Here is a 120,796-nt window from a genome sequence, read left to right on the forward strand (position 1 = left end):
GGTGGATATCACCCTAGATGGGAAGTTGGTTTGGGGTTTGTTTTATGTTTCATGTCTTTTATTTTGTAATTTTGCCATCACGTTTTCTGTCTTTAATATGTTTCCCCTGCCAAAGCCCGTCTACCAGTGTTGCCAAATGTACAATAATTATCGTATTTGTACGATAATTTTGACCTACGTTCAATAATGGAAAAAATCCCATAAAGTATGTTAATTTCAGAGTTTTGTGACTCTACAATCGGAGGTCATTGTAATCAAACTCATTGATCCAAATATGATCATTTTGAACGTCTGGTACGATACTTGGATATTTCCAATCTGGCAACACTGCCGTCTACGAAAAGCCTGGCCACTCCCTATTAAGTCCTGAGCTTATTCGATTTTTGAAGATTGTGACTAGCATTATCACAGAATCAAATATAATATGGCTTTTTGTTATCACAGAGAATTGAAGAACTAGAGGCAAAGGTTGCACAGCTAAAAAGACTAAAAGGAGTAGTAAGCCAGCTACAAAACCGAAACAATCCAAGTAATGTACTTCCAAGCCTGTGCACCACACATAGGAATAAAATATTTGAATCTTAATACCTGCATCCTGTTTTTCCATAGTCCTCATGAAATTCTATAAGAGATGCTGAAGAGCTGTGCTGAAAGCTGTCGGAACTACTGTCGGAGGCAGCGAAAAAGGGAAAAGGCAGGAGGTTTAACAACAATCTGAAGGACCTGGGGCTGCAGATTCTCCACAGCAGCCCAAAGGCTTACAGATACCTAAGAAGCATTCTTGCCCACCCTTCAAAACAACAATACGCTGTTACATTACAGGACGTGTGGGATACCAATTTAACATAGACTGCGATCACTCCCATTTGGGAAATGATTCCTTGCAGGAAGCCTGGCTGTTGGAACAAGCAAGTTAAATTAACAGGTCTGTGTACATTTTGAAATTGTTAAACGGGTAATGTGAAGCCTCCACCATGACCCCAGCAGAAATAACGTGTTCTTTGGTTTTAGATGAGATTTCCATCAAGAGGCAATTTGATTGTGACAAGAGAACCATTTATGGTCTATCTCCCTCAAGCCATGCTGCCAAACGGGCAATGTCATCATGGTTAGGGGCATTTTGGGGAAGTGGAACCAGGCAAGCCAACAACAACATTCTGTATTGATTTGAAAAAAATATTTTTTTTTTTCTGTTTATGAAAAAAAAAACATTTACCAAAAAATTGTCCTTCAACAGGCCATGGGTTATTTCTTCTCCCCCGGTTCTATGGCAGCCGTGGAAATCGCCAGCATCGTTAAGGATGCCATTCGGAACCTAGAACATATAGGGCTGACAGTATGTACTGGACAGACTTTTAAACAGCAACATTAGCAATCTACAATTACCATCAAACCATGTACACAATGTATTAACCTATTTCCAAGGGTCAGGCAGTCATTTCTGACCAAGCAACAACTAACATCAAGGCTTTGCACCTACTTGGGGTCACCCTGGACCCTCTTGGTGGTGAGGATTCCCGCTGCATTCTGGTGGGTGTTCAGAGAGTTCCTGTAGTCTTTGATGTCCGCCTACTGAAGTCCATCAGGAACAACCTCTTCAAATTTGGTAAGCACAGTAAACACAACAATCACATTTGTAATGATTTGTCTATGAAATGGTTTCATGAAGACGAATGGCATGACTAAGATGCAACATCATCACAATGATTCTCATACCAGCTCTTATTTATTTACATCCTTAGATCCAAGGCAAAGATGTTCTTTGGTGACATATTTTCAAACTTTTATGAGCTCGACAAGCCTCCACTATACGCCTGGCGCCAAAGCTCACCGAGAGGCACACATCTTTGCCTATGCGTGTTAGTTTGGCAACACGGGTGTTTACCCACCCTGTTTCTGCAGGTAAATTCCATGTGGATAATTCATCTTTGTAATGACTAGTAGCAGATTTTGAAGATTATAAAGTAATACTGACCTCCTATTAAGTTCTTACATCTGTTGTGACCCAGCTGCCGGCAGAAGCAAAAGACACTGCCGAATTTATTGACAGAATAAATCGCCTTTTTGATGTCCTGAACTCCAGGTAATTCTAAAACAAAAAAAATAACTTACAAACTTTCAACCTACCCACTAACTTCAACCTACCTATTGACTACGACACACCTACCCATACCTACCTATCTACAACTATCCTACATGCAGTCTCCCAGTTTCTGAGCCTAACATATTTCTTACTCCTTAATTAGGTCTGCCAAAGATTCAAACCCCTGGAGACGAATCCTTGGTACAGGAACTTCCTTGTCGTGCATAAGCTGGGTGGCAGGCTGGCAGTTCAGGTCAGTCAATAAGAAAAGCCTAAGTGAACAACCAAGATTCAGCCAATGAAATAAACAAACAAACAAAGGTGAAATGCACATTAACATAACATTTATAAATAGCATTTCTTGATAAACTTATATTATATAAATTCATATATATTATATAAAATTATACCCCTCTCTCAGCTCTGGGCGTAAACCACAACCGTGCCAGAACAGAAAGCGGCTCACAATCAAGAGCATCTTGATGGTCCATGAGAGGTGCACAGATGCTGGCATTAAGTATTTGTGCACCTCAAAACTGAATCAAGATTGCATTGAGGTAACAAAATAAACATGTATTGGTACAGTAGTTATTCCTGGAAGTCCTCAGAGGGACTTTCCCTACTCCCTATGAACTGTTGCATTGGAAATCCCTAACCTAATCAAAATCATAAACAGCTTACTTTCTGCCCCTTTTGTATTTGGGTAGAATCTCTTTCTCCTTGGTACAGGGAAAAGGTGGGCACAAATATAACCCCAGTTCACCGCTGAGGGGGACTGAGTGTGTCCAACATATTGACTGCAGTCTCTACAGTCACATCCAATTGTGAGATGGATGATAGAGTCATCCGATGGGGCGACTCCCTCGACCTCAGCAACCACAGGTCTGCTGATGCCTCACACCAAGCATTTAATCATTTTACAAAACAATTTATTGAAGCATCCAGATACTTCACCACGTGAGGAAGCAGCTAGGCTCCTGATTGGTTAACGTGGCACGAATTGACACCAAAGTTCCGATTTTTGACTCGCTGTCCCAGTTTAAAACTAGATTAAAGACGCATCTCTTTAGCCAAGCATTCACATAATGCTTACCTTTTATTCCTCTGTTGAATCAGATCCAATGCTTATGCTAATTGTGAACAGCAGCTATGCTAATTATTTCCCATTTGCTTTTCTGCTGTTATGCTCCAGTTTGTATCCAGCCTCTTACGGTGACTTCAGATACCCCAACACCTGCGATGAGAGGACTCAACGCCGGCGATGATGACCTAAATTATTACATGATCAACGAAATGTATTTTTCCATGTACATTTCTGAAATGCACTTTCTGTAAAGCTGCTTTGAAACATTATGTATTGTGAAATAAATACAAATAAATTTGAATTGAATTAATTAATTATGTGTAATGATTCATTATTCATATGTCTTTGGTTCGCTGAAGTTTAATGAGACTGAATTCTGAATAAGGTTTGTATTAAAGCAGCACATAGACATAAACATTAAAAATGTGTTTTTCACCACAGGAGGTCTTTGATGCAGAACATTGTTATTTTTAACTAGTAATAGGGTAAAGAAATGAAAATAAGACTGAATAATCTCATGTAAAATTACAGTTGAATGTATGAATCAGATGCCTAAGATTGTAATAGAAAATCACTAAATAATCCAATCCCACGTATATAAATTGTCCCTAAAATATACACAGCATTATTACAGAATGTTTAAAACAATGTGTTAAGTGTTGTTGCATATTCGTATCTCACATAAATTTGCTTTTATATAAAATGTTTATGTATTATATTTATAGGTATACAGCCTGTATGAAATTTTGTATATATACATTCACACAAATATATTATATATAAAGTTAATCAAATAATTCAATGCAATGTTCAATATTGTAAGAAATTACAGTCTGCTCCGATCAAACTTCCACTCCAATATAGATTATATTGAAATGTTCCTTCACTTGAAAGAGCTTATTTATCATAGAATCAATTCCTTACAATCTTAAACAAAATCACAGAGTCACGTTTATCACCTATAGAGTGGGAAAGACAGTGGGTATTCAAGAACCATCTTGATTAGGGAGTTTCTGAGAGATATTATCACCTTTAAACATTTGACCGTATCACTCTAACACTTGTATCGTTCTCTTCGATTTACATTTAAAGACAGAGTTTGGAATAACAAAGACATAGACACGGAGGCACCACTTGTCTCGTTCTCTTCAATTTACATTTAAAGACAGAGTTTCAGCCCCACGCTGATAGAGAAGACAAATCTGTTTGCCTTGATTTACATTTAAGAGAAAGCTTAATTTACATGCTGAGAGGGAAGACAGATGTAATACTGTATAAAATGTTTGCGCTGGAATGAGCTCGGGGTTCATTCTGACGCCGGTGAACCCAAGGTGCTTCGTGTGCCTTGCCACTGCTAAGCTGTAAATAAACTTCATTTTTGAGATCTTCGACGTCCACTTCATTTTTCTTACATTGGCGAGCCACCCTTCCAGGAGGTTTCCAACAAAAAGCGGGGAAAAGGTAAGAAAAAAGCTGTTTTCTTTCATTTATGCTGTTTTGTCAGGAAACCCCTTGTTTAAAAAAAATCTAGAAAAGGAAAATTTAAGGACAGAAGAGAATTTGGTTTATTCAGTCTTAGCAGGAGGAGTTGTTAAGCCTATTCTGTACAATTTTGTTTAAGATTCTAACGGAATTGAATCAGCCTGAAGCAGTGTGGCGGCAGAGTTGTGTTGGAATTGTTGTTTCTAAAGTAATTGAAACAAAGGGCTTAAGTGTAAAGTTTCTAAAGTAACTGAAACTTGGTGTTAGCCTCTTATAATTCTGTTAAGATTCTGAAAGTAAGTGAATAAACCCGAAGTAGTGTGGTGGCAGAATTATATTTGATCAGTTGTTTCTAAAGTATCCGAAACAAAAGTGTATGCAGCCTACTTGAAACCGATTGTGAAGTCGTAATAATTCTAAAAAAATTCTAAAGTAATTGAATAGATCCGACGCAGTGTGGTCACAGAATTATTTCACAACGATTGTGTTTTGTATAGTAGATTAGTGAGTCTGACACCGTGGCTGTGTGAAATTTAAAACAAAAAAACCCGAAGCAGTGTGGTTTTGCCCGACGTGTGGCAGTGTTTTAAATTTTATAAATATTGTTTAAGCCCAAAGTTCTGTGGATAGGTCAGCTGTTTTAAGAAAATAACATAAAACCCGACGTAGTGTGGTTTTGTCCGACGTACTGTGACAGTGTTATTTTTTTTTTAAACTGTTTTGTCCAGTGAAATTTATGGTTTAAAAAGACTGTGGCCATGGTTAAGTTAAGCCTCAGGTAGTGTGGCTATCTTGTTCATTTGCGTCCGAAGTAGGCTACTGGAGCTGTGAATAATTAGACGAATGGTAGTTATTTAAAATCAGACTTTGTGAATAACTATTAGATCACGAGATAGTCTAAAGCCAGATAAAACTTTTGAAAATGGAAGAAATTATTGTGAAATACATCGCTAAACATGGTTCTCAGGGAATGTTTGACGGAATAGAGAATATTTTTGATAAACCATATCAGTGGGCGATCTCTAAGTTTGAAAATGATCCCAAAATGCCTAAGAACAAAAATGGGAAAATTGCTAATGCACTTCAAGCTCTTTTTGCTTCATACAAAGTAACTAGGAGGAGAGTAGATGAGTTAGAGGCTGAAAATGAGCGACTCAGTGTTGGGGTGATTTCTACAAAAAATTACCTGGCTAGTGAAACGATATGGAAAGAAGAAAAGGTCAAGATGCAGAATGAGATCGCACTTCTTAGAACTAACAATAGTATGCTCAAATCATCTGTGGAAATATTGTCCAAAAATTTGGAGGAAGCAAAGGCGGCTTGTCAGTTCATGATAAAGAGTGACACAACTGAGAAAAAACATAGTAAGACATTGTTAAATGTCAGATTGTGTAACCCAGTTCCAGAAATGCCAGATTTACAGGAAGACAGAGCTGAGGGTTGGGAAAAAGATTCTCAGACATTCAGCAGCCAATACTCAGACTGTACAGTCAGATTTCCCATGGCCCCAGTCCATACTACGACGACTATGCATGCTAGTGAAGGTAGAGAAGAGCCAATTACCTCTACCATAGTCCGAGGATTTAATCCAACTGAACTAGAAACTATGATCAAGAATATTGGTAAATTTGATCCTGCCAAACAAGATCCATTAGATTTTCTGAAAAACTTGGAGGAATATGCTGAAGTGTACAATTTAACAGATGGTGAGGTGTGTAATGTGTTAAGAATGTGCTTGCCTGACACTTTGTCTGGAGCCTTAACTCAGAAAGTAAAGGACAGAAATGCTAATAAGTCAGAGAGGAAAAAGGCACTGCTTGAAGTCTTAGGTGTGATGTCAGTTAATTGGGATAGAATATCTGAGATGCGCATGAGGAAAGGGGAGCATCCAGCAGCTTTTTCAGAACGATTATTGGAGATGTTTAAAACTTTCAGTGGCAATCCTGATATTACTAAGAATGATGTCAGTTTCAAGACTGCCTTGATTAACAAATGTGACCCACTCACCCGGTCTGCTGTGACAATGCTTGTGACTCCACTCTCTGAATACACTGACATTATTGGTAAAATGACACAGTTTTACAACAATAACGCTAATAGTCAAATGAAAACGGTCAAATCTAGACATCCAGTTGCTGCCGTTGGCGGGAGAGAATGTTGGTCTAATGGTTTCCATCATAGACCAAGGATATTTGCAAGAATAAATTCAGAAGGTGTTGTTATTTGCTATGCATGTGGAAAAGCTGGTCACATTGCTAGACATTGTCAAGACAATGAGAGACTTCTACAAAGCTTTGTCTGTCATGCATGTGGAAAGGATGGTCACATTGCAAGGCACTGTTTGGAGAAAAGAAAGGAAGATCAGGAAGTTGTTTGTTTTGCTTGTGGACTGATGGGGCACAAGGCAAGAAGGTGTCACTTGTCACACAAAAGAAAGTTGAGCTATCATGGTTTGCTTAAGAAAATAGGCAATTTAGAAACCCATTTGGCAATGTTGAAAGGAAATAAAGAAGCGATTCACACCTTGTCCAACGTATCACCGCATGAGCAACAGGACTGTAGCTCAGTCTCAAGCAGATGCTGATACAAATTAGAATTAGGTTTATGATAGTAACACGTTTTAGAAAAGGATTTACTATCAAAAGGGGGGTGATTCTTTATGCAGTTGTAATTTATAACAAATGTTTTAATGACATTATGTTTAAGAATATATATTTTTTTGTTTTAAATGTTACCAATGTTTGATGTTTAAATGTGAAAAGATGATTGTGGGGGAAACGGGGGGCAACCTCTTCTTTTGGTCATTGTTTCAGATATAAGCATCGAGATGTTTGCCTGAAACGTGTAACCTCCTGGAGAAAGATGACATGGTCGTTTGAAGGACAAGAAGGAAGTAGAACCAGTGGAGCCAGGGGATTCTCTCAAGAAAAAGAACAGAATACAGAGATTTCCAGACCTGCAAGATCCAGAACTCCAGGCCTAAGAGACCTAGAAACCCTGAGACCCACCATGGAATGGATGGAACTGATGAAGAGGCACAGACTCGAGCACAACAATGACTGCGTCTTCTAGAAGAACTTATGGTCCATGTGAAAAAGAATAGACAATGAGAAAAGAAACAAGAAGAGATCAAACCATTTCAGAGACTATAGACAGCAGTCTTTGCACATGGAAAACAAGTGGGCAGAGGACATACCCACTCTAAGAAATGCACAAAGGCACAAAGACTGAACATGAAGAGACAAGTATATGCATACTCATTTGCATTAGATATATTGTTGTCAAGTGGATGCACACATGTGGATAAAGGATGTCCACACTGAGAAAATGAAAAACCACACACCCACACACACACACACACACACACACACACTCACTATATTGTCTATTGATTGCTGATTGTTTGAGTTATCAAAGCTAAAACAAAATGCTAACATCACTGATACACATTATGAAGAAGAAAAAAAAACGAAGTTTTGACAAAAACAAATGCATGATGGAGACTTGGCTATTGGCTATACTGGTTTACTTTGAGATGTAACCTTTAAAACTGCTGTTTGTGTATGTATCATTCTTATTATCGGTCAGTGCGTTAGGTTATGTTGTATGTGTTCCATGTTGAAACGTCAGGTTGAAGATAATTCTATGATCAATATTGGACGTTCCCGTTGGATGTGATGGTTCTTGATTACCTCTCTCAAACCCAAATATTTTTCAAAAAAAAAAAAAAAAAAAAAAACACAAACTTAACACAAACTATGATAGGTCTGCTCAAGTGAAGTAGAGCTGTAACCAGTGTGCATGAGGTGTCATTCCTATGACGGGTAAGACTTCTCCGATGGCCATAGGGGGGCAACCTAAGCCAGGGTGGCACCGCCACTGGGCACCTGCCCACCAGGAAAGGGAGGTGTTATTTAGGAAAAGGGAGTGGATGTGATGCTACTTGTGGCCAAGAGCATCAAAGGGGGGAATCTGTAAGAAATTACAGTCTGCTCCGATCAAACTTCCACTCCAATATAGATTATATTGAAATGTTCCTTCACTTGAAAGAGCTTATTTATCATAGAATCAATTCCTTACAATCTTAAACAAAATCACAGAGTCACGTTTATCACCTATAGAGTGGGAAAGACAGTGGGTATTCAAGAACCATCTTGATTAGGGAGTTTCTGAGAGATATTATCACCTTTAAACATTTGACCGTATCACTCTAACACTTGTATCGTTCTCTTCGATTTACATTTAAAGACAGAGTTTGGAATAACAAAGACATAGACACGGAGGCACCACTTGTCTCGTTCTCTTCAATTTACATTTAAAGACAGAGTTTCAGCCCCACGCTGATAGAGAAGACAAATCTGTTTGCCTTGATTTACATTTAAGAGAAAGCTTAATTTACATGCTGAGAGGGAAGACAGATGTAATACTGTATAAAATGTTTGCGCTGGAATGAGCTCGGGGTTCATTCTGACGCCGGTGAACCCAAGGTGCTTCGTGTGCCTTGCCACTGCTAAGCTGTAAATAAACTTCATTTTTGAGATCTTCGACGTCCACTTCATTTTTCTTACAATATTCATTATTCAGTTCCTTTTCTCTCTCACTCTCTCTACACACACACACACACACACACACACACACACACACACACACACACACACACTTCATTCTTCATGGAATTTTACAGCAATATAGAAGCTTATCTAATATCGTGAATGGACAAGTGATTGTTGAAATAGCTCCTTTTACTAAACCTCATGCACAGATCACTCCAATTTCTTGTCAGAATGAGTGTGCAAATGACGTTTCAGGTCTCTTTTATACACAAAACTACTTCCACACTGAGGGCACGTGAAAGGCCTCTCTCCTGTGTGAACTCTTATGTGAATCTTTAGGTTTCCTTTAAATGTGAAACTCTTGTCACACTGAGGGCAGATATAAAGCTTCTCTCCCGTGTGAATTCTTATGTGAACGTCAAGGTTGGCTTTGTTTTTACAAGTCTTTCCACAGTGATGACACATGAAAGGCTTCTCTCCAATGTGAGTTATTACATGATTCTTAAGGTGATCACAGTCTATGAAACTCCTTTCACACTGATGACATGCAAAACTGTTTCCTCTTGAGTGAATCCTCATGTGTTTATTATAAGTGGCTTTAAATCTCATACTCTTTCCACACTGGTCACATGTGAATGGGTTCTCTCCGGTGTGAACTCTCATGTGAGTCTTAAGACCTCCTTTTCGTGAGAAGCTCTTCCCACAATGATTGCAGATGAAAGCGTCTCCTCCAGTGTGAATTTTCATGTGGACGTTAAAGTTTCCTCTTTGAGTGAAACTTATTCCACACTGCTGGCAGGTGAAAGGCTTCTCTCCTTTATGAAGTCTCATGTGGACATTAAGATTTCCTCTATGAGTGAAACTTTTCTCACACTGTTGGCAGTTAAAATGGCGTCTGTTTTTTGCCTTTTGACCTTTTTTTCGTGAGGTGGTCTTTTTTGTCTTTGAGCAACCAAAACATTTTTTTCCATTTTCAATATCCTGGTCAATATATTCTTTCTCATTCTGTATTTTCACTTCAATTTCCTTTGGTTCTTGACTCTCCTCTTTCAGCTGCATCAGGTCTAAAACAAAGCAAATACCAGTTAACCCTTTTTAATGGCAAAGCAACAGACTTAAAAACCAAAATAAAAAAGCATCCAAAACAAATAACATCAAAACCAGTATACAAGACTCTATACACACTAAGCTACTAAAAGAGGTGTTAAAAGTTTTAATTGTAAATAATTACATCGTAAACTACTCACACCTTTGGCAGAGAAATAACCCCCAAAAGATCATTTTAATTCATTGTTGTGCAAGATGAGAAGTATAGAGTAGACTTTACAAAAAAGTTATTTTAAAAACAAGTTTATTATTTTATTGAACTAATTTATTACACACACTTTTTAGGCTGCATCCTTTAACTTGCACATGGTCTCGCCCCAATGCAGCAATAAACTTTTTTCAAAATAACCTTCCAGAATATAGGCAGCTGCTGATATATGAACAGAAAAAACAAGTCAAGTCAAGTTACTCGTTTACACAAATTCTTTGTACAAATGACAACTTTGTAGAAAAAGATGGATCTGCGAAAATTACTAAAAATGCTGTAATATGCATGCCAGGCCAGTAGTTGGCGATGTCACTTTGTAAGGAACCAATCAATCAAGATGGCAAAAGCATCAAACTATTTTATCTGGTTAGACAATTAGGTTTCTTTATTGCTACAAGTGATTCTGGACTAAAAAGCAGCAACATGTCAGGAAAATGTGGACTGGGAGTCATGCCAGTCTAAGTATTCTGATATCTTGGAGGCGCATTTCAATTGATGCCAGAGGTTGTTAATTCCCGAAGAGACCTTCTTCAAGTAGGTTTGGTCATTACTGTCCAATGTTGTTTTAGTCATCCCAAGTCATGGAGAGTATTGATTTGAACTTTTGTTTTGCCCCCATTTTTCATGAGATCTAAGACTTTCACAGATTTGTGAACAATATTAGTGTTAGTGAGCACTTCTCCTTTGCAGAGATAATCCATCCACCTCACAGGTGTGGCATATAAAGATGCTGACAACATGATTAATGCACAGATGTGCCTTCACAGGTGTGGCTTCAGTGTTAGCAGTGCAAGGTATGTGGTAAATATTGTTATTATGTCAATGAACTCTGTCTGGTCTAAGATAAATAATTGCATTAATTAATTAAATAACCCTTCATTGGTGTAAACTCTGAGAGAGGAACAAAGACCAGCAAGGTCTGAAGGTGGTGTCCAAGAATCCAACTGTGGCCACCCTTATATAAAAACTACTGGACTTTAAATTGGGCTTGTAGTCATGTGAAGTCACAGCATTGTGTTCTGTTTAGCCCAGTCTCACAGGTGAAGTGGAAATAGCGTCATTTTATGAATGTATTTGATAAGATAATAACTTAGAAATTTGTGACAGGCTTGAGTTAATTTAGGTCCAGGATGAATGAAACCAACCTGTTTGTCTCTCAGTATCTTCATTTTCCACTTCTTCAATCTTCATGTTTTCACTCTCCTCTTTAATAAATGCCATCTTTATGTCATGTGGTTCTCAGTTACTCCAACCTGAGTTGTCCTGTCATATTGAAAATAATAATAAACAACAGAAAGAAAAATAAATCTCAATCTCTATGTGATTCCTTAACAGGGCTGCACTACTGTTTTTAAACCAAAACTGTGCTTTAAAAGGGTGTGATTATTTCAATAAAGGATATGGTAACAAGCATCCACTTAGTCAATGAAGGTTTTTGTCCTGTGTATTTACCATTTGATGAGATTACCAGAGATTAACCAATAGGGAGAATTTTAAAAGGATCATGAACTGTTGTCTGAGGTCAACTTATTACGTTCACATGGTTTTTAGATTCAAAAACACCATGATGAATAAGTAATAGGCTATTTTCTAACCTGGTTTTGCACCTAGCCCCTGAAAACCCTGAGTTTTTCTGGGTGTGCAGCATTTAAAGGTACAATATGTAGGATTTTTAGACACCAAGGGCCTGTTTTAGAAAGGAGGTTAAGTGAAAACTCTGAGTATGTTAACCCTGAAATGAGGGAAACTCTGGGTTTTCCGTTTCAGAAAGGGGGGTATATCAAACCCGAGAAAGCAGAGTAAGTCAAGCCCGTTTCTGAAAGAGAGGTAACTTATACTCAGAGTCAGTTACCATGGTAACTTACTCTGTGAACCTAACCTGGTCGGCAGCAGGTTTTCTTCAGTAAACCCAGAGTTTCTTGCGGTCTCCTCCCCTTTTTTAAAGAGTAAGTGCTGTTTAAACACCAACACTAAAATGTATTTACACATTCTTTAAGGAATATATATTGTTTGTCCATGGTTTAATTGACTAAATCTGTTTTGCAGCACTTTACCAAAAAATAAAAGGATTAAAATGTTTGCTAAACTTTTATTTGATTACCACCGTTTTTGATAATATATTTCTATTAAATCATTAAAAAAAATAGAACTCGATTATTTTTCAAACATAATTTATTAATGATAAATAAGATGTTAATCTTATTCATAATCAATTATTGAAGAAAGTTGATTATGTTTTATTGAACAAATGTTTAATTGTCATTTTAACTGATGACAATAATAACCGTAATTTAATAATGCAGTTTATATATTTAATAATTGTTTAATACCATAAACCGTGATATTTCTGAGACGGTTATCATACTGTGAAACTCTCATACGTTACAACCCCACATTGGGGAGTTCCCCACCCCACCCCTGCTGTTAAACAAATTACTCAGCAACTTTTCTACTCATGTTTTAAATTAACTACTTTTTACTTGAGTAAATTTTTAGACTGATACATTTTTACTTAAGTAAAAGTAAAAATACCAAAGTAATAGTAGCCTACTTTAGGTTGAATAACATTCTTCCAGTTTCCCCTCTGATATTATAACAGTAAGTTACTCTAAAATAGTTATGAATTATTAACTACAAATGTCATCTTCAACGGTGTAGTTAGATTAATGTAACAATTACTATCTCTAGAAAGTATTGGTTTACATATTACTAAATCCTATATCAACCTCAACCACTTGATTAATACAACGAGGAGAGACAAGAAACTGCACTTTTAATGCTTTCAAATTAACAATATACAATTGTATGAATTATTCTTGAATTGATCAAAGTGTGTAGAGGGAGAAGGTTGCATAAAAAATATACTTTTTAAAAATGTATGTTAAATCCACTATTGTTTTATTCTGAATTGGTCTATAGTTTATGCAGTAGCCTTTTTTATGTAATTGCATCATATTTTATTTTAAATTACAGAAGAATTAAGAGTAATCCCTTTAATTAAATTACAAAATTTAGATTACTTGGTAATTAATCACACCCAAAACCTCTTTTTGTCTGTCGCTGTTGCCATGGTGACTCATAATATCTGCGCTCCATTGCTAATGCCTTTTTATAGTTGTGGTGCACACGCTTAACTCAGAGTCAGTCAACTCAGAGTTGATTGAACTGACTCATTTCAGCTTTTCTGTAACCGAAAACTCAGAGTTTCCCATCTCAGTATAAGTCAACTAAGAGTTCAAGCTTTAACTCAGAGTTGGTTGAACTTCCTTATTGAAACGGGCCCCCTGGGGTCACTATTTATGACACAAAGCATCAAGCAGAATTATGGATCTTGTCGTCAAGCTGATGGATCTTTAATAGATGAGTGAATAAATACAGTGATGTTTTTAACAAGACTGTGGTATGAAGCAGGGCGCACTTGCTAATGAGAGACATCAGCGCCACATGCAACGCAAGTCCGCAAGTTCACACGCCATGTTTCCTTGGTTAGATTTTTTCACACGATTTACAAATAGTTGGAAACATTTGTGATATTGTAAGTAATCAACTAAACAAAATATATATCATAGGCCTTGTGGTTTTTGGATATTTTACTGCAATAATATGAAGACATTAGAACGGCAACAACAAATATATATTTGGTAAATTTATAGTAAAATTCAAACTGTTAACAATAATGTTGGGTCTTAAATTCAAGTAAGGAATAATTGACGACAGGCCAAATGTGGCCATGACATAAAGCGCTTTATTTTTCTAATAATTCAATGGCCCAGAGTCAATTATTCATCTTATACCATGGTTACCGCACCTCAAAACGGTTTTCCCTTGCCAGTGAGAAGTTAACAGGTTGTTTAACTATTTTAACTGATGAAATCGTCAGAGCAGTGCTGACAACACTAGGGGTGTAACGGTACATGTATTCGTATTGAAGCGTTTTGGTTCGAGGCTTCCGGTTCGGTACGCATACAAACTGAACGATTGCTTGGACCATTTTTCCTGCTGACAAAATTCTAGCTGGCGCGGCCACCACAACGTGGCGCAACATGAAATGGCAAGCGTAATGAAAGCAGAACGAAACTGCGCTACTAATTATGTGCTTCACGGATCGTTTATCATTTCGGACCTGCAACATTTGTGCAGCGCGAGCCGATCTCGATCAAGCGACACTTTTACTACACAGCGTTAAGAGATCCAGTGAAGAAAACATTTGAATTCGCCACTGAAGTAATAACATCGCTGCGAGATCTAGTGAGAAGCATTGACATTTCTCTGTTATTAACCGTAGATCTCTATTAGATCAAACAGCGCTGTCATGGAAACCAGGAGAAACATTGTGCCGTGAATGAACTAGTAATACTTTACGTCCACAGACCAGCAACATTCACCATGGATTTAATATAGTGACACGTAACCAGTTTGGCTGGAATAGTGAAATGCTTTCAAGTACTTCACACATCTTTTTCCAGCACTTCAAAACTCAAATATTATATAAATAAATATAAATATATTTAAATGTTATTTTTAATGTGATGACCAAAACATTTGTTCTTCCTTCAACGATGACTCCCATTTATAAACCTGAAAGTTTCAAGATGTAAGAAAACTCAAACTTATATAAAAGTATTTTTTCTTTGAACAAATATGAAATTTCTCTGGCATTTCTTTCTTTCTTCTGTATCAAAAATGTACTGAACCGTGACTTTAAAACCGAGGTACATACCGAACTGTGATTTTTGTGTACCGTTACACCCCTAGGCCTAGACAACACCCAATTGTGTTTCCATACTGCAAATTACAGTGAACCGCAATTGTTTTCGTATGGTGCTCAGTCATGGCCAAAAGGATTTAAGTAGAGAATTGTGAAGTGATCTCTTCTAGTAAATTTAAAGATATGGATTCGGACAGTAATTAAATTACCAAATGACCTTAGTGTTAAAAAAAAAGATAATTTGGCAAGGGATTTGTAGGCTACATGGGTTGTGGGAGAAAAACACAGACATTATGGATTCAGATGGCAATAAAATACAAACTAATCCATGTAAAAGCTGGAAATACTTTGTCCACATGAGAATCCATTATCATCTGAAATACTGTTGCAACCTTAATGTATATTTTGGTCAGTGTTTTTTATTCTTAAAAGATTAAGATTTGTTTATTTAACTTGAATAAAGTTACTATAGTTATTTATTTGCTTTAGTTGTCATAACATTATTTTAAAAAAAAATTAAATGCCACAATGTTAGTGTTTTAAATAATCATTTAAACAGTTTGTGATTACGATACAAACCAGTAGCTCTTTTTTAAATAATAGTAAATCGCAATTTGGATCAAATAAAAAAAATAAATAAAAATCGCAATTTGCTTATTCCTCCAAATTGTGCAGACCCATTACTACGTAATTTAACAGATGACACTTTTATTACATTCAGGTTTCATAAGCATTTTTAGAAATTCACCAACAAACATTTGCATTTCAACCTAAATTTTACCTCACAATAAAATTGTGTCAGATCAGACTTTAATTGAAATTAAAATGTCTTTACATTTACGATATAAGGTGAGAAATGAGACGCACCTTTGCTATCAGTCATTTGTGTACGCCCTTTACTCAAAAACAATAACGTTTATTAATGTTAGATAAGCATTGCAATGTTACATTCAAAAATAATAAATTAATGCACAATACTAATAAATACTATAAAATAGAGAGAACAGTTTGCATCGATTTAAATGCATAAAAACACAAACCTTTCTTCAGCCGAATCACAAGAGGCAGCAGCGCGGCGCCGACTTATGACGTCAGATCACCAAACCAAAATAAAAGTCCCGCTCGCACTGCTGTGTCTAAAATCACAAAAGTGCATAGAAAAAAAGGAAAGCATACTTTACTAATAAAATAACATATCAGGGCTATTAAGAGTTGAGATCCTAGTGAAATACATATTTAAATATGTTGTCTAATAGTGTGCTGAAAACAACTGCCAATGAAAGTGTATATCTATTATCTATGTAGGAGAAAAACAGTCTGTTTGAATGCAAATATCATCTTTAATAGGTTTTTGGAAAACTTCATTAAACAAAATGTGTTATTAAAATGATTTTTAATTAGAGCCATTGACTACTTTAATAAAACAAAAACAAATACACAACATTCAATATTAACATGTTGCCGTGTGCCATTAATAATGTGCAGAATTAATGTCTATTTTTCACTAAGATCACTCCATCCAGGCCACTCCATTTTTCGTATAAGCTGATGAACTAACGTGGATATATATACACATGAAAGAATCCAAAGCCCATTAGGCATTGTGATGTAAACGAAAATGGCCCATTGCCTGCCATAACTCATAACTCATAAGAGATCATTAGTGACAGTGGAGTTGAGACATCTGGTTGGAGCAGTTGTGTAAGTAGAAATATAACATTTCATAAAACAAAATGCTAATATTTCTCATTTATTATTCGTTTTGTTTTTCTTTGTTTTTACTTCCCCCAGGCATCCACCGCACTCCTCTCGGGATCCTCCTCTTCCTCATCCTCTCCGTTTGCCTGTACTCCCTCCGTCCTCAAGCAGGATTTTAAAGAGGTAAATGGAAAAATAGCCTGTTAAACTCTGTATTGTAGTTATCATTGTTTTGTTATTTTTTTTGTTTGATTTTTACTCCTACAGGTCATCTGCAGCAGTTCAACTGGGGAATCCTCCTCTTCCTCATCCACCTCCTTGCAGAGGTGGAAAGAGTACTGAATATTTGTACTCAAGTAGTTGCTAAAATAATACTCAATTACAAGTAAAAGTACTGGTTTTAAAAATGTACTTAAGTAAAAGTACAAATACCCCTCTCAAAAACTACTCAAGTACTAATTACTTTTTAGCCTGTGATATTTATTTACTTTTGTGGAAATCAAGTTATTAAAATGGTCTAATATGATTATTATTATTAATGAATTATAATGCAACATAAATATGCTTGTTAGGTTATTTTATTAATGAACAGTTTTTATTTTATTTTATTTTTACATTTAAAAAAATCTGACTGGACAATAAAGATTTTCAAAAGCAGTTATTTAGCACTGACAAAGGCAGCATTTAGCAGTTATCAGCATTTAGCACTGACACATGCGCAATCTAGAGAGACTGTCAATCGGTGCATTTACATTGTTATGCCAGTGGGTCGCAGCAAGAGACTGTTTTTACGAAAGAGTTATTATTAAACTCTTCATTCTAAGCTTAAAACACGAATTCAATATGAATAAAACAATGTGTTGACAATGACATACAATCTAACTTTGAGCGCAAGTTTACAATGCTAAATCTTTATTACGGTATATGTGCTTGTCACCTGAGTAACTCTGAAGCTCATGTTTCAAGTGATATTTTTAGTCAAATTATCGTGATGTCTACCCAAAATTAAAAAAAAAAGCAACTATCACATAAATTTACCATAATGTATTTTTTTTTAGATTAGAGGCTGAAGCCTTGTAAACTGAAATCAATGCAGATGGCAAACAAAGTTTTTTTTCCCGGTCCAAATACAAGTGTTTTTATTAGCCCGCCCACGATCAGTCATGCTGGTCAAAGATTTTAATACTTTTTTCATTTAATTACTTCCACCTCTGCCTCCCTGTTTTCCCATTCTCCCTCTTCAGCAGGATTTTGGAGACCTGTTGATCTCTGGAGGCTATTGTAGTTACCTTTTTACATTTAATTGAAGTTTTGTTAGATTTTTACTTCTCTCCAGTATTTTGCTGATGAAGATGACTTTTCAAAAATATTTAATTTGCTCATTATGACCATATGTGAAAATTTTCAGATAATTCCAATTATTCTATTTTCTCTCTTTTATTTATTAATTTTGTAGATACATTTTTACAATTTTAAAAGGTGTGTGAGAATTTTATTTGATTTTACACACACATTATTTGTTTACATTTTTATTATATAATAAACTAGTATACTTGTGAAATAAGCTCATGTTTGAGCCATAGGCTGTAATACACATGTATTAAAAATGGCACATACATTTATGAAACGGAATAAAAAAGAGACTAAAAGGAATTGAATTTACTCTTTTCTTTTTATACATTGCATTTTTAATCCATAAAGTCCCTCAATCCTTTACGTAGCAGCAAAGCATCTCAATGTCATTCAGTTCATGCAGTCATTTATGTTTATTTATACATTATGTGTATCTTCTTCATATATCTTTATCTCACTATTTGTGTACTGTTGTCGTCTCAGTGAATTGGAAGCTTCTGTGATCAAAATAAAAGTTTTTTAGAGTGCAGACCAATTGTTACATGGTCTCACCTTTGTAACTGGGAGAGTGTGATGAGTGTGTTGTTGATAGTAGCTATATAAAGAAAATGGGTTAAAAGTTAATTAAGAATGAGAAGATAGATGGATATTGGGATTTCTTAAATACTTTTAGAGTTAAAGGCACACAAACTGTGGAAAAATACTATTTATGGCACTCAGGAATGTTCAATTGTGGTGATATATTATTTGTTCTTCAGAAAATGTGCAACCATTAAAAGTGTGAAGCAATTTTCTCATGTAGCCACATTGAGATCCGTATCTCTGGAAATGAACCATATTGGGCTTCAAAATTAAGGAACCAAAAGAAAAGTTAGGAATTAAAATCTAAAATAATATTAAGATATGAGTTACAGACATGCAAACGTCTAATGTTGTAAAATGGCAACCGGAATGATTCCAGAGTCCGTGTGTTGCACAATTCCTGTCAGATCCAATATAGACGGCACAGCACCGTTCTTTACTCTTAATCGCTCTGCAAATCCAGTCTTGTTTACAAAACAATCCTCAGTGAAATGAAACGAACAGATGACGATGTTTTACCTCATCAGCTGGAACGTCATTAAAAATAAAGTTTATCCATGCAGTCCTATTGGAATCCACAGGAAGCTTATGCAGCGACTGTCTTCTTCCACTACCAGGCGCTGCACAATATTCTGTATTGCTCGGTAGATTGATGCGGTTTGTCATCATGAGGTAGGCATGTGTATGTTATTTAGCTATGTGTGTAATGCGCGAATCGGTGGGCGGGGCTAAACTGGCCGTGTTGAAGCAGGCGTTGATCATTTTCTGTGGGGGTGGTGTTTTATCCTCTTTGACGTCATAGTTCCCCACTTTGAAAAACGAGTCGTTTTCAGAGGCTGGTGTCAATAAAAGCTTTTATTGGACTAACAAGGACGTTTTCAGTTCTGAAACTTACAGGATATTCTTATAATATGATGAAATCTTAGATGTTAAAAGCTCAAGGAATATTTGATTTCTCAGTTCATCACCCCTTTAACAGATCATTAAAAACCTCAGCACTCAAAAGTGCACAGCAATGAAGGGGTGACACTCTAAAATATCAATGTGCAAATAAGAATGTCCATACAGATCGCCTCATGTCGTGGGGGCGCTCTTCTTAGAACAACATGATGAAACACGGCAACTAAATCCAAATAATTCACAATGTTTTATTACAGTATTGTTCTCTTTATAATGATATGTAACATGACAGTCCAAATCTGGAATGGAATAAAGAACCATTTATTTTCAATAAAGACCATAATATTCAACACCATGTCTTAAGTGTGTGTTTGCTAGCATGTCCATTGACAAAGGATGCTTCATTCTTGAATACCATGGAGAGTTACTTTCCAAAGAGATCCAAATAAGACAGAATAAATACAATGGAACAGAAAATACCTTCTTGTTTCGCTTTGATTAGAATGGAAGAAAATGGTGGTAGGTTTTGGGAACCATTTTGACTGACTTTTTTTGACTTACTGATTGGAAACAAATTTCATGTTTTCCTCTCTCCCATTTTAGCATTGATGCCTCAAAATAAGCTGGGAGACTCGTGAACGAAAATTACAAGTCTTTTAATTGTAAAATGAGAAAAAATAGGTATTGAAGGCAAACCTCTGTTTGTTTTCAATTAAAGATAGCTTTAGGAAAAGAATTAACTTACAACTACGGAGATTCAAACCGGCCATCGCGTATTTTGGTAATTAGGTCTCTGTTTTAGTTTGTGTTGGTATTGTTGAGTTATGTGTTGGTTGACTTTGTGTGTTGTATTACCTAATGAACAGAAAAAAACAACTTTATTGGTCTCTAGACTGTCTATTAAATAATCAGACACAGAATTGCATAGTGCAGTCACACACAATTTTTTTTTGTTGTTGAAATGGCCTTCAAATATTGCAAGCATGTTCTATCTTTACAGATGAACCGAGCAGCCCCTCACAGTGAGGAGAACGCACCATCAGAAGAGTTCATGCCTGCCTATCAAAATAAACAGGAGTCCCAAGCCAACTGAACAGCTAGACATTTTTGATTTAAGCTAAGCTCTTGATCTTCTAATAAGGCACAACAGGCATATTGATCCATTTAGACCCTCCGTAGAATTTCAAATATAATCTATTTTAAGGCTGGTTTACACGGGACGATTTTTAAAATTGTCTGCCGATTTTCCAAACCTAAGAGAGACCCCACACACAGCGATAAAAAATCACGGGTCTAACAGTTTTGGTCGTACGGTGTGTGGTGCGCAGCCACACGACAAAATCAACACATCACACAGGAACCGATTTGACTCCTGAGCATTCCCAGGACAGACGGAATATCTTGCAAAATCCCTCGAGATCAAACGTGACTTCAGAGTAAACAATCATGGCGGACGAAGAGGATGCAGCGGCGAGAGTGTGTGTAGTTTGTTTTCAACGGAAAAAAAAACGTTCTCAAAAGAAAAGGCGATGGCCAAAGAAGTGGAGACAACACGAGCATGGACTATACTTGCTACATCATGATAGAAATATCCTCATCAATGTCCTCAATGCGCCTCGTCACCTCGCTTTCTGATTGGCTACATGCCACATTTCACAGGCTGCATGCTCGTTCGTCCACGGGGGACACCACACACAAGGAGAAATCGGGCCATAAAAATCCAGCATGTTGGATATCCCCGATTCTCAAGAGCAGACTCTCGAGTAGAATATTAAAAACTGTTCATGACCGTCCTGCAGCCAGCTCCTGTCGGCTGCTCATTGCAACCATAGACAGTAAAAGAACGTACAGAGCTGCAGTATGCTACGTAGGCGGCAAGGCGTGAATTTCATTCATTCTTTAATTCCTGAAAAGGAGGCTCAGGCTGCGGTCCTGGGACCCGATGAACTTGTAGCTAAAAAGCAAAAATGTCTCTGCAGGTATCAGGAGGGCTGGGTAGGGAAATGTGGGATGTGACGTCAGGCTGCATGCTTGCAGAAAACTACATATAACTAACAGCACAACTGTACAGACTAACATTTTGGTCTCATCCTTCTTTCGACAGGAGGATGATTCTATGTATAACCTCTGTGTTCAGCTGTGTGACCCACTAACAGTCACACAGATCCCCAGGGTTCGGATTACAAAGTGGCTTTCGGGGAGCCCTATAGACCTTTCTCACAACTTCCGTATTTGTGACCGGAAATACGCAATTGTCGTGGTAATCTTCTCCCGCTCCATTCATAACAGATTGCGCCGCAGGCAACTAGTTTGAATTGTTGCGTACCGATCTTTTTTGTTATTCCCAAAAGCAGCCATACCTGTCGTTTTCATTCCTTCCCTCGTCAGTTCCCTGTCGATGAAGTTCGACGGAAATGGATTCAGGCAATCTGGCGGGATGTTATTGATCCTGTGATCCTCTGTACTTCTCATGTCACCATTCACTAAGCCGTCATTGTTTGTTTATTTTTTATGATTTGTGTATTTTTGAAGTAACGTTAGTTCATGTTCAACTTTATTAAGATATTTGTATCCAGCGGAATAAGCACATAAAAATATACACCACAATGTAAACAAGATAAATAAGAACACACAACAGTGGGCTACATATAAATTTAAAATATTAATATATACCATTCTGAGTATTTAACAATCTGAGTGTACAAGGGATAAATTAATATTTGTATAAATTTTTCTTCATCTTTGATCGTTCTATAGCAACAGCAGTGCAAAAAATTCATTACCTAGAGGATAACTGTTGAATAAAACTGACAGACTTCTTTCTGGTATTCACATCAAAATGCAGTTTATTGTAAATAATACTCCCTAAATATTAATAACTTTTTTCACACACTCCACCTTCTTACCTTTAATGAACGTATATTGGGAAGAATGAGCTTCAGTTCTGAAATCAATATTTGGTCTTAGATCAGCTGCAGCTAAGCATCACCACAGCAATTTACAAAGTCATCAACAACTGGTCTATGACAAGTTTACATTTTTTCGAAGTTTTGAAGACTCTCTGATCAATTTTTTCCTCCCAGAGTAGGTTTTTCTGATGTGTCGACAGTTGACGGGAACTCCGTTTCCACAACGATTACATATTTCCGGTTTTTGTGAAAAAGGTCTATTTTCCGATCCTCCCTGACTGACTTTAACGCTTTTGGGGCATGTTCGGGCATTTAAAACAATAGTGTGATGCAAAACAGGTTCGTTGTGTGTGGGTGATGGAAGGTCGTGACAGGGTCGGCGACAGCTGGAACTTGTGCACATTTATTTACAAGGCTCTTTTACAGCACATGGTCGCGCTCAAATAACATCAACTCAAAAATCAAAAAGGCAACAGAAACGGATGATAATTAATAGGCTACTATTTCCGCTGGATACAGCTTTTAGAAGTCACTTTGGCCTCGTTTACACTGCATCAAGTGACCCAAATCCGATTTTTCCTCTCATGTGGCACAGATCAGATATGACCGTTGAACGTGTAAGCAGGAAAAAAAACGCATGGATTCCGATTTTCTCAGAACGGATTCAGGCCTCATTCATATGTGGTAATAAATCGGATATGAATGATATGAATCGCATTTGCGTGTGCCATGTAAGCAGACAAATCGGATATTCCCCGGTAATGCGAGTCGTTCGTCATTAAAAAGTTTGCGATTATAGGCGCGATGGAAGAAAGGATACACACAGTGGGGCAATGTGGAGGTTTCATGTCTTTTGAGTGTTTGGGGTGAAGAGTGCAGGCAAAAATGCAGGGTTGTTACAGAAATAAATCAGTTCTTGAAGATAGTTCATGAGAAATGATGCATCGTTTTAAGTGCTCGTGGCTAGAGCCTCCTCTTTTTTTCTCTGCCGTACGAGACCAATGTTTTGATGACTTATTGAAATATTGTGGATAAAAAACACTGGATAATTGTATTCGCTTCTGCGTCCATTGAATTTCGTGCTGTTTTGCTTATTTTCCCTGGGTCAGAACGTCTGCATTTGGTAGTTTCAGCAGTGTATAGTGTAAATGTAAAAATCGGATATGGGTCACTTTTAAAAGATGATGTAAGCAGGTCGTCAAAAAAATCGGACATAGTCAGAAAATCGGATTTGGGCATCAAGACCTGCAGTGTAAATGCAGCCTTACTCTCAGGATACGTGCACGAGCTCCCAGTCTCTCTCACACACTAATGTCAGCACGGCCCGCTTATATGTGGTCTCCTAACCCCAATTACTGAAATTACAGACAGGTGTTTGTCATTTGAACTTGACCCACTTATTCACCGCTCTGCTCCGTCCCCGCTCTCCCGCTACAGTCTTCGCTGAACCACGCCCATTGCATTTATTAGTGGAGACAGATGTTCGGAAATAGGAATGTAATGAGCGCATAAACACTGACACATTTTAATATCATCATTAATTTCAGGAACCTTAATGTACAGAAAATCAAAATCTATATGCGACACAAAAATGGACTGTGTTTTAGAGTTCCCCCTAAATGTCTCAAAGTAGGCTTTCAGGAGAGCCCAGGGGCCTCATTTATAAAACTTTGCGTAGGATTTGAGTCAGAAGTGGCGTACGGATGAAACATAGGACGTGCGTACACACATAAATATTCAGATTTATAAAACCGTGTGCACGCACATCCTACGCATTTTTCCCTTCATAAATCACAATCAATTCTAAATGTAGCGCAGCTTTTGCAGCTTCATGTCACGCCCATAGTTGCCCATAAATAGTCCTTGAAACCCCCACAAGTTAATATTCATCAATTGCGAAATCATGTTAAACACAGAGAGGAATTTAAAAAAAACGTAACTTCACTCAATTTGAAGTAGAAGTTATCGTTGGCGAGGTGGAAAAGAGGAGAAAAATGTTGGAGGGCACGGTGTGCATTACTACGTAATGCCAAAAAGGCAGAATGGCAAAAGGTTGCAGACGCCGTAAATGCTGTAGCCTCACAACCTTGGACTGTGGCCAACTAGTCATTAATTCAATTAGAGAGGTGGCCAAGGAGTTGGGCGAAATGAAGACTGTCCTAACTGAAATAAACTGCACAATAAGAGAATTCTTGAATAAATAATATATTTTTTCCACACCTTTTGTAGTGAAGATGATGGGTTCACTCCGAATCCTTCCATTTAATCGCCACATCTTCTAAGAGCGCAATATCAGCCATTGTGTGTCATTATACACATTGTGATGGGGCTTTTTACATCCATTTAATTCTGCATCTGACAAGCTACGGATGTCGGTTATAATCTACTTGGAAATGGGAAATAGTTAAGCACAAATGTCATTTCTTGCAGTTTGTTTTATTTTATCAAAAATAAAACAGACTAAAGGCATATGCATGAATATCACAATTCCGTAGCTGATGAAGATATTTTTACGATGAAAACAACTTTCACCTGTGGACAAATAATACATCTATCTATTTATCGATCTATCTATATATCTCCCTAATTATCTATCTATCTATCTGACTGACTATCTAATTGCTATTCACCTTTTTCACGGGACGCGAAACTACCCGTCCTGCTTTGCGCGTGCGCGTTGGCAGGATGCTCGAAACTTCCGGTTCGCATGTTGACGCGTTTAGTTTAGGCGTTATTGGACAGCTCTGAAACGAAAGTTGTAATCTGTTTTATATATATGCAATATCCATAATGGCAACAAGCAATGGTAACATTAGTTCGCGGTGGCAGCACGGGCAAGACTATTTAACGAAGACCCTAAACAACATAACTTTGTCTGTCCCTCATCCTACGAAGCTAACAAGCGCCACCTCCTGGATTGATGATATGAGTCAATGGCCAGCAGTCACATATGTTGACATAATTAATTATCTTGTTTTGTCTGAGGGTGTCGACGGCGAGGAGCTTAGAAATTATAAAAGCACGAAGGCATACAATTACTTACACAGTAATAAAATTGGTCGAATTCTGTCCCATAATCATCAGCAGTTCACTTTCTTAAAAGCGGAGGTAGAGCCCAGTCAGACAATAAATAAACCCAATCACATCGCGTGGGTTATGGTACAAACTAACGGAGTAGTGGAAACAGCTGGATGCTCCTGTGTAGCTGGCCCTGGTAGGTCTTGTAGCCATGCTGCTGCTGTGTTGTGGAAGGTGGGTATTTATAAATACCGTACACTGCTAGCCTGGCTTAACAAACAGCAACTAAGTTACATTTAAATAGTCTGTGCAGCATGGTTCAACATGAGTACATTTTTACAAAGCAATATTTAAACTATAATAAATGTAAATTATAAAAAATAATACATGTAAAAATAAATATATTATTTATATTATATTCTGATTTTTGAAAGGTGCAGAATGCAGTGGTGTGACAGGGATATCTTGCACTGATGAACAGCGTAGATGTAATGCAGGGACCAAAAGAAATCATGAACAGAAAAGTTTTTTTAGTTTTCTGTAGCTGTTGTGACAGCCTTTAACGGCACAAATTCTACCAGAGCCGCCACTATTTGCCATCACTCGTAACTGCGTTTAGCTGACGACAATTACTTAACGGAAGTTGAGAGCATCTTACCGGAAGTCACTCGCCGCTATGGCGCCCCCCACGAAGAAGTGAGGAAAAAGGTGAATATCTGCTTCGTTAGACGCACATATTGGCGAGAATATCAGTTTTGTACATTATTTCGTTCTGTTTACCATCTTATTTATGAGGATGAATTGTATATGCCAATATTATTGCAGAACATATTTCACTTTCTTTTTGGAAATATGTGTTAATTTGCATTTCTGTTGCAGTTCGTGTAGGCTGTTAATTGTAGGACTTGCTTTGTGAAGTCTTCGTGTTATTTATGAGAGGCAGTATTGCCATTTATTTTACACAACCGTCTACAGTTTCACACACTTTCACGTGTTTTTTCCAACTGGCGACGGTGTCGCCATTTCTCATTTCACCCGTTTTTGTGCGTACGCCTGGGTCAGAGCTTGCATGAAGGACCGCACATTTTACCGTCAAGTTTGCTTTTTATAAATACCAACTATTGCGTAGAGAGCGGCGTACGCCTTCTTTTGTGCGTACGTAACGTTTATAAATGAGGCCCCAGGTCCTTTTCAGGGGAGCCAAGCTCCCCTTAGCTCCCCCATAATTCGAACACTGCAGATCCCTTGACTGTGCAATAAAGTTAACGCCAAAACTGTATTGTGACTCGGCTATAGCTAAACACATTTTCTGCGGTCGCACAAAAGCAGAAGCACTTGTCACAAACATACTGGCACCACTCGCGTCTGACTTCTCCCAGAGCCTTGAGTCAAAGGACACATCATTTTCTATTGCAACTGATGCCTCTAATAAAGGCAATGTGAAAACATTCCCCATCTCAGAAAGATTCTGGACCCCCGAGCAGGGTATCCAAAACAGGGTTCTGGATTTCTTCGAACAGGCAGCCGAGAGCACAGATGCCTTCACAGACACCTTACTGGAGAAGTTAGAAGAACAAAAACTCAGCATCCATAACGTATCGGTCTTCTCAGCTGACAATGTGGCTGTGAATTACGGCAGAAAGCACTCCATTTACCAAAATCTAAAACGACACGAGTTTTTTTATTGGAAACATTATAAGCAAAGAAGAAAACAGTCACAGTATAGAACAAATAAATGGAAAGGCAAAAAGACACGAGACAGGGGTAAATAACTAATCAGAAAAGTTTACATATCAAAAGAAAATATTAAAAGACTTACATTTTTCAATTGTTTTTAAAGCCTTCTTGGTACATGAGCTAGAGATAATCCCAAAGTAATGTTGAACTTGCAAGCATTTCTAGCGCTTGCAAGTACAACTTCTAGTGCTTGCAAGTACAACATTTTTTATTATACCGTCATTTAATCAAAACATCATAAAAATCATGAATTTAATTAGAAAAATTCTGAAGTAATTTGTCTACTTATTTCAGTCAGATCCCCTTCTCTGATACAAATCCTGTCAGAATATATTTTATTATACTGCCATTTTATCATAACATCATAAAAATCATGAATTTAATTAGAAAAAATATATTTTCTGAAGTAATTAATCCATTTATTTCAGTCAGATCCCCTTCTTAAAACGGGGAGCGACGACGGCAGATCGAGAGAGAAACAGGCCTGATTTTATGAAGTTTTTTTTCTGTTGTGTGTAACGTTACAGCAGTCGTCAATGAGGGGCTGCTGGCTTATAATTTCGGTTTGTATTTGTTAATTTTACTATTAAAATGTTTGAATGTTCGCCTGTTCCTGCCTCCTTCTTTCCACAACAACAAACCCCGTTCACGTTACATTGGCAAACTTTAAGTGAATTACTCCTAGTTTGTATTTATTTCTGTTCGCAGGTGATTAACTGCATGTTACCTGGATGTTTAGTCAGGCGAAACTATCACAACACAAACGTCCGTGTGCTCGTCTGATTCAGAGATTTCCTCCAGGAGAAATTGCCATCGTTGAAATTCTCTGCAGCAGACGGGCTGTGTCCGTAGGCCGTAGCACGCAGCGAGAGCACGGGCACCAGCAAGTTTCTTCCGTCATTGTCATAACTTACTATCTCCACAGCACTTGTTAGCTTAGCTTCCAAACAAGATGGCGGATATTGATTTCAGTTTCTGCAAGTGAAGTCCCACCCACTGATCTGTAATAGCCCAGACAGCAAACTGACATTGAATCAACGTGGAAACGACGTCTCTCATGACATTGAAACAACGTTGATTTGCTCATCGAATTAACGTTGAACCAACGTCAGACGCAGCATTCTTCAAAGCTAAATGAAATCGAAAATTGGTTTGCTTTCATAACGTTGAAACAACGCGTTGATTTCAAGTTGATTTTCCGTTAGTTTTGAAAGAATGACGCGTCTGACGTTGGTTCAACGTTAATTCGATGAGCAAAACAATGTCAGATCAACGTTGTTTCGATGTCATATTTCCACGTTGATTCAATGTCAGTTTGCTATCTGGGAGGCTTGTAGGGTGAGTGGGTCCCACACCCTGGCATAATAATGAGCTAATGTACTGTATGTAGTTCTAAAGATTTTATTGAAATATGACTTTCTGCTTATCGTGACGCAAAATGACGATTTTTACATCACGATAAGCAGAAAGTAAAACACTTAAATCCTTATTTCTCCCATCTCAGGGGAAAATAAGGGAATAAACCATGACCATTCAAAAATATGACTGGGTTTCTAAAGATACAAAGCTTAATGCAAATGGGTGAAGTGACCCTTTAAAATATTCACAAATTAATATGGGAAAAAATACAGATTTTACTGTTTTTCGAATGCCAAATCAGAACCTGGAAATGATATTTCCCACAGCGCTGTATGTATAGGTGAGTTATTATAAATGCATCTGAAAAAATAATGAGCTAAAAACATAATCTTCGGATGCACCTTTAGAGAGAACTGCACCTTTTTAATACGGATTACATACTCAGAAGGTATTAGTTTACGATTCGAATTTGTTCTTTTTAAAGTGGACATTTAAAGCTTTAGTCTACAAAGGTTATATATTGTTTCAGTTCTTGCGCTCCAGTTCATGAAGATCATAAAGCGTGCCTGATTGTTTTATTTTATTTTACAAAAGTACAACGTTTTCTTGTTATTGTGACATTACGCAAATAAAAGTAGTTGCGAATAATGTATTATTATTTTCTGTGTAACCAGAAATGATAGAGTATTTTAAGTTGATTCCACTGTTGATGGGAAAATGCAAGTGTTCAGAGCGCGCCTGCGCCTGTTTGCCATCCAGTGTGCGCTCCAAACTCCGCACACACATTTGGATAATGGTCAAAATCAAGTGTTTATTTGTGATAATCTTTGGGATGAGACTGTGTTGCTTTATTATAGGAGACATTTGAAGTACGTATGAGTCATTAATATTTTTAACTTATGTTTCATATACTAGCATATAACCGAAGCTGTAGATTGTAAATTTAAACATTTCTCGTTCTTAATGTTTTTTTTAGTTAGCTTACATAGTAGCATAGCATACAGCTATCCAATCAGGTTTACCTCAGCTTATACTGCCTTCGAAATGCAATTATAATTGTCACTATTTTTTATCTTAATAATCAGCACGATATGTTGTACAAACTTTATTATTAAAAGAATCATGTAACGTTAACAATGTTAAGTTGTGTTTATTATTATTTGTCTTATTAACAGTTTATCCATTAAAAAAAATACAGAATGTTAGCTATGTTTTTGTGTACAGAATGAATTGGTTGTCTAGCCTTGATTACAGGATAGTGTAATAAAATTACTGAATCACAAATCTTAATGTAACTTCATATAATAATCTTTTATTTTTTATCTTAATTAATGAAAGAAATTGCATTTTCAAGTATCTTTTAAGCAATAAGGCATAATACATCTTTTTTAAATTACATGCATGTCATTTTGTTTACTAATTCATATGATTTATGACATAATTATTTCTTAAAACAGAACATCACACAATACAATAACATTCAATGCAATACAATTAGTGAACCAAAACAGGCTATAAAAAATACAATTTGATGAAATTACACAATACAATACAAAATGAATTCAACTGAATTATGAGATGTAATGGATTACATTTTTATTAACACAAAACTATGTGTTATAAAACTTATAGAACTTTTTATTAACGCAAAATGAACATAATTTTCGGACATTTATAGAGTTTTTTTTTTAAGTACACAACAATAAAGAGCAGCTTTAAACGAACATACAGTAGTGCGTCTTTAATTTCCTAAATACTTTTGTGATAGTCCTCTGGCTACACAGTGTAAAGATACAATGTTTCAAAAGTTTTACCTTTCACTAAACATATTTTGATATATCGAAATCATTTTCCATTGTGATTTCCTGTATATCTAAATATGTTTAGTGAAAGGTAAAACTTCCGAAATCTCTGTGTAAACAATGAGTGACGTACACATGCAAGCGATCACTTCTGGCGCATGCGCAGACTGAAGCGCCCATGCCTTCAGATCAGTTGGACATGGCTGTGATTACACAAGGTAAAAACGATATAAATACTGTTCGTTTTCTCACACAAACCGCTCGTTTCGTGTCTTAGGCCATCAATGTGTACTTACATTTATGAATCATAAAATGGTGTTTAATTTGGACTTCTCTCTGCATGCTCTTTGACGTGGACCCCCTAAACCTGCATTACATGACTGATAGACAACAGTTTGACCGAAAAATATCAAAATTGGAAATACTGTGGAAACAAAGACATCTACATCTTGGATGCCCTTGAGGTAAGCTAAAACATATCAAAAATTAATTTCAAAGTGAACTATCCCTTTAATAGCAAAATATTGAAACATCTGTTTATCCATGCTACTCCCTTTAAGGAGTCCAGAGATTACAAAAATATCAGTCTACACATGCGTTTTATATTTAACATTAGGGAAATAGTCATGCATTCATGAAAAAAATCTTTAACTTTTAGAAGGCAAAATATATATATTTTTTTGTAATTCTGTGAATTACACTGTGCAAATCGGATGAGGAAGGTTTGGCTCTCCACAGAACATAAAATATTCATTTTCATGAATGTGATCATTTATGTTTGGGCCTTTTTTGGCCCTAAAATTCCCGATTCAACCTTTAAGTTTGAACCACTGTATTCACATGGACTATTTTAACGATTTCTTTACTATCTTTCTGGGCCTCAATTACGTTTCAATTACGTTGTTATCAATGGAGGGGTCAGAAAGCTTTCAGATTTCATCAAAAATCTCTTCATTTGTGTTCCGGAGATGAATGAAGGCCTTACGGGTTTGAAATGACATGAGTAATTAATGACTGAAATTTCATTTTTGGAGTGAACTATCGCTTTAAAACCTACAAACTGAGAACAAAATAACAGCAGAACTATTGCTAAAAATATTTACTTTTTTTTTTTTTACATGGTTCTAAGTTCTAATCTGAGGGAAAGTAAACTTTATAATAATAATAAAAATAAAAAACGATATAAAAGATGGAGAACGATATAAAAGATGGTTGTGATGTGCACAATCGGCGCTGCGTCATAGAATGTCTCTTAATAGGTTCACGCCCACTTTTGGGGGAAAACAAACTAGACTCCCCTTAGACCATATTCAGAGCAGCGCCATGTATGAAAGTAAGGCTGTGAGGGATAGACTTACCGTGTTTCCAATGGCATCTGCTGTAAAAAGCTGAATAAAGCGGCTAGATTACTTACAATTTTCCACAGCTTGCATTGTCAGGAGTTTTTTGTCAACTGACATTTCTTGGAAAGATATTTTTCCAGTGTTTCATGAGCAGAACAATCCGAAAACACATTAAATAACAATACAGCCCATTGAAGAGATGCATGTCTATCCCTCACAGCCTCGCTTTCATTCTCATTAAAAATCAAAGATGGCACTGCCGTGAATAAGGCGTATAGACTTCAATACAAAATAACAGCGTCCGTACACAGCCGACAGGCGTAAATAACTTAAGTCATCACTTGTCAAGTAATGTAAAACATGTCAAGTAATTATATGTCCACCCTGCCTGCCATAGAGCGTGAAAGATACATACACAAACTTAATTTGGCCAATTTAAAAATATGTCACTTTATTCTCCCAGCATCAAATTGGTGTAACAACCCCATCCAGTGGCCAGAGGTGTCTTACCTCATGTCTTACCTCACTTATTTAATTGTACCTCATCGAGTCACCAGGTAAGCCCCTGAATGATTTTATTTCGTTTTTTAAAGTAAAAAACCTTAATGTATATATGCATTGGTTTTGTTTAAATTCCAGTCAAGGGTATTTATGTTTATGTAAATTTATCAATTTTTCTAGATATTGTAACTGATTTGCCAAGAAGTAGTGATGGAAGTTTGGTGAATCAAGCCCCCCATGTGATTTTTTTTATAGTGTTGAAAGTGATATTCTGTTTTTTTTTTTGTTTTTCCAATAAAATTGTGTTGTTAATGAATTGAGGGTTTCACACTCGATGAGTGTGAGTGGGTGTTTAGTCCAGCGTTTGTATTCGTCTTCAATTTTCTTTAAAATGTGTGGTGTGGTGTGGTGTAATTGAGGCTGAAAAGCTCTGACAGCCTGGGGGAAATCTGGATCCCTAAGTACTTGATGTGGCCTGTGTTAAGGTGAAATAAATTGTCCTGAGCTCCAGAATCCCATACATCATCTGAAAGTGGTAATAAAATTGACTTGTTCCAATTGAACAAAACAAATAGTAGATTAGATGTGGTTCATTGTTTTAACAACATGCATTTAAGTGTATTTCAACAAGAATTCAACTCTGAACGCCGCTGACATATTACTTTTATGTGGATTTCTACTGTCTATGGGATTTCTATGCACTTTTTTGGTTTTAGCATGTGAACGGGACTTTTATTTTGGAGTGGCGAAATGACGTCAGAAGCCTGCGCTCCTGCATCTGTTGTAATTCGGTTGGAGAAAGGTTTGTGTTCAAAGCATTTAAAGTGTTTTAATCGCTTAGGTAATTGATTCGTTTTAGCAAAAACTTTTAAATTATTATTTCATCATTTAATGTATCATTTTAATCCTTTATAATATATTAATGGATGTGATTCTTCTGAGTCAAGCGCAATCATTCGTGAGAAAGGGTCATATTTCTTATGTTGAGTCTTATTTCTCACCCTATATCGTGAATCAGTTTATCTTAAAAATAAATTTGGTCACTGGCAAGTAGTGATAAGAGAAAGGGAGCTTTTTATAACTCAAAAGTCAACTGAATCAATTGCTAGTTAAAACCGATTCACTGATTCAAATCGCTCGAATCAACGCGCACTGACGTCACCCTCTGGTCAAAAAAGTGAACATGGAGCATAAAAAACTTTGTTTAATGTTAACTTTTACTTACCAGTAGGAACTGTTTTCTGAAAGTGTTGTCTACTAAATATAATCTATTTGGTAATCTAAATCATAGCTAAATATATTTGTGCTCTTTAAATAATTTTAAGTGTATGTTTTGAGGTACACTTAGCTGATTGAGTGACTCACAGAGATTTAGTGTGGATTTTATTGTACTTTCTATTAATTATTCATATCTTAAACAGAAAAACTCCTAGTGAAAACTCCTAGAGATCCACGTCACTTACTATTATAAAGATGGCATTTATTAAAGAGGAGAGTGAAGACATGAAGATTGAAAAAACATTCAGTGTGAAACAAGAAGAAACTGAGGAACAAAAAGGTTGGTTTCATTCTTAGCGTTGTATGCATAGCCTACATTAGTGTGCCATCCTGATCATGTACACATGCATGTGTATCGTGCCTTAAAATGTCTGAGGCAAAAATGTTTTAACAAGCAACCTATTTTAGTCTAATAGCACTTTTTAGTCTAATAGAAATCTAATAGCACTTTAAGATAGATGCAGCTGGCTGTGATCAGATACCATAAGCATGTCATTTGTAACTTTAATAAGCACAGATTCTGCGCTATGATCTGGCTTAAACGAAAACTGAAATTTTCCACAATTATCCATACTGTTTCTCTGCAAATCTGAACATAGGTGAGAGGCAGAGGTGTAAAGTCCAGGTTCAGAAAGTCAAAGTCGTTCTCAGTATTTTGTTCCAATCACCTTGATTAACTAATCAGCACGATTTCAGCCATGAGATTAGTTAAATCATCTGGCTGAGTTCATGGGTGGAATAAACAATAATTTCTCTTGGGTATGATTATTTATTTAATTTTTTTGATAAGGGGTTTTAAAACTGCTAGTTAGAAAGTTTTTGGGGATGTGTCCTGAAGAACGTTAAGAGCTAACAAAATATTGAGAAGTACATGCTGTTGGTTTTGATGCTTTGTTTTGATGTCTGTTGCTTTGTCCCATTTAACTGCGGTTCATTTGTATTTGTCTTTTTTCAACTTAGACTTGATGGTGCTTAAAGAAGAGAGTCAAAAATTGAATGAAGAAGAAGATCAGGATGAGAGTCATAATGATTTCATAATTGGAGAAAAATCTTCTAGTTGCTCACAGACTGAAAAGACTTTCTCACAAATAAGAAGTCAGAATACAGCAACTAGAAGTTATTTCTCTTGCACTCAATGCGGAAAGGGTTTCAATCAACTTGGAAACCTGAATGTCCATATGAGAATTCACACTGGTGAGAAGCCGTTCACCTGCCAACATTGTGGAAAAAGTTTCACTGAAAAAGGAAACCTCAATAAACACATGAGGATTCACACCGGAGAGAGCCCGTTCACTTGCCAACAATGTGGGAAAAGTTTCACTCAAAACAACAGCCTTAAAGCTCACATGAGATCTCACAATGGAGAGAAGCCTTTCGCCTGCCAACAATGTGGAAAAAGTTTCACTCAAAAAGACAGTCTTAAAGTCCACATGAGAATTCACAATGGGGAGAACCTTTTCACCTGCCAACACTGTGGCAAATGTTTCATTCGAAAAGCATGCCTTCAAAGCCACATACGAATTCACACTGGAGAGAAACCTTTCACCTGCCCTCAATGTGGAAAAAGTTTTAAACATAGATCAACAATTAATTCCCACATGAAGATTCACACTGGAGAGAAGCCGTTCACATGTGATCAATGTGGAAATAGTTTTAGACATAAAGTAAACCTTAATACCCACATGAGGACTCACTCTAGAGAGGACTGTTTTACATGCCATCAGTGTGAAATGATTTTCACAGACAGTGATCACCTTAAGAATCATGTAATAACTCACATTGGAGAGAAGCCTTTCATGTGCCATCACTGTGGAAAGACTTGCTCAAACAAAACAAACCTTAATGTTCACATGAGAACCCACACTGGAGAGAAACCTTTCACGTGTCCTCAGTGTGGAAAGAGTTTCACACTTAAAGAAAGCCTTAGGACTCACATAAGATCTCACACTGGAGAGAAGCCTTTCACGTGTCTTCAGTGTGGAAAGAGTTTTGCATATCGAGTGGACCTGAAACGCCATTTGCAAACTCATTCTGAACTAAAACTGCAGGAAAAGGAGCAATTTCAAACATCACCTATGGAGACCATTTAATTGTGGTCTAATAGAAAGATTCTTTTGCCATTAGTTTAGAGATACACCTGAAAGGTCAAATGTGAGACTCTATTTTTGTTTTAATTCCCTGGAAATGTAAAGAGATTCACACAGACACATATTTTTCTGCTGACAATCCATCAATATATCTGTCTTCAGTGAAAATGATATGTTTGTGAATTACTGATTGTATGTTGATTTCTGCATAGATTTCTCATAAAATGTGTTCTCACCTTTGGCTAAGCCACGCCCTAGGATGTAGATTGACCAATCACAGCCCAGCCAAGAACCAGCTCCCACAGAGGTCCGACAGTTTTTCCACAGCGCTCCATTGACTTTCAACACAGGCGTCTCATATTTTTGGTCTCCGTCGAAGTTTTATCCAAAATATGGTTAAACGTTGTGCCTGGGGCATTTGCAACACAGATACGCGTTTCCCAGAGAGGTTTGAGGGGGTGTCCGTTTTTCCCTTCCCAAAACCGAAGTCAAATCCTGACAATCCTGTCCTCAGTCAGCTAAACCCCACAAAGATCAACAAGCACATCTTTTTTTACTTCTAACCTTACTGTGAGTGTGAAGTTATACTAGTTAGAGCGTTTTATAATGTTTTAGGTTATGATTTCGGTTCTCATACTGGTTGTTGATACGCTAGCACACGCTGCTAATAAATACTACGTTATACTGTCCTTGTGTAGGCTGTTCGCTATATAATAACGATTATATATGAATAAAGACCTACCCAGCTTTGGTAGAACAGTGTTGCTCCCTGATATTGTTAGTCCCAGCCTCCGTCTTGATTAGTAGAAAATGCGGTGGTTCATTTTTTGACTGTGACCGGTAACGTTATGCTTTTGCCTCTATTTTGGATGCCTTGTTGTTTCTTGCATTTGTATGTCTTGAATATAGCCTTCGAACGCATATTACAGCCCCTACTTCTATTGGACACTTTATTTGCTGCTTTATAAAAGTTTGATAACATTTCAGCAGGAAGAGCTGTTACAGCATAAGCCATGCAGAGCGCAGATGAAGTTTGACGTATGTAGCAACAGTAACTAAGGGGGGCGGGGCTTAGCCAAAGGTGAATTACAGACAAACGCACATGACTACAGTAATAACACAAACAGATGTACCTTGCATATTTTGATTGAATACATTGAGTAATGCTTAACAGTGCAGGGTGGAGAAAGCAAATTTATTACAAGGGGTCATAAATTGAGAAATCTAAATTTCCTTGATCTTTTAACATGTAAGTACACTGTACTGTATTAACAGCCTGTAGCAGCAAAAACAAACAAAAATAACGAGTTTATTCGACTATTTTTTTCTTCCTTGTAGGCCAGAACGAGACTTCCTTATAGATTTCCACGACGCATGCGCGAGATTTGCGATCTGCGTACACTGCTTACACTACTTCAGATCGCAATTCTCGCGCATGCGTCGTGGAAATCTAAGGAAGTCTCGTTCTAGCCTACAAGGAAGAAAAGAAATAGTCGAATAAACTCGTTATTTTTGTTTGTTTTTTCGCACAAAAAGTATTCGCGTCGCTTGATAAACATATAGTTGAGCCACGGTAGTCACTTGGGATATTTAAACATTTTCTTCATTGACTTTCTGGGCCGTCAAGAGCCAGTCCCTTAGGAGCCAATGTGGTAGTTATACAGCTCTCAAATTTAATCAAAAATATCTTCATTTGTGTTCCGAAGACGAACGAAGGTCTTACGGGGTTGGTACAGCATGGGGGTGAGTAATTAATGACTTAATTTTCATTTTTGGGTGAACTAACCCTTAAAGTTATGATTATAAAATAAATCTGTGAATCTACAACATGAAATCAATATGTTGGTCAATCATGTCTTCTGAATAATATTGTAATCATATAAAACATTTAAATAATATCCTGCTAAAGTCAGACACACACAGACATCAACAATTATAATATTCATCTCAACAACGGTAACATTCAAAAGTTTCATGCAGCAGTGCATGCTGGGTTCCAGGATTTTATAAAACTCCCAGCATGCACTGCTGCATGAATAAAAAAAATTGCCACCATTATTGAGATTAATGTGCTAAATTTTGATATATTGGTGTTTAAAGAATCTGAATGTCAGCCAACAATGCCATTAAAGAAACAGGAAAATGAAACCAAAAGTATGTGGACAGAGAATCTGGAAAAAGATGAAATTGAAATGGATAAAGAGGAGTCTGAGGAGAGCAATGACTGGGGACAGACATACCCTGAAGTGGGACAACTTTCAGGTGATCGAGAACCCTGAGGTTCCGCCAACAATAGACAACCACAGTAACTCAATCCATTTCCAAAAAGAGAATCGAGAAAAAAAGACAAAGAGAGAATCAGAAACAGGTGATCAGAACAAACTCCAGCTAAATGTAAAGTGTTTATTAATTCCAAGGTATGGAAAAAAAATTCCCCTTTAAAATGGTCCAATAAACTATGACAACCATGGACCCACTACTTGTACAATCAGTTTAAAAAATAAAAATAAAATCCTTGTTGTCCTCTCCGCTTTACGCACCAGCACGCCCGAGCAAAAGGAAGCCTACTTTAAAATATGTGCAAAATGTACATCTTCAACATGTCATGCAAGGTATTCATTCACCATGAAGACCAAACCAGGCAAACGTCAAACAGCTAAATGTGCCAGTAAATGTGTGCCGGACTGGACAAATCTTACATCCAGGGCTGCCAACTGTCACGCATTGAGCGTGAGACTCACGCAATTCTCACGCTCTCACGCCACACCCCCGATTTCTCACGCTAAAGTGTTAAATCAGTCGGCAAAATACCTGAAAGATAAGTTTATCTTTAAATCCACCAGTTGAGCCACTCGTGGTCGACTAGTTTTACCGCAAATTAGTTAAAATATCCTCTAATCTAGTCTAGAGCGATCATGCATTGAGACAGATGTTGAGCTCCTAACGGCGCGGACGCAAAACCAGGACTGGAGTCAAAGCCAATTCCTCTCTGTACACTAAGCGTTCTGTTATCACTCCGATTATATCCACTACGGGTTTTCCAGGCTTACTCACAGGAAAAACTGCTCTGTGTTCGTGCGAGCAAAGTGCACACGTTTCTCTAAAAAACCAAGCACAAACAGAATGCCTATTCTTAAAGTATTGTGCTGTTTTATGAAGGCAAAAGCAATATCATGGTTTCGTTTTTTAGTTCATTGGCAAAATACAACGCTAGAGACCTTCATGTTAGTTGATACATTTTACATCTCATATGTTCAGCAAAAGGCGGATTCGAACGCATCAATAATGTTTGCTCTTTCATTAACTACACGCTCTACAATCCACGTCACTGTAGCTGTTCCGTGACGGCCGTGTTTCTGTTATAAAGACAGGCACTAAAGGCGGCTTTAGTACAAATTTGGGCTATGCTCCAGTTAGTCACGTAATACGCAATTACGTTCAAAAGGTCACAGGCGACGTAGCCGTAAGTACAGAGTCAGTGTTTACAAGTTGAACGCATAGGTTGAACGTGCAAACTAACTCAAACGCCGTTTACAAAAAAGAAATTAAAAGGTAAAACAACGATGTCGGACGATTTTGATTATGTACTTCCGGCTACGTCGCCCGTGACCTTTTGAACGTAATTACGTATTACGTGACGTTACAAACGCGCCTTACAGAATAGAGCAAGGCTAGCATTTGTCCTTAGAAAAGTTACATTTTTGGAATAAGTTTTGAAATAACCGATCGTTTCGCATGATAAGACCCTTATTCATCGCCTGGTGTCGTTTAAAGACATTTGAAGCTGCATCTGAAACTGTTATTAACTGTCTTTTGGACCTTGGACCGTCTGGTTCCCATGTAAGTCCATAATATGGAGTAAAATCCTGGAATGTTTTCATCAAAAACCTTAATTTCTTTTCGACTGAGGAAAGAAAGACATGGACATCTTGGATGACATGGGGGTGAGTAAATTATCAGCAAAAGTTTTTTCAAAAGTGAACTAATCCTTTAATATTTGTAACCCACTGAAGACAATCTGCAAATGTGTACAATGATGCACAAATATTTCACTATCTGCACATTTTTACATTTGTGATGTGTTAAATCGTATCCACAAAATAGAGGGTGATGTGTATAACACAAAACTGTTTTTACACATTTGCAGATTACTTCCTGTGAATTTGTGGGTCATGTTACATTTGTAAGTTCCTTTTTACACATTTGTGGAATTTTGTCCAATGTGTACTGCGGAGATCTGTAAAGAAACATATACACAAATATCTCACAATTTGCAAATACACACAATTAAATCTGTACAAATATCTTTTTATTTCACATACAAATTGTGATTTACGCATTTGTGAATCCATTTCTACACAAAACTGTTTTTACACATTTGCAAATTACTTCCTGTGAATTTGTGGGTCACGTTACATTTGTAATTTCCTTATTACACATTTGTAGAATTTAGTTCAATGTGTACTGCGGAGATCTGTAAATAAACATACACAAATATCTCACAACCTAAAAGATGTATTTTTACATTTGTGTTGTGTAAAATCATATTCACAAAAATAATGTGTGATTTGTAAATACAATTTATTCTGTACAAATATCTTTTTATTTCACATAAAAAAGTGTGATTTACGCTTATGAGGATCCATTTCTACACACAAAACTGTTTTTACGCATTTGCGGATTTCCAGGCAATTTGCAGGTCACGTGACATTTGCAACTCCTTTTTATACATTTGTGAATTTTTGTTCACTCTGTCCCGCTGCAATCTGCAAAAAGAGATTTGTAAGGCATACGTGTGAGAGCAGTTAATTAGCCACACCAGCAGGTGGCGGTGCAAGCACACAGTCTATGACACACACATAGAACCTGAAAAAGCATCATGAGTGTCATACTATGAGCAGCATGGCATCAGGAAATCAAAAGAAAACTGTAGCAAACCCGCAGCAAACCGTAAGTAACGGGTTTTCGTGATCAATCAAAATAATGATAATAACTGTAATTTGAGGAAACACTATGTAATGTAAAATAAATGGGTTGATGCAGTGTCCAGCTTAGTTCAGCTAAAATCTTAACGATCTGGCTTGCTAGCTTAAAATTAACGTTAATGTTACGTTCTTCTTGTTTAAGCTAACGTTACGTTACTAGCCACCCAGGGCCAAATGTCTGATGGTATCTCTTGGAATGGCCTATCTTGACTTATTGCATCATGTACTGATAGTTCTGGGCATTTGCGTTGATATTTCCATCTAGGGAACCAAAGTAAGTTAATCCTACGTGTCGGTTGTTTCAGTATTTATTGTCTAGACAGCTAAAGTGGCTGGTAACGTTACTCGGAAAAGGTTATGGACAGGCATAACGTTACGTCTTGCCCACCAAAATTAAACAATACATTTCATAACGTTATACCTTTAGCTGTCAATTTAACCTCACTTACCCCTTTTCCACCGAAAAAAGAACTGGTTCGGAACTGGTGCTGGTTCAAAGTTGGTTCGGAGTTGGTTCAACTTGCGAACCCGTTAATCCGTTTCCACTGACTAGAGCGCCCAGGGTTCGCTATGCGATGGTCAGAAAATATGTTTAGAACACATCTAAACCCGCCCCGGCCCGACGTAAGCATGATGTGGTAAAAGAACGGTTCTAGTCCAGCAAAGAGTTGGTTCTTTGGCTGTCGAAATACAAAGAACTGGTTCGCGCGCAGGCACCGGCTCTCAAAATGCTTTAGTGGAGAAATATATTTTGGTTAACTACAGCTACTTGAAAGCTCAAATTTAAAATCATGTTGCCCTTGACTTTAACCCTGGATGACTGAGAATCTTTACAGATATACATCACGTAACATATTTGTTTTCTTACAACATCACGTAACATATTTGTTTTCTTACAACATCTAATACAAATGAGTCACCTTTGCGGAAAATTTCACTCAGTTGAGTTTTAATCAACAAATAACATATCCCACTATTTATGGTAAAGTGCAAGGAAAGTCATTTTGCATAGCTCTCGAATAAAACCATTTTTAGGTTTTGTAGGTGGAGCTATTCATTGTCATTTGCTTAATATGGCCATTGTGATTCTTTCTAAGGCTTGTACTTGCCTAATTTTTGATTTATGTCTTGTTCTCGCCCATTCTCTGAAACCATTATTTTAATCAGGTGACATTCCTTTTTTAACCACTATATTTTATATTTTTGCAGACAATTTCCGTTTTTCTATCATGGGGCACCACGAAACAAAAAAAGGCCTTATTCAAATGTCTTGAAGTCAACAACTTTTCAATTTTATTTACTTCCTAAACCATCAATAACTACTCCAAATGGTAGTGAAGAACTGCTGCATGCACAGGCAGGCCTTGGTAGGAGGCAGGTAGACTTGGCTGAGGACAGTGGCCATAAAGAGGTAAGACTTTTTTAACCAAAGTACCTTCAGTTAATTTTGAGACACTTGTACCTGAATATTTCCATTTTACTTCTACTTCACTACTTTTCATAGGCTAATACTGTACTTTGTACTTTACAGCATATATTTGACATGTTTAGTCACTAGTTACTTTTAAGATGAACATTTTTAAACAGTGAATGAGATAAAAAAAAATAAAAATAATAATAAATAGAACACATTAATAGAGATGAAACCAGTGGTTTCCAAGCTTTTTGAATTCTGACATCTTACAGAACACAGTGTGTAGTGTGGATCACATTTCAGCTGTCAATGAGTTGTACCCAGCTCCACCAAACTGTGAATTGCCCTCTTCTATAGTTTTATTTCTATAATTGTTTAATAGTCTAGTAGCCAACTAGGTGAACGTGGAAATGTTGAATACACCAACATTTTTTTCGAGAAATGTGAAGTATGGGTTCCCAGCATACAGAAACTGCCGGATGCTACTTTGCATATGTTGAGCAATTAGCATAATTAGCATTATTGGCTTAATCGTCCATTTTGACCAGATATTTTTCACTGTATGGCCAATTTCTACAATATGTGAAAGGTTTTAGAGGATGCTGATTTCATTTCTGGCATTTTCAGATTTCAAAGAGCTAATTTTATTTTGTCAAATTTTGATTACACAGCAAAAACTCCAGTGTTAAATTAACTCTCCTGGGAGTTTATATGACTCCACACTCAAGAGTGTTAAATTAACTCTGAAGCAGTGTTAAAGTTAATGAGATAATTAAGTGATTAATTGAGCAATGATTGACCAACATTGAAGACACCTGATGTTAACAAGTAGAATCACTGAAAGTGAAAAATCAAAATTATAAGTCACCATTATGGAGATCAGTGTTTGCTTCAGTGGGGCAGTCTGTCAACCCTTACATTTTATACTTTAGATATTGTTTTTGTCGCAAAAGTCTGATGGGGCTGATCCACTGAGGGGCTGGAATGAAAGTTTTCATGACATCTTTTTGTGATGTGTTCTGCACGTCCGATATAGACATTAATGGATCCTTCGTACAAGGTTAAAAACAAGTTCAACATGTTTTCAACATAACTCATGGTCTTATTTAGACAATTTAAACTGTTTCTGGACTGAAGAAACACTCTCAGGATGCATTAAATTTACAATTTGAAATAAATTAGTTTATTTATATTGTTTAGATGTGGTTCAGATGGTGATATTTGTTTCATTTTAAGTCACCATTGTGGTGATGAGTGTTTGCTTTAGTTGGGCTCTTGGTCCCAATTCTTCTTACTTTAGCTTTTCTTTGGCTGTTGTAACTGTTTGCATAACACCATTGATTGTGCAGAGAAAGCCAAGAAAATTAAAAATTAGATGTCTTCAGATGCTTGCTTCATCTAAACTTATGTTTTTATATCTGAAATGTATAATTATTCATCTCGTAGAACTGCATTATTTGGACCAGTAACTTTATAATGACCACTGCATACAATATGTTTTAAGAAAGTGAATCACATAGTCGCACACAGATATCAAGATTTTGCATATGATTCTCAACGACGGTGACAACCAAAACAAAAAAGCCTGGGAATCGAGGATGTTTTGTACTATGAAAGCTACCCATCATGCATTGCGGCATGAAGCATTTTTTTTATTTATTGTCACCATTTTTGTGAATCATATGCAAAATCTTGATGTCTGTGTGTGACAAGATGGAACATTTTCTCAAAACATTGTGTAAATTTGCTTTTTGTCCAACTACTAGGCCAAATAATGCAGTTCCACAAGATTGGTGGTTATAAACTCCAGATACAAACACAAAAGTCTAAACACAACGTTAAATGCTCACTTTATATTGATTTCATCATCATCATCATCGTCGTCAACAACCGACAAGGAGCTGATGAGAGCCAATTTTCTTGGCTTTCTCTGTCACAACAATGGTGTTATTCAAACACACAGTTACAACAGCCAAAGAAAAGCTAGAATACTAATTATTGGGACCAAGAGCCCAACTAAAGGAAACACTGATCACCACAATGGTGACTCAAAATGAAATAAATATCACCATCTAAACAATGTAAGGAAAAAAAATAAACATAAGTTTTAATTTAATGCATCCTGAGAGTTTTTATTTGGTCCAGAAACAGTATAAACCAGTATAGACCATAAATAATGTTGAGAATGGCCACATTTGAACTAGTTTTTAACCTTGCACGAAGGATCCATTAACGTCTTTTTCAGATGTCCAGAACATGTCAAAAAAGACGTCATAAAAACTTTCATTCTGGCCCCTTAGTGGAAGTCTTTTCAAACTCTGCCTTTTGTGACAAAGACATTGAAAAACATCTTTTGGACATCATTTTGCTTAGTGAGTTATGTCAAACCATAATCAGCAGCACCTGATCACCTTTTCTCTAAGCAAATAATGATCACCATTATGGTGACTTCGAAAATGAGATTTTTCTTCTTCAGCGATTCTGCCTGTGATCATCAGGTGTCTTCAATGATGGTCAATTATCACTAAATTAATCACTTAATTAGCTCATTAACTTTAACACTCTTGAGTGTTAATTTAACACTCATATTTTAACACTTTAACACTCTTGAGTCTGGAGTCAAATAAACTCCCAGGAGAGTTAATTTAACACTGGAGTTTTTGCTGTGTACTTTCAGGCATAATTTTAGGTTATTCTCATGGTGATTTCAGAATCATGAGTGTGCTTGTCAATGTTTATGCAATTGTTTTCAGGGTGTAGTGAGGCTGAAATCCCCTCCTGACACTTTTAAAGATTCAAAATTGCTTTTTGGATAAACAATGAATCCTTTTTAGGCTAAATGTCATGCATTTCTGCAGGAATTTGACATAACTTGGACAATGCAATTGTACAATGCATTTTCAGACACCCAAATGAGATGTGTGGTGGCAAACAATTTTTTAGTGCTGAATAAGAGACAAAAATGTAACAAGTGTCTTTAACAATTATTTATTTCCTAGCAAGAAAAGGTCAACAGTCATGCAGTCTTTACAACAAGTGCCTGCTGAGTGTGACAACGAATTGGGGGCATCCTTCCTTCTTTAAAGTTGTTCCTCCCCTTAGGTTGTTTCACCTAATCACCTAAGCCCATCACCATGTGTGATCAACGAACTATGTACAAATATACACTATATACATGCCATACAATACTGCAAGTTGTTGGGGCAACGCCCTAATGGCAGAAGGGCTGCCCAGGGTGGTCCGCAAGTCGCAAGATCCAACGAGGGCACAGTTAAAACTCTGCCAGACGCAAGATTTAAAACTGAGTCTGGGCAACCCGGGTCAGCCCGCCAGATGAAAAAGCTAACCAAGAGGGCCTCACCTCCGCATAACACAATGGCTACCACCTTCAGGCAAGCTGCTGTGCCTCACAATTAACAAAAGGCAGCCTCATCTTCACTATCCTCATCTGAGCCAGTGCCAGTGTCTGTTCCAGAGCCGGAGCCAGTGCCTGGCTGTTCTGTGTTAGTTGTTGAGTCCTTGTTATATGTTGTATTATATACTAGCACTTTGGATTCCTGTTTGTTTGTTCTGTTCTTATCTGTTTGTTTCTTTTTTTGGACTGCTCTTACCTGGATTTTGACATTTTGCCTGCCTGGAATTACGCTCACGGCCCAATAAAACTGCACTTGGACTATCACCTTTTTGTGTGTGTGTCATGACACCTGTATCACATTAAATCCCTTTACTGACTTTGTAATGTACGAATATTAAGGCGATTTAAAAAAAAAAGATTTGGAAGGTGAATTTCGACTTTAAACCAGCCCCATCCTGATATGCCCCACTCCATTTCACCTGGTTAAAAAATAAAAATAAAAACAATAAACAAACAAACAAAAAAAAAAACCCAGATGTTTGCAGATTTCGATAATACGATTCTATCATATAGCAACCTTCTCAACATGAATGGCTTTATGTTGAGAAGGTGATAGAGCTCTGGACAGCTTTTTGCAACTCTTTGGAGGTAAGGCCAATATTTGCAGGTCACATCCATACAAAAAAAAGTGATTTGCCTACTGGTCAGCTTTTCTTGCAGGTACAGGGGATAGGCAAAAATTTCCCCCTTATACATATTTAAGGCACAGAGCAGGACACACCGCAAGCTCCAATCCCTCCTCATCTACCTTGCTGGCAGATCTTTGTGAGGTCTCTCTGGCTGCTGACCACTCCCCTCCACAAACACCTCTTCCACTGACCTACAATATGGAAAATGGTGCATGAAAATAAGACTCTCCTAAACAAACTCTTCGGAAAGAGGTTTTACAAAATTGTACATGTTTGGTTGTGTTGTGAATGTGGTCCTCAAATATTTTCATGTCTTCGTCCTTGGCAATGAAGACGCCTTCAGAGATGGCCAGTTCCTCAGATCTAAAAAAAATAAAAATAAATAACAATTGGTGATGGATAACAATTTATGATAACTTATAATCTGAGATTTCTTGGTTCACACATTAAAGAGTTATTTTTTCCTATTAATACAAACAGTGTGATACACAGTTTGGAGTACCTAGAAGCATTCTTGAAACGATAATGCTTGCGGTTTCCATCAACTGAAACTGCAAGCATTTCAGGGGTGCACACAGGACAGTTAAAGGGTTCTTCCTTGCATATATTGTCCAACTCAAAATCGCACAGCCTCCCACTCAAAACAAACTGTTCAGAAAACTGAGTCTGCTGAGATCATGCTTTTAAATCTTAAATTTTTACATATAAATCATACATTTGTGGTCTATGTAAAGCATAACTGCAATGCTTGGGTCTGAATTCCTCATTATTACACCTCCACAGGCCCCTTTTCTGATGTGCGTCTGTGAGCGACCCGTTTTGAAGCAGCCCTTTAAATGAAAAGGAGATGTGTCACACCCCACCCCATTTTTGTAGTTTGATTAGAGATATACGATTATATATCATATAGGTTCAAAGAACATTTTTATTCACACGTTAACAAAATGTCAACAACGGAAGATTTGTCCATCAAGCCTTACATATTCGAGCAATTTGAGAAAGATGACGACGAACCTGCAGAACAACGTCTTCATTTGTAACTGTATTGTCTTCTAAGTGAAAGTCGGTTATTTCTCTTGTTAAAACAAGCACACTGACAAGATAAATGACTACGGTCTAATCTTACCACTAAAAATCTGTATTGATAATATGATACGTTTAGAAAAGCATCAGAAAACAACGCAGCTAAATGACCATTGATGAAACTCAAGAACAATAATACTACAGACATGTAACATTACTTCAAAACAAAAACAAAGAAAGACAAAGGTACCACTAAACCATGACCACCATGTGTTTTAAGAAAGTAAAGTACTTGATTTTTATTGACGATATTTACAGCTTATAGAAATACTCTGTTCGTCGTCTCCAAAGATAGAAGGAATTTACCCCTCATTCAGATGAAGTTGATCGGCAAACCCTTCTTTATACTGGCGGATATTGTTTAAGTTGGAATCCTTGAAGTGCTTCAGGTCACTAACGTACATCCAACAACCGAACATTTTGACTTGCCCTCTCGTAACTTCTGCATCATTGAGCTTGGACTACAAAATCAAGAAATAATAATGGCGGATTGCTCGAAGTGTTGGGCCGGTAGTCAATGTCCTTATTTGGCAGTTCCGCTGCAAATATTTTGACGTAATTGTTCAAAAAATGTCATAGAGAACAGAAAAATCTGAACAGGTTGAAAATTTTGACCAAAACAGAATATAAAGATATAAACGAAGCACCTGAAGAGAATAATTTAATCTTTTCTGTACTTATAAACACTCCAAATATACAACAAAATGCATTTAAGACTAAAAAAGTGGATCTTGCATGATATGTCCCCTTTAAACTCACCGCTGAATGGGTTTGTATACCACAATGAGCGTTGTTAAACTCACCGATGAATGCGGTTGCCTATGAACGCACTAAACCTTTGTGGAGAGGGCACTTTGATATCAGATTGTGAGGGTTTTTAATCATGTAGAAACAGTTGGATCACCACCACTATACTAGCCCTAGCATAGATCATTTATTGTAGCTTATTCATTTTTTTTTTTTGCAGTCTCGACTCTCGACGACAAGACGTCAAATTTCAACGCTACAGGCTCCGGTTCAGAGATCTATAGAAGTCTATCGGACTACCCTAAATGTTGAAAAATTACGACAAAGGTATGCAGTGCGTCAATAAGCCAAGGGGTCCTGACCAAGCGGCCATGTGACGAGTTGGGGTGTGAGAATGTGTTGGATGGAAAGTTACATCCGCTCTGTCCTAAGAAACATGACAAGTCTGGAAAAATTTATCAGTTAAATCACTTCACCAGCTTTTGCATGGCAAAAGTGAACAAGTGGCTTGACAAGGTTTAAAGGACGAGAGTGTGAAGATATACTTAAATATTACTGTATTTGATTATTGATATATATGCATATTTGTTACGTTGTACAGGTTAATTTTGACGCATTGAATGGGGTTATTACATTTGTTAATGTAAGTCACATCCACTGGAAGTTTGTGGTAAGTGATGCAATTTACTTTTAAATACACTGATTTGCATGCATGAATTCCTGATTCAAACACAAAATTACTTGTAAAGATAGACTAGTTTTTCAGCTCAAATGTGCCACTGCTTGGTGGTGTTCATTTGTCGTACTGTGTTGAATATAACATTGTTTTTCTTTAAGCATGGAGACTCCAAAAAAGATTCAAAGAGACTTGCAATAAAGGGATAGTCCACCAAAATGTACAATTCTGTCATCATTTATTTATTAAAAAAAATCTTTACAAAAAATCCCAGTGACTCAATATTTTTCTTTTTTGTATAGCAGAAGAAAGTCATACAGGAAACCTGTATGAAGGAAACCTCAAAGCCATGTTTTTTTAATGAACTTATATTTAACAAACTACAGATCGAAAAGAAAGTCTGAAAATGATTACACTGTAACAATTACAGACCTGTTTTTACTCCATTTAAAAATATCCATGTAAAAACAAGAACATAAAAGAAAATGTAAGTAAGCTCAACATGACATCATGACTTTTGCGTAAACATACACGCCACTTTACGTCAGGTGGCGTGTTATCATTTTGAGCTATCCGCGTGTATGCGTGTATGTCTACGCCATTAACGTCCGCGTCATTCCGCGTGTCTGAACACGCAGTCAAATCTCCAGTCATAAATGCCATTAACCCCAATGACGGTTAAGTTTAGGGACGGGGTTGAGGTAAGTCATATATTTATATAACGTTAAGTCAACGGCGTTCATAAACACGCTGAAAGGCGATTATGCGTCTTGATAGCACGCCAAAAATGGAAATACGAATTGGCGTGTCATACACACGCTACTTCATGAGATCAGTCTGGCCAGACACAAGATTCAAAACTGAGTCTGGGCAACCCGGGTCAGCCCGCCAGACGAAAAGCTAACCAAGAGGGCCTCACCTCCGCACCACACAATGGCTACCACCTTCAGGCAAGCTGCTGTGCCTCACAATTAACAAAAGGCAGCCTCATCTTCACTATCCTCATCTGAGCCAGTGCCAGTGTCTGTTCCAGAGCCAGTGCCTGGCTGTTCTGTGTTAGTTGTCGAGTTTCTTTTTTTGGACTGCTCTTACCTGGATTTTGACATTTTGCCTGCCTGGAATTACGCTCACGGCCCAATAAAACTGCACTTGGACTATCACCTTTTTGTGTGTGTGTCATGACACCTGTATCACATTAAATCCCTTTACTGACTTTGTAATGTACGAATATTAAGGCGATATAAAAAAAAGATTTGGAAGGTGAATTTCGACTTTAAACCAGCCCCATCCTGATATGCCCCACTTCATTTCACCTGGTTAAAAAATAAAAATAAAAACAATAAACAAAAAAAACAAACAGATGTTTGCAGATTTCGATAATACGATTCTATCACATAGCAACATTTCCTTACCTCGCATTTAAAATCATGGGCTTTGGCGTGAAATACCGAAAGGAATGGCTTCATGTTGAGAAGGTGATAGAGCTCTGGACAGCTTTTTGCAACTCTTTGGAGGTAAGGCCAATATTTGCAGGTCACATCCATACAAAAAAAAGTGATTTGCCTACTGGTCAGCTTTTCTTGCAGGTACAGGGGATAGGCAAAAATTTCCCCCTTATACATATTTAAGGCACAGAGCAGGACTCCGTGCCGACACACCGCAAGCTCCAATCCCTCCTCATCTACCTTGCTGGCAGATCTTTGTGAGGTCTCTCTGGCTGCTGACCACTCCCCTCCACAAACACCTCTTCCACTGACCTACAATATGGAAAATGGTGCATGAAAATAAGACTCTCCTAAACAAACTCTTCGGAAAGAGGTTTTACAAAATTGTACATGTTTGGTTGTGTTGTGAATGTGGTCCTCAAATCTTTTCATGTCTTCGTCCTTGGCAATGAAGACGCCTTCAGAGATGGCCAGTTCCTCAGATCTAAAAAATGTTTTTTAAAAAAACAACAATTGGTGATGGATAACAATTTATGATAACTTATAATCTGAGATTTCTTGGTTCACACATTAAAGAGTTATGTTTTCCTATTAATACAAACAGTGTGATACACAGTTTGGAGTACCTAGCAGCATTCTTGAAACGATAATGCTTGCGGTTTCCATCAACTGAAACTGCAAGCCTAGGAAAAGAGGACATGGGGTCTCATTTATGAAGCGTGAGTACGCACAAAACGGGGCTGGAAAAGTATGTTCACCAGTTTCTACGCAAAGGTTGTGATCTATAAAAAACAAACTTGACAGGAGAATGTGCGCACCTTTAAGCAAACTTTGAGCCGTGTACGCACATTCTGGAGACGAGCAGAATTAATGACACTGATGGTGAGCTGGAGTTAAATGTCTTTTTGGTCACTTTTAGACCAAACATCTAAAGAAAATTATAGCCTATAGGTTACGGAAAGTTATACCATGGTCTGGGTGAATACTCGATTCTGATTGGCTGCAGGGTGTCCGTTAAAAAGTGATAGAGGACACCTAGTAAAGTAGTTCTGGTGAAACTGCCTGTTTACCATTCGAAATTAATAAATAAATGCGCTGCCTACAACGGCTGTGAGTAACCATAGCAACAGGCAGTCACATGCTCTATCATCTAACGTTAGATATTATAGCCTAATACAACAATGAGCGACTTCGTGCTATTTCTTTTAACATTTATGGAGAATATGGCAACTTTGACGACTGGTATGCTGCTGAAGAAAGAAAAAATGTAAATAAAACGGAGAAAATTACACCGCTGCTGCTCTGCTCCATTGAACTCTATTGGTAACGACGTAACTTGCGACCATAGTTGGATAACGATGCTTTCGGGAAACGCACCCCTGAATGAGACCCTGCGGGAGTTTTACGCAGCTGTCCAGACAACCAAGGCAGGAGAAGGCTGAACGTTACAGCGTTTCAAGCCTAAGGAGCCTGAGGAAAATTACCCTCTCTTTGATCTGATTAATTTATTGCCCTCTATAACGTTAAGCGCAAATCGCTGGAGATCAGAGCTAATTGTTTTTTTTTATTGTTGTTTGATTAATTGTTTTATGAGTAATAAAAAAAAAAACTATGCCTACCTTTGTGTTTCATGAAAAAAAAATGCATTTGTGAACCTGAAGGGATACGAACTAAGCGGACTATATATCTCCGGTTGCTAAATAAACAGTCAGGCAGGCAAGGCAAGTTATTATTTGTAAAAACTAGATTTAGCCTAATTAAAATATAAACTAATGTTTTATTTGGCAAGTGACCATGGTATAAGCAGGTTAATGCCCTCCGAGGTGTCCATTGTCAGGTTTTAATGGACTTCGGCGGAGGCAACCGTCCTCCGCTGCGCGTCGGCCGGTTTACGCCTCACCGTCGTCCATTAAAACCTGACAATGGACACCTCGTCGGGCATTAACCCTTACATAATAGCCTACAAATATAATTTCACTCACCAAGCCTATCACTGGAAGCCAATATCCATCCCTCTTAAATGTCCGCGCCAGCAAGCGCGATGGGCCGTTTAGTTAAACTGACGCACATATAGCTTATAATCTAATGGCAGATAAAGTAAAACCTTAAATCTTCATGAGTCCTAATAAATACAGTGCATGTTCTCAATAACAGTTTAAATAAATGAAAGAATGATTTAAACTGTTTTACTTCTGATATAACCATTTATTATATCAGATCGTATCAGAACATTTATTATATCAGATATATAAACATATATTATATCATGTATCATTAATGGAGTTAAACACTTAAACTACATAAAATCATTACTGAGAAGTTACAAATATATATATATATATATATATATACTGTATATACTTGTTGTGGATGCAATGCTTTTGAACAATTTCCCTCTGGCATGCTGTGTTTTAAAGCTAGGGTATACGATTTCAAAGATTGTTCATTATTAATATCCTCGTTTAGATGCTGGTTATGGTTATATAGTACAATCCTAACAATATGAATAGAAAAAAGAACGAAAAAAATCCATTCACTCTATTGGCTGGACAGCCGCAGAAAAGTTGACCAATGTAAGCTGTGCGGCCGCACAGCTTATATTGGTCAAATGCTCTCATCCAATCACCAGCTCCACTTGAAACTCCACCTGGCGCTCGCGTCTCCAACCCAACCGCCCCCGCCCCCCTCCGTGCGTGAGCAAACAGCTGACAGACTGTCTATGGTAGCTAGCTAGTAGCGTCAGATCAGCAATGGATAAAGCAATGGATAAAAATATAAACGACAACAGCAAGCGGCCCCTGCTTACCTCTACTGTAAAGTTTGGACGCAAGAGAAAGTCTGTGGAGGAAAGATCAGAGATTAAAAAGAAATGTGAAGAACGCCGGACTCTAAGTAGGATAAATATAGCGTCCTTCATTGACCGTTGGAGAAAGCTTCAGGGAGATCTGGGGCTGAAAACAACGCTGACACGGATGACTTTTTGTTGAGCAGGTAAACATTTATTTATTCTTTTATGGTGTGACGTGTTACATGGCTTTTTATCAGTTTGACAACTTGCTCATGCTGCCGGTCGGCATTGGAATGTTAGCCGTTTAGCATCGCCGATCGCGGTTCAAAGTAATTATATTTCTTGTTCGAGGTTTCTGTTCGAGCCGATCGGAATTTGAACAAGATGCGCTGCGTGCTGCAATAACAATTACTGAAAACCTTAGCAATACTAGTAGTATTATAATGGTGGTGGGGAGTTTAGAACATTTCATGTGTTGCTAATCTTGCGTTGACGTGAACTCAAACGTGACATACGTCAGGGATCAGGTAGCACAGAGGGGAGGGGGGTGTGTGTGGAGGGGCGGGATGAGTTTTTTTAAAACTTCCCTACCGTCTCGACCGATTTTTAATATCGTATACCATAGCTTTAATGTTTTAACTAGAGATAATTAAAACATTCATATAACGGTGTTCTATCGGTTTTCCATATTTAAAATATTTGCAATTTAGAATTCTTAACACTTCATATCTTCATTTGAAAGGTTTTGCTGTAAAATTCTGTTGATAAATTGGCCTATTATTATTATTTACAATAAGGAGTGCTTCTGGAAACCCAACCTTGTAAAAGTAATGATTTCTCATAACATGAATAACCACAGCTAAGCTTCCTTTATGTTTCTGTGTCATTGGTTTCTCACCTGTTATCTCTGACTGTGATCCTTTTACTGGACAATAAATTCACCAAACTTACCATCTTGTCTGATTCGTCTGTGATCCCTGACACTAGCGTTCCTACTGTGCATCATTAACTAAACAGACTTCAGACAATGCCTTTGAATATGCTTTAATCATCACGGCCGGAGGATCTCAGACCAATTTCAGAGAGAATCCCACCAAGAATACAAGAGATTTTATAGAATAGGAGCATGGCAGGTGACATGATTCATTACATAATTTTCCTACAATTTGATTGGTTCTTTATATGTATAATTCAGAAAACCCTTCTATTACAAGGGAGAAGCAAATTTTCAATTAATCTTTGATATGACATTTAATAGTTCTTTCTCGAGTGAATCCTTGTGTGGCCTTCAAGGTGTTCTTTTTGAGTGAAACTTTTTCCACACTGTTGACATGTGTAAGGCTTCTCTCCAGTGTGAATTCTTATGTGTCTGACAAGACTTATTTTACAAGTGAAACTTTTTCCACACTGAGGGCATGTGTAAGGCTTTTCTCCAGTGTGAATTCTTATGTGCCTGACAAGACTTATTTTACAAGTGAAACTTTTTCCACACTGTGGGCACGTAAAAGGGGTCTCCCCAGTGTGAGTTTTCATGTGGACAGTAAGGCTTCCATGTTGGGAAAATCTCTTTCCACATTGAGGACATATATAAGGGCTCTCCCCAGTGTGAGTTCTCATGTGCCTGTTAAGGTTTCCATGTCGAGCAAATCTCCACCCACACTGTTGGCATGTGTAAGGCTTCTCTCCAGAGTGAATTCTCATGTGCCTGTTAAGGCTTCCTTCACGAGTGAAACTTCTTCCACACTGTTTGCAAGTGAAAGGGCTCTCTCTAGTGTGAACTCTCATGTGGTCATTAAGGTGTCCTTTTCTGTTGAAACCTTTTCCACACTGTTTGCAAGTGAAAGGTCTCTCTCTGGTGTGAACTCTCATGTGGTCATTAAGGTGTCCTTTTCTGTTGAAACTTATTCCACACTGTTGGCAGGTGAAATTTCTCTCTCTAGTGTGAACTCGCATGTGATAATTAAGGTTTCCTTTTCTGTTGAAACTTTTTCCACACTGTTGGCAGGTGAAAGGTTTCTCTCCGGTGTGAATTCTCATGTGGACTTCAAATTTTCCATGTTGACTGAATCTCTTTCCACACTGAGGGCATGGGAAAAGCTTCTTTCCAGTGTGAATTATCTTGTGCCTCGTAAGACTACCTTTATCAGTGAAACTGTGTTCACAGTGTTGGCATGGGAAGGGACTCTTTCCAGTGTTAACTCTCGATCGAACTTTAAGGCTTTCGTCTTGATTGAAACTCTTTCCACTCTTCGCTCCATTGTGAATTCTCATGTGGACTTTGAGATTTCCTTGTCGATTAAAACTCTTTCCACACTGATTGCAAGTAAAATAACTTCTAGTTCCTGTCTTTTCAGTCTGTGAGCATTTCAAAGATTTTTCTCCAGGAATAAAATCATCAAGATTCTCATATTGATCTTTCTCTGCATTGAGTTCTTCCCTCTCCTCTTTCAGTGCCATTAGGTCTACGATGAAAACAACAACAAAAGTTAACTCCAGTTGAATCGTACAAAGCAACAGACAACAAAAAATGTTGATATATAATGCAACAATCTATATGCTAGGGGTATCTACACCTTCTCCTGGAACCATTGCCCTACAGAGTTTAGCTCCAACTTGCCCTTATACACCTGCCAGCAGTCTGAAGTTGCCTAAAGACATTGGTTAGCTGGTTGATGTGTGTTTAATTGAATTTGGAGCTACAGTAGATGGTGGCCCTCCAAATATCCCTGTCCTATACCCACTGTGCTTCTGAAAGGGATGTTACGTGTAATCCGAGAACCTCTTTACCAGGGGAATTTGACAAATGTACAAATTCTGTTAAGATTTAAACCCCATCGTAGGACAAAAACTGCGCCTATTAAAGTTTTTGGCAACTGATCATTGCTACAACCAGGGTCATATACTTGTCCAAGTAAAAAAGATACTTGTCAGTAAATAATTTTATGTTGTTTTTGTAAAAGTAATTTATTCTGAAGAATTATTTTCATCAGTGTTCTATTAGCACTTACTTAAATATATTTGCCCGCCTTAAATTGATTTCCATTCCAGGGCATATTTGGTTTCCATCTGTCCATGTCCCCTCAAAATAGAACTAGAGGCATCTTGGCATTTGTGGACGGACACCAGGTTTAAGTACTTTTTATCAGACCACTACAACTTTGTGTTAAGTTATTACTTGGTGTGATTGATTAATAACTTTGTGTGATTGATTAATACATGTCGTAAAAACGAATGCCCAATTGGAAGTAGGATCTTCTCAGGTTACCTTGAAGGCAGCATTAGTATTTAGGTGTGTTCTACTTGAAGTGTAGTCCAGACTGATCGGTGAATGACATCAAAGTACAGCAAGAGCCATTAAAAAGCATAAGCACACTCTAATCCCTCTCACGGCACTTTGATGTCATACACAGATCAGTATTTTTAAAGGGGGGATTGACAGCGATTTCACTTTTTTCATTTTAAATAGTGTGTAATGTTGCTGTTGGTGCATGTACAGTATCTGCAAAGTTGCAGCGCTGAAAGTTCAGTGTAAGCAGAGAAATCGTCTTTTAAAAATCAGGAAGTATATTGCCTACAAAAACGACTCGATTGGGACTACAGCTGGGTTTTAGACGTCACTAACCCACACATTTGCATCAACCCTCCCTCCGGAATATGCAGAAAAGGGCATGCGCATATTTCTGCGGCACGTCGAGTGTGTTGTGTTCATCCAGCTGTCAGGTCTTCTGTGTTCGAGCTTCCCACGGACGTGCATGTATTTCGTCAACAATGGATACGATTTATGTTTGATTATGTTGCTGAAAATGACGATCGTAATCTAGCTCTCTGTGCTGCGCATTTACAGAAGACAGCTTCCAGAATCTCCATGAGTTCAACACCGGATTCAACAAGAAACTGTTACTAAAACATGAAGCAGATCCAACTTTAAAACCAGAGGCAGCAGTTGTTGGGCCACAACCTATAAGTAGGCTAAGACTTAATCATTTTAAATATATTTGCATGTATAATTCAAGACGTAGCCTTGTGTTTTATTTTTTTTTTAAATGCCAGCGCTGGCTTTATAGCCACTTGGCTACTAGTTATGCTATTTTGTGTCTACGACAAACGCGTACAAACATTATGGACCTGAATTTTGTATAAGTACTAATGTTGTAGATGTATTTTTCATGTATATATGTTTTATGACGTTATTTCCGATTTGATCAAGAACGTAAACTTGCCAGCACTGTTTGAGTATAACATAGTAGCCAGTCAGTCTCTATTGTTGCCAGTCAGATGCAATTGTGTAAAACAAACGTGTATAAAGTTTAAAAAATGTAGCAAATTTTCATTCAGAAACGTTTAGTAAGAGCCGTGTGTGGTGAGGTTCTGTGTACTCTCTTCATCGCCGCTTTCTCAGTCTGATTATGCCTCAAATTGATACTGCAGTTCGACACATATTTACATCTGGACCGTAGCTCATGACATGCATGTTTCGCTCGTAAAGGTAATGGGCGTTAACCTTCCGGACAACGTGAGCGGCAGTTTAGCCAATCACAACACACCGGGCCAAACTAACCAATCTGAGCCCACTACGTGTTTCTGAGGGAGTGGTTTCATAGAATCAGGAAGTGAACCGCTCGTTCGAGGACAGAGGAGAGCGCGGCTGAAAATAAAGGAGAAGTTTATGAAAAATAAGACTTTTTACAAAAGAAAAACCACGAATACATGTTATAGACCCTTTCACAAGATGTAAACAACACTGGTCCAGAAGCACTTCCTGTTTCAGTTTTTTAACACTACATAAAAGCTGGGACAAAATAGAACCAACAGAACATTTAAAACTGAATCAAAAAGTTAAACCAACATCATTAATGCCGAGTTCAGACTGCATGATTTTCAAAGTAGTCGGGTCGCTGCTCTTTTCACACTGCATGACTATCTTGGCCAGCATTCAGTCACTGCTGTGTTCACACTGGACGATGGATCGGCGGCAGAAGGTTTCACACTGCATGACTTTAGAAAAATCGCTCTGGACTGGAATCGCTAGACTCTGTCTAGCACGCTGCACGCAAACTACATTTCACAACAAGATATGAAAAGAAAACAACGCGCGACACCACACGTGCAAGACCGGAGTTCTCACGTGAGACTTTATTTTGGACCCGGTTGTGGTACAGCTGGTGAAACAGACACGAGTGCTCCTGCCAAATTTCTACAAATTTTTCTTCCATTTATTGTGTCCAAATAGACAGAGAAGAAGCTTTTTTTTGTTGAAACAATGCCATATCATGTTGATATGTGATCTATAACTCCTCCCCGAACTCCCCGCTGCTCTGTATCTTGCTCTCTCACTGGCTGCCGGTGATCACCGATGTAGTTTTCAGTCAAAACACTTTTCACACAGCAGGATTTTGAATCTGCGACAGGTCCAGATATTTAGCATGCCAAATATCTCACGGGCGTCGGCGACTCGTCGGTGATTCTCTCAGTTCGCGTCTTTGCTCATTCACACTGTGTGATTGTCACTCGCGTGAACGAGCGCCGATTTGCCTGTGATTTTGGGCATTTGTCGGCGATTTCATAAAAACCTGTCGGCGAGCCAAAATCGTGGCTAAAATCATGCAGTCTGAACTCGGCATAAGATGTCTTCTTTACATGTGAAATAAAGAAAACAGTTACAAACTGAAACAGGAAGTGTTTCTGGACCAGTGTTATTTACATCTTGTGAAATGGTCTATATTGCACCCCATAAACACAATCATGCAAAGAAAAAAAGCAGTCAACCCCCCCTTTAATTAGGATCAAATGACTGAGTTCAGCTTTGAGAATGAAACAAACCTGTTTGTTCCTCAGTTTCTTCTTGTTTCACACTGAATACTTCTTCAATCTTCATGTCTTCACTCTCCTCTTTAATAAACAGCATTTTTATAATAGTGTTTTACACGGATCTCAGTCACTTCACCAGGTGTTTTTCTGTATGAATGAACAGAAAGAAAAATTAATCCACAATAAATCTCTGGGTGTGTCTCAATCACAAGCTCCTAGTTTAGTAGTCACCGCACTAGTTAGGGAGTGAGTCAGAATAAGAGTTAATGGGTTAGTTCACACAAAAATGAAAATTCTGTCTTTAATTACTTACCCGTAAGTAACTAATTCGTAAGACCTTTGTTTATCTTTTGAAAACAAATGAAGATATTTTTGATGAAATCCGAGAGCTTTCAGTCCCTCCATTGGGAGCAATGCAAATTAGGTCCACATTCAAGGACCAGAACGATAGGAAAGTAAGTAATCCATGTGACTCCAATGGTTTAACCTCAATTTTATGAAGTGACATAAGTGCTTTGTTTGCACACAAAAAAACAATTAAAACTTAATTTACAAAAATATTGACCTGCAATCCAGTAGGTGGAGCACTAGGACAAATGTGTGTTGCCGACTCATTTGTTCCGTGAACGCGCTTTGGATAATATTAATTTGTGAATATAAGTTTATGGTAAATTATGTAAGGGTGCTCCGATTGATCGGTCGCCAATCACAATCGGCCGATAATTGCTTTGTGATGTGTGATCGGCGGTTTCTATAAGGCCGATCCAGAAAAGCCGATCAGATGACGCAAAACTCGTGAGACAATTTTTTTATGCCCTGATAAAAGGTTTCACCTGTCTGGCAATTCTACAAGGTGTGTGAAAAGACAATTCATTAGCAATCTGCAATGCGTCTACCATGCTGCGGCCGCTTGTCAAACTGTGCAGCCTTTCTGCTCAACCTGTAAATAACTCCATCGATCCGCAGTTCACGTGTGAGTTATTCAATGGTCTAGTGGGAGATCTTTTGCCAAGCGTGTCAGAGGTTTCGGGTTCTAATCCACACTCGTCTCGTATATATATTTTTCTCTCATCAAAACTGACTATGTTCATCAGTGATTACAGTCTAAATCAAGCAGGGACACGTTTGTGTTTTATTTCGTGATTTCACAGGAATGAATAGTCCACAACGGCGATAGATTGAAGCGCGCATCCGAGTGAAGACTGCGCGAGGCACAAAGACTGTATCCACCAATCGCCGCGGAAACGAGCGTGCATGCAGCTTGCGTTCAAAAACACATTTAGCGCCAGATTTCTTATTTAATAGTGAACTAAATGCTCTGCTAGTTAACTAGGGAAGTTTAATTTATTTATATTATGTACATGGTGGGGCAGACTTCACTGGATCTAAACAAATCAATCTAACCATATAGATGTGACCAGTAGTGGTGGCTTTCTTAATCTGTTTCAAATAATTTTGCAAGATTCTTGCAAATTCGTGTGGATCAAAATAGCTTTTCCTCACTGCCCTTTAAATAAATATAAAACCATAATAACACCAATAAATAACTTTAATAAATATTCATTAACATCATTAATATTCATACATTATCAATAAATACAATTTCCTAAGACAACAAAATTTATATCCTTCTATTAAGACCTGTTTTATTCAAAAAGACAAATATGGCTCTATATCCTACATGACCTGAATTCATTTGTAATAATTCCTTCATATCCAATCTAATTTTTTCTTTTCTCAACCAGTTTCTCAGCCTCATCCTTTCCTCATTATACTTTTGACAATAAATAATAACATGCTCTACTGTTTCTTTGATATTACAGATCTCACGCATCCCAGTTTCATGTTTCCCTATTAACTTCAGTGTACTATTCAATCCAGTATGCCCAAATCTCATTCTTGAAATAATGTCCTCTTCCCTTTTATTCCTATTATTTTCTCTCATACCTCCTACCCTCTCCTGGATACTGTAATACATTCTTGCTTTTGTTTCTTTATTCCACTCCTCTTGCCACTTCTTCTTCATTTCTCCATTTCTTCCGCCTTACTATAACTTATTACCATATCTATTTCTGATTTTTTGGTTGCATTTTTGCCATATTTGTCTGCAATTTCATTTCCTTCTACTCCTATATGGGCTGGAATCCAAATGAATTTTATTATTACTCCTACTTTATTAATTCTATAAACCGCTTGGGCTATTTCCAACAAAATATCCTGTCTTGTTTCTGATTTCATGTTCTTAATACTGATTAACGCACTACTTGAATCTGACCCTATTAACACTTCCCTTGGCCTACTATTTTCAACCCACTCAAGGGCTAAGAGAATGGCCAGCATTTCTCCTGTATACACTGACATTTTATCATTTATTCTTATTTACCATAACATTAACTTCTGGTATAATAAATGCAACTCCTACTCTATTACCTTCTGTTTTTGATGCATCTGTATATATCTTCATAAACATAGAATAATTCTCCTCTATGTATTTACTAACCTGACAGCTATTACTTCTATTCTCTTTTTTCCACTCTAAAAGGTGCAGATCTACCTCCATCTCCCCTAATAGCCAAGGTGGAACATTAGATAATGGCACAATTAGACTTACCACCATATCTCCTATCCCTATCTGATCAACTGCATCCCTTATTATCCATCCAAAACTCTTAATCTGTCGTCTTTCCTTTTCTTGACATGGTTGTAACACCTTCTGAGTCGGGTGAATTTCCTTATGCCCTTTTAAATTTGCCCAGTACGTTAATGCTATCTGATTTCTTCTAATCTCCAATGGCATCTCATTCATTTCTACTTGTAAAGGGGTTGTTTTAAAAGCACCACAACAGAGTCTTAACGCCTGACTTTGAATTACATCTTTTTTAGTAAAGTGCTTGAAGCAGACTGATAAACTGTACATCCATAATGTATAACTGCCCTAATTAATCCAATATAAACTACTTTCAAAGAGTTCCTACTTGCTCCCCACTCTCTACCTCTCAGACATCTTACTACATTCAATATTCTTTTACATTTCTCAACAACTTTCTCAATATGTATTTTCCAGTTAAGTTTTCTATCAAACCATATCCCGAGATATTTAAAACATTCCACTCTCTCTAGATTTTTGTTATAAAGTTTAAGTTGAAACTGTTCTTGATTTATCTTTCGAGAAAAACAGATTACTTTGGTATTTGCCACTGAAAACCTAAAGCCCCATTCCATTCCCCAATTCTCTACCTTCCCAATTGCCTCTTGCATTTTCCTTACTATATAATCTATATTCCTTCCCTTTTTCCACATCACACCATCATCTGCAAATAAAGCAACACTTATAGATCTATCAACTTTACTAAACACTTCATTTATCATAATTGAAAACAAAACTTGACTAACTATACTCCCTTGAGGAGTTCCATTTTCCACTAAATACTTTGTACTCAATTCTGTCCCTATTCTTACTGTGATCCACCTATCCGTTAGAAATTTTTTTATCCAACTATACATTCTGACTGAATGCTTTGTATCGTTTTAAATCCATTAAATGCTCAAAACACTAACCTTTCTTCAGCCAAATCAGACACTGGGATAAGGCGCAGCCTTATGACATCACACCACCAGACCAAAATAAAAGTCCTGTATATTTAATAAAAAAAATGGAAATACATTTACACACTGAAAACAAAGTTTTAGGATGTCATAGGTCAATATCAAATGAATGTGAAGTTATATTTTGTAAATGGCTTTATTAAAATATTTTTATTTACCTAATTTAACCACATATATAAAACTATTTTGTATGCACAAAAAAAAATCAACTGGTTTTGATGAAATTATTTTTCTCTCCCTTTCATAAACGCACACAGAGAACAGAGAGTTGAGTAAGAAGATTCAACAACATAAAAATAATAATACTGAGACTGTGATGCAAAGTAGTCTTTATTAATGTGACATTTTTTGTCAATTGCGCTCGTTCCTCAAACTGGCAACCAATAGTTACATAGTAACAAGGAGGAGGCAGCAGGGAAACAACGATTTCTGATATATTGAACTTGGACTCCCGTGCCCATTTCAAACATGTCATTCTCACATAATGCACTTAACAGTTGGAGGAAAATGTAATTCTGGCAGACTTCTACAATTTCAGAATACATTTACAATACATTTAAATTAATATATGCTTTAAAAATTATTGAATATAAAATAAATGCATTCTACAACAACAATGTTAAAAACATCCTATTATTATTATTGTTTTTGTTTTTTACAGTAACAAAGTCCATTTCCCAGATCAATGATCAGGCGCCTGGTCAATTTATATTCTGGAGAAAATTTTAAACCAGCCTTCAGGCTCTCCAGAAACAGCATCAACATGCTGGTCCAGATGTTGCCCCGTCCAAAAGCCCATTGATGGAGCCATGAAGTTGAAGTGCTGGTCACAGTTTACTGGCTTGCCTGTGGAGCGTCCAACAAGGTCACTTCAGACACCTTCAACATGCCACTTACTGTTTGCAGGACCGTCAAGAATGTTGTGGAGGAAATGACTATCCTTTACAAAGCCCAAAACCAGAGGAGATGAAAGCCAGCATTTCTCACAATGTCACCAAGGCCGCATTTATAGATATATACATTAGCAATCTGGGCTTGTTACATGATGCCCTTGTCTTTGGTGGACTCCAGATTTGGTCCTCCTGTGACCACAGAACAACATGAAACAGACAGATGCTTTGTTGCAGATTGTTCCCAAAACTCTCTATTGATGGTTGTACAATTTCCAAAGACCTTTCCTCAAGGTATTACTTGCCTAATAAGGAATAACCAATTTATGAGATTGAATCTTTAAGTTTTCATATTTCACATGGTATATCATTTCAGAAGATTAGAATAATTGATAAAAAATACACAAATGCCCTTCGGTGGTACATTGCGAGTTAAAGGACTACTTGCTGTGCATATTTACATATTCATCTAAATGCAACTCCCAGTCATATGAGTGGCCTAATCATCTATTTCCAACTTCTTTTTACCCCTAAAAGAAGAATGATAAATAACTGAATATATCTTGACAACTAGTAAATTAATTCTCTCCTGTGTGCACTTTTATGTCAAGTCACCTTTAGAGCTTTCTACAATATGGATTGCATCAAAGCAGGTTCGCAGAGATAAAGAAACGGACAGAATCAACTGTGAAAACTCTGTGGAGACAATTCACATCTATACAAGACATACAGGGGTTGGACAATGAAACTGAAACACCTGGTTTTACAACACAATATTTTGTTAGAATGGTGAGGGCCTCATTTTGCATCCAAATACAGCACCAATTGACAGATAGAAGTCCTTCACAGTGACCAGAGGGATTATGAGCCGTTCCTCTTCCAGAACAGTGTCCAGGTCACTATATGATGCTGGTGGACTCGCTCCTCCAAAACACCTCAATAATATTCAGATCTGGTGACTGTCAGACCATGAGAGATGTTCAACGTCACTTTCATCTTCATCAAACCCTTCTGTCACAAATCTTGCTGTGTGTGTTGGTGCATGATCATGCTGATACACGGTTTGAGCATCAGGTGCTCATGATCCTCCAGAAGGGTTTGGTAGTCCTCGGCAGTGTCGTGTCCATCAAATACAATCAGGATTGTCATGATATTGGAGCTCAAACCATCACTGATCCACCCGTGCTTCACTCTGAAGATTGGCCGCCAGCCATATAGATGTGAAACCTCCAACATTGGCCAGTGTTTCAGTTTCATTGTCCAACCCCTGTAAATGTTTTCAGTTAGAATCGATGTTGCAAAATGAAAACTCATTCCAAACGGATGACATTTATAATAGATCTCTCTTGAGTGAATCATACTGTGGTACACTATTAGGGTTTCCTCTTTCGGTTAAAACAATTTCCCATGTGCCGGTTAAGGAATTTCTTTATTTTATTTGATAATGTATTCCACACTGAGGGCATGTGTAATGAGTCTATTTGTTGTAAATTCTCATGTGGTCTCTAAGGTTTCCGTGTTCAGTAAAACTCTCTCAACACTGTTGGCAGGTGTAAGGCTTAAATTATCTGGTGTGATTTCTAATGTGCCTGTTAAAGGTTCCTTTTTAAACGTAACTTCTTCCACAATCTGTTGGCAGGTGAAAGGCTTTTTTCCCGTATGAATTTTCATGTGCCAGTTAAGGCTTCCTTTATGAGTGAAACTTTTTCCACACTGTTGGCATGTATAAGGCTTCTCTCCAGTGTGAATTCTCATGTGGTAATTAAGGTGTCCTTTTCTCTTGAAACTTCTTCCACACTGTTGGCAGGTGAAGGTACTCTCTCCATTGTGCACTCTCATATGGACTTTAAGGTTTCCTCGTTGAGCAAAACTCTCTCCACATTGTCGGCATTTGTTAGGGTTCTCTGCAGTGTGAATTCTCATGTGGACTTTAAGGGGTACTCGTTGAGAAAAACTTTCTCCACACTGCTGGCATGTGTAAGGCTTCTCTCCAGTGTGAATTCTCATGTGCCTGTTAAGGCTTCCTTTATGATTGAAACTTTGTCCACACTGTTGGCAGGTGAAGGGACACTTTCTAGTGTGAACTCTCATGTGGACTGTAAGATTTCCATGTTGATGGAAACTTTTTCCACACTGAGGGCATGTGTAAGGCTTTTCTCCCGTGTGAATTCTTATGTGCCTGACAAGACTTATTTTACGAGTGAAACATTTTCCACACTCTGGGCACGTAAAAGGGGTCTCCCCAGTGTGAGTTTTCATGTGGACAGTAAGGTTTCCATGTTGGGCAAATCTCTTTCCACATTGAGGACATATATAAGGGCTCTCCCCAGTGTGAGTTCTCATGTGAATGTTAAGGTTTCCATGTTGAGTAAAACTGTCTCCACACTGAGGGCATGTGTAAGGCTTCTCTCCAGTGTGAATTCTCAGGTGCCTGATAAAGTTTCCTTTTAGAGTGAAACTTGCTCCACACTGAGGACATTTGTGAGGCTTTTCTCCCGTGTGAATTCTTATGTGCCTGTCAAGACTTATTTTACGAGTAAAACTTTTTCCACACTGTTGGCAGGTAAAAGGGGTCTCCCCAGTGTGAATTCTCATGTGGACTTTAAGGTTTCCAAGTTGAGCAAATCTCTTTCCACACTGATGACATGTGTAAGGGTTCTCTCCAGTGTGAGTTCTCATGTGAACTTTTAGGTTTCCATGTTGACCAAAACGGTCTCCGCACTGTTGGCACTTGTAAGGTTTTTCTCCAGTGTGAATTCTGTTGTGCCGGTTAAAGTTTCCTTTTTGAGTGAAACTCTTTCCACACTGTTCACAAGTAAAAGGCTTCTCTCCAGTGTGAACTCTGACATGGACTTTAAAGTTTCCTTGTTGATTGAAATTCTTTCCAAAACGGAAGTAAGGGAAATATCTTCTAGTTCCTGTCTTTCGGGCTTTTTTTCGTGTGGAAGTGTTTTCATTCTTTGAACAACCAAAAGATTTTTCTCCAGTTATAAAATCATCAAGATTATCATTTTGACCATGAAGCTTATCATATTCATCTTTCTCTTCAATTTCATTGAGAACTTCTTTCTCTTCTTTCATTGGCATTAAGTCTATGGTGGAAAAACAAACAAATAAAAGTTAACCCCATTTTAATAGCACAATAAAGCAGACATCAACAATATTTAATGCATCAAAACCAACAACACGTATAGTATGCTAGATCCTATACCAAAGGTGTCCAAACCTTTTTGCTCTGGAGCCCATGTGTCCTCAATACATCTGCCAGATGTTTCTGAAGTTCTCAACTCTGGCCCTTGAAACCCCTTTTCCTGCAGAGTTTAGCTCCAATTAAACCCAACTGTTTATGCTAATCAAGGTCAAGTGCATTATTGAAAGCTAAAGGCAGGACATGCAAGCACTAAACTTTGCAGATAAGGGGACCTCGAGGGACAGGTGAGAACCGCATGTGGCGAGCAGGACGAGACTGAGGGGCGTGGGAGAATGGCGCGAGGCTGGTGGCTTGATTGATAATGAGCGACACCTGCACGGGGTCTCATATCTCTCAAGGAGGTGCAACGACGGTGAAGGACGAGAGGCCAGGCTAGGATTTTATTTGATGTTTTGTTTCTGTTTTATGTGGCAGCAGCCGTCCGTAAGGGACTGCTGCATTTACTTTCGTTTAGTATTTGTTAATTTTAAGTCTTTGAATATTCGCCGGCTCCCGCCGCCTCCTTCCCACAACATTTACAACGATTAATCGCGGTTTTGGATGTGATTAATCGCGATTAATCGTTGCCCATCCCTATTAAAATGCTATTGTTTAACAAATTTGAACACATTTTACTAGTTGAACTATTGCCAGGCAATAATGCCAGACAATTTCAAAATGTGTGAAATTGATGGAAACTAAGCAAGTCAGGTAGGCAACCTTTCAATGCTGAATAAGTATAAATGTATGACATGAGGATGTTTTTATCCTCTATAATTTAAGTGATATGAGTGTTTACACTGTAACTTGATGAATATTAGAATGTTTATACCAATATCGTGTCTGTGAATATCTGCTAACGTAGGGTAGGGTTGCCGCGGTGAGGAAAATTTCCCACCGGTTAATCGACGTGTGACAACACCGGTAATCCCGGTGTCACCGTGGAGGGCAGGGCGGGGGGGTTAAATAGCTTTTAAATGCGTGCGCGTTATACTTTCACTTTCGAAATAAGCGTCAATTGCTTGAATGGACAAAAAAAACAACTCGCTGATAATAAAACTTTTTTTTATAGACTTTTATTAGCATAACGAACAAATAAAAATAACCCCATGCATAGGCTGAAAAAAGTGAAAATCGGCAAAATGTGGGCCCAAACAAATAAGAACCATAAAACGTTTATTAACGAATAAGAAAATAAAATAGGCCTAAATAAATTACACAAAGTTTAAATGAGATAAAACCAATTAAAAAGAGACAAATATAAAATAAAAAACTTCAAAACGGACCTTAGCCTACATAAATGACATACTTTCACTTTCGAAATAAGCGTCAATTGCAATTCAGCGTCAATTGCTGGAATGGACAAAAAACAAACAAAAAAAAAACAACTCGCTGACAATAAACTTTTATTTAGACAGCACTTTTATTAGAATAATAAACGAATAAAATATAGACAGAACTTTTATTAGCATAACGAACGAATAAAAATAACCCCATGCATAGGCTGAAAAAAGTGAAAATCGGCAAACTGTGGGCCCCAAAAAAATAAAACGTTTATTAACGAATAAGAAAACAAAATAGGCCTAAATAAATTAAACAAAGTTTAAATAAGATAAAACCAAATAAAAAGAGACGAATATAAAATAAAAACTTTAAAAAGGACCTTAGCCTACATAAATGACAGCACTCTAAAAAAAAGTAAAACACTATAAATTGGCATTTATTAACATTAATATATATTGGCCAAAATATTGCCAAACAGGCGCTTTTGCATTGCGTTTTGACACCAAATCTTCCGCCATTATCTTGCTTTTCTGTAATTTGACTCGTTCTCGTCTCCACACGTGCTAAATGGAATCCTGATGCTTGCTGATCTGTGACGTGACGGCACGCGTTGCGCAGTTCATTTTTAATTATAATGCTCTCTTCAGAACTAAATAATTGAAAATTATTATTTTTAATCAATTCAAATAAATATTTTAGCAAAAACGAATACTTTAAAAAAAAAAGTCAAGACATCGCGGTGTCACGGTGGGAAAGTGATGTCACCGGTGATGGGGCTTAAAACCGGTAACACCGTCAACACCGTCTATCGCGGCAAGCCTAACGTAGGGTTTTCTAATCTGCTAAATAATGTTTTAGAGCAGGGGTGGGCAAACTACGGCCCGCGGTTCAGCGCAGTCTGTAGCGGGAGAGCGAGGGCGGAGCCGAGCGGTAAGCGGGCCGTGCTGACAGAGTGGGGAGAGAGAGACTGGGAGCTCGTGCACGCGCTGTTGATAGAGAGAAAACACTGGGCTGCAAGCTGTATTCAGTGGAAAGAGTGTTGCTGCATTTGTGACCTGAGAAGCTGTATCCAGCGAGAAGAGTACTGTTTTATATGTGATTTGTTTTTGAAATATTCTGAATTAATTGTGTGAGCGCGAGCAAGCGCTGTGGGGAGAGAAAGTAACTCAATAAAGTGCACGAGCCACAGTATTCGCCAACCCTGTCTCCTTCCATCACCCATTCACCGAACCAACATCCCTGTCACACATTCATTTTGCCTTTTTCCTGCAATACTTGAATAAAGCAGATCATTCATTCAGAGCAGTTGTGGCTGTGCTGCGGTGTGTCACGTGACGAGCAATGACGTGTCACCATGGAAACCATACAGTGAATAAATAACGGTTGCATTGCAAAGCTCACGCTGCAGAGTCAGACCGTTGTTTGTAATTTGTCATATGCAATTTATAACTAATATCCCAGGAAGCAGAACGTTTGCACGATTGAATCATTGACATTTCAGCACTCCTTCAGACAGCGACTTAAGCGCAAGGCTCCTTGTTGCACTTAATGTTTTTTCCTTTTTTGGAAACTCAGAAAAAAAATGTTAGTAAGCACTTGTACGCCTAATTAGTTTTTATTTGATTTTTTAGTTTTTCATTTGATATTTAGTTTCTTTGCTCCTCTGTATTTGTCTCTTGGACTGCTTCCGGTTACCTTTATCGCCCGCCTCGCTACGCTCCCGTCTCTGCCGTTTGTTCAATAAATGTTTTTATCTGCTTTTGATTTTTACATTTTATTTATCATACTTAAAATAAATTGGTAAATTCGTTTATTTTTATTTTATTTTTTCACAAATGTATGACGTTTGTGTATTAAATGCATTTTGATTACCATATGGAGTTTTAATAAAGTTGAATTAATCTAACCTTCTCTAAATTTTACTCTACTAAGTGTACACTTGCTGGTGTTTTGTTTCTAATTTAATGTTAGGCTCATTAAATAATACTAAGGATAATCAATATTTAAAAAGAATATAAATATATATAAAATTAAATAAAAAAAATAACCCCAAAATATAACAATGCTAAATGGGGATATCTATAGCATATAAATTAATATACCACGTAAATGGCCGGCCCTCTGTCAAATTTTAAAACCCAGTGTGGCCCTTGAGCCAAAAAGTTTGCCCACCCCTGTTTTAGAGAGTAAATGCCCTCTGCAGCTTACATTACTCCTTTGCTTCATGACCTTCACTGGCTACCCGTCACATCACGTATTCACGTTAAGCATCAACTTCATACAATTTCGGCTATGAGGCAGACATTTTAGCATGTTTATGTAATTTAATGGAAACAGATAGGCCTTATTTTTTTGCACTCTAAATAATTGTCTGACTCAACGCATCACTGACAAAAGATTTTAAAATTTAAACATGCATATCGTTCTGTTTTCTTCAAAATTCTATTCTTCAAACAATGGTATTTTACATTATATTGTGAAGACCATGAAAGGGATATCATTAGGCTTCTGTCTGTTTGCACACCACACCAACAGTTCCAGCAGAGGTTTGTACAGTACTGTGACATCAGACTTATTCAAACCGGCCAATAGACCTCTAGCATTTTCTCCTCAGAACATGAGATCTGCTAAAACACAATTTAAATGACTGAGTTCAGCTTTGAGAATGAAACCAACCTGTTTGTTCCTCAGTTTCTTCTTGTTTCACTCTGAATTTTTCTTCAATCTTCACATCTTCACTCTCCTCTTTAATAAACGCCATCTTTATAATAGTGCGTCACATGGATCTCAGTTGCTTCACCAGGAGTTTTCTGTGTGTTTGTTCTGTTTAAAATGAGAATAATTAACAGAAAGAAAAATAAATCCACACAAAATCTCTAAGTGTGGCTCAATCTGCTGTAGTTCAGTGCACTGGTAAGAGAGTCAGTCAGAGAGAGAGTTAATGGACTTAAATCTCCTGATTAGACCTAAAACACTAAAACTAGCACTTCAAAATAATAAAAGCACAATTTCTATTGAAAATTCCTATATTGACTGCAGATGCTGCTGCTCAGTTCCAGAGACATTGAGATGTTTCTTCAGGAAGCCCATGCTCATCTAGTTTGTAAAACTACAAAGTTTGTATTTTACATACAAACAGAAAGAAATACATTTTCCATTATTTAATTGTACTTCTTGCACTAAATATGTCAAAAATGTACAATAAAACTCACAATATTAGACAATTGATTATTTGCAAGAAGGTGTGTGTGATATTACGATTTTTGACTGTGGATGTTTAAAATGACTCCACAATCTGCTCTTGAAGAAATATCATAGTAACTTTTACAGTGCATTAGTTTCAGATCTGGCGCCTTCATCCCAACATGCTGTACAACGTGACGTACATTCACATCGCATGTTAACACAGAAAATTAAAAATAACTTATTTCCAACAGAAGAAATAAACTTATTCGGGTTTAAAACAACTTGAGAGTACGGAAGAGGATTAGGGCCAAGCAAAAATAAAAAAAATTAAACCATCTTGAGATTTAAGTCATTATAATGCAAGATTAAACTCGTTAGTCGAAATACAATCTTGAGAATAAACTCATTAAATATCGAGAATATTTATAGAGATATTTAATAAGTTTATTCCCAGGGTTGTATTTCGTCTGTTTTTCTCGAAATTTAACGATTTTTTTCTCGAAACAGGACTTTATTCTCGATATTTATTGAGTTTATTCTCAAAATTGTATTTCGACTTTTTTTTCTCGAAATTTTACAATTTTGTTCTCAAAACACAAGGACTTTATTCTTGATATTTAATGAGTTTATTCTCAAGATTGCATTTCGACATTTTTCTCAAAATTTAACGAGTTTTTCTGGAAACACGACTTTATTCTCGATATTTAATGAGTTTATTCTCAAGATTGTATTTTGACTTTTTTACTCGAAATTTAATAATTTTGTTCTCAAAACACAACGACTTTATTCTCGATATTTAATGAGTTTATTCTCAAGATTGTTTTTAATCTTGCATTATACTCACTTTATACTCAAAATTTAACACGTTTATTCTCAAAATTGTATTTCGACTTTTTTTCTCTAAATTTTACGAGTTTTTTCTTGAAACACGACTTTATTCTCAATATTTAATGAGTTTATACTCAAAATTGTATTTAGACTTTTTTTCTCGAAATTTAATGACTTTATTCTCAATATTTACTGAGTTTATTCTCAAGATTGTTTTCCACTTTTTTCTCTCGAAATGTAACGATTTTGTTCTCAAAAACGAAGACTTTGTTCTCGATATTTAATGAGTTTACTCTGAAGATTATTTTCCACTTTTTTTCTCTCAAAATTTAACGATTTTGTTCTCAAAACACAAAGATTTTATTCTCGATATTTAATGAGCTTATTCTCAAGATTGTTTTTAATCTTGCATTATAATGTATAATTATAATATATAATGTAATGTTTATACATTCTCGAAATTTAACGATGTTAATCTTGCATTAACATCTATTAATGGGGGGGGGGGGGGGATAAATAACAAGATTTTTGTTTTTGCCACTTTAGCCTAAATTAGTTAGATTTTGGACTACATTAGTTTGGATGTAATGCTCAGAAACTTCCAAAAATTACACCCCTACTACTTGCAAAAAGTATTGTATATGTATGTGATCTATATATCATCTGCTCATGTTCACTCATGTTTAATAAAAAAATGTAATTACTCAATAAAAAAAATCATACTCAATTTTGTTATAAAAAGAATATTTAATGTAATGTGTCCACTTAAACTTTTAACAAGCATCCCGTGTCAGAAATGTCAGCCACATCAGCAGCATTGCAGTGCGAGTTTTTTTTTTTTTTTTAAATATATAAAATTGAAGGCAATACCTCCCTTCAAATCAGTTACTTCCACCCAGTCACATTATTCTCAACCATGTCACAACCATCTTATATTTGATAAAAAAAAAAATACAAATAAAAAAAACAGGGAAGACAAAAATTAAAGTATTTCTTGCTTGACTAGTTGACCACCTGACATGACACAAAATATATAAATAAATCCAAAAGATATTTAATAGGTTGATAGAAAACGAATTATATATATGTAGTAAAAAAAACAAACACAAAAACAAAAAAAACAAACAAGTTGAAATATAACCGAATCCCTGAAATGACCCATCTGTTGGTTTGTTTAAATTTGTGTTTGTGTAACGTTACACAGTTTTGAACAGCTTATTCGAATCAATCATTTGACTCGGAGCTTTAAAAGCTCAGTTTCTCCATCATTACTGGCCAGTGACCGATTTCGTGTTTATCATGAACCAATTCATGACAAAATTATGAGAGAAACGAGACGCACCTTTTGTGTTACTCGTGTGTTGATGCGCTTTAAATAAATGTCAGATAAAGCATTACTATGTTTCATTCAATAATAAACAATAGTCAATCTTAAGAGTCGTTTGAACAGCTTGTATCCGTTTAAACACTAAATGCTTTAAAAACAAACCTTTTGCAGTCGAATGATCACAACAGATGCAGGAGCGCGCGCAGTCTTATGACGTCACAACACCACAATAAAAGTCCTGTTCTCACGCTGCTTTGTCTAAAATCGCAAGAGTGCATAGCAATTTGCATAGAGTATACAAAAATAATAAAAGAGATGACAGAAATTGTCTAAAATGAAAGGCATAAATTACAGATATAAATAAGACTAAAATGTAAATAGTGACAAATGTGATAATATTAATAAGAATAAAAACATGTTAAAAAGAATTTGCACATTTATAAAGCAAATTTCTAGTGTCAGTATTGAAGTGTTTCACATTTTAAAACACGTAGACAACTTTCATTTGAGTCTAAAAATACCTGAAAACAAGTATGAAATGGCTAAAAATGCATTGCACATTTGGGCCATTTTTTATTTTATTTTTAAAGCCATTAACTGATGGATGATAAAAAAAAGGGTTAAAGCTAAACTCCCCTAAGTCTCTCCACACTCTCAAACATCATTTGTATATATACACATTTTAATGTTATGTATTACACTTCAAAGGTCTTATTTTATACAATAGTTTTATACAAGTTTTAGTGCTTTACATAAAACGAGGTCCCGCTTTACTTAGTTTAAATACAGAATGTTACCTTAATAGAGATTCTGAAGCATGAAACAAATCACGCAAGAAAACTTAATCCACATCTTGACACACAATACCATTAATCAGTTATATTTCAGCATTGACATAAATTGAATGGTGAACATAATCAACCATTAATTAATTTGTAGCTGAAATGTTGTGTACCAAAGTATTTATTGTACTGTACTTTAAGTAGCGTTAAGCAACATTCTGCTGTTATAAATAATTATAACAGCATAAATAAATCATGAAATACATATTTATTTATTAATAAATACAAGCAGTAACGTTTTATACAATTTTGTCATTTTGGAAATAGTCAATAGTGTAGTGAGCCAGGTTCCTTACCAGTACCCGAATTAACCGAGTCGTCTAAACGAATCGTCAGTAATTGCAATCTCACTGCGTTATAGTACTCACTATAGTACTTAGTATCAATAGAAAAGATATTTGCGTAATGCCCACCTATGTTGTAAATTGTTCGCCTGTGATTTGGTGTGGTTTCAAGAAATAAGTGAAAATAATAACTACAATGTATATGTGAGTGGTGCTTGGTGTAAATATGGTTAATACTCGGTTAATATGGTTTTAGCGAGATGCAAAGACAATTAACATGCTTGCTAACATGATTAGCATGTTGCTAGTATGTTTTTAGCAAGATGCTTACACAGGGTTGCCAACTCTCACGCATCTGGCGTGACTCTCACGCATTCAGCCTCAACTGGGGCAACGACACTCACGCATTCAACGTGACACTGGGCAATTTACTGGGCATGAGCAAAATACTGTATCTGGTAATCTCCTGCTTTATATTAAACAAACTGTCAACACGGGCTTTTGCGATGCACAGAGAGACGCTGCGCTGCCTTGGACTTTGAACGTGAGTTGAGAGCGTACATTTGCACTACGTGTCTGTCTTTATACCAAAAAGATACCCTTCACTGAATATCTACAGTGGTGTAGGGCGAGGGTGTGAGGTGCTTGAAAGCAGCTTTTGACGTGTTCGACTCGAGTTGCCGAACTCTCTCTTCTCCCTTTTCCCAACACCGAAACCGTGATATGACATTGAGCCTTTATAAAACAACACAAGACTGTTATTAAGTAGCCCGTGGCTTATTTACTGAAGTTGAAACTCTGATCAGATTACTCCTTGTCTCATCCTCTGAGGCAGAGAGGAGCTTTAGGGCTCTTCGACGATTAAAGACTTGGTAACGCACAGCTACCACACAGCAGGCTGAACCAGGTTGCAGTGTGTCACATCCATCAGGACAAATTGGACCTCTTAACTAAGAAGTCAGTGTGTGCACAGTTAATTTCTTTTACACCGAGACGTAAACAGGTGTTTGGTGCTTTTATCTGAATGGAATGTGTGTTAAGTTGAAGCCTTATATGTTGTAACATACCTTAAAATGTGATTTACATATAGGCCTTCTTTTGTATTTACATGCTTTTGTTTAGATTTTTGTTAGTGGATTGTGAGTTTTGGTGATGCCCACCAATATGTGAAATCTGTTCAGAATAAAGGTGCAAGCTGCACTCCAGTATGCCACCCTGTATTGTTTAATGTATTGAGAGTTGAATTGTGCATAATACATTTGATGCATGTTGGTGCCAAAACAGTGATGCAATTGATTAATCTTTAATTTCTTCGGGGGTTTTTTTATAAGATATTATAACGCACACAAAAAAAATCAATTAAGTGGAAGCTGCCACTGTTGGCTAGTGTTTAAACACTTAATTTAACTACTGTGTCAGTATGGCATAAATAGTCAAGTTAATAGCTGCATTTATGTTAAGTAGCCTAAATCAGTAAAAGTATCACAGTGTATTTCTTATACAGTAATGGCAATTTAGCATGTTACCTTTTACACAAGAAAATAAATAATATTAATTTATTTAATATTATTTATTTAAATAATAAATGAATTAATATATATGCCGCAAGTTTAACACCCCCAATGGTAGACCCAAAGTTACACCCTTGAGATCAAGACCAACTTGACCAAATTACGTTTACGTCTTTCATAAAGAAGCCGAGCCACTGCGTTCTGAAATAACTGTAGCCGTGAAACACAAGCCTTGGGGGGAACCGACATACAACGAATGTACAGTTGTCCAGTCGAGATGTTAGGAAAGCATGCATTACTCTTTAAAAAACTTTTAAGGAAAGAAATTGCTTCACCTTTGACAGAAGACAAAGACAATAAAAACGTGACTTAACCACAGTAATTATCTACTTATCGAATTTAAGATTAGTATCAAGCCAGACACACAAGTTTCCGATACATGTAGTATTACAAAGTGACAAAGATGCTTGATCAAAATCATGTAGATTGTTGCCAAAATTGCCACGTCCATGTACTTTAGTCGTGCAGGCGTAACGTTAAGCATGCTTGCATTTTTAAATGTGCATTTGTGTGTATGTGTAAAAGAGTAAGAAACGATAAATTGATGAAGCAATTATAAAAAGAGGCAATAACGAAAGTATAACGCAATAGACAGCAAATGGAAGTCAAATGTCATAGCTTGTGACGTCACAACATGCGACAACCCCTGGGGTCATAGTGCACAGAACATGATAACGTCAGTGAGCCATGGGAAGGCAAAGACGTGCAATGCATTTGACTGTTTTTGTTGGAAGCGCATATTACGCAATTTGTGCAGACTCATTAGGGGGTGATAACAGCGAGCAGGAGCATCTTGGAGGTAGTTCACTCCAAAAATTCCCATTTACTCACCCTCATGCCATTGCAGAATAATCCATCTCTGTGTGTCCACTATGGGATTGGCTGCTACTCGTTTGAACAGGGTTCCCACGGGTCCTTGAAATCCTTGAAAGTTTGTGAATCTGAAAAATAAAAATTCAAGGCCCTGGAAAGTTCTTGAAAATAAACATTCATAGATACAGGTCCTTGAAAGTGCTTGAATTTATTTTGTGCAAGAAGTTTTCTAAAAAAATTTTTTTTTATTTCGCCAACACTTCGTGTCTTATGCTGCATACTAGCCTGCTTGATTTACGTTAGTTACGCGCATTTACGTTAAGTGTTTCCCGCTCAAGGTACTTTGTTTTGTACGTTGCCATGACATTCACACGGGCTTTTACCTCAACGTTTCTCACTCACAGACATTGCAAAACTGAAACGAGATGCCTGGAAAATGTAAATTTCAGGATATTTGGCTCACCAAAGAAAATTATAAAAGAATGGCTTGTCAGAGATCCAAAGGGCCATCACTCAAATCAATCAAAGTGGATAGCATGGGAGAAGCGGCGCTCTCAAGTCATGCGGCTGGATCCACACACAAGACGGCACTTCGGAAATCGAAAGCAGGTAAGTCCTACCATAGCCTGCACTGACAGAAATGTTGATTGAATGTTAGCTGCTAGCTATTTTTTGCTGTAAGTCTCGCTGCGCAATGTAACGCCTGTTTCACACACTGCGTGCGTATGGTAGGCCTACAGGAGCAGCACGCACTATAGCGCTTTCACATAGCGCAACTGATCCGCGGCTACAACAAACACTTACTCACTATTTGTATTTCAAATCCAGAAGTTATCAGCGACTTTTATTTAAAAAAATGTTATCACAAGTGCGATTGTCTTTGTACACATACTCTTTAAATATGACTTATTTTCGTTTTCACAATTTAAGCAACGTAATATTCAATGCATTACTTCTGTATAATATAGATTATATTTTACGTTGCTCAAGCAAGTGGTAACATATTGAGAAATGCAGTTATATTAAAATCGCAAACATTTAAATAAAAATTGGCAAAAACAGCAGAACCATACTTTTTCTTTTGCATAATAAATCTTATACAGTAAATATTGCATCACAAAGAACTTATTTCCCCCCTCCATGAATGAGACGAGTGCCATTTATTATGTTACCTTGAAGTAAATTGTCGTTTTCCTTGCTTTACCCTGGTCTTAAACTAAAAAGACGACCGGGTACTATTTGTGGCGGTACTGTCTGCAATGGAAAACAGAATTAAAAGCGAGCTGAGTCGTGTCGAGCTGGTACTGGTAATGGAAAAGCGCCATTATTTCATGGATCCAGGATACTATGCATCCTGATAAAGTTCCCTTGACCTTTGGAATTAAAATATCCCCACATCATCACATACCCTTCACCATACATAGAGATTGGCAGGGTTTTATTTCAGTTAGCCTAATAGCTGGTTTGATTTGAATGGAGAGATGATCTGAAACTACTAGGAACTCTCTAGGAACATTTTTATGAACGTTTGCTCTAATTTTATTGAGGAAAATTATATTGTGATAATTATTGTTTTACTGGCCAGTTCTATGTACACATATTTATAATAAATACTTCAATATTAAAATAAAGAATTGGAAATTTTGACTACATGGTGACTCTTCTCAACAGTTTTCAGTCCTCTAGTAACAGTGTAGTATTTAGGATACAGAATAAATGAACTTTTAAGGTCGCTGCTTCTCTCTAACTTAAATATTTCAGTGTGTGTCTGAGACTGATTAGAAAAAAAATGTGTGTATGTGAACAAAGCTTGGCAGAAATTAAACTCTTCAGGATCAGGAATGAGGGGATGAGTCGTTTTGCACACGACACTCAAACACAGAACCGGGAATCACATGAGTTCAGGGAAAGTGAAACTGTAGTGTAGTTGAGCTGTTGTGTGTTTGTCTCTGTCTTCATGTTGTAAAATGGCAGAAGCCAGGTTTTCTCAGGAGGAGTTCATGTGTCCAGTGTGTCTGGATCTCCTGAAGGATCCAGTGGCCATTCCCTGTGGACACAGTTACTGTAAGATCTGTATTACAGACTGCTGGGATCAGGAGGATGAGAAGAGAGTCTACAGCTGCCCTCAGTGCAGACAGACCTTCAGTTCAAGACCTGCTTTAGCTAAAAACACCATTCTGGCTGAAATGGTGGAGAAACTGAAGAAGACTGAACTTGCTGCTGACTGTTACACTGGAGCTGGAGATGTGCAGTGTGACGTCTGTGATGGAAGAAAACACAAAGCCGTCAAGTCCTGTCTGGTGTGTCTGAACTCTTACTGTCAGAATCATCTTGAACAACATGAGAGTTGGTTTAAAGGAAAGAGACACAATCTGACTGATGTCACTGGACGACTGCAGGAGATGATCTGCCAAACACATGATAAGCTCCTCGAGGTTTTCTGCCGCACTGATCAGAAGTGTATATGTGTGCTGTGTATGGATGAACATAAAAACCACGACACTGTATCAGCTGCAGCACAGAGGACAGAGAAACAGGTATGAACTTACAGAGATCCCATTATTATCATTTACAGGCTCATTATGTTGTTTACTAGAATACATTTACATCATTTAATGCCTGTTTTCACCCTTTGTCTAAACTCCGTTTTAGGCAGACTGATCTCATGAAATGGCGTATGACATGCCAATTCGTATTTCCGCATCAACATCAACACGCATAATCACTTTTCAGCGTGTTTATGAACGCTGTTGACTTAACGTTACATGCACGAGCTATTCATAACCAAAGGAGCATCAGCCGCACACTGTGCGGCACACATCTTTTGTTACAGTCGTTATGAGGTAATACAGTTATAAATCTGCAGGTCATTTAAAATATATGAAAGGAAAGGCATTCGAGTACACACTTATGTGTGTGTGAGGGGAAAACAGGGGTAGTAGTTTTTGTTTCCATCTATCTCCATATTGAACTGTTTTATGTGCTTACTGTATCCACGTATGATTGTTTAATTATGGAAACACGTTCTTCCAACAATATAAGTTATTACTTTGTATAGGACCATTTTGAGCCCTAGAGCCGACCGGAGATCTCTCAGTTTTTTGAAAGCCTTCCCGATCTTGACTCTCGTCTTATTCCGACGACTGGCACTGGACAGACTGAAGTTGTTTTTTCTTTGTCTCACGTGGAGTTTGCTTTGGGGTTTGGAATAAACAAGACAAGCAGGTCTCTTTGGGGCTGTTTACACCTACAATGCGTTTTCTCAGATCGGATAGCTATCTGATTTATCAAAACGATTCCATTACACCTGGTCACATAAATGTGTTTTTGCAAAACGGATATGATCTGATCTTCAATTCCCGTGCTATATAGGCTACATAATTCATGAAGTGCACGTCACCGAAAGCAACAGATATGAGCTGCGTTTTATTAATCATCGGCTAATTTCAAAATCAGCAAAGACAGCAATAAGAGAGAGCGGCAACAGGCCTGGTAAGATCATTTCATTTCTTTACTTTTAATGAAGATGGTAGTGTTAAGAGTCTGCAACTTACTTTCACTTTGATTTGCGATAGATTGCGGCGCGCTGGCTTTATGAATAGACGCTCAGCTGCTCATCTGAGGTGATGCGCGTCGTCATATATGACTAAAGTTGTGTCGCTCGAGTTGTCTTCTCTGATACGGAGAATGGCGGCGAATACACTTAACCTGCAAGACACAGGCACATAGCCAGGCGAGCGTGAACGCGCATGACGTCACGGCCAGTCTCAGATTCGAGCCCGAATCCCTCTTATTTATTTCACTGTACAGGATTATAGAGGCGATCGCAGTGATCAGAGAAGGGCTCATTCAGCCCATCAGGCGATTGTTTAAGCATGTATGGGTTAGAAAACGGCTTTTTTTAAACATGAAATGTTGCGCAATGCACCTTTAAAGGGATACTCCACAGTTTTTTCATATTAAACTATGTTTTTCCCTTAACTAAGACGAGTTGATACATACCTCTGTCATCTCAGTGTGTGTACTCAGTCTCTCTGGTGCGTGAGACACTTTGATTGCACGTAACTAGCCCAGTTCATTCAATATGAGCCAAGCAGAGAAGCGACCAAACAGCTCCACGTTTTCACTATTTAAATACAGTTACACGAGTAGTATAACTCGCCCTAGGACGGTGACACAAAATAAAACGTTGCGCTTTTCTAAGTGTGTAAAATGGATAACTATATTGGGAGCATATTTATCTATGGACCCGGCCAGTACTATCATCACTCGTGAAAAGTCCTCTCCCCCCTCTCACTCTCCGAAGTGATGATATTACTGCGCCGAGTCCATAGAGAAATATGCGCCAAGTCGAAGTGCTCCCAAGCACTTGCTGTGGTATTCCGCCATACAATATAGTGAAAACGTGGAGCTGTTTGGTCGCTTCTCTGCTTGGCCCATATTGAATGAACTGGGCTAGTTAAGTGCAATCAAAGTGTCTCGCACGCCAGGGCGATTGAGTGCACGCACTGAGACGAAAGAGGTATGTATCAACTCGTCTTAGTTAAGGGAATAACATAGTTTAATGTGAAAAAAAAAACAGTGGAGTATCTCAATTGCACCACTGACACTGGATTCATATCTGTTTAGTTGTTGATTATTGTGATGTTTCTCCTGTCATTGGTTTGTCCTTTAGCACCAGCTGAAGGAGACGCAGAGGTCGTTCCAGCAGAGGATCCAGCAGAGAGAGAAAGATCTTCAGCAGCTGAAAGAGGCTGTAGAGTCTCATAAGGTAAGTCTGGAAAAGAAGTTAGAGACGTCTCACTCAGGACTCACTGAAGCTCACTGTGTGATTGTGATGTGTGTGTAACAGCGCTCTGCACAGACAGCAGTGGAGGACAGTGAGAGGATCTTCACTGAGCTCATCCGCTCCATTGAGAGAAGCCGCTCTGAGGCGACACAGCGGATCAGAGATCAGGAAAAGACTGCAGTGAGTCGAGCTGAAGGACGACTGGAGCGACTGGAGCAGGAGATCAATGATCTGAGGAGGAGAGAGGCTGAGCTGGAGCAGCTTTCACACACACAGGATCACATCCAGTTCCTGCAGGTAACAGAGATCTAGAAGAACAGGAGCATAGTGGACTTGAGCAAGAGACTCAGAGAAACATTTCATGAGAGAAGAATGAGCCGTTGACTGAAGTGTTGATCTGTGTGTTCGGTTATTATATCATCATCAGTCAGACTTTTCTTCAGACTTTTCTTCATCACTCAAATGTGCCAGTACTTATTTATAAAGTGAAATGAGTTTTTGATTTCTGTTTTTTTCTAGAGTTTCCAGTCTCTCTCACCTCCTCCTGAATCTACAGACATAAATGAAAATCCCTTCAGTTCTTTCTCCTCTTTTGATGGCGTGAGAGAATCTGTCCTTTGGCTGAGAGACAAACTGGAGGATTTCTGCAAAGAGAAGAAGATCTCTGACAGAGGTAAAGTCCTGGAGATTCATCAGCTCTCAGAAATCATCCTCCATCTACTCATATCATGTAGAAGATAATGTTAGAAATGTCTTAGGAACAGATGCAGGGATCATTTTCTCTCATGATAATCACACTCTTCATGTCTGTTGATTTCCACAGTCACTTTCACCAACATTGTTCCCAGAACCAGGAACGACTTCCTACAATGTAAGTCCCAAAGAAAACCAGCAGAGAAACTCACTGAGTGTATTCATGTTCTTCCTGTAGAAGGAGAAAGAAAACATGACAGAAGAGTTTTAGAGTTGATCATGTGAATTAGCGTTTCTCAACGGAGAGAACATTGAGGTGCACTGGAAGCAATATCTGTTGACTCGTGACTTTAAAGGGATAGTTCACTTTGAAATTAATTTTTGATATGTTTTAGCTTACCTCAAGGGCATCCAAGATGTAGTGTCTTTGTTTCCACAGTATTTTCAATTTTGAAACGGGAGGGGCGGGCGGGAGGGGGCCGAAGTCGCAGGAGGGCACGTTCGGTGCCGGCGGCTGGTTGGCAGCAGATGGCTGCGGGGTCAGACAAGTTTGATAGCCACAGTCCACTTCTGGGCGGCCGAGAACTGTTGGGCAGAGTCCTCGACCACACCACCGAAGAGGCCAGCCTGTGCACATCAACCAGGTTAAGCCAGAGATGTCTGACCACGTATGTAGACATCACCTGACTCGGGGAGCGTGCCATCACCTTCCTCGCTCATAGAGCAAGGTCAGTGACGGCAGGCAGCTCCTGGATGAGCCCTAAATCAGCCCTACCCTCGTGCATGTTATTGAGTAACCAGAAGGATGGCCTGCCCCGCAGCTCTGTAGGTCCCTGCCACCGGAGTAGACAAGAACCTACAGGCTTTGCAGGGGTGCTTAGGGTCGCCAAGCCAGGTGCAGGGTGCTGTGGGGACACATAACTGTTGCCACAGAACACTCTACTGGGGGAGCCTCAGTATACCCTTGGCCACACCTTTGCGAGAGCTGAGAAGGCGGAAGAGGCCACTGAGCAGTCGCGAAAAGTCAAAGGAGACTCCCACGATCTCAGGACCTCTTCATGCACACCCAGGTAGAAAGCATTTGGGTTCACCACCCCTAAAAACCAATCATCAGCCTTAAGTTCTTGGGACATGGGCAGAAGGTTTCTTCACAAGCCCGATACTCATGGCGGCCCGGGAAAGCATCTGGATCAAATTTGTTATGCTATCACATCCAAGGATGGCAGCACAGATGAGCCATCATCCCCAGAGGACTCCAGCTCACCTTGTGATGCAGTGATATATGTGATTTCATCAGCCGGGGGACCGAATGAGACCATGGGAGGGCTGGCGAACTCACTTAGGACCACGCGGGTTGCAATGTGAAAGATGGGGTGTGGACTGAGTAATTTTCGTCGGTTTAGTCCAGAATTGATGTCTTAGGTCACCCTGGCCACCAGCCGAAGTATTACCTCACGTGGAGAAAAATAGATCGGGGTGTGGATGAGGGGACATACATTGTGTTACATTGTGATGGTCACGTTCCCACTGGGAGAACGTGACACATCCACGAGCGCTGTCTGAGCGCGATTGACGCCCAAACACGTCAGAACAGCGCTCGCGTCCATCCGCTGAATCTATCAGAATACCGTACTCAGAAATATATGGGCAGATCATCTTTAGAAATACGCATCTTTAAAAAAGAAATGCAGCATGCACGCTCTTTTTGTGAGATAAAAGCTCGCAGCAGTGCTGAAGCACCCAGGGAGACACAGACACACCGTTCAGTTCAGCAGGCAGGAATATGAAACTCGCCATCACACCAACACCGACTGGAAGCTGCTCGTCTAGAAGATTCTCGAAGATAGTCAGAGAATAGGCTAAAACTATTGGCTCCAAAGCGAAAACATATCTGCATATTGCCGGCATCCTCCTTTTATACCAATGAGGTAAGGCAGCAGACCCATGGCTCCTTTTGTAATACTCAAAGTCGATAGGCTTTCCAAGCGAAACCCCATTTGTCGCCAACCGAGTGACAACGAAAGGGAACAAACTTTGTTGCATTATTTTCCTGTTAACACTGTAAAGCAGCTTTGAAACAATCTGCATTGAACAAAGGTGACTTGACTATTGAGACACTGCTGATAAAGTGAACAGCTATAATAAAAGCTCAGACCGATTCATAATTCCTGATTCTGATGTGTTTTCTCTCCATCAGATTCCCATCAGTTCACTCTGGATCTGAACACAATGAATAAACATCTCTGTCTATCTGAGAGGAACAGAGTGATTACATTCACTGGCACAGTTCAGCCGTATCCTGATCATCCAGACAGATTTGATGATGTGTATCCTCAGGTGTTGTGTAGAGAGAGTGTGTGTGGACGCTGTTACTGGGAGATTGAGTGGAGTGGAGTATATGTGTTAATATCAGTGTCATATAAGAGCATCAGCAGGAAGGGATCGGGTGATGAGTGTTGGTTTGGATCAAATGATCATTCCTGGAGTTTGCTCTGCACTTCCTCCAGTTACTCATTGAGACATAATAATATAGTTACTAAACTCCCTGTAGAGTCCATCAGCAGGAGAATAGGAGTGTATGTGGATCACAGCTCAGGAACTCTGTCCTTCTACAGCGTCTCTGACAAAATGAGCCTCATACACACAGTCCAGACCACATTCACTCAGCCACTCTATCCTGGGTTTACTGTTGGTATTGGATCATCAGTGAAGCTGTTGATGGATGAGAACAGACTGTAGAGAGATTCTACCCATAATACTTTGAGCTGCATGATAAATCAGTAACAGTGAGATGTTATAGTCTCTTATTTTCTCTTCATTACATAGATTCTACAGCTGAGCTTCTGTCAGTGAAATAACATGTCAGAATAAATGTGTAATGAATCCTCAAATAGACCGTCAGATCAGTGTGTGTTTGAGTCTTGATGAGGGACGATGTGTATCTGTGCTTTTCTCACACTCTATTTAAGTAATTCAGTTCTTTAATCATTATTACAATTAAAAATGACCTGATAAATGTCAATTTATTAATAAATGTGAATATATAAACCCAGATCATCTGATCAAACTTTAAACCCTTGATCAATGAAAGTATGAGCATAATTATAATAATCCAGTTTACATTAAATAAACCTTAAATCTATCTATATATATATTTTACAGAACTGCTTTTGAAATTACGATTAGTATTATACAGATGTAAAGTCGCTCTGTTGGATACTATTTGGAAATACAAGCAATTTTATTTTAAAGCCTAAATATAAGCAAAAAACTAAATGGTGTAACAGAGTTTTACAACTAGACAAATCTCTCTGCAATAATAGCCTAAATATAAAATTTAAATACAATAGTCCATGTTCGATCGGGCTTCGAACCCGTGTAATCTTAATGTTCGTACCGTCAGAGGTACCATAAGTTCTACCACTCGGCCTTGTCTTAACTCACTGGGAGACGCCCAAATGTTTGTTTCTCCAGTGTGTGTTCGCTCAAATGAGTGCGAAAACGTTTTGTCGTTAGCCTATTCTGAGTGTAGGCCTACTTTACATGAAATTAGTAGACCTTTTACAGTTTTAAAAGATGATTTTATTGTAGCTGTTATGAGAAAAATTAATGGAAGAGAACGCGACGCAGCGTTTGTCAAACTGTAATTAATACCAGAATAAAACCCGATTTTAGAATACGCACTCGGCGTGGTGTCAAAATACTTAATTACATACTTGAATATTTCATTCAAAACTCTTTGTGACATTTTCCACTAGATCGTAACTGAAACGCGTTTGAAACTCTCAATACAGGAGGAGAGGCACTGGTTCAGATTTTATAGTTTGTTAAACGTGTGTGTGTGTTGCATATTGCTTAGCTTTAGGTTGTTTTTAAAAAGTATTTCTGCATGGAACCCCATTAAGTTTTATTTCCTATATATATATATATATATATATATATATATATATATATATTTACAGAAATGCTTTTGAAGATGTAAACTCAATCTGTTGGATGAGATTTGTTCCTTAGTGTAAAATGGAAATGCATGGTAATTTTATAAATACCATGTTTGTTCAGGATTTGAAACCGTCATCAAAATGATTGAAACCTAAGTTCTAAATTTTCTCACTGAGAAAAGCCCAGCAGTTCGGTTGTTCAGCAGTCAGTGTGCGCATGCGTGCGGGCGCGAGAGAAGCGCTCCTCAATGTTCTCATTCCTCAATGAGAAAGGCCTATTTTAACTTTTTGATTCATAAAATGTTCTGCTATAAAAATTTGCTATACTCTATTTAAAATGTAGGCTACTTTTACATAAGTACTTTTTGCTTTCGCTAAATGTCCCTTCGCGCCACCTGGTGGTCTTTTTGGGAACGACTTTGAAATACGACTGGTTTTTTTTGCCGCGGTGGATTTGCCGTGGCAGTTGTCGCAGCGGTAAGCGTCACACCTACTGTATCAACTTCACTTTCTCTAAATATAGGGACTAGTAAAATCTGCCTACTAACATCAAAATCATGACTTACGGGTGACGTATGCAATGTTGGGAGAGGAGAGGAAGTATCTGCTGGGCTTAGCACATGATTGTTTCCCTGTAAATCTGAAGGTGGACGCTGAGCCTGCTCGAGTTTTAGCTCAAGCTCCATCGTCAAATTTGAACTCCGTCTCCACAGCATCCAAAATCCGCAGATAGAGCTGGAGATGCAATACCCGTAACCTCTCTTTCAACACCAGGCAAGATCTTTTGTCTTTACGACATTTTTCTAATTTCTCCTCTGTAGGAGTGATTGTGAAATTTTCAAGTTTGAATTTTGATGCCATGCCAATCTCTATATTTCCTCCCACATAAAAAGAAAATCCCCAGGCAAAACACTAGCAAAACAAATTTGGCTAATATAACTAGGGTTGGGGACCGAGAACGGGTTCTTATCCAGAACCGGAAGTGTTTTTGAAAAATAACCGGAACCGTGCAAAATTCCTAAGTTTCGGTTCTGGTGCGATATGTGGGCAAAGTGCTGGGAGTAACATCAGATTATCCTTGGTGTCTCACCTTAAGGCGAGAGATAGAGAAAGAGTGTAGAGCTGCATGATTAATCTTTAAAAGATTTCGATTCAAACACCCACACCATCTTATTCCTAAATGATAAAAACTTCACCCCTGAAGTTGCGTTTTGCTCTCACATGCGCTGCATTTATCACACACACACACACACACACACACACACACACACACACACACACACACACACAGTGCCCAGTCACTATCTAGTAGTCTATCTAGTAGTCTACATTCAAATCTGTTTGAGCTGAGAGAGAGCAGTTGTCCATATGAAACTGCTTTACAATCACACAATATTTACGTGTTACAAACATTGAATTGATTAACGTTACAGAAGTACTGAGATAAGAGTTTCTAGAGTGACGGTAGTAATCAAAACAGATGTTGTCCGTAACTTTTTTTGTGTTCAGGATTTACAACATGTATACAATGAGCAAGTACATCATGAATGCCTTTTTTCAAACCGTGTTTTTGTCTTATCTTGAATCACTACGTTAAAGGGTTAGTTCACCCAAAAATGAAAATTAAGTCATTAATTACTCACCCCCATGCTGTACCAACCCCGTAAGACCTTCGTTCATCTTCGGAACACAAATGAAGATATTTTTGATTCAATTTGAGAGCTGTATAACTACCACATATGCTCCTAAGGAAATGACTCTTGTCGGCCCAGAAAGTCATTAAAGAAAATGTTTAAATATTCCATGTGACTACAGTGGCTCAACTATAAGTTTATCAAGCAACGAGAATACTTTTTGTGCGAAACAACAAACAAAAATAACGTCTTTATTCGACTATTCCTTTTCTTCCTTGTTGGCCTGAAACGAGACTTCCATAGATTTCCACGACGCATGCGCGAGAACTGAACTGAAGTAGTTAAAGCAGATCGCAATTCTCGCGCATGCGTCGTGGAAATCTATTGAAGTCTAGCCAATAATTACAAAAAATGTGCTTAAGCAATCAGAAAAAAACTGTAATTCTAAACTTATATGCTACATGTACGCTTGATTGTCTCTGTTGCTGCTCACTGATCATAGTCACTTAAAAGTTTTGATCTTCATCAACAAGTTTTTATTCCGTTGAGTACTTTAGTTTGTAATCTAATAGAACAGAAAAGTTATTCTTCATGACCAGAAAAATAACCTTACTTGAGAGTTGACAAGAAGATCGTAATCTCCGTTCAATGTGAAATGAATTCTGTTAAAAGTTATTCTGAAAGCTGACCTATCCCATCTATATATTCATAATTTGTTGTATATATATATATATATATATATGTGTGTGTGTGTGTGTGTATTCGTAACATGTCAAGTTAAAAATAAAACAAAATAATGTAAAATATATTAAAAATAAAAATTTTATTAAAAATAAAATATGTAATAACATACTGTAGCCACTAATGTCCATATAGTCCTTTACATAAATATCTATTCAGATGTGAAATTCTTAATAAATAAAAGTTGTTTTTTAAAATAATATCTGTCCTTGAATTGTATTGTGTAATTTCCTACTACATTTTTAAAGTAACCCTCCTAGGCCATATATACAGTATATATATATATATATATATATATATATATATATATATATATATATATATATATATATAAGGGATTATATGGATTCCCTTTTCCATTTACATTCCTTACACTGGTTGCCAGTGCGTTATAGAGTGGAGTTTAAACTTTAACTTTTTGTGAACAAACCTTTAAATAGTCTGGCTCCACCATACTCATCTCCTAAATTCTCCTACAAATCTTCTGTCTATCCTTACTTCAAAATTGTGTTGTGTTGTGTCGGGGGAACTGTGCTTTTTCTGAAGTTGCCCCTAGATTATAGAATGACTTGGCCATTTCAGTCAGAGTGGCCTCTTCATTATTTGTTTTTAGAAGTTAAAAACATTTTGTTTGATAAGGCATTTAACACACACTGAAGCACCATTCCATTTTATCTCATAATTATCTTAAATAGGTGAAGCACTTATTTTATGGTATTTTTCCTTAAATTTATATTTGTTCTGTTGTTGTATTGTTAGTTTTTATGATTTGTTTTGGACAGTGTAAATTGTATTTATTTGTGCTATATAAATACATTTCCATTGCCCCTTTTGGGCGATTTAAATATTTAGCCAATAATTGATCATAATGATTTATGTATATATATAATTATATGTATTTCCTCTTTGAGCTATTTTGCTACAAATATTAAAGGGTTATTTTTTTCTCTTTTGTGTTGTTTTTGACCATACAAACAACCTGAGTGGACAATGACAATTCAAAGATATGCCAGACAAGTGTTATTTTTATTAGCACAATATGCAGCAAAATCATTAGCTAATAAAAATGGCTTATCATCAGAAGCTGTTGTCTTGCCTAATTTTTAGTCTTCACAGCCAAATTTTTCTGGAGAGATCTTTTGAGGTTGAGGTCTAATCCTGCTCATAGCTAGAATCATTGGGCTTTCATATGAATAGTATTCTGGTCCAATAAACACCTTCACACCATCAGCATCACAGAAGCCAGCATCAATTTTAGGGAAGGGAATAGGTGTCTCCTTTTTAACAACTCGGGGTGTGGCCGCAAGATCAACTGCACGCATATTTTGACCTGAGAAGGAAAATCAGACAATTGTCATGTTGGGAACTCAGAAACACTTACTTGCGTAACCAGTTCTCTGATAACAGATGTGAGGTATCTCACTATGGGAAATGCCCAACCAAAGTAGATTGTTCCAGAGCAGCATTACAGTGAAAATAGGAAATTAAAGTAACAGATTGTTTTGGCTTTATGGCAGCTCTAGAATAATGTTATTTTCCAGTTAAAGTTAGTTTTGATTGATTCACTTCCATTGCAATGGTATATATTAGGGAGGCGTGCCTCTCACATCACTGTGGTAACTGGTCTGTCAGCTGACAGACATGGTGTCATTGGTGCTTCCAGGATTGGTCATGCCGAGAGGCATTATTTTTTAATGACAAAAATACCAGGAGCAAGGAAATAGGAAACACAAGAAAACCAGAACCGTGCTAACCAAAGATAGCAAGCTAACAACCACGGATGGGCAAGACCTGACAAGGAACATGGGAAACTCAAGGGCTTATATACACACAGGTGTAATTGTCTAACAAGACACAGGTGCACACAATGGACCCTTTTTACTGTTATGACTTGTTTTTTAAGTTAACACCAGATCGCAAGTCTAGTTATTCATGTTTAAGTAGTTTAACATATATAATGCTATAATTTGTGTTATATTACCTTGGAAGTAAATTGTTAAAAACTAATGAACACTGCAGCTTGAGTGTTTCTAATACAACAGCTGAGGAAGTCTTGACAAGTTTCAAATCATTCTCTCTTCTGACTGCTGTAATCAATCTCCATATTTTCCCCTGTTTTAAAGAAGTCATGGATTTTTTCTTTTGGCATCTTCTGCTTCTGAGAACCACAGAAATCCGAAAAGGGGTTCATCGGGAGATGACAAGGGGAAACCGGAGCAAGGACTAGAAACAAAGTAATCCATATAGGCTATCCCTGCCTGTTCTATCACAGCCACAGAGACCTTCTTTGAGTTCCACATTCCCATCTCTGACTTTCCCAAGATCCGCGTCATTACTAAAACTTCATGGCCGGTCAGAGCTGCTCTGACTGATTGCGCTTCCGGCGGCTCAAGTTCAAGTCCCGGCTCCAGTCCCCTTCTCTTTCCCACTTTGATTCCTGTCTACTCTATGCCATCCCGTCTCAACAATAAGCCATGTCCTTTTCCAAGCCGTTGTTTTAAGACTTTTATTTTGTTTCTTGTTACTGTTTCCACCTTGTCAATCCTTGAATGTTTACAGGTATATCTTGTTAGTCTATTACCCTGTATATAAGCAATTGTTTCCTGTATTCATTGTATGGCCTTGTCAATGTCATTACTGTTTAGATGTACTCGGTTCTGTTTCCTGATTCCTGCATTTGGATCTTGTCTCTGAGAATGTTACAGCATTATTGCATGACACAGTGAAGATCTTGTTGGGAATCACTCTACATAATAATATTAGTATTACATTCTTCGCTCATCTTGTTTTCACAACATCTATGTACTGTAAATGCAGATGAATGATCTAATAAAAATGACATTGTTCCTACCTTGTATAAAGAATACAGTGTCCTGTTTTGGACACAAAAATGCTGCATCCACAGGGCCATCGATGCCTAGTTCTTCCTTCAGAGGTTTGGGGTAGCCCTCTATGAGAGTATAATGGGCTGCTGACTTGTAGATATAGACTTGATCACCCTATTTGCGCAAAACAAAATAATCTTTCACCACATCCTGAACACTGCCTCTTTAAAATTGTAAAAATGAAAGAAAAGGCTTTGAAATATCAGGCTAAAAAAACAGCAATGGAAATCAACTTAAACTTTACATTCTTTTGAGCATTTATTTTACCTGGATGATGTACATAGTATCACCATAAGAAAAAACTGCATCCACTCCACCAGAGATTTCCTTCCATGACCTTGAAATAGGGAAACGGTGAATGCCATCTCGGTGTGAGTCCAAACGCAAGTACACTGCATCTGTAAGTATAGTATAGTTATATTGTGCTCAAACTTTAGATTAGACTCCAATTCTAACTGTTAACTACAAGTTTTGCCTCAGTAAACTCAATTACTTTTTTTAATAGGGTTGCCAACTCTCACGCATTGAGCGTGAGACTCACACAATTGAGCCAATTCTCACGCCACACCCCCGATTTCTCACGCTAAAGTGTCAAGCCGGTCGGTAAAATACCTGAAAGATGAGTTTATCTACAGATCCACCAATTGAGCCACTTGTGATCAACTAGTTTTACCGCAAATTAGTTAAAATATCCTCTAATCTAGAGCGAGCGTGCATGCGAGACAGATGCTGAGCTCCTAACGGCGCGGACGTAAAGCCAGGACTGGAGCCAAAGCACGTTCCTCTCTGAACTCTAAGCGTTCTGTTATCACTCCGCTTTCGTCCACAACGGGTTTTCCAGTCTCACTTACAGGAAAAACTGCTCCGTGTTCAATCGATTTCAAAATATAATCTTAAATATTTTATTTTTTATATATATGAAAAACTGCACCGTGTTCAATCGATTTTATTTTTTTATATATCACAAACGTCTGAAATTATAATACTATATGGTTTGGAAAGTATTCTACACGTTTAATAAATTTTCAAGCTGCCTTTGCTTTTGCGCACCCAGGAAAAAAGAAGAACCCACCCCACCCCTTGGAGAAGTCTCACGCCAAGCTAAACTCAAAAGTTGGCAGCTCTGGTGTTGGGTAGGATTAAGGAATGTAGAATTTAGTCATGCAGAATAAGCCAATAATATGTGCTTTACAAGTACTAATAAACAGCCAATATACTAGTAATTTGCATGCTAAAATGAACCAGTTCATAGTGAGAATTGTTAAGTGCAAGTTTCACATATTAAAAGAAGAAAAATAGATTGCAATGATACTGTTTTACCATGAAATGCATATGTTCTCCCTTTATCATCTGTGGTGATAGCATGCAGCTTGACATCACTGCAGCGTAGCCTTCTTGCATCACCTCCATGACCTACGGAGCAATTTCAACTAGACGTTACGTCAAAAATTTAAGGTAAAATGAGATATAATAGAGATGTGAAAACAGCAAAGTGAAAACAGAACAAAGTGACTCACCAAATCCTGCACCGCACCTCATGAAGTAGTGTCGGGCATCCTTAGGATATGTTCCTGTGACCTCCCCAGAAACAGGATGAAATCTGGTGAAGTTGTTCCCATGGAAACAGTAATAGTGCTCTAGCCAGCGAAAGGCAGATGTACAGGTCGGCAAGTGTGTCCACATCTTCTTCTTAACTGTCTTTGTCTTGATGTCATAGCTGTAAGTTTCGTTTCCTGGAGAGGTTTATTGTATTATATATTAATGTGCAAATCACACTACATACTATATAAGCAAAGCACCAAATTCAGTAACTTTATTTTGATGGTCCCTTTTGGAAATTCTGTTGATTATAAGTAACTTTTCAACTACAAGCCAACTAACTCTTTAGAGTATAAGTAGATTCTCTGCTAACTCTTTATTGTGATGCTCCTCCAACAGACTACACGTCACATGTCATTCTAACCCTACCAGTCTACTAATACTCTACTTGAGTTAGTAGACATGTAGGTGTAACGTTATTAATAGTAAACAGAATGTGTTGAAGGGACCGTCAAGATAAATTGGAACCACAAATTTTGAGCACACAATCCTAAGCTATACCCATAATGGGAGTATTGGAAGTACATGATAATTTTATAAAGCCACCCAATCTTTAAATTGCCATTGTTGATGTGAATTTTGAGCATATGTGATTCAATAACCTTTGAAGAACAGCACTGAATCAGTGATGCATTCTCCTTTGGGACACTCGACCGCAGCATCTAAGTGGCTGGGGACACCAGGAAACTCCTGCTGGATCTCCACAGGGTAGCCTTTCTCAAGGGTGTAGTTGTAAAAGCTAAAGACTTTGTCATCCTTAATAGAAAATCGAAAATGCACTTATCAGCACTGAACCGCATGTCTATGGTTGTTATATTATAGACTGTAAATTACAGACATGTGAATAAATATTTGAAAAGTTCTTAGTTGTGCAAGGAAAAAGTAAGGTTGATTTCAAATTGTTTTGATAAAAGTACTGTCTCTATAGAAACATTCATGTGAAGTACTAGATGTAACTCATAAAAAGCACCAGAAAGAAGTAGACATGGTCATGAACACTGGCATCATCTTGATGGTGCATGCGGAAGGCTGCATCGACATGACCCAGGTCATGATGGTCATCTAGTTCTTTGAAGAAGCTGCTTGAGAGCTCAGCTGGTCCGGAGAAACCTTTCCATAAATGGTCACCTGAATATGAAAAATCAAAACCAAGAATGAAAAGAAGCTACATTAACTTAAACTCAACATGGCATGGACATGTAAAGACATTTCTAATAGATGGAGAGGAATCATCAAAGTAGACCTTTGAAAAAGAAAGTGTCTCCTTTTTCGTCAGGAGTGATGGCATCAAACTCAATGCCTGTACACCGGTCAGGTTTGGCATCATGGAGCTCAGGAGCATCTATGATTACATGAATGTATCATTCAAGACATCTATAGCATTCAAGAGTACAGGTCATTTTACACTGTGTCCGAAATTTTCATATGCATTTTTTCGTATTCGTCATTCAAAAAATTTGTCGCGCTCAGAAACCTTGCACACTGATTTCAATGCGTGTTAATTAATCCGTAATTAAATAAGTTTTAATAGTTTTGATTAATTTTAGAAAAAAATTAAGTCTTCAAACAGTGTGGATGATTTTGTTGTCCTCTTCTTAAAAAGAGAACAGGAAAAAGAAAATATTGGGTCCCAATCCTGAGATTGCAGGTTCCACTTCCTTATCAACGAGTTCCTTCTCCCGAAAGCATCGTTAGCCAACTATGGTCGCAAGTTCCGTCGTTATCTGCATAGTTTAACGAGTCTGTGTTTCCCGAAACCATCGTTCCAACGGACATTCGCAAACAGCATCGCAAAGTTGTGTGGTTTGAACGACAGCTCTCGACCTTTGGTTAGACGCATAGTTTCTATATTGCATCACATTTGGAGGTAATAAATCCTTATCTTTAGCAAAATAAGCAAGCTGACATTCAGTACAACCGTGCCTTTTATTTAGCATACATACAAATGTAATTTACGTCTTTTAGTTTTTCAAAAGATTTGAAGTAACGTGTTTGAAGAGTGTGCATGCCATGTGCGAACGTAGTCTACTATGTAAGAACGAGCCAAATAACTGAGAACAATTAGACATAGTCTTCACATGACATGTCTGTAATTTATATGAACAAATCTAGAGTTAATTGGATCTCAAACAGTTTCATTAAGAGTAGTTATTACTCCACCACGTGCGAAACAAACGTAGTTGAACGATACTTTGCGACAGTGGGTTTCGGGAAACAGTCGTGACTAGCTAGTTGATTTTTCTAACGATGCATCGTACTATGGTAGTGAATCAGCGAACTACGTCGATGTACGGGAAACGCACCCCAGAGCGGTTCAAAGTTTACTTCAGGATGTCAGTGGCTCAGTTTGATGCTTTGCTAGCAATACTGCAGCCACATATTAAAAAGACAACTACCAGTTTGGCGTCTGCTTGCTTTGATTCTGGATCTGTGAATTCTCAAAACCCTATCGGAATTTTATTTTTAATGATGGACGGAAGTTTCGGAGCCAGTGTGTAAACGTCATTGACACAACATGAGGTCGTATTTATTTTTTAACGTGTGAAAATTTCAGTCGAGAATTTACACCGCTTCCAAAACCTTCGTCCATCATTCGGAAAAAAAATTCGGACTGGGTTAAATTTTCTGCGTTTAACTCTCCTTTCTCTCTACGCAATCTCAGGATTGGATGGATCCAATTTTTTCCCTTTTTAAGAAGAGAGAGGACAAGAAAATCATCCTAACTGTTTGAAGACTCCATTTTGTATTGTTTTGCGGGGTTTTTTTCCCTGCAACAAATTAATCAATACACATCGGAATCAGTGCACAAGGTTTCTGTGTGTGACGAATTTTTAGGATGACGAATACTAAAAAACACATACGAAAATTTCTGACTGAGTGTGCAAGGACCTTAAGCATACTGCCATTGCACAACCAGTCAATAGTCAGTCAAACATAACACATTTAACCCTTGACATACCATCAGCATAATATTATGTTCATAGTAAAAAGCCCCAAAAATTTAGCTATTTTTTAAAACATAACCTATTTCAGAAAAACTGCAGGGATAGATGTTCATGCTTACCTTTCATCATGACATCATGGTGGCTGAAATAGAGAAAGCAGTTTCAGTGATTTAGGCTTTTAAGCTATATAGGTTATATGAGTGTATCGCCAATAAAACAAACATGAATTAAGCAAGGGCAATATGTAGCTAAATTGTACGTTTTAGTTCAAACATTAACCTATCTATGGAAGGCAGCAACATACATAGAAATGCTGATGTGGACTTTAATCAGTCAGTATTTGTGTTATTGATTGTTTTGCAACACAAACAACAATAACCCAAATTTAAACGTACAAGCAAACAGAGGTTGATTGAAATATAAGGGTGAAATGTGAACTAAAGTAGCTTTTCATGATCACATTTATTCTGAAGAAAGCAAATTATACGCTATATACACTTGTCATATATATGTGTGTGTGTTTGTATATATATATATATATATATATATATATATATATATATGAAGAGTTCAGATGCAAAAGCCTCTAATTGCCATTTGAAATTTTCTTCTAAAATTATCATTTTTATCAAGCTTGTATATTTAAGTTCAGTAATTTCACTTAAATGGCAATGAAGATAACCTATTAATTGTCATTTAAGTGAAATTACTGAACTTAAATACACAAGCTTGATAAAAATGGTCATTCTAGAACAAAATTTCAAATGGCACTTAGAGGCTTTTGCATCTGAACTCTTCATATATATATATATATATATATATATATACACACACACATATACAAGTGTTGTACTGTATGCAAGACAGAGTTCCCTGATTAAACTAATAATTATTTGTTCCAATGCATTTGAGGATCTTTAGAAAACTAAAGGCTGTTTTGGATCTATTTGCAGTCTTTTCTAGATAGAATGTGATATTGTATCAGATACTCACGCTGGAGCGGCATTGCTCAGAGCTAGAGCCAAGGATACACACAGGAAAAGACACACCGCTGTCATTATGAGCTGTCTAGGTTAGCCGAAAAGACACTGAAGTAGGGACTACACCGGGCCTTTATAGTGGTGCTCTCAGTGGGTGGATGCGTGGAATGTTGAAGGGAAACATGACCAAATTTACCGACAGAGCTTGCCAGAACAGGGGAGAAGAGTCCATTATTACAAAATCCCCATTTTAGAAAATAAATAATTAATTATATTGACCCATGTGCTATGTTGACAACCCTACAATGTGATGTTCCCGGTCAAAAATTTGCTTATAAATCACTGGTTATGATACCTTATCACCAAATATTGGATTCAATCTTTTTGTCAGGTTGTTTTTCAATAAGGACATGTTTCGTAATTATTTTTTGGAACTGATCAGTCATAACCCTTATTTATCTGAGATTATTTACCTCAGTTTTTGAGTGGAAAAAAACGTTATTTGTGGATAATTTTGTCAATTTGATATAAAATATGAAAAAAATACACTGTTTCTTACACTGAAATTTGTTTTTAAATGTATAATTTACATATTAGCACAAAGTCACACTTGTATAAAAAAAACAACAAAAAAAAAACACTGACTACGTTTACATGCAGCCATGCAGGATATTGGCAATAACCCGGTCGCGAACGGCCATGTAAACACAGGCAAAAACCCGATATATGCTCAAATCCTGGATTTTAAAAACCGGGATATTATACCTGGGGTACCCCTTTTCTAACCCGAATTTTTGGTCGCAAGGAATCGTGGTCTTTTGTATAGAGAAACTCGTGCAGTATACCAGAAGTAAACATGGCGAGACACAGCACAGCGTACTTTTGGAGCGAGGCCAGTAACGTTACCAGCATCAAAACGCAAACAAAGGCGATCGCTATCTGCCCCAAACTATTCATTATCCGCGTGCTGCTGTTGTTGTTGTCTTTGGATACAGGACGAAGAATCGGAAATTACGCATACTGCGTCTTAAGGTTGTCTCTACGTCCAGATGCTAACCGTGCATCGCTGTTTACATCGGGGTATTGCAATTCCATGTATACAGGAGAAAGTCTCTGCTCACGCATGTAAACGGGTTATTCCTAATGTTTCAGAAACCCGAATAGTGACCTGAACCCGACCATAACCCGAAAATTGGCTGCATGTAAACTTAGTGAGTGTTTGGTTGTGAAACCACCAGATTTAACTTCCATAAGAAATGGGATAACCTTTCACGGGTGAGAATGTGTTGGTTATCTTTTCAGATGTATTAACTAAATATTATAGGTTTGAACTATGGTACTTTTAAATGTTTTAACTTTTACTATGGTAACTTATAATGTTATGGTAGCTGACGCCTTGTATTGTGTTACTTTAGCAAAATCATCAGCTTGACACGTGTCAGAGAGAAATGTACTACTATTGTGCTATGTAATTAAGCCTATTTGCCATCACGTTTTTTTTTTCTATTTACATTTTAAAAAATTCCATCAAAAACTGGAAACCATTTGTAGCTTAAGACAATTATTGACTAAACTATGTTCCTTATTAATATCTACATTTGCAATATCCTAAATTCCAGTTAAGCAATGGGAAAAGGACCTAAACATAAAGAGATATTAATTTTTGAAGACAAGTTTGCATCTGTATATTTAGTTGGGAGTAGAAACACCAAAATACAACTGATCCAATATAAAACTGTATATAGAATACAGAATATTCCAGATGATTATCTTCATGCACTTTGGTCCTTTCCCATTAATCATTCCATTTTGAAACTATCTGTTTATTTTGATTGTGAAATCCCACAACTCCACTATTACCATATGTCTCATAAGCCCCTTTCACACAGAGATTCTGGAAAATACACTGATGATGTAACCCGGCATTTGTCCCGGGATTGTTTGATTTCGGTTCATTCACACTGCCAGTGATTTGCCGGGATCTGTGAGTGCGTTCACACACAACCCGTAAAGATCCCAGAAAGACACATGACGTAAGGACGAGACGAAAACATGTATACGCGCATACCGTTCCACAAAGCTGATGAGCGATCTCAGCTTCAGCGCGGATAGAGAGGAGCTCCTGGTCTCTGCTTCGTTCCAGTTTGCAGACATTTGTTCGTAGTTTCTTTGTTGATGACGAACACAAACTTTCTTCTATGAGCAAAAGAGTAGCGCAATGGCACACCCCTTTACGGCATTGGTCCTGGCTTTTGTTCACACAGCGTGTGTTCCGTGACTGATTCCGACAATGATACTAGGTCCCCAACCCGGCATCGATGCCGGTATCAATCCCGGGTCGTGTTTGCGTTCATAAAGAAGATGTTCTGGCAATTTCCCGGGATCAACGTGCTGTGTGAAAGGGGCTTTAGATGATCGTTCACAAATAAAACCCACAGATTATGTAACCCCTAATCTTTAGCTAGAGGCCCTCTCTACTAGCCTGCGCATTCACAAATATTTTTTTACATATTTGTTAAAGCTGTCATTATATCCTGACAGTAGACTATGAGACGGATGATCTGTGAAACAGGGCCAGAGTGGGCCCACTTTTTCCATGGTGGTGGAAATTGGATAAATTAGGCAACAGTTCAGCTCTTACTAATGTATAGTTTTTATTATTACCATGGTTCAACTGTAATGTAAAGGTTAAATAATAATTCACTTAAGAGAAGATAGCTAAAAATATCATGGTCATAATCATTTTTCTGCATGGGTATCAAATTGTGGTAAAATTCTAAGATAACAAAATCTGCTTTTGTTATCTTGTAAATCAGAATATACTGTCAATAGACTTAGAATTAAATGGAATAAAATGTTATATAAATCAGGCCACGAATAATATATTTACAAACCCCTCTGTAAATGTCTTCATGATATAACTAGGTGCAAGACAGGAAAGTTTGGTGTATAGATGCTTGAGTGGAGATTTTGGACTTGGAGTATAACAGAAAACTCATTTTGATCAATTGGGCTTTAAAGATTTAGCAGCAGCCAATGAGATTGCACATTCAGAGTTAAATCCCCCCTTTACTTTCACGATTGGTTGCTGATATGCTGGAAATTACCAATATTTGAGTCCGTCAGCATTACAGGAGAGAGAGAGAGAGAGAAAGACAGCGATCGCGGAGCAGCGATCGCCAACTTTTGATTTATGAGAAATCTACAGACGCAAAGAAACAAAGTGTAGTAGACCTAAATGTGTATTTCAGACTTTTTCTCACCTGTCTGAAAGAAGACAAATATCTTAAAATTGACCATTAAAAAAAAACATGTTTTTGCCTGCCATATCTCGCCGTAACTACATTTAATATTTTGTTTGTGAATAGGTTGACAGCGCTACAATGGTATTTGCTGAATAATTATGTTGCAGCGTTGCTAATGCTAATCATTACTAGGCCTATCTCTCTTTACCTGTTACCACTAGTGTTGTGTTGAAAATATATTTAAAAAGAATCTCTTGAAAATAAATCTGTAAACTTGGCACATCTGACAGCATCCTGCTTCAATGCCTTTCTTTTTTTAACATGGCTTTTTCATCCCCTCCTGGCCTCTTCTTCCTCCCATCCATCCTCCCTGACGAGTACAGTAACTGTAGGGCCGGGGCAGCTATCAGTATCCTCCTATCTGAGATTTTTTTTTTGTTGAAAAAGACAGGCTATGGACCCAACCTACTCTATTTGGAGGAGGGGAGAACTCCCTTACATGGTACAACCCATGCAGAGGCTGTGCGCTGTGGTGTTATGCGAAACGTGTGTAGCCTTTAAGACAGGGGTAGGCAAGTTCGGTCCTAGAGAGCCGCTGTCCTGCAGAATTTAGTTTCAACCCTAATCAAACACACCTGAACAAGCTAGTCAATGTCTTCTGGATTACTAAGGCTATGTTTACACAGAAACGATTCTGAAGAGAAAACGCAAAAGTGGCATTGCGTTGTCACTTTTTATTCTGCGTTTAGACGAGCGTTTTGGGCTATGGACCCAACCTGGACCCAACCTAGCGTTTTGGGTGTGAAATCCGCGTGCAGATGGTCTGGAGGGTGAACTCACTGAACTCACTCCTTCATCAGCCTCCCGTTCAGCGTCCTGTTTCATCTGTCTCACCTGTTTGCACCTCGTTATGTTGATTCCTCCTTGTATTTAGTTCTCCGTTTCAGTCAGTCTTTGTCGGTCGATGTCAATGTTACTTTGAGTTCAGAGTGTTTCTGCCTGTATTCCTGCCTGTACCCGTACGTGTTTGAGTTTAGTAAAGTATTTGAATTTGCCTCTTCGTACTCCTTCTGCCTGCACTCCACCAGCACCGTGACACAAACAGCTTCTCAGTGCTGCACGGAGTGACAAGAAGTACACTTATAAAAGGAAGTAGGCATGCTCCAATACTGCACACTACTACTGGGCCACTGATGTTATCTTGTTCATGATGTTCATGGAAGATCCAAGTCTCCTGGCACTTTATATATTTTTTTCCAATTTACTTTTTTGAGGATGAAAGCATTTGTTTAATTTAAAGTTAATAAGTTATGGATCTGTAAATTTAATAAGTTAATAAAAAATGGTTCACATCTCACAAGTTCCTCCAAATGCCTATTTTGTGGTTTCACTTGCAAACTTTGTTGGCCTATGTTTGTTTTCATCATAGATGTGTATTCAGCTATGCAGTATATGACTTGAGTTGTGATATAGAGAGACTGAGTGCAACTGTTCACACTGCTTTTTATAATGCCCATGTATCAATCTTAATATTTTTATGAAAAAAAACTGTTTTAAAGTTGCAATTTACCACCATTGGCACGTCATCGGACCAAGCGTCCCTTATTTTTATGTATTGAAGGTGGCAACCCTACGAGTGGAACCTGCTCATAAAACAAAGAAGGGTAAAAGGGGAAAAAAATATGACGATAAACAAGCGAAAAAGAAAGAATTAGACAGAGCCCATTGACTCAGTGTCAAAACTCTAGCCGGGTGACATGTAGATAAAATGCCACGCACTGTGCAAAGCAACAATTGAAACCAGCTAAATCACTGGCTTCCCAGACAGCAAACTGACATTGAATCATCGTGGAAACGACGTCTCTCATGACATTGAAACAACGTTGATTTGCTCATCGAATTAACGTTGAACCAACGTCAGACGCGGCATTCTTCAAAGCTAAATGAAATCGAAAATTGGTTTGCTTTCATAACGTTGAAACAACGCGTTGATTTTAAGTTGATTTTTCGTTAGTTTTGAAAGAATGACGCAAAACAATGTCAGATCAACGTTGTTTCGATGTCAGTTTGCTATCTGGGTTGTCATGTTGCTGAAATAATATTGTGGCGATATAATATTGAGGCAGAGGGAAAGGGACATGAGAGCGGTGCGAGGCCGGTGGCGTGAGTGATAATGAACAACACCTGTGAGACGCACCGTAGGGTGCGAGCGGAGGAGCGACGGCAGTGGAGAGAGGAACATGTCTGATTTTACATTGTGATTTTATGTTCTGTTTTGTGTGTTGTCCGTGAGAGACTGCTGGCTTATATTTTCATTTTGTATTTGTTTATTTATTATTAAACTTGTTGAACGTTTGCCGGTTCCCGCCTCCTTTTTCCCATAACAACTGAACCCCGTTACAAATGTACTAGCAAACCTTATCTAGCATTAGGCTTACATATCCCTAGAATAATTATTTTAATTATATTTACATTATCTTACTAGATATTTATGGAAAGGGTACAACGTTATAAATTTACAGTACATGTATTGCAAAATATGTAATGATTTGAGGACCAGGTTTGTAGTCAAAGTATGGGCAGGCCTAAGTCAATGTAAAGCATATTGTTGATGTTTCGTCCCTACGATTGAATGTGCCATTACTGGTTATCGGCCATCATTGATGTCCCTGTTTACTAGCCTGCGCGTTCACGACAGGCTCTGCTGTGGGGGAGGAGCTATGGAGGGAGGGCTGAGAGCAAGGGGGTGGGACCTGTAAGTTGTGCTTGTTCAAATTTTAAATTGGGTATAAACGGAGGATGGAGCCAGCTGCAAATGGGTGGGTTAGCAGCAAGTGGGTGGAGCTTTTGCCGCAAGTGGGCTGTACAAACTTCTAGAGAATTTTGATTGGTTTATTTTAATATCGCCGGTGTTGTAATAGCTCCACAGTTGGTGGCGGTAATGTGTAAATTTTGTTGCGATCCATCAGAATCAGAAAACAAAGAAGAAAACCGCGTTTACACATGTCAGCCGTCAGCGTGCTGTTGAGATGAAGGGGTAAGCTTGTACATTTTTTCGTTTTTTAAAAATAGCATTATAAGTTCTGGAAAAGACCATTTTATAATGTCGTTTGTACACTGTTTTTAGTCTTGATTAAATGAGTGTAAAGAATATGGGTATAAAGCGTATCCAAATGAATTTCTGTTTTTTTTTTTTTTTAGTTGCTCGCAAATTACAAAATCTGTAACGTGCATGACGAGATCTTTTCTGCATTTCATTTCTACAATTTTCTCTCCAGATTATGGATTCTGAAGACCATAATATGGTATTGTAGCAGTGTAATTTTTGTACGTTTTAGGACTGCATTGATTTTCAAAACGTAAATGTCTTAAACGTTTTGTAAATGGATTTGATATTAGAATGTCATTATAACTCCTAATTTAATTGTACAATGCATGCAATTCTATTAAAACTTGTTTTCATTGTAGTTATGCTTTTTTCTGTGTAATCCACAATGTAATGTAATGCAATTGAAACATTTGTTTTAATATCATAATTATTTTATAAAATGTATTACTCAAAACAATCAGTGAAATAAATGTGAAACGCGTGTTATTGTGTTTTAGGTTCACTTATCAGTGAAAGATGTGCAGGACACTCTTGAGGCATACCAGTGCCTCAAGTGCACAAAATTTCACTGTCCACTTTGTCCTAAGGACAGTATAAAATTTGATGAGAACTTCCAGGCAACAGGCCACCTTCAGTCCCATTTATCTTGGGTGGTCAGGGGCGGCTCGCCCATAGAGGGCGCTGGGGCGCCGCCCTCCCTCCGACCTGTCTGTCTGTTTTTTAAATATATATTATAATTTATCATTTTGAAAAATAATCTTTGTTAATTATATGCTAATAATGGTTTTACTTTGAAAAGTGTTTTGAACTCACCAGAATGACATTTGCATTCACTTTCGTTACTTTTATCATGTTGGTGTAGTAGTATAGCCAATAGGCTGTCTTCTCAGGGCGCCAGTTCGCTCAGCCCCACAGTGCTGGAATTTAAGCCAATGGTTCCCCGGTTGCTATGCAAAAAAGTTTATATTTCGCCAATCAGCGCCGTCAAATTTTATGGTTTGGGGGCGCTGAAAATATCGCCCACAGTATCAGATTAGGGGAGTGCACGCGCACCACGGGACATTTTTTTACCTCAGATGAGAGAAGAATGGCAGCGCCAGTGACGTCGAGTGGAAATAATGTAAAGTTAGTCGCTCTGTCACTCACTCACTCACTCACTCACTCACACACATAAACACTGTTTCACACACATTTGATATTAAAATAGTTATAGGAATATTAATACCTGTGTGTTTGCTTTGTTTTTGATGTTTTTAAGTTCTGAGCTAGATTACTGTGTTTCATACTAGTTAAAATCAACTTTCTTCTCATACTTGGGTGTTACAATCAAGAATGTTGTCCCACCCTCTCTTTCAGAGCCTTTTCTCTCTCTCTTTCTCTAGTATCAACACATTGTTATCCATTATCCAATTGTCAATTTGTCAAAAATATGTAGTCTACAGCTGGGGATTGATTAAACTAAATTGTTGTATTACCTATTTTTTTTTTTTTTGTATGACCTATATTATAATTTATCAATATTATGCGTTTGCACTTTTTCTGTCAGCACACAGAGCATAATAAACATGCAACTTGTTCATTATCATTAACTGTCAAACTGTTATTATTATTATTGTATTATTTGACCATTGGTATTGACTGGTTTAAGTTATTTTATTGGTATAGGTAAGGGCATGGCCTAAGGCCTAAAATGCACCAGAATGCAGGAAATCACATCTACTAAATTCAAAATTTTCTGGGGGGGGAACCCACAGACCCCCCTCTTATTCAGCCCCCCCTACAATAATTTTCACCAGCCGCCACTGTGGGAGGTGGTACATGGATGTAAGTTGACGAAAATATTATTGTTATATTCACTATGAATAGGAGATTGTATGATCTCCAATCAATCTTTCAAATTATGTAACTATAATATTGGTCCGCTCATTTTAAATGACTTCATTTTAGCAGACCAAACCCCAGTTGTGCCCTCTGTTTTTAGCAAGGTATGCAAAATCAATTTTAATGATGATTTAAAATGTGTATCATACAATTTTAATCCACTTATTTTTCTTTAAGGATGAGCTGTTAAAAGACGATGACCCTCCATCATGCTTCATCTTCAAGGTAGTTGAATAATGTTATACATTATAATGTGCTTTTTAACATTTTTTTTAACTGCCTGTGCTAACTGTTGCTATATTTTCAGTTATCAGGAGTGTTGCTGAAGAACATACTTCTTGAAGTTGTTCTTCAAGAAGGAGATGCTGCCTACATGCCCCTGTCATTGGCTTGCTCAAGGTTCAGGGACATAGTTGGGGATGGCAATTTCAGGAATCAGGCACACTTCTTATGGCTAGAAAGTAAATATTGACATTAAAAAATAAAATGCATAACAAGAACATCATTGATAATGTTAAATGTTATGCTCATTTATTTTCCCCATCAGGTGTTACATGCTGGAAAAAAAAGTCGTCTCACTACAAACAGCTCTTCTGGAGGATGTACTCAATCTCCACTTGTTTGGAGTGTGGGTTTGACTACAAATGCTGCACACCTGGTATGTTTTGTGTAAATTGGTGATGAATAAACTAGTTGTTAGTCTAAAGGAAAACTAAAAATCAAATTTACTTGTCATCCCTTGGAGTTTAAAAGTTCTGGACACCATTCACTTGCATGGCATTAGCATGGACCTACAGTGCTGAGAAATTATTCTTAATGTTTGTAAATGTTCAATGTCAGCTATAAACCCTAGTTCTTATTGTGCTTCTTGTGTATCCACCAGGTTATGCTGGGAAGGGAAAGCGAGGCGAGCTCCAGGGCATTTATTCAGAAACCTTCCACCCTGGATTTTGCAGTTTTCACTGCATGCAGATCAGTTCTAATGAGATATAGTGTCCTTACTAATAACAAAAAAGACTACAAATAATAAAATACAATAAACAATTTTGCAATCAATTCTGAATGACTTGTACATGATTTTATTAATTGAAAAACACAATTTGTCCACCCCGAGATTTAAATGTAATATTATCTATAACACGTTCAGAAAAACATTAGTCTGCTATTATTAAAATATATATATATATGCAGTAAAGATGGATGGGATTTTTTTCCCCTTTAGACAAATGTTTTTCATGTATTTACACATTCACTTCACTGAGTCCCAATTGCATCAGATTTTAATGTTCATTTACTTGATACTGTAGAATTGTACAATATGTAGCTAATATTTAGAAATATGCTTAAATAAGGCCTGCAGCCTGATGAATTTAAAACACCATCACTTGTCTAAGTATATATGGTAAAAGGTTTACAGACGTGACTTCATTGACAGTGAGAGGTATTGGACACACACATTAATAATAACAAAGCTGCAAGAAATCAGACCATGATGAGGAATGTAATATTTAAAAGTTTATTTTCATTACTGTCGCTACTTCCTGCAATACTCATTCACCGCCGTCCTCGGCAATGACAGCCGAGCCATGCTTGGGGATTTCCGCATAAGCTCCTCCCACTTGCGGAGTAAACTCCTCCTACTTGTACATTTGTGAAATCCATCCTACTTGCGGCATAAGCTCCTCCCACTTGCGGCGTAAGCTCCTCCCACCTGCAGGTCTCCGGGCTGCAGCGATACATACATGCAAATTTTCAGGCTTAGTCAACGCTTTCACAAAACTCCCTTCTGCAGCTTTAAACTGGAAAAATAAGAACCGAAATCTCTGTTACACAATGGGAAAAATTATTAAGAGACTACATTAATAAAGAAAAGCAGATACAACACAGAGGCGCTGTGCAGTTCCACTACGTGAACTCACTGGGTTTGTTTGTTTATTATTTTGGTAGCTTTCTTTGGTCGGTGCTTTTCCAAATATATCTTGTTTTGATTTGAGTATTTGGTGAAAGTCCTACCATATTTGTCCAGTTTCGGTTTTTATTTACTAATTATTTTTGGATTTAATTTGTTTGAAGTCCAATTGTTGTTTTCATTTTGTATTATTTGACTTATTTTGTTGTTTTTGTTTGTTCCTTTTGTTTGCTTATAGCAGTTGGCTGCTTCAATGTTTGTGTCAAGGTTCTACTGGCAATTTGGTGTAAACCTCTTGGGCTACAACAGTCTAACTTCTGTGGCCAGTAACTTGCCAATTGTTGACCTTCTTTATGGTTTGAGCATGTTCTACTATAGCCAACAAACACACATTTATCAACAAAATAATTGTTAAATATATAGTTTTTTTGCCGTTGGCATCTGCATTTCTCTTACTTAGCATATGTGAGTGTGCTTGCTTAGGGTATAATTAGCTGAGTGGTGTGGTCTTAGGATACCTTACTGGTAAGGCTCAGCCTGAAAGTTTTTTTTGGCCTGGTGTGCACACTGAAGTTGTTTAAACTCAACAGCTTTTTATACATGAAAATAAAAGTGTTTTGTAATCATATCCACGTGTCCTGTCTTCCCTGGCAGCGAACCTGTGTGCCTTATGAAATGTCCCCGTTCATGGAAACGGGGTGGCGTAGTCTGCTCTTTATCTTGCTCCATTTTGTACATTAGTGTCACTTTTGCTCTTCAACTACCCCACCATCCATTTTAACTCTTAATCCATATTTGTTGTAAAGACACTTTCCCAGTCATTTCTAGCTTCAAGTGCCACTTGGTCTTGGTTCATAGCATTTAACAGCTTCCAAACACCATTAGTTTCTCCTGTGCAAAGCTACAAAGAGCCTGCACACAGGTTTTTCCAGGTTTGGATTTCATGTCAGAAGGTTTAAATTTGCAAACTTTCACATGTTGCCACATGACTTTCTTTAAAGGGACACTTCACCCTTTTGCATCAAGCTTTGTATCTTTAGAAACCTTTATCTTTAGATAATAAATAAATAAAATATAATATATAAAAATATATTAAATAAATATAAATAAAATAAATATAATTTAGTGTTGAGATGTTGTTCATTGAGTGTAAGCTCTCTAATCTCTAAAAATGTCCAAATTGTCCACGTGAAACTGCGTTCTTCCGAGGGAGAGAGAGAGCAAGACAGCGCTTGTTGTTTGAAGACGTGCGCGCTACTTCATTGCTATGCTTGCGCTCTAGGTGTCTAGCAATTTTCGTAAAAAGCACCGTCACACACAAAAAAAACAGTGTTGTTTCTTGCTATACATTATCAGTCTAGCCCTCTTTTTAATGACAGCTGGGATAATCACTGAACGTGTGCCGTCAGGAACTGACGTGCAGCAGCTTTAAGGATTGTAGTTCGTACTTCTGTTCTTAGCTAAACTGCACTGGACTGACAAAGTCTGGAGCTTTCCTTTACCTTTAGGTGAAACTGTAAATTCTCGGTTCTCGGATAACTAGTACAGAACCGAGAACTGTTTCTTTCGGACACGTTCGACATACTGAGAACTGATGAGTTGATGAGTTGAGCATGCGTGCATTTTTTTCTGAGGGACGAAATGTACGTTTCCAAGTCTTTAGTTGAACATCAATAAGTGTAACAAAATAAAACATTTTGGAATGTTTATCACATAATTACTGTATTATCACTGTATTATTTTAACGATTGGAAACAATGATTGGATTCTAAAACTGTCAAACTAAACATTTATTATTATACTAATATAATATTTTCAGGAACAGCTCATTTAATTTCTAGTAACAATATAAATCTTTGATGTAAACTCTTGCCAAGGTTTTAATGGTGCACTGCTTAGTAAATGTTTATAATGTGTTAACATAACAAATTAAACATGTTTAATTCGTTATGTTAACACATTATAAACATGATGTATATATACTGTTACCTATATAGGCTACAGAAGGCTATTGGAGACAGACATGCATCGATTTTTTAGTTTTGACTGTATATTCAGGTTTCAGCTCAGCAGTCAGCACACAGGCCTATATGCTATGGTTCTCGAGTCGAGAACTGGTTGTTGCAGTTCTTGAATCACTAGAACAGAACTGAGAACTGTTTCTTTCGGACACGTTCGATACGGAGAACCGATGAGCTGGAGATACTGCGCATGCGTGATAGCACCGTCTCTGAACAGAACTTTCTTTCGGCCGGCTGATCCCGTGCTGATATACGAGCACGCAGTAGTACGGGTGAACCCAGGACTTAAATGAGAGGGCGAATCGGCGAAATGTAAGTTTATTTAATAACAAATAAAATGATGAAGACCATTTATGCATTTTATATATTTAAAACATGTAAAACATCCGCGTTAGCACATCGGCTAGGCTGCAGCAGGTTCGTTTTCAAAATGTAAATGTAAGAAACTTATCCAAGATGATTATGACGATGTGTACTATTATTTAACTGAAGTTATGATTAAAAATGCCTGTAATTTGAAGTAGTTTTATCCGCCAGGATGATAGAATTGACGTCATTACGTGATGACGTAAAAGAACTGGTGAACCGGTTTTTTGAACCGGTTCATTAAAACGAACTGTCCGAAAGAACCGGTTCGCGGATAAGAACCGGACTTCCCATCACTAGTACACTGGGAATCCCCCGGTGGAGCGCTCTGTTGCGATGCCTCCTCGTGGGGTACTCCTAAGCACCCGTCCAAAGCCTGTCGGTTCTCGTCATCAATGGTGGCGAGGTCCTACAGAACTGCAGGACAGGTGGCCGCTGCCCTGCATGCAATGAGCACCTTGCAGGTTTTTGTGTGTTACTAAATGTTTCTTTAAAATCATAAGGATATTTCACAATATATTTTTACTGTATGGATCAAATAAATCCAGCAGAAGAGACTTTTTTCATAAACATTAAAAAAGTTTTGTTACATACGCTATACGGAGGAATGCAAGGTTTGTGAGTGTGTGGTTAGGCTGTTTTGTGTGTTTCAGATTTAATTGGATCCACAGCCTGTCATTCTTCACCAGGGAAGATGATTATTAAATACTGATTATCACTGTTATTAGAGTCCTTCTATATACTGTGTTAGATATTTGACTGAAACCTTCTTTGTTAGGAATATGGTTGTAAAGTGTATAGTTGCATTTGTACGCCTTCTGTGTGAACGCAAACACGACCTGGGATTGCTTCTGGGATTGATCCCGGGTTGGGGACCTAGTAACATTGCCGTAATCAGTCCCGGAACGCGCGCTGTGTGAACAAAAGCCAGGACCAATGCCGTAAAGGGTGTGTCTTTAGTGATGACGCTCGTGCCATCGCGCGACTCTGTTGCTCTTTGAAGAAAGTTTGTGTTCGTCATCAACAAAGAAAGGACGAACAAATACCTGCAAACTAGGGCTGCACGTTTTCAAGTTTTTCATTAACCGTTAACCGAGGCCCTTTCGGTTAATACTCGGTTAACCTAAAGTGTGCGCGCCGCAACCTCGAGATACAGAGTTAATTTTTAACACCTTTAATAACTAGTTGGACCCCATTTAAAACGAAATTAATGTATAGAAATAAAACGCAGTGGTAAGTTCAGAGCAGTTAAAGTAGGCGCGTTTCCATCACCCTTCAAACTGAAATTGCCAATTGAAAATACGCACATTGGCAACACGTCCATTTCGCAAAAACCCTGTGTCCGCAAATAATAATAACAATTATCAATATTGTAACATTTTATAGGCTGCACATGTAGAAGACGCTTTTATCCAAAAAAGGAGCAAAGCACAAATAAACACAATATTTTGACGCCTATCGTGTGTGCTTAGTGTGGAGGCTGCGAGACGCATGTGAACACTTGCAGTTCTTTCAGTGGAAACAACTTAAAATACTCTTTCATTTCTGGTCATACAGAAAATAATAATACATTATTTGCAAATACATTTATTTGCGTAAACTCACAATAACAAGAAAACGTTGTGCTTTAACAAACAGGCGCGCTTCATGATCTCCGTGAACTGAAGCGCGAGAACTGAAACAGCCACAGCATTCGAATTTGTTCGTTTTAAATTGGACATTTAAAGCTTTAAATGTCCAACTTAAAACGAACAAATTCGAATCAAAAGGCAATATCTCCTGACTATGTAATTATGTAGCTTAGCTATGTATTTCTCTCTAAAGGTGCATCCGGGGATGGAGATTTGTTTTTAGGAGAAACTGATTTAGAAAACAATAGTTTATTAATAAACAATTAATGCCTCGTTATTTTATATTATTTTATTATCAGACACATTTATATCTTATAAATCATCTATAAATCCCCTTTCTGTAGGCTGTGGCTACGGCTCTTCTCATTCAGCACTGCGGGGGAAATATAATTTCCAGGTTCTAATTTGGCCTCAGAAAACCAGTAAAATCTTTTTTTTTCCATATTCATTTGTCAAATATTTTAAATGTTTAAAGGGGCAAAAAAATCAAACAAATATCTTAAAGTTCGTCAATATATAGCCTATATATTTTTGCGCATCATTTGACCTAGTCCTACAATTCAAATGAACATTTTGGTGTTAAACTCTGCGTTTTACAAAATACAACAACCGTTCATTTTTCGTTTTGCAATTAGGCCTACGGATTAAATAAGGGGAAACGAACGAACACAACAGTACACTGACCGTTTGGACATATACGAGGCAGAGTTCTTTTTTAAAATTCATAAAAGATACAAGGATAGCCTACTAGACAAAACCTCAAAGAAATGCCACAATCAAGACCGCGGAGCAGAAATGGGGGAGAAACACAGAGAAACTCTGCGACTTTCCCTGCCATTAATGCTTGGATGACACACCACGTCTCCTTCCATAAATAATAATAATGTCTAGTGCGGTGGCTGTGATATACCAACTAGGGATGAGCGAGTACAGCATTATCTGTATCTGTATAACCATATGAATTATCTGTATCTGTATCTGTACTCGGACTGGGCGGGGCCTAAACCCGGAAGTGGGTCGGGTAGTCTTGAAATGGGCGGGGCTTTAACCGGTATGTTATTTTAAGCATGCAATTGATATGGGTTGATCAGAAATTGTTATATTTATTGCTGATAAGAAAACTATTTACATGACAGCATCAGCATTGAGCTTCAGATCAATGGTTTTGATCACGATAACAACGAACTACCGAACAAGTTTTGCAACAATGAATACAACACATGTGGTTGCAAATATGAAGTAAAATGTAACGAACAACAGTTTTCATCTCAACTAGGGCTGGGTGATATGGACCAATAGTCATATCCCAATATATTTAGGCTGAATTTCAATATACAAAATATATCCCGATATTTTTTCTGCAAAGTGAGAGCAAATGTTCAGTCAAAGCCAAAAATGACATGTCACAAGTAGTTTTATTGAAACATGAACATTTGCAAAATCAAATGAATAAATAATTAACAGGTTTCTTCACCTTAGGGCTGCATGATTATGACAAAAATCTTAATTCCAGATTATTCCCTTGGAATTGTAATTGTGATTTATTAATTGGTTTATTTATTTTGTCAATACAACGTTGGTATGAGCCATTACATTCATTTAAAAAATATAAAAAATAACACAAAGAAAAATAGGGGCATTAAGGGGTTAATATAGACATGACAGTTACCTTGGTGAGTAGACAATACTGTTAATGAAACATTGAAACTGCTCCTGGTGAATAGAATTAAAATCATACCTGCTTTGTTTTTATTTCGTGTTATTTACAACGCAACAGTGTTGCATGCTCGTTGTTTCTTTTGCACTTTATATACAGTGAGGCGATCCAGCGCGCGCCGCCGCATTTGCGCGTGCAATTGAGTGTGCGCTACGACTAACGTTACAGTATAACGGCTGACAGGACAAAGTCCGTTTTGCTGAGGTGAAAGACTTTATTTCATGTTATAACATAACATGCTTTAATCAAGCACGCAAAGTGGAAAAGGAGTGACTGGGGCGCGGGGAGCAGTGCAGAGAGCTCTGGGTCAGCACTAAGCAGCTTGCTTGGAGCAAGGCGTGCAGCGCAAACTCTAATTACATATCACATTTAAAATATATATTCTTTATATTGATATATCGCTCAGCCCTAATTTCAACATTACTTTTTTTTTTCTTTTTTTTTTCTTTTTTTTATCCGAGCACAGATATTGACTCGTATTACTCGTATAATATTTGTACTCGACAAAAGTGCTTTATCCGTACCGGATACTCGTTTCAGCCGAGTATCCGGCTCAACTCTAATACCAACGTCCGTTGCCATCATTTTTGGAATGGCTTATTGCGAAAGGAAAAAAAATGTTTTAGTCGCATAACACCGTTAATAGAAACGCTGTCATTTCACAATATTTTTTTATCGACAATCAGAAAGAAAAAAAACGCAAAAGTTTTGTGCAAATATGTATTGACGCCACTTAACCGAGCAAAAAGGTTTCACTCGGTTATGCAATTTTTAACGGTTACTGCTAATCGGTTAACCGGTTAACCATGGACACCCCTACTGCAAACTGGAGCGAAGCAGAGACCAGGAGCTCCTCACTATCCGTAGTCTACTGAAGCTGATCGTTCACCAGTGCGTGTACGGTATGCGTGTTTACATGTTTTCGACGCGTCCGTTATACGTCTCATCCTGACGTCATGTGTCTTCCCGGGATTTTTACGGGTTGTGTGTGAACACACACACAGATCCCGGCAAATCACTGGCAGTGTGAAAGAACCGAAATCAGACAATTCCGGGACAAATGCTGGGTCACATTATCCGTGTATTTTCTGGAATCTCTGTGTGAAAGGGGCTTGAGAGAGATAGAGAGATACAGAGGGAGGGAGAAAAAGGGGAAGGGAATGAGAGAAATTGTGAGATTAAAGACCAATTTATACTTCTGCGTCGAGTGTACGGCATAGGCGACGCCATCGTGAACATTTATACTTCTGCGGTCAGGTCGGGGTTGCTCTGCAGTAGCCCCGAAACGCTAGTTGGCGGCGGAGGGTTTTAATGTTCCACTGTGTTTAGATTACTCGAGGCTAGCAATGCAAAGGTGACTGAAAGAGAGCGGATCATATTGTAGTTGGAGCTTATTGAGGTGGAAACAGTTAATTTTAGTGAAATTACTAAAACTAAAAGGCAGAAATAAGAGAAGACGTTGGAGGAGATGGTACGTGCGGCCCGTGAACCAGTCAGAAGGAGGGGGAATGTATATGAAATTAAATTAAAAAATTTACCAGGAAAGATGACAAACTTAACTGGGAGGAAATGCCAGAGAAAAGAAATGTGTTTTTAACAGTGATTTAAAACGTTCAAGAGTTGGGGCAGTTCTGATCTGGAGTGGCAGGTTGTTCCACAAGTTTGGGGCAGCTACACTGAAGGCTCTATCGCCTCTGGTTTTAAGTCTACTTCTGGGCACATCCAGAAGGAGGAGATTGGTGGATCTCAGCACTCTAGTTGGAGTGTGAACATGGAGAAGCTCTGTTAAATACAATGGAGCCAATCCATTTAGGCATTTAAAAGTTAAAAGTAAGATTTTAAAATCAATCCTGTAATGAACAGGAAGCCAGTGGAGGGAGCGCAACACAGGTGTAATGTGGTCTCTCCTCTTTTTTCCTGTTAGGAGGCGGGCAGCAGCATTTTGTACCAACTGTAGGCGCTGAATAGAGGTCTTGTCTAAGCCCACATATAAGAAGTTGCAGTAGTCAAGGTGAGACGTTATAAAGGCATTAATCACCCTCTCTAAATCTTTAGGCGGGAGATAAGCCTTTACCTTGGCTATAGTTCTCAACTGGAAGAAGCAGGATCTAACAGTGGTGGATATCTGTTTATCAAGTTTAAATTCACTATCAAATATAACACCAAGACTCCTCACAGTTGAGCGGTTATTTGTAGATAGAGGGCCGAGAGAATCTACATCAAACAGTTCAGGATGTCCGAACACTATGACCTCTGTCTTGTCTCCGTTTAGGTTGAGGAAATTTTAGGTTCATCCACGTTTTGATATCCTTCATACAGTCAAGCAGTGGCTGTAATGAGCTCTTTCTTTTTACATTCAGGGGCAGGTAAATTTGAACGTCGTCTGCAAAACAGTGGAAGGAGATCTCGTACTTCTCAAAAATGGAGGCCAGGGGCAGCATATACAACGAAAATAGGATGGGGCCCAAGACAGAACCTTGAGGAACACCACAGGTAAATGGGGCTATCTCAGAGGAATAATCGCCAAGGTGGACAGAGAAGCTCCTATCTGTAAGGTAGGACTGAAACCACTTAAGTGCAGTACCTTTGATTCCCACACAATTTATCCAACTGTGACAATAGGATTGAGTGGTCAACAGTGTCAAATGCCGCAGTGAGGTCTAAGAGCACTAGGACAGCAGAGACTCCTGAATCAACAGTTAAAAGCAAGTCATTAAAAACTCTTAAAAGTGCAGTTTCAGAGCTGTGACGGGGTTTGAAGCCGGACTGGAACTTTTCATAAACATTATTATTAATTAAAAATGTTTGCAGCTGGTTATAAACTACTTTCTCCAGGACTTTAGATAAGAAGGACAGTTTAGAGATGGGCCTGAAGTTAGAGAGAACAGTGGGGTCAAGATTTTCCTTTTTTAGTAAGGGCTGGACAACGGCGTGTTTGAAGGCAGACGGAACATAACCAGAGACCAGACAGGTATTCATCAATGATAAAATACATGGTCCAATGGTATCAAAAACTTCTTTAATAAGACGAGAGGGAATGCTGTCAGAGGGACAATTTGTGGGCCGCAGATGATTGACCACCTCAAATAGGGATGAGATTGGTATGGGTTCAAACTGATCTAGAACTGCAAGGCACATAGGAGGAACAGAGGGATCAAGGTCAGAAGAGGTGGTTACAGAAGATCGAAGAGCAGAAATCTTCTCATCAAAGAATTTTAGGAAAGAGTCACAGAGTTCCACTGTAGGTGTAAAAGGAGCAGAGTTGCGGGGGTTTGTAATTGTATTAAACATATTAACAACATAAATAGGTGTAAAGAAGCAAAATATGCAAAAGTGCAAACTACTCAAATGTACTTACACAAATTACTAAAATATGCAAACTATATACAGATATAGTGCAGAGAATTTAAAGGTGCAACGTTGTAGAAGTAGGCACAATTGTTTATTTTTTTCTTCTGCCACTCAAACAGGACCTTGGACACGTCAAACATTGCATATGCCCTGTGCTCCTCCGGCACCCTTCGCAGTATATCAGCCACAGTGTTCCTAAACCGGTCGCTCTTGTCGTTTCCTTGACTCTGTCTCTGTTGCAGCTCCACCGGCCGTTCCTCCAACTGAACCTCCAAACGAGCAACCTGCATCTGGATCATCTTGTTCTTTCCTTTTCTGTGCCATCCTTGGACCAGGGGTCATAGGTGATAGCTGGGGGGACGGGGACTTGGCTGGTGCACTCATGGTACGACAGTGAAGTTTCCTGATTATTACGCAGGAATGAGAGTATAGTTCTTAGTCATATCAGCCTAGAAAATCGCAACTTTACATTTTCCGTCTGTCTTAGTGCACGATGTAACTATAGAAGAGTCAAGTTTTAAATAGGAAAAATATCAAAACACTTTGATAATTTTTTTGAGAGAAATGCTACTGGTCTTGTGGACTTCAATGATGTATGCTAAGCTATGCTAAAAGTGGTACCGCCAGAACCGGAGATCGGCTGAATGGATTCAAAAAAGGTAAAACTCAACAGTTTAACTCTAGGGGAGTTGGAAAATGAGCATATTTCCAAAAAAAGTGGAGTATCCCTTTAAAAGTACGGTGGCCTGGAAGTGCAAACTAACATTAGAAAAATCAAAAAACACTTTTACAGAACTTTTACAGGTCCACATAGAACGTCAGTGGCCTACTCCTTGGAGCCTGCTCTGGCCCTACACTTGTTAACAAAGGCTTTCTTGAGCTTGGCCTCCTCAATTGGTTCCCAGTCCGGTAGAATTGCACATCTCAGCACATAAGCTGTAAGACAAGAGCATTAAAATCTGTCATGAGTAATTTGACAGAAAAAAAAAAATACCATATAGACCATATTCAACTGCACTTAAGGTTATAACAGGGTACCCCCAGGGTCCTCCAATTAAAATTTAAGGCTTTTTAAGACTTTTTTAATACCATTTCAAATGAAATTCAATGCCAACTTCGTTCCCATTCCGACAGAAGAATGAGGGAAAAATGTCAAATCTGTATACATTTCAAACCCTAGAAAAAGAGGCTACTTGAATTAAAACATTTTACTTAAATTATCGGTCATATTTAATACATACACAACAGCACTGTAGCGCACGTGTGTGTAGGCCAGTGTTAATTTTGGCAGCCATTTTTTATTTTGTCTTAGTCTTCAAACGAAAATGCTTATTGGTCTTAATCCCACTTGAGTCATCCTGTTTTTTACAGTTGTAGTTGACGAAAAGTCTTAGCATTTTTTTTGTCAACTTTTAGTCAAACTGCAGTTACTTTACTTTTGGTAGTTATTTATTTTATATGTAGTATTTAGACAGAAAATGTCATAATTATTGTCTCTAGGCCAATTCAATTAAGCATATGATAAATTATTGAGATTGCACTCTTTAGCAGTAGCACTTGTGCAGTTATACATAATTATCCCTTTTCCTAAGTTCAGTGGTTCTCCAATGTTTTAGAGTGCCGTACCCCCTGTAGCCCTCTCTCTTCCACTTATACTGCACTCACACCTTTTCCATTAAACAACCCAGACAATGGCAGTTTTCTTAAAGAGGTGGAGCTAATGGCCAAATTTGACCCAATAATGAAGCAGCATGTTGGTAGGGTGGAAAGTGGAGCTGGAAGTCACACACATTACCTGGGCTAAAGAATCCAAAATGAACTCATAGACTCAATAAGCACAAAAATACTGGAAAAAATATTGGAAGAGATCAAGACGTCAAAGTATTTCTCCATCATTTTAGATTGCACCCCTGATCTGAGTCATAAAGAACAGCACTCTGTGATTGTCAGGATTGTTTCACTGGAAGAAGAATTGCCACAAATTAAAGAACATTTCATGGGCTTTCTTGTGGCAGAGGAGTCAACCGGGGAAAGTTTGTCTGCTCTCATCCTCAAAAGACTAGAGGAGCTGAACATCCCCTTTGAGGACTGCAGAGGACAATCCTACGATAATGGTGCCAACATGAAGGGAAAGAATAAAGGTGTTCAGGCTAGGCTGCTTCAACTGAACTCAAGGGCCTTTTTTGTCCCATGTGGTGCCCATTCCTTAAATTTGGTGGTAGCTGATGCTGCTAAGAGCTCTCCAGATGCCATTGGCTACTTTGGCTATGTAGCAAAATTGTTTAAACTCTTCTCAGCCTCCACCCATAGATGGGATATCCTGCTGAAACACGTCAAAACCACCCTGAAATCATGGTCAGAGACCAGGTGGGAAAGCAGGATAGACAGCATCCAGGCAGTAAGGTACCAGGGCTGGGCCAGTCAGAGATGCTCTTCTGGAGGTGAGGGAAACTAGACCCTGTTGTGAAAGTTGATGCCCAGTCTTTGGCTGAGGAGATTGGATCCTACCGCTTCTCTATTTGCACAGTCATTTGGTATGATATTCTCAACAAGATCCAGCATGTGAGTAAACAGATGCAATCACCATCCATGTGGCTAGATGTGGCAGTTGACATGCTGAAAAAACAATCTCTTGACGGCTACAGAAATACTGGATTTTCTAGTGCACAGGCAACAGCAAAGGAAATGTGTGAGGAGATGAACGTGGAAGCTGTAATCAAACAAAAGCGGTTGAGAACCACAAAAAGGCACTTTGGTTACGAGGCTCCAGATGAGCCTATTGGTGAAGCACTTAAAAAATTGGAAACAAATTTTCTTAATGTAGTCGTGGATACAAACCAGAGATTTCAGACCCTGGGGGAGGTGAATGACAAATTTGGAGTTCTCCTCAACTTTCCCAACATGTCCAAAGAAGAGTTGTTAGAGCACTGTCAAACCCTGAGCACAGCTTTAAGCCATGATGGACAGCCAGACATTGATGGCAGAGAACTTGTATCAGAAATGCTAAACTTTCCACATCTGCCATCAAAAAATATGACAAACATTGAGCTCCTGACTTTCCTGCATGAGAAGAAGCTGATGGAAATTTTCCCCAATATGTGGGTCGCTCCGAGAATCTCTGCCACTCTACCTGTGACAGTCGCTGCTGCTGAAAGGAGCTTCTCTAAGCTCAAACTGATTAAAAAATACCTGAGATCTACAATGGCTCAAGAACGTCTCAGTGGACTTTCAGTCATTAGCATAAATCATGTGGTCTCACAACAGCTGTCTTATGATATCCTAGATGACTTTGCGGCTAGAAAGGCAAGGAGAGTAAGGCTGTAGAACATTTGCTATACATTTTGCATAGTGCATTCAAGTTTGTGTATAGTTATTTATTTTTTGTGCAATGCTCTTATTTATAATTTTTGGAATGTTACATATGCTGTAAGAAAGGCAAGGAAAGCAAAGGAAAGCAATGTTTCTGTAATATAGTTTTTTCTGCAATAACATAATATAATACAAACATATTTATATTGTATCTATAGAATTACAGCAGAACAGCATGAATTGTGAGCCCAGCAGTCAAGCATTTAAGCACCAACAGCAGTGCAGAGCCGGAAGAACAAAAAAAGCAGACATTGAATGTACATGAAGAAGATATAGGTTCAGAAATACAGATGAGATGAAATCAAACTGAACAGAAGGTCTGATGAGAACGAACACAGAATGAAGTAATAAAAAAAAACATGTTTATTTCTAATCCAAGAGTAAGAAAGATTAGTACAGCTCTTACATGGATAATAAAGAAATTGAAAAGACAACTTTATACATAATTTTAAAGTTGCCACACACAGGACTCAAACCCACTATCAATGGGTCAAGTGCATGTCACTCATTTTTTTTTTTTTTTTTTTAGTAAACTATATAAAGCTTACAACACCTGGTATTCCCAGGCAGTCTCCCATCCAAGTACTAACCAGGCCCGACCTTGCTTAGTCTCCGAGATCAGATGAGTTTGGGCGTTCTTTTTTAAAAAAATTTTTATTAAAAATAATACATCATTTACAGGAATATTGTCACAGTCCTCCGTCTGCACCGGTCTGTCTTGTCTTCACCACTGCACTTCCCATGATCCTCTCGTCTGCACACCTGAACTCACTCCCTCATCAGCCTCCCATTCAGCATCCTGTTCATCTGTTACACCTGTTTTCCACCTTGTTATGTTTGATTCCCCTGTGTATTTAGTTCCCTCAGTTTCCTTCAGTCTTGGTCGGTCGATGTAAGTGTTTGCTGTGTTTTGTGGATTCCCTACCCGCCTTCCTGTATGTACCAGTTCCTTGGAGTTTCTTTATTAAATGTTTGAATTGGAGCACTCTCTCCCGGATTCCTTCTTCTAAACCGTGACAGATCGACCGACCATAAACACTCTTCACACCACCAGGGGTAAGTAATGGAGCGGTTGCTTATCTGGAATTCACACAACAGTTCCTATTCGGACAGCTAGGGGTAAGTAAGCAGGGGCTTTCTTCAGTGTGGGAAGCTCAATGGGCAGATACTGGTTCTTAGCAGGGGCTTGCTTCAGTGTGAGAAACTCAATGAGCAGATACTGGTCCTTCTTGAGAACAGGAGAATCAAACAGCAATGCATGAACATTTCAGGAATCCTCTTCAAGTCAACAGTACTCAAATACTCACAGCAGCGGCCTGCTTCGGTGTGAGAAACTCAATCAGCGGATACTGGTTCTTCTTGAGAACCGGAGAATCAAACAACAATG

The 120,796-nt window shown here is 37.8% G+C and overlaps 8 protein-coding genes across 9 annotated transcripts; 4 read left to right on the forward strand and 4 right to left on the reverse strand.

Moving 5' to 3' along the window:
• Positions 1 to 9,216: 9,216 nt before the first annotated feature.
• Positions 9,217 to 16,347, reverse strand: LOC120485541 (uncharacterized). Its single transcript, XM_089126954.1, has 4 exons — positions 16,266 to 16,347; positions 11,663 to 11,780; positions 9,296 to 10,266; positions 9,217 to 9,255 (listed from the first exon to the last, which is right to left on the reverse strand). Exons 2-3 carry the CDS (start codon positions 11,736 to 11,738, stop codon positions 9,413 to 9,415), a joined length of 930 nt encoding a protein of 309 aa, XP_088983080.1. The 5' UTR covers positions 11,739 to 11,780; positions 16,266 to 16,347; the 3' UTR covers positions 9,217 to 9,255; positions 9,296 to 9,412.
• A 16,824-nt stretch (positions 16,348 to 33,171) lies between these two features.
• Positions 33,172 to 37,210, forward strand: LOC120485534 (uncharacterized). Of its 2 annotated transcripts, XM_039681357.2 has the most exons (3): positions 33,172 to 33,229; positions 33,849 to 33,985; positions 34,666 to 37,210. In XM_039681357.2, the coding sequence occupies exons 2-3, from the start codon at positions 33,901 to 33,903 to the stop codon at positions 35,793 to 35,795; spliced, it is 1,215 nt and encodes a 404-aa protein (XP_039537291.2). In that variant the 5' UTR covers positions 33,172 to 33,229; positions 33,849 to 33,900; the 3' UTR covers positions 35,796 to 37,210. The 2 variants fall into 2 exon arrangements, with proteins under 2 accessions (XP_039537291.2, XP_039537292.2); XM_039681358.2 differs by lacking the exon at positions 33,849 to 33,985 and having other exon boundaries at positions 33,180 to 33,229.
• Positions 37,211 to 53,178: 15,968 nt separating this feature from the next.
• On the reverse strand, positions 53,179 to 62,409 carry LOC120485535 (uncharacterized). Its single transcript, XM_039681361.2, has 3 exons — positions 62,341 to 62,409; positions 58,795 to 58,929; positions 53,179 to 55,436 (listed from the first exon to the last, which is right to left on the reverse strand). Exons 2-3 carry the CDS (start codon positions 58,877 to 58,879, stop codon positions 54,226 to 54,228), a joined length of 1,296 nt encoding a protein of 431 aa, XP_039537295.2. The 5' UTR covers positions 58,880 to 58,929; positions 62,341 to 62,409; the 3' UTR covers positions 53,179 to 54,225.
• A 291-nt stretch (positions 62,410 to 62,700) lies between these two features.
• Positions 62,701 to 73,347, reverse strand: LOC120485529 (uncharacterized). The gene is made up of 3 exons (XM_089126909.1): positions 73,256 to 73,347; positions 70,429 to 70,575; positions 62,701 to 66,370 (listed from the first exon to the last, which is right to left on the reverse strand). Exons 2-3 carry the CDS (start codon positions 70,511 to 70,513, stop codon positions 64,773 to 64,775), a joined length of 1,683 nt encoding a protein of 560 aa, XP_088983035.1. The 5' UTR covers positions 70,514 to 70,575; positions 73,256 to 73,347; the 3' UTR covers positions 62,701 to 64,772.
• Positions 73,348 to 78,527: 5,180 nt separating this feature from the next.
• LOC120485530 (E3 ubiquitin-protein ligase TRIM16) lies at positions 78,528 to 85,979 on the forward strand. The gene is made up of 6 exons (XM_039681353.2): positions 78,528 to 79,140; positions 81,279 to 81,374; positions 81,456 to 81,689; positions 81,912 to 82,065; positions 82,216 to 82,263; positions 84,283 to 85,979. Exons 1-6 carry the CDS (start codon positions 78,571 to 78,573, stop codon positions 84,822 to 84,824), a joined length of 1,644 nt encoding a protein of 547 aa, XP_039537287.2. The 5' UTR covers positions 78,528 to 78,570; the 3' UTR covers positions 84,825 to 85,979.
• A 3,429-nt stretch (positions 85,980 to 89,408) lies between these two features.
• On the reverse strand, positions 89,409 to 96,964 carry hpxb (hemopexin b). Its single transcript, XM_039681356.2, has 10 exons — positions 96,824 to 96,964; positions 95,950 to 95,972; positions 94,129 to 94,227; positions 93,856 to 94,013; positions 93,488 to 93,641; positions 92,804 to 93,019; positions 92,607 to 92,699; positions 91,554 to 91,684; positions 91,253 to 91,400; positions 89,409 to 89,731 (listed from the first exon to the last, which is right to left on the reverse strand). Exons 1-10 carry the CDS (start codon positions 96,886 to 96,888, stop codon positions 89,505 to 89,507), a joined length of 1,314 nt encoding a protein of 437 aa, XP_039537290.2. The 5' UTR covers positions 96,889 to 96,964; the 3' UTR covers positions 89,409 to 89,504.
• An 8,019-nt stretch (positions 96,965 to 104,983) lies between these two features.
• LOC148969274 (uncharacterized) lies at positions 104,984 to 106,126 on the forward strand. Its single transcript, XM_089126971.1, has 5 exons — positions 104,984 to 105,149; positions 105,223 to 105,270; positions 105,353 to 105,506; positions 105,593 to 105,703; positions 105,929 to 106,126. The coding sequence occupies exons 1-5, from the start codon at positions 105,039 to 105,041 to the stop codon at positions 106,036 to 106,038; spliced, it is 534 nt and encodes a 177-aa protein (XP_088983097.1). The 5' UTR covers positions 104,984 to 105,038; the 3' UTR covers positions 106,039 to 106,126.
• An 11,910-nt stretch (positions 106,127 to 118,036) lies between these two features.
• LOC148969275 (zinc finger MYM-type protein 1-like) lies at positions 118,037 to 119,364 on the forward strand. Its single transcript, XM_089126777.1, has 2 exons — positions 118,037 to 118,481; positions 118,568 to 119,364. The coding sequence occupies exons 1-2, from the start codon at positions 118,037 to 118,039 to the stop codon at positions 119,362 to 119,364; spliced, it is 1,242 nt and encodes a 413-aa protein (XP_088982903.1).
• The last annotated feature ends 1,432 nt before the right edge of the window (positions 119,365 to 120,796 follow it).

This window comes from Pimephales promelas, chromosome 24, assembly GCF_988280905.1.
Source record: "Pimephales promelas chromosome 24, fPimPro1.hap1.1, whole genome shotgun sequence".
Taxonomy (NCBI): Eukaryota; Metazoa; Chordata; class Actinopteri; order Cypriniformes; family Leuciscidae; genus Pimephales; species Pimephales promelas.

What these genes read in the sequence shown, in the direction of transcription:
- LOC120485541 (XM_089126954.1), bottom strand. Translation starts at nt 11,738, where the DNA reads ATGGCATTTATTAAAGAGGAGAGTGAAAACATGAAGATTGAAGAAGTG. An exon ending in AGATACTGAGAGACAAACAG is followed by an intron (nt 10,267 to 11,662) that starts GTTGGTTTCATT and finishes GCTTTGTTTTAG; the next exon opens with ACCTGATGCAGCTGAAAGAG.
- LOC120485535 (XM_039681361.2), bottom strand. Translation starts at nt 58,879, where the DNA reads ATGCTGTTTATTAAAGAGGAGAGTGAAGACATGAAGATTGAAGAAGTA. An exon ending in AGAAACTGAGGAACAAACAG is followed by an intron (nt 55,437 to 58,794) that starts GTTTGTTTCATT and finishes TTTTCATCGTAG; the next exon opens with ACCTAATGGCACTGAAAGAG.
- LOC120485530 (XM_039681353.2), top strand. Translation starts at nt 78,571, where the DNA reads ATGGCAGAAGCCAGGTTTTCTCAGGAGGAGTTCATGTGTCCAGTGTGT. An exon ending in ATCACATCCAGTTCCTGCAG is followed by an intron (nt 81,690 to 81,911) that starts GTAACAGAGATC and finishes GTTTTTTTCTAG; the next exon opens with AGTTTCCAGTCTCTCTCACC. An exon ending in GAAGAAGATCTCTGACAGAG is followed by an intron (nt 82,066 to 82,215) that starts GTAAAGTCCTGG and finishes TGATTTCCACAG; the next exon opens with TCACTTTCACCAACATTGTT.
- LOC120485534 (XM_039681357.2), top strand. Translation starts at nt 33,901, where the DNA reads ATGGCATTTATTAAAGAGGAGAGTGAAGACATGAAGATTGAAAAAACA. An exon ending in AGAAACTGAGGAACAAAAAG is followed by an intron (nt 33,986 to 34,665) that starts GTTGGTTTCATT and finishes TTTTCAACTTAG; the next exon opens with ACTTGATGGTGCTTAAAGAA.
- LOC148969274 (XM_089126971.1), top strand. Translation starts at nt 105,039, where the DNA reads ATGATCTCCAATCAATCTTTCAAATTATGTAACTATAATATTGGTCCG. An exon ending in TGCCCTCTGTTTTTAGCAAG is followed by an intron (nt 105,150 to 105,222) that starts GTATGCAAAATC and finishes TTTTTCTTTAAG; the next exon opens with GATGAGCTGTTAAAAGACGA. An exon ending in ACACTTCTTATGGCTAGAAA is followed by an intron (nt 105,507 to 105,592) that starts GTAAATATTGAC and finishes TTTCCCCATCAG; the next exon opens with GTGTTACATGCTGGAAAAAA.
- LOC120485529 (XM_089126909.1), bottom strand. Translation starts at nt 70,513, where the DNA reads ATGGCGTTTATTAAAGAGGAGAGTGAAGATGTGAAGATTGAAGAAAAA. An exon ending in AGAAACTGAGGAACAAACAG is followed by an intron (nt 66,371 to 70,428) that starts GTTGGTTTCATT and finishes TTTCCACCATAG; the next exon opens with ACTTAATGCCAATGAAAGAA.
- LOC148969275 (XM_089126777.1), top strand. Translation starts at nt 118,037, where the DNA reads ATGGGCTTTCTTGTGGCAGAGGAGTCAACCGGGGAAAGTTTGTCTGCT. An exon ending in TCAGAGATGCTCTTCTGGAG is followed by an intron (nt 118,482 to 118,567) that starts GTGAGGGAAACT and finishes CTATTTGCACAG; the next exon opens with TCATTTGGTATGATATTCTC.
- hpxb (XM_039681356.2), bottom strand. Translation starts at nt 96,888, where the DNA reads ATGACAGCGGTGTGTCTTTTCCTGTGTGTATCCTTGGCTCTAGCTCTG. An exon ending in GAGGTGCGGTGCAGGATTTG is followed by an intron (nt 92,700 to 92,803) that starts GTGAGTCACTTT and finishes ATTGCTCCGTAG; the next exon opens with GTCATGGAGGTGATGCAAGA. An exon ending in ATACTATGTACATCATCCAG is followed by an intron (nt 91,401 to 91,553) that starts GTAAAATAAATG and finishes TTGCGCAAATAG; the next exon opens with GGTGATCAAGTCTATATCTA.